The sequence below is a fragment of the Otolemur garnettii genome, unplaced genomic scaffold (genome assembly GCF_000181295.1).
Source record: "Otolemur garnettii isolate 467f Iridium unplaced genomic scaffold, OtoGar3 scaffold00002, whole genome shotgun sequence".
NCBI classification, from domain to species: domain Eukaryota; kingdom Metazoa; phylum Chordata; class Mammalia; order Primates; family Galagidae; genus Otolemur; species Otolemur garnettii.
The window spans coordinates 39,125,804-39,253,773 of record NW_003852397.1 but is presented as its reverse complement, the minus strand read 5'-3'; the positions used below and the strand labels follow the sequence as shown (position 1 = coordinate 39,253,773).

Below are 127,970 nucleotides of genomic sequence, written 5' to 3'. Positions count from 1 at the left end.
GAGAAATTTCTCTTCAAGTCCCTTGCCCACCCTGAGATGGGATCACTTGTTTTCTTCTTGCTAATACGTTTAAGTTCTCTATGGATTCTGGTTATTAAACCTTTGTCAGAGATGTAACCTGCAAAAATCTTCTCCCATTCTGAGGGCTGTCTGCTTGCCTTATTGTGTTCTGGGCTGTGCAGAAGCTCTTTAGTTTGATCAGGTCCCAATAGTGTATTTTTGATGTTGCTTCAATTACCCGGGGTGTCCTCCTCATAAATGATTTTCTCTTTAACCATCACATGAATCACAATTCTAATTCAGGGCTATAGTAGTGAGAGGGAAAATGAGTGTGTTGGTCATGTCTTAGCTTTTAATTTGCTGCTAAGGTGAATAGAACACAAAATCTAGAAAGTATCCTGTTGTGTCATTGTCCTTTGTTTTTAAAAGTCCCGTATGTTTCAGTGTCACTCTTGACTTTGCCAATTTCTAGGTGTCTTTTTCAAGATTAGTATACATATATATGAATGGGTATTCTGAAACAGAATAGCTCAAACACACATTTAAGTACAGTGAGAAATATTTTTCACTCATCTTGAAGTGAACACTCATCTTGTTAGGTCATGGTATAAGTTCTTCCCATTCTTACTCTAACTAGACTCTGTTCCCAGTACACTGACAGCTTTTTTTTTTTCCCTGAAGTTTGTTATTGGCTCAAGGCGACAGCCCATCTTTTAGATGCTGCAACTCTGTCACAGCTGTTGTGTTTTTGAAACTGATTTCAGAGCCTTTGATTTCCAGAGATTTTCTTATGTCATACGTTATTTCTTTTACTAACTACACATCATTTATTCCTTTGGATGAAGAAGTAGCTAATTTTACTGGGGTTGGCAGAAACTAAGAGGTTGGTGCATTAGAGTCATGTCATAGAAACTCAAATTGTAATTTTCTAAGCTTTAGGAGAGGGGCATTTCTCTGTCAGTGGAGGGGCTAGCTCACGGCCTCAGGACGATTTTACTACCCTATCTTTATCAATACACATGCTAATGACTTGACCTGAACTATATGCTCAGTCAACTTGATGAACTATTTTAAAATTTTTTATAAATAAAAAATAAAATATTTTAAAATGCATTTTAAATAAATATAAAATAAATAAAATGCATTTTAAATAAATATAAAATAAAATATTTTAAAATGCATTTACGCTATATTCAATATAACTTTAAATCAGCTGTATGACGTGATTTTCTTCACTTGTTAATAGGCAATGTTACAAGTGCTGGATTTTTTTCTTCTTTCACTATAAAACATTATTCAGAAATAATTTTAGATTTATGAAAGACATTAATTATAAAGTTTCTGTATGTATACCCTTCACCAAGCTTCTCTTATGTGAAAATCTGACATAACTATGATAAGTTCTTCAAAACTAAAATATTAAAATTAATATACTATCAATTTAACTATAAATTTTATTTATATTTTACTTTATTTTTGAGACAGCGTATCACTCTGTCACCTTGAGTAAAGTGTCATAGTATCATGGCACCATCACAACAACCTCAAACTCCTGGGTTTGCGCAATCCTCTTGCCTCAGTGTCCCAAGCAGCTGGAACTACAGGTGTCCACCCTAGTGCAAGGTCTGGCTAATTTTTCTATTTTTAGTATAGACGGGGTCTTGTTTTTGTTCAGGCTGGTCTTGAACTCCTGAGCTCAAGCAATCTTCCTGCCTTGGCCTCCCAGAGTGCCAAGATTGCAGACATGAGCCACCATGCTTGGCCCATTTGTCTATTCTTTATGTTCCTGGATCCACTCCATGATACCATATTGCATTTAGTTGTGATGTCTCTGGCTGTTTCTAATCTCCAGGAATCTTTCCTTGATCTTTTCTTGTTTTCATGACCTTGACATTTTTCATGAATATTGCTCAGGCATTTTGTAAATTACTCCTTGTTTTGAATTTCATTTTATTTTTATAATTAGACTGAAGTTACTGATACAGGGGAAAAGACCATAAAGGCCAAGAGGTATGAAAAGTACGAAGCCTTTTTGAGGTTTCATACGAGGATTAACATTATTTCAACATAATTTACTGCTCATGGCGTTAACCTTGATTTTGTGGCTAACATGATGTTTGCCAGGTTCTCCAGTGTGAAGTTACTCCTCTTTTTCCTTCCATATTCTATTCATTGGAAGTGAATCACTAGGTCAAGCCCATAGTCAAGGGCAGGAAAATTAATCTCTTCCTCCTCGAGAGAGACAGATCTAAGAATGTATGACACATGTTAAATCTACCATAATAATTAATACTTTAGGAATCTACTTTGAGAATAAGCAAATACACTGTTAATTCTTAGAATTTTACTACTTTTAACATTCATACATTGATTTTGCCTGCAGGAATTATTTCTATGGTGTTCCAATGATGATTTTTGATTTTCCTCACTTTTCCATTGATTATTGGATTTCCTTTTTAAGAAAGGATTTATTCCTTCTGTATCTTTTAATTAATTTAATTGTTTATTCAGATAAGCATAGCCACGTGGATATTTACTTTATTCTGAGAGTTATAGACAATATCATCATTAATTATTTTGTTGCCCAAGTGATTTTTGCTTTGTGTCTCAGTCTCCACAAGGATTTGGAAAAAAAAAAAATTATTTCAGGCTTGGCCTTAGGGAGATTTTTCAAATTGGCTCCTGTCTCCATCGTTTTTGGTTTCTTATTTGTTTAGATAACAAACCAGCCCTGAAATTAGACATTTCTCTCTGGAGTTCCAGAATATTGTTTTCTGGAGAATGGTATTTGGAAACCAAGATCTGAATGCTGAGTGTGCTTGTAGCTTCAGTGCTTTTCATCCAACTCACTGGAGTAAGCTCAATTTCTTAAGCTAAATCCCCCATGTATACTAACTTAAATACCTGTGTACAAGTACAAGTATTTACTATTTGTAAATATACTTACGTAAGCATAATTTCATCCTTTTGTGACTGATTCACTACTACAGCATTCATTCATATTTCTGTGAGTATGACTCAGTACTACAAGGTTTGTTCTGGCCTTCTTCCTTTGCTTATTTATAACTGCTTTCTCTGACAGAAATAATGATCCCATAAGCTATAGTTTATTTGATATATATTTTTGTCAAAGAGAAAAATAATCTCCAAGCTTTTAGGCCAGTTTAGTTTCTTATAATACAATGAGGATAATTTATTTAATGATCCCTCAAACTTTTACTGAATATCTGCTCCTTAGAAGCTTAGGTGTTCATAATGTATGAATTTACTCAAATGAATAGACACTCAGATAGTGCCTAAAGTGTGCATGGAGCTATAAAAGGCATTCGTCGTCTGCTGGAAATAATAGTTGTGGAAACAAATAAATCACTGTGATATTCAACAATAGAAGCATGTAGCTAATTTGGAGGTAATACAGACAAGGGAGTGATTAGATCTGAGGAGGAAAGGGTGGGCCACGGAAGGCTTCTTGGAGGAGATGGCACCTGTGTTGCCATGGACTGAATCCCTTCCTGTAGGCTCATAGTCTAGAGATACAGGTAATGCAGGATTCACTGTTGAAGTGTGGTGTAGCAGGGATCCTTAGAAACTGAAAACTCAGTAAGATGGGAAAAGAAGGATGGAAACAAGGGGGTAGGAAGGGAAGAAGAGAGGCAGAGGCAAGCAGGTAGGCAGAGAGGGAGAAAGGAAATCACAGGAGTTGTTGGAAAGATTTCTATCCTTATTTGAAAATCTTTACCAATCAGCTACTTGATAGTGCAGGAATTTATGTCCTCCTTTTTATATTTCTCTACTAATACATATTTATAGATGTATAGATATTACTTTTTGAATTGAGAACATATTAAAAGTCATTTCTCTTAAGTTCCTAGAAAAGGAGTGAGAAAAGGAAGCAAAAACCCTTTTGAATTAGCAGAGCAAGAGAGAATTCTCATTTTATAGGATGTGGAGCAGAGGTAATTTCTGGAGGCACCTAGCATGAAAGCAGATGGGTTGTAATCTATCTTTAAAAAGCACTCACATGTGTGGGTGGTGCCTGTGGCTCAAGGAAGTAGGGAGCCAGCCCCATATGCCAGAGGTGACAGGTTCAAACCTGGCCCTAGCCAAAACCTGCAAAAAAAAAAAAAAGAAAGAAAGAAAGAAAGAAAAAAAAAGCACTCACCTGCATGAACTCTATTGCTGAACATGAGCACATCAACTGTACTGCTATGCCAGTCTTCAAATTTATTTTCACGATGAAGGAGATTATAGAAACAAATTTTAATCCATTAGTATATTTGACAGTTTGTCGAGTATAATTTTAGAGGCAGAAAGAACTAGGAATGGCATATAAATGGCTATTAAAATTCTTCACTAAAGGTCTAGAGTTGACTAAAGAAATTAAAGGGCAATAAATGTTCCTACTTTCTCATTTGGAGAGCTGGAAACTTGACAAGTTAGGTGGTATTCTGAAAGCTTCTGGTACATTTACAAATTCAGCCCATTGGCCAAGTCCCTGAAGCCATATACATAATGTTGGACCAGACATTATTGTTTATGCTCAATAATTTATTCTTGAATCAGTTTTCCTTGTGCCTCTGGTTGATGTGTAGTTTTAAATACATTGTCTAAAATTTTTATGGGAATAAAATTACCTGGCAAGCAAAGCTTAAAGTATGTTAACAATGATCTATCAATTTGTAAATCCGGAAGTTTTAGAGTGAGGGACTGAAGTTTACTCTTTGGAGAATTTTCTCTGGTTTTGATACATTTCTCTTTTTGCTTCAGCGTTACATAAATTGTTAGTGGTTTGTAGCTTTTCTGGTTATATGCTTCCTATCATTAAGTGGAAAGTCAAGCTACAAACATGAAGGCATGAAGAATGGGCGTAAGATTGAACATAAGAGACTATGAGGTTTGGGGCAGAAAATATGATTACCAGAAGAGAAAATGATTCGAATAGTATAAACAAATGTATCTTTTAAAAGTCTTCACAATGATCAAAAATAACTTAATAGTGCTAAGCTATTGCCTATTGAGGGTCTAAGTGGTTTGTCAGGTGAAGTTAAATGCCCTCAGTAAAGTACAGATGTGTACAGATAATTACTGAAATACATTGAGGAGAAAATGAAATGTACTGTGATCCTGATGCTGCTGTTCACAGTAACTGCCTCGCAGCTACTCAGCATTTACCCTGCACCAGGCACTGTTTTATGTCCTCTCCATGTTGTTATCTCATGTATTCCTTTTAAATAACTTCGTGAGTATAAAGTATGATATGGTTCGGACGTTTGTCCCCTCCAAGTCTCCGGTTGACATTTGACACTGGGAGGTGGGGACTGGTAGAAGGCGTTTTGGGGACAGACCCTTCATGGTGACTTGGTGCCCTCCTGGTGATCACATGGTGAGTTCTTACTTTTAGCTCATGAGAGAGCTCATGGTTTAAGAGCCTGGCAGCACCTCCTCCAGCTCTCGCTCCTTCTATCACACTATTTGTGACACCGCTGCTTCCCTTCTGCCCTCTGCCTTGAGTGGAAGCTCCCTGGGGCCCTGGTGTGATGCTTGTCTGTATAGCCTGCAGAACCGCGATCCCAGTAAACCTCTTTCTGTAATAAATTACTCAGTCTCAGCTATTTCCTTTGTAGTAAAATGTTAACACAAAGTTAACATTATAAATCTCAATTGTAAGTTAGGAAACAAACATAAATAACAAGCAAATTACCCAAGATGGCACATCTAAAGTGGCAAAAGGAATTCAAACCCATAAGAATTGAAATCTGTAGTCTCTTTATTTAACCAGCACTCTGCATCTCACGCCAGCCCTACCCTCCTCACATTTCTGTATACTCCCTTCTCAGTTTCTGTATGCATACATACATACTTTTGGATAAATTATGTTACTGTATATGTGTAACAGTTTTCTATTTTTAACGTAATGTTTATCTTGATATCCTTTAACTTCTTTAATCCATATTATTAAATATTCTTTGAAAACATAATTTTTAGAGTTTATATTCGGTCATAGGGCTAACTTAAAAAATCATTCTCATATAGGTAAGAGTTAAGGCAACTTTACATTTTTGTTAATAGATTCCTGAATTTACAACTCAGGTTGTATATTCATATAGCTAACTTACAGAATCATTCTCATGTAGGTAAGAGTTGAGGCAACTTTATATTTTTGTTAATAGATTCCTGAATTTATAACTCAGGTGGTATATTCATATGGCTAACTTACAGAATCATTCTCATGTAGGCAAGAGTGTAGGCAACTTTTTATTTTTGTTAACAGATTCCTGATTTTACAACTCCTACAGATAAATCTTTTTTCATTTCTCTTCTTGTATATTAAGTAATTACTTGGTCAAGGATGCATACATGTTTCCAATTCTTTAATGCTTGTCAGATATTGTCAAATTTTCCTGTGGAATTGATATGTCTTCTTAAGGCAGTATGTAATACTTTCTTTCCCTTTCCAACAAATTTTTATCACCACATTTAACTGTTTTCAATTAGATGTATGGAAACATTTTACTATAATGATTTAAATATCTTTGATGCTAATGGGATTTTTAAATAGATGTATTAGCCAGCACAGCTTTTATTTTGTGAATAGCCTTTTAATGTACTTCCTCTCATTTTTCCATTTCCCTATTCATTCCTATATTAATATGAAAATTTCATATATTAATCATATTACAAATGATTTTTCCAGTTTTTATCCGAATGCCTAAATTGAGGCATTCTCTAAGGTTCTTGGAAAATTCACATATGTTTTAATATTAAATGCACAGTATTGGGCTAGCCTGATTTTAAATGATATCTTTAGGATTCCTCATACCTTTTTGATCATTTATTTATTCTTATCCTGAAGACCCTTAATCCTAAAACTTCTTTCAGGATAAGCTGTTATGATAATGTATAGATAGAAGTGGTAGAATCTTTCTTTCTAATGATGTTTGAATTGTACCACTGTGTGTATGTCTGCCAGGTCACTAAATATTCAGTCCGAGTGTTAAGGAGGCATTTTTCATTACTGAAACTGTAGATGGTTGTATCATTGTAATGGTAGTTGTTTTTCATTATGCCTGTAAAGCTGATCTTGTGGAGGTCTGTAAGCGACAACTTTATGAAAGCATGAGAATGGTGCCTTAGGAGACCGGATTGTGTGGAGAAATTAAAAACAGGAAGGATGTTTCTCAGAGGCAGTTAAACAGATCTAATAGAAAGACACAAATGATGAAAACCTTGACTTTGAAGGTTCTGTTCTGTGGATGTCTGCTATGCCATCATTTTCATGATGAGAAGTTGGCTGTGGAGGAAGTAACATGGTGAAGAATGGATCTGATAGTTGTCTTGGGTCATTTGTGTTTCTTAAAATGCAATTTCTTTCCTTCTACTTTTGAAGCAAGTTCCAGTTTGAATGCAAGCATAGCATCTCAAGCCTGTCAGGGCCTATGTAGATGTGACCCTCACTGACCTTGCAGTTACCTTGAACTGAACTACCACCTGTCACGGGTGCAGTGGAATTCTCTGCTCCTTGCTCTGAGTAGAGTAGCAAGGAACAGCAGATGTGTTTATTGCAGCTGTCTCTGCTCATATATATGTTCCATTTTTCCATGAAATTTGCTCACAAGTACAAGTTCAAAGATAAATGAAAAGATAGTGATAGAACAGCACAGGTAGAGCCCATACAGTCAAGGTACCCTCTGTAGCTGCACAGGTCAAAAGCTCACAAAGTTGGTTCTGATCTGAAGAATTGACCCCCCAAGGCCACACAGTGTGGCTCACTCACACAGCTGGCCATTGATGCTGGCTGATCGTTGGGGGGTCAGCCAGGAGTATTAAACCAGAGACTTTACATGGTTCCTTTCAAGTATGCCACTCTCAAGATAATTAAACTTCTTTCATGGTGCTCAGCCTTCCCCAGAGCAAACATCCCCAATGAAGCAAGCAGAAGTTGCACCATCTTTTACGGCCCAGCTTCAAAAGTCATGGAGTATAACTCCCATCATATGCCATTGCTCGGAGCAGTCCCAACATTCCTCCAGCTTCAGGTGAAGAAACAAAGACTCAACAGGGAAAATGTCAGAGTATTTGCAGCCATTATAGGTGATCTGGAAAACTCTTGAATGTGATAACAAACATAATAATATCAGTAGTGCATCCTCACATGTCATGACTGTAGGTACATACTGTTTTGCCGTGTTATTTGTCCAGCATCCTTTTCTTAACAAGGATGTGAGGAGGACCAGAAAGGCTGAAGTGAGAGCTCAGTCACTGCATCTTTGAAGCCTGGAGTTGGCCTTTGCATCTTTCTCACCCAGGAAGGTCACATATTTGGTCTATGAATTGGAATTCAAGGCAGCACGTGGGGAGGCACGAGTCTGGAAAGAGTTAGATAGTTGAAACCTAACTGGAAAGAGGCTGAGTTAAGGCAGGTGATCCAGGAAGGCCAGAGGTGGGTCAGGAGAGCCAACGAGAGGATGATTAGCAAAAGAGCAGGGAAAAGAAGGCAAGGGATACTTTAAAAAAAAAATCATGAGGGGGAAGGCACATTCAGCTTTCTAACTTGTAAAAGTTGATGTGTTCTGTTTTCTGTGTCTCTAATAAAGTGCTTGAAGCTTTAAGGTAAAAGCAGAACAGACAACTTGCTCCTCAAGTCAAAACAATTTTGATGATATTGCCCCTTTGGTAGAGTGAGAATAGGAATCTGAAATATTTTAAAGCCGAATTCTGACATTCTGCCTGCTTGAGAATTTATATTATGACATACCATTTATTCTACATCTTGTGAAAAATTTCTATTTATTTTTCTTTCTGCATCACCTGGAACACTCTGGAGAGCAGTCCCTAAGAATTTTTTTCAGGAATTAATTTATCCATTTTTACTTAATCTAAATATTGGTTAGTATACTCTTTTGTGAAGGATGTTTTAGAAATTTAAGTTAATAATTTAAATAAACAATAAACATAGGATGAGATTATTCCCTGAAGGGTTATGAAAAAATAAAGCCTAAAATGCAGAGATTTTTTGCCAGCAACTAGGCTATTTTTTTGGAGATAGTCTTTGTCATACTCTGTAGAGTGCTGTTATATCATAGCTTACAGCAACCTCAAACCCTTGGGCTCAAGTGATCCTCTTGCCTCAGACTCCTGAGTAACTGGGACTATAGGCGCCCACCACAGTGGCTGGCTATTTTTAGAGAGAAGGTCTTGCTCTGGCTGAGGCAGGTCTTTAATCTGTGAAGTCAGGCAATCTACCTGCCTTGGCCTCCCAGAGTGCTAGGATTATAGGTGTGAGCCACCAGGCCTGGCTAGCAAATAGGATTTATTTAAAGACTTAACTATGACAAGAGATATTTTGTATAAAAGCCATATATGATATCAATTACATACTGAAAGGCACAATGCTGAAGGCATTCCCCCGATCACTGGAGTAATTATAGACTGTCTACTTTCAACATTTCTATTCAACATTATACTGAAAGTCCTTACCAGCACAATCAGACAAGAAAAAGAGATAAAGGGGATCCAAATTGGAAGAGAGGAATTCAAATTACCTGCGTAGGGGTGATATGATCTTATACCTAGAAAACTCTAAAAATTCCTCCAAAAACTCTTAGATTTTATAAATGAATTCAGCAAATTCTTAGATTATAAAATCAATAGACAAAATTCAGCATTTCTGAATACCAGCAATGACCGTGTTAAGAACCAAATCTAGAGTGCAATCCCATTTATAACAGTGGTAGAAACAAAAAACGATACCAGATGAAATGAGCATGATCAAAAAGAATAAAATAACCAGTGTTGACAAAGCTGTGGAGTTATCAGAACTCCTATGCTTTAGGCTCGGCGCCTGTAGCTCAGCTGCTAGGGTGTCAGCCACATACATTGGGGCTAGTGGGTTTGAACCCAGCCTGGGGCTGCCAAATAACAATGACAACAACAACAATAACAACAAAAATAGCTGGGTGTTGCGGCAGGTACCTGTAGTCCCAGCTACTTGGGAAGCTGAGGCAAGAGAATCGCTTATGCCCAAGAGTTGGAGGTTGCTGAGAGCTGTAATGCCAGAGCACTCTACCAGGAGTGAAATAGTAAGACTGTCTCAAGAAAAACAAAAGAAACAAACAAAAACCTCCTATGCTTTGCTGATGGAAATGTAAAGTGGAGGAGTCACTTTGGAAACCAATTTAGCAGTTCTTCAAATAGGGAAACATAATGCTATTCTATGACTCAGAGATCCTACTCTTAGGTATGTACCTAGAATTGAAAGAATTGAAAACATGGCCACATAAATTCTTGCGCATAAATGTTCATAGCAGTATTATTATAATAGATAAAAGACAGAAACAACCCACGTTTCTATCAAGTGATGAATAGATAAGTAAAATGTACTACATTTATGCAGTAGAATAGTATTCACCCATGAAGAAGATTTAAATACCAATCCATGCTACAATATGGGTGGATTTTGACATCACACTAAATCTAAGAAACAAAAGGCCACATAATTGCATGATTCCATTTATGTTAAATGCCCAGAATAGACAAATCCACAGAGGCAGAAGAGAGAGCAATGGGGAGTGACTGCTAATGTAATGTGTACTTTTTTTCCCCCTAACACATGAAAATGTTCTGAAATTAGATAGTAGGAATGATTGTACACCCTTGTGAATATCCTGAGAACCACTGAGTTGGACATTTTAAAAGCGTGAATTTTATGGTGACTGTCTCTCAATTTTAAAAAAATTCCAGACCATACCATATAGATAAAAAATTTTCTTTTTCTCCTAGTTAACTTTCTTGCGATAATTATTATCAAAAATTTGAAATACTTTTTATAAAGAAAGCATATGCATATGCAGTTATAAATATTCCTATATAAAATATACACATATTTATATACATAAGCATATTCTAAAATTTACTTCCCACATAACATCATTACTCATGTGATTTTTTTTTTTACAACTTGCTTTGTTTACATTTAATAATTTGTATTATTCTTTGGGCTACTTATATATTCTAGATGTACCATCTCCATTTTGGAGTTTTTTCTAAATTCCTCGTTGCAATTGATGTTTCGAGGATTCTTGCTGCCCTATCTTCTACATTTTATGAACACTTCTCTGTAGAAAATTTATGAAAACGGAGCTGATGAGTCAAAGAGCATGTGTTGAATTTTAATTCAACAATAAATATTTATTTTCCACATCTCATTTGCCAGCCATTAATCTGGACACTTACCCTAATGGATATTTTCACAGTACCATTCACAGGGATTGTACCAATTTGCACTCCCACCAGATTATGTGCGAATTTCTGTTTCTTCCTGTCCTCGCTAGCCCAGTGTTATTAAGCATATTAATCTTCAATAAGTAGATAACTGAAAAATGATTTGATTTTCAATTTCTGACTCTGAGTATGCTTGAGCATATTTTGTTATTTCTCCTTTTTTACAAAAAGGAAATTGCTTGCATATATCATTTGACCGTTATTCTTGTGGCTTAATACTCATATTCTGTAAGTGCTCTTTAACATTAAGAAAACTGCGTGGCATATGGGTTGCATATTTTGTCTCTAGTTGTCATTTTGGCATTGTTTGGGGCATTTTCGGCCATGCAGAAGATTCTAATATTTTGGCTCTGTTGATCTTTTGTATCATGTTTTCCGAATGTTTTGCAATATTAAGTGTGTGGTCGTCTTCCCCCTTTTTCTTCCTGGTAATTTGCCTCACTTTACCTCCCTTCATGCTAGATTACTACCAAGTTCACAGTTTGTTTCTTTCAGGTCTATTTTTCACATTTGAATATTTATTCCAGTTTTAAATAAGTAAAAATTTTTGAAGTCTAAGTATTCCCTCTTTTTGAGACAATAGTTCATAAATATGGAAAGCATGTGAGATGCAGAGATTTGGGGGCCTAGGTGAAGATTCTGGATTTTTATAGAAAAATACTTAATTCTTTTTTAATACACACATACATACGCATGTACCTACAGGTTACATAAAGACATTTTCTATACGCTTATGTGCTTTCCCTCATGAACTTACTGGAAATTCTTTTATCAAAATTTGACTGCTTTGATTTTGAACTCATGCTTTGGTCCTTCCTTGTTTTCTTTTAAGTAGCTGAGATTTTAAATACATAAGGAGATAAAGAAAACTTCCATTTACTTATTTGAGGTTACAGAAATGTTTACCAAAAATATTTTGCCTGACTCAATATCAGAAGTATCTCTGAATACATTGCTTGAGAATTTATAGGATTATAGTGCAAGACAGTGAATGAAATAATATTCAGTTTTGTTATTGTTTATTGAGCATTCACAGGGCACAGGTCCAGCCTGACAACTTACTGAAGAGATATATTTCATAGTATTTCGATTCACAGATAATGTGATCTGAAAAAAAGAAACACATTCAAATCACTACAATAAAAGAAGTATATACTTGGGAAATATTGGATATAAATTCAATAAGGGATGTATGCATTAAATAGTCATGAATAAATTTACTCAGAAGGAGTTGACCCCTGCTCTGTCATCAAGGCATAGTCATCACAAAACCTCTATAGGCTAAGATTATGGCAGGATGCTTTTCAGCCAAAGAGAAAAATAATAATAATAAAAAAAAATAGAAGTTCAGAGTGATATCCAGGACATGTTTGGGGAATAGTGACTCTTTTCAGATTTGATGAACATATAATTTGCATTTGAGGATAGACTTCAATGAGACAAAAGATTGCCACGGGCTCAAGTTTTGAGTCTGTTTTCCAGTCATCAGGCTGATCTTTGTGGCTTATTGAACTGCTAAATGGAACAATCACCACAATGCTTTTAAGGCAATAAATCTGATGGCAGTAAATAAATGCAGGGAGGAGATGAAGCAAAGGAGGATTTCTGGAGGGAAATAGAGCAGTTGTTTTGATGAGGTAGCAAGGACTTGAGTCCATATTGGATATAACGAGAATGCAAGGTAAAATAAGAATTTGAATTCGATCCAAATAATACATTTACATACCTGGTGAATATGTAGTGCAAACGGGGATAAAATTGTTCTGAAAGTTTCAATGTGAGTGACTGTAACCTTGCCAGAGAAGTTAGCTTTTAGCTGGCTTCCAATTGGAGAACAGATTTGTTTTCAAGTACGTGAATTCTGAGGTGGAACCCAGGAGTGCAGATGAGGAGATGGGAGAGTGGAAGGTTTACTCATCACAGAGATGAGAATAATTAAATCTTTAAGAAATCATAGTACTTTGTGAGCAGGGCAATGAATTTGTAATACTGCCAATTAATTGCTTCTACTACCTAAATATCAGAATGAGAGTAGAGGACTAAGACTTTGGGAAGGAGATATAGGAAAAATATTCAAATAGGTGGAAGGGTAATTATGCCATTATTTCCTAGAAGTCAAAAGATGTGAAAATTTCAAGGTAGAGATGTGTATGACTTTCATTGGAATCGTATCAGTGAAGCAGTGTGAGTGGAAGCCAGGTGTCCAGGGGATTAATGATCAAGTTACAAGGTCATATAGACAATAAGTGGGGAATATTCTTAGATCAAATTTATTGTGGCATAAATGGTATGCAATAATATGCACCGATTTTAAGCATGCATTTCAATGAGTTTTAATGTGTGTATACATCTGTGGAACCACCAATGAGCATGACATTTTCATTATTCCATTAAGTCCTCTTATGACCCTTCTCAAATCAATACCCTCACGTGTTGCTTCAGACAACCTCTGATCTGCTTTCTTTCACTACAAATTAAATTCAGTTTTTTAAAGAATTTTTTGTAAAAACATCTGTAGAGTTTGTACCCTTTTTTGTATGCCTTTTTGTACTCAGCATGATTTTGAGATTTATTCATATAGTTGTATGTATCCTTTACAGCTGAGTATGCAGAATATCCCTCTGAGCAGTTTTATTAGTGAGGTAAGGTAGAGGGTATAAGAGACAAATACAAATTTCTTTCTTTCTTTTTTTTTTTTTTGAGACAGAAAAAAAATCTGTGTTTTTTTATGAACAGATAAAAAGACCCAATAAAGAAACTGTGCTAACACAGAAATAATTTATAGCAAAATATTCTCAGGGGATCATGGGTCATAAAAGAGAAAGGAGCGTGAAATGAGTATAGGTAGCTAATTTAACCTGAGAATTTAAAAATAAACAAAAAACAACATAAACAAAGTTAAAAATATCAGTTTATTTAACCTGAGTGAAGGAGTTAAGGTGAACTGAAGGAGAGTCTACGAAAGAGGACATCTTCAGGATATAAAGAACTCATCAAGGATTGTGATGGAGACAAGATTACACAGAAAACATACATCAAAGAGTCTTTTCCTTGTAAGCAAGTGAAGCCATCATTGGAGAGAGGGAAATAAATAGTTGAGGTTGGACATTAGAGGAAAAGAGTTCAACAGTATTATTTTGTTAACATAGCACATAGAACCAGCTGTTGATTTCGTATTCTTGGCACATTTCTTAGCTACTCTAACAACATTTGAAAAGTAGAATGATCCCAAATGACCTTGTATTTGGGGATTGCACAATGGGTGGAGTAGGAGGCCAACAAAGTGAGGCATTTCAGCATGCTAGAGGAAGCATCACTGAAAGCACTGACTTTGGGGTCCAGACTAAGAGGGAAGGTAAGTCCAGGAAGTTGATGGATGAGGAGAACAGGAAGGGAAATGGAGTGAAAGAAAGGAAAAAGTAGAACATCAGAAAACATCCAATCCTATGAATATAGTTGAATCTCATAACCATAATTTAGGCACCAATGTGCCCTGTCAGTAAGATAAAGTTTTTGGCAAGTGATGCTTTCCTGCGTTGAACAGGAATCTTCCAAAGACCTTTTGGATGAAGCAACTGGGACTGCATTTATTTCCTCAGTGAAAACCAGTGCTACCTTGCACCTGGTCCTCTTCCTTTACCTGGAACTCTCATTTCTTCTCTGTGACATCTTTGCAGTTCCTACTCTACCACTTGACCCTGGCCCACTAATGAATAATGCTCTTAGGATGAAAAATTTCAATTGCTATAAATTCTTTGTGTTATCATCTGTATTACCTACGCTGAAGCTTCTCAGGCCTTAAGGTACCTGTTAATGTTGGGAAGTCTTGTTCAATGCTGGTTCTGATTCAGTAGATCTGAGCTGGACCCTGAGAACGTGCATATCAAGCAAGCTAACGAATATGCAGAATGATGGTGAATGTGCTAAAATCATTCTGTAAGTTAAAAGGATCTCACCTATACTCCTTCATCTTGGCTTTTGCAGGCAGAAATATGTCAAGGAAGAATGAGCTCAGAGATATGATTAAAACTTGAATGGAGAGAATACTAAGGTCACAGGAGTTGTCAGCATTGCACCATTAGATAGGAAAATCACCACAGATGCTAACTAATGTCATACAATGAAATGACAGATGATAGAGTAGAGAGAAAAGCAAGCCAAGTGAAGAGGGAGAAAGAATATACTGAAAATAAAACCATGACTGATAAGTACGTGGAGAGGATGCTATAAATGGATGACCTAGACTTCAAAAGAGGCAAGTGTTGAAAGCTTGCCTGGGGAAGGAGAATCAGAGCAAAACACATCATAAACAAATGAAGTGCCTGGTAACTTTAATCACAGTCTTAAACAATCACAAAATAATTATTACATGAGCTGCCAAGTTTACCGTTTTCACAATTTAGAAGTGTTTTCTCACTTATAGATGGAAGAACAAAACAGCTGAGCTTTGGAAGATAACTTTTGAAGGCTGTATAAAACAATCATCTTCCAGGGATCAGGGAGTCTTCGGCAGTTTTCTGCTGAGCTCGGTTGGCTTGCACTGTGTAACTTTCTCAAATGCCATTCCTTTCCATTGTCTGTTGAGGACTCTGAGATTTCACTGGCCTGTCCTGCTGAGGCCCCATGCTCCCAAGCTCCTTTATCGTGCTGAGAGCTTGCTTAGAATTTTTGTGTCCAGCTGTGGTAAAAGTGAATACTCTTAAAAAAGGAATTGGGTTTTTTTTTTCTTTCTATTGGCTCAAACTTGGAAAAGGGAACATTGATATAAAATAAGCAGTACTTAGCCAATTTTTTTTATTTAAGTTCCATTTGCTTTGGAAGAGATAAGTTAAGATTCTATTCCACTTATAGTTTCTTTTCATGTTGAATCCTACAGTGAAGGTACAATATTGTACATACAAAAGTAGCCAGTGGGGTCTTAATATCAGAGGAAATCAGAGGTGGGTTAGGCTTGAGGGAATGGCTTAGAGAACCCTTCCTATGCTCTTTGAGATATGACATAAACTACTGAAAAGTGTTGTATGTGCACCAGTCCTTTCAGCTGAAGTACACACTTTGAACTTGTTAGTATTACTGGCAAAGATCATGAGATGAATATTAAGATTACATTTGTGTCAGTCTAGCATATAAAAATGTTCACTACATCTGAGATGAGCATGAAAATTTGACATTAATCTGTCTTGGCTTGGGTTTGCACAGAGTTAGCCTCTGTGACAAACATTTGAGGTTAAGTATTTTGTTTGGATGCTGAATACAGAAAATACTGGTTAAAAAAAAGTTGGAAAGGCAGCCTTGTGGGAGGAGTATTATGCAGCCACCACAGTGGGCAGTTGTTGCTTGATGCCACCAAAGAGACCCTGGGAGTCAGTGTAGGACACGTACTTTAGTGTTAAATCCCTACATGCCTAACCCCACACACATCCACAATAAGAGGAAAGTGGGCTAAAGGATTTATACATCAACCTCCATCAGTCATTGGTTGAAAGGTCCTTCCAGTAGAGAAGGCAGATTTAATTCTCGGGCATGTCTGACCTTCCATATGGGAGCAAGGTGTGCTGGGATTGCAGGACAGCCTCAGGTAAAGCAGTGCATGCTCTGGCGGTGGACTTCAGGCTAGTGCACAGCCAGGTAGCGAGGGTGAAGGGATAAGCATGGGGCGTCCACAGTGCCTGCTACATACTCCAGTACTGAATGCAGTTTACACGTGGTATCTCTTCCTAAAGGCATGTGTTACAAATCAGGATTATTTCTGCATATAAAATGGAAAGTAAATTAAACAAATTATGACTATATGAAGTCAGGAATTTAGACACCTAAAAATAGGATACAAAGCTTTCTGAACGTAATTTTTAGCTGTGATTTTTAAATATACATCCATTGTTAATATGATTAGAGGTTTATCAGACTTTTTTGAGAGTAAGAACTTAGTAGAAACAGCATATTTTTGGAAGTCAGATTTCCTGATTATATTTTCCTTTTGAATGCAAGAAGACATAGAAATAGGTATTTCTGTTGAGTGATGAACAAAACTTACAGTCAAACTCTTGTGAACAGGTGGCTCCCAGAGTGGGTCTGCAGTGCCCCCCAGAGGGAGCAGCTCTCAGGCAGCTGGGCTCAGCTGATGGTTTGGTAGAACTTCATCCTTTTGGAGTCAGGGTGCCAAGCTTCACCTGTCTGAGAGTAGAAATGGGATCACTGGAACAAAAACAGCTCAACTTTGATTGGATCTTGCCACAACTCCTGATAGAGGTCTTCCTCACTGTTCTGCCTTCCCCATGGTGTCATCTTGGGTCCCCAGCTTGTGTGTCATTGTGTCCTAAGTGTGTTCTTGCTGAGCCTCAATCACTTTATTAGCCTTTGCCAGTCCCCGCGGAGCTTTGCTTAATAGACACTGCGGTTGTCTGTCATGTCTTCAGGTTCCGAACAGTAGTGAAACCACTGAAGTGTCATACAGGTATGGCTGTAACACAGAAATCAGAAGGCATACTTCAACTAAAGACACTTCAATTTAGATATTTTAAACAACCCCAATAAAATATGTACGTGGGGTATGCTAATTTGGTAAGTAGCCTCTTTGTGACTACACGGCTATGTATTTTTAGTAAAGAAGATTAAAAAGATGAACAATTAGGAACTTGAGGAAAAGTATCTCTTTACATGGTTTAAATAAAAATTTTCTCCTCTGAAGTATACTTGTATTGAATTTATTTACATCTCTGTCTTATTGTCTCATCATGAATGTCCTTTCTCCTTATTCTTTTTTTTTAGGATCAAATTCATGGTCAGTTTCTCTTTGATTACCTCAATATATTTAGACATGTGACTTGCATATATTTGTGATAAGCTAGACTTTCTTTTTAATCCGTTAACTCATGGTACAATAATTTTTGGAGTTGTACTACAAACTAGGTATCAGGTGCTGGGGACAGGCAGTATACAATGGTGAATAAAATAGGCAAGTTTCCTGACTTTACACAGTTTCATTCTAGTGAGATAGTGAGACTGGCATGTAGTAAAACTAAATAGACCTCTCAGAATAAAGATACTTTAGGAATTATGTAAAAATGATTAACGTCTCTTATTTTTACAAATAAGAATTCAAAGTCATTACGTTATATGTGAGTGACATTCACATTTTTAATTCACTTTGTTTTTTATTGCCACATTTTTAGACATCTTTATTTCTTTGTCTTATGCATCCAAATTGTTTACAATTATTAAAATATATTGTTAAGAATAATGGTTGGTGTATAGTATGGTTTCAAAAAACGCTATTTATTATTGTTAAGTATGTCATATTCTGCTGGTGGTTAGGAACCCTGCATATACTTTTTAAGCAATACTATTTACTTCTTACAAAATCTTATGATATAATCAGTGTTCAATCCCCAATTTATAAATAAGGAGATTTGAGGCCCAGAAATAAAATGTGCTCAAAAATTTGAGCACAGGAAAGTAAATTTGAGGCTCAGAACTAAAATGGCACAGTCTTCAGCAAGTAAGTGATACAGTGCAAAGATAAAGATTTGTCTCATTCCAGAGCCTATATTATTAAATATTATACACTCAGAAGCACAGTGTAGCTCAGTTGGTCCAAAGCCTTGACTATACTTGTAGAAATTACCAACAAGTCAGTCAGATAATAGAAAACAAGAAGGAAAAAAAAATAAGCATGATGTGTTAAGTTTCTGGTTGTGTGTCTGTTTTTCATTAGATCATTTTGATTTAAGATGTACTGAAAATTAAAGGAGGGATAATGAGAAACAAGAGAACTCTCATAGTTCTTATATTCATAACTTTAACCGTTAGTATACAAGTAAACCTACACCCTTAATATCTTAAAAACTGGAAATAATGATTATCCCACTAGACTAAGTTTCGAAAAGGATTGCTTCATGACAGAATCCTTCAGGAATAATTATCAAGAAATGATTCAACAGAGACACAAAAAGTAAAAAAATGTATATCTAGTGTTAGCCAAGTCACATAGCAACACTGAATATTTAGATGAACACTATCAGCACAAAAGGCTTTAGGAGGTCTCAAAATTTTTATTGTCATTTCAGAAACTCTTCTGTGGTTCTTATTTTGGTCAAGCAGTACAGAGACATTTTCCTATCCTTTAATCTTTCTCAGTTGCTGAATACTCTAAATTGCCTAATAATAAATAAAAACTCATTTTAGTTAGAGCTTTATAATTAGCGAGAGCCCTTTTATATCCGTTCTTTCATTTGGTTTTTACAAGAGGGAAGACAAGCTGTTGTTATTTCCATATTATAAATGAATATGCTGAGGTCTAGAGCAGTAAGAGGCTTGCCCAAGATCACGCAGCTTGCCCAGTTGTCCTGCTAGTTGCTGTTACGTAAACCTAGTTCAGGTCCAGAAATCAGCAAGTTCAAAATTGTCACTGTCCTGATGGAGATATAAGAAATGATCTTTATCTTTGAGGGCTCTTAATTTGATACCTTTACCACAGAATTCCTTTAAAAAAAAATGAAGACTTTTAAAATAAATAGCTACAAATTGTTTTCATTCACTAGGTTTTCATCCTATATATATATTTTTGCAGTTTTTTGACCAAGGCTGGGTTTAAACCCACCACCCTTCGCATATGGGGCCGGCACCCTACTCCTTGAGCCACAGGTGCCACCCTATCCTATCATTTTTTTTAAAACAAAGACTGTTTTGGCTTTTATGGTGAGTAGAATTGAGGGTCAATGAATCTTCCATGTATAAAGTTTGGAAAATTATTCTAGAAAACTTATGGTTTCTCTACACATTCGTTGAGGGCATGTACATCTGCTACTCATAGAGATCTTTTTATGACTATCTTAGAGGTTTTGATGAACAAAGAAAGCAAAACTTAAATTGAGTAAATTGCACAAAGATGAATTAAATTTAAATGAAATGTTTTCCAATCCTTGTACCAGCTTTTTGTACACATATTCTGTAATTTACTTTCTGTCAGCCATGCAGACTATATACCATTCAGTTGTCTATATTAACAAGTTAAGAAGAACAAATGAGTTGTCTCTTTTATTAAAAAGATCAAAAACATATAGCTACAAAGAAATCCGTTTTCTCATAAAACTCTGAAATGATTAAAAATCCCGATAACAAAAAGCAAAATGAAACTTAACTATCCTTTTATCAGAACTGCCTTTGTGCATTGGAAAACTAGTGAAGATTTTCAGTCATAGAAATGCTCTAGGGTGGCACCTGTGGCTCAAAGGTGTAGGGCTCCAGCCCCATATGCTGGAGGTGGTGGGTTCAAACCCAGCCCCGGCCAAAAAAAAAAAAGAATACTCTATACCAACGCTTATAAAACTTTAATGCACATACAAATTATCATATTGATTAATGAAATGTTATTATGTCTGGGATTTGCTTCAAAATAAGTGAGGTCAAGGGTGAGGTATTGCATAAGGGTACAGACGCACTGTGATTGTTTATAAATTGGTAATTGTTGAAGCTGGCATTGAATATATGTGGTTCCATAACAGTTTTTCTACTTCTATAAGGAAAGTAGAAAACAAGAAAAAAAGTTTATCATTCTAATATTCTATATATATTAAGTGGATGTACATCTATATTTATATATGTGTGCATGCATGTATCTTTGAGTATGTATATTTTTGTATATATAAAAATATATGTGTATAAGCACAAATGTATATTTTTATGTGTACATACACCTATAACTTTCAACTTTACAGCATGGTAAATAAATGCATTCAATTTGATAACATGTTACTGCTATTCAACTATTATAGGTTCTATTGGTGTTTTTAAACTGAAAGGTGATATTGTCAACTGAGTTACAGATGGTTAGCTTTGAAATTATTTCTGTGAAATTCTTATTGAAATTTGGAAGATTAACTGTTAGAAAGTAATCATGATTTCTAGGTGAGAATGAAACAAAGGTCTGATTAAGACAGTGACATTAGAGAAGTTGAAAGTTAATTAGAAAATTAAAGTAACCCATCATGTTGAATACAGTGAGAAAAGAGGAAGAACATAGCAAAAAAAAAAAAAAAAAATGACTACCTTGGATTTATAATTTGAGAAAAGGATAAAGATCCAAAAATCTGAGAGTGTCTGAAACCAGAAAATTTTTACCAGTTTGTTAGCAAAACTTACTTATTTGCAAACCATTACTTGAAACGAACGAAGACTATTCAAAAATCTTTATTTATTCCACTTACTATAAATAATCATGCATTTAATGTGGAAATAATAAAGTAATTATGAGCCTTTGCTCTAGGAAGAGCTGAGAGGATTATATAACATAACATAACATACGCTGTTGGTACCTCATTCCCTTGATGAAATCTGAAATATTCTGAATAGCCGAGCGTATTTAGTCCCAAGGGTTTCAGATGAGGATTATGGATCTTTAGTACTACATAATAGGATGTCATTTATTAATAAGATGCCATATAGTCTCTTAAAAGATAACTATAAAATTTAACATGAATTTTCATTCAGCTCCCTGGAGAATAGGTTGTAAAATGTACGGTGCCAGGGAAAAATGATCAGTGAATGATTCATATGAGGCCTGGGAAGAACACACGTTGAATTTTCCTGTTCCAGTACTTAGCTCATTCCTATTCTCCTGACCAAGATACGTATGAATACACAAAACAGGGTCGGGGAGAGAAGAAGGAGCTATGAGGTAGAAAAGACTAAAAACATCAGTGATGCCCCTGTGGTGGCACTGAAAGAGAAGATTCTGCAGAAATTGTTGCAAGTTATCAAAGAATGTCACTTCCTGTATACTTGATATAGGAGAAAAGTCTGTGTCAGACAAAAAGGAGTAAGTTCCAGATCATCACTGTGGAGTTTGACACTGAGTTATGTCAAGGGATTGGCTGTGCTTACAGTTTAAGCTCTGGGAAGGGTCAAATGAAACGCCCATCAAAATAAGTGCTAGATTATGATCTATTTATGCCATGTGTAAATTCACACTACAGTGTGGATAAATACAAGGAGGTAGAACTTTATGGTGTCACATAATATAATCCATGAAAATGTATTTTTTAATGAAAAAGGTGCAGACTCTAGAAATGGCTCCCTAAATAACGCAGATTCTTACATTAAGAACAAATAGTACATCTGGAGAAAAATCCCTTAAAAATATTAAAAAATTCTTTCCCTTGGCCAGTAAGATTAAGAGTTTTCCCACACTATCTTCTAGGGTTTTTGTAGTTTTGTGTCTTAGATTTAAGTCTTTTCTCCACTGTGAGTTAATTTTTTTTTTTTTTTTTTTTTTGCAGCCTTTTGGCCAGGGCCAGGTTTGAACCCGCTCCCTCCAGTATATGGGACTGGCGCCCTACTCCTTGAGCCACAGGCGCCACCCTGTGAGTTAATTTCTGTCAGTTGTGAGAGGTGTGGATCCATTTTTAGTCTCTCACATGTGACTAACCTGGTTTCCCAGCACCGTTTATTCAATATAGATGTTTTCCTCCAGTGTATGCTTTTTATGCTTTGTCAAAGATCAGATGGCTATAAGAGGCTGACTTCATCTCTAGATTCTCTATTCTGTTCCATAGATCTATGTCTTTATTTTTATGCCAATACCATGCAGTTTTGATCACTATGAACTTGTAGTATAACCTAAAGTCTGGTAAAGTGATGCTCCATGTTTATTCTTATTTCATAGAATTGCACTGGCTATTCAGGTTTTTGTTTTTCTTTTCTGGTTCCATATACAATGTAGAATTATTTTTTTCACTGGCAATCACAGCAACAAGAAGAATAAATAAATGGGACCTGATGACATTAGAAAGTGTTTGTACAGCTAAGGACACAATCAACAAAGCAAAGAGATGGTATAGGAGAAGATATTTGCATGCTAGGAACTTGACAAAGGGCTCATTACCAGACTCTTCAAAGAAACCAAATAAATCAACAATTAAAGAGCAAACAGTCCTGTTACCAACTGGGTAAGAGACATGAACAGAAACTTTACTCTTGGGGACAGAAGAATGGCTAACAAACACGTGAAAAAAATGCTCATCAACTCTACTTATCAGAGAAATGCAAATCAAAACCACTTTGGGATATCACCTAATTCTTGTGAGAATGACCCACATCCCATGGTCTAAAGCAATAGATGCTGAGTGTGGGGAGAAGGGGACATTCATATGCTGTTGGTGAGACAGCCTGTATGGCCAGAAGTATGGAGGTGTGTCCAAGAACTAAAAGTAGACCTACCATTTGAGCTTGCAATCCAATTACTAGATATCTACCCCAAAGCAAAAAAAGACATTTTACCACAGGGACATTTGCACTCAAATGTTTATAGCAGCTCAGTTGACAATCACAAAGATGTAGAAATAACTCAAGTGCCCTTTCCTACATGAATGGATTAAGAAACTGTGGTATATGTATTCCATGGGATATTATTCAGCCATAAAAAGATGGAGACTTTACATCTTTTGTATTTACCGGGATGGAGTTGAAAAACCTTCTTCTTAGTAAGATAACACACGAATGAAGAAGCAAGTATCTAATGTACACAATACTAATATGAAACCAGTAGAGATTTCAACATAGGACTTTTGGTGAAGGATGCAATTCAACCTGTAAAAGGTCAATTATACTTATTTGTAGACTTTTTAATGATTAAACAATGTCATGCAGATTATGACATTCTGTAGTAAATGGATCACTCTACTGTGGCACACACATAGAGTGTATTAGAGAGAATGATATGCTGGAAAGAGTAGGGGGTAATGACAGCATGGTGGAGAGCTGGAGAGATGATTTAAAGGTAGCTCTCTAATTTCACAATCTCCAATTTGAGGGTAGGTTTGTGTGTTACCTTGGAGAATATTATAATAGTACTCTAATTGGTCTCTCCCTGTCCCTAACATGTACTATTCTTTAGTGTTTCTCCTTTACTGTTAGGTTAATGCCACGAGGTTTAGTCCTTCTGTATGTCCTAGAAGTAGATGAAATGTGCTTATAAGCGGCAAGCAGTCTTCTCTGCATGATATTCAATCTTTTCCATGACACGGCCCCATTTACTTTCTGAACTCTTACTTCACTCTTACCCCTTTTATGAACTTTCTCAACCAAAATGAAATATTGCTTCTTTCCCACATATTTCCTTTGTGTTTTCACATCCGGGTCAAGATTTTCTTGTACCCCCAAACCCTTGCCTAGCTCTTCATGAAGAATGCTCCTTATCTTTAAAAACCTAGCTCTAGCACCACCGCCGGAGGTGTTGCCTGTCCCTTCCAGAACATAAAATGAAAGGGGCGTTCCCGATTTTGAGTTCCATAGCAATTTATCAGCAAGGGTACTGTGGTTGCCAAGGCAGCCGCGGAAGTCTGACAACAAAAGCTGTAAAATGAATAGCTATTTTTCCACAGCATATATTAAAATTTAAATAAATGTTTATCAAGCTATGAAATTTGATTAATATAAAATGTTCCTTTAACATAAGAAAGACGGATACTGGCAGTGGAAAGAGAAAAAATGATCAACGTCAGATGCTCCTGAAACATCTATTTCACAGGAAGTGGTCTAAACTTTGAGGATTAACAGGGGTCAATGAGTCAGAGGAGATAAAGGGAGAAGAAGTCAGCAGGTGGATATTTTTATCTGGGATCATAGAGGCAAAGCCATAGAGGCCAAACTGTCGGCTAGTCCTCAAGCACTGTCCACGAGGCGCTCTGAGCCAGGTCAGAGCTGTCCAGTCCTGATGTGTATATACTGCAAGTGTGATGACTGGGTCTTTAATAATAGAAAAATCTGACTCAACAAACTAACCTCTCTGGCTCTACTTCCATAGCAGTCAAGCAACTTTGACTTTATAACTTACTTCTGCCTAACAAGGGGAGATACACGGGTCCCAAAGATACAATAAGCATTTAGAACTTGGGACTGTAGTCAGTCTATTATGATTTTAGTTAATGTTTATCTCCCTGAAACGTCTCACCTCTGATAAGCTAATGAGATCATTTTTCTTGCTGATGACCAGAATAATTCCATGGAAAATTTGTCCTCAGAGACCTCTGGCTTTATAGTAACCTAGTAAACAGCATGTTCCCAACGTCAGTGACCTCAGGCTTTTTGATGGCATTCATCAGTTTGTACCTTGGGTTATAGTTTAATGGGTATTTTAAAGTTTTTAACTTTGCATGCTGGATCTAAGACAGTTTCACCCCCATACCAATTGTCATATACCCTGTCTTCTGTGAGTGATAGGCCATACATTAATATGTGTTCAGTCAGGAACCTGCGAGAATGTACGAGAACCACAGGCAAATATTCTGCTCCTGGAAGGAAATCCCGTCTGTTTACTTGACAACCCAGTGAGTGACCCTTTTCTTCAGATCAGCAAACTATAGCACTCTGGACAAATGTAGTCCATGGCTTATTTTTGTACTGCCAGTGAGATAATAATTGTTTTTACTTTTTTAAAAAGGTTTATAAATAAATATAAAGCAAAGACAGAAGAATGTACAACAGAGATTGCCTGTGGCCCACAGTGACCCGTCTGGCCTTTCAGATAAGGTAGTCTGGCGACCTTCCTTTAGGTTCTAAGCCAAACTGTGACATTATTATAATTTGCTAATTATATCATCATGTGGCCAGTTTCCCAATATTATGTCTTTGCCTTAAAAATTTTCCTTTCCACGTGAAAGGCATGTGACTTATAAACTTGCACACATTAATCTGTATTTTCTTCAGCAGAGGCCAAAAAGCATCTTATTCACTACCTCCAAATAAATGCACTGTCACCATTATGTTCAAAGAGTTCTTCACTGGTTTCAAATTAACGCATTTTGTATTCTTTTTACCTCAGTTAATGGGATTAATTTGGATGTGAGTTTTTGCCAAGCACCTTGCAATTAAGTGTTGCTCAATGATGTATTCTTAGGCCATAAAGAAATGGACAAATGCATGATTTTAGTTTAAATAGTTCCATACTCACTCTAGCTATACTATTTTCTGTCCTAATATTATATTTTATAATTATGAAAATAACCTTTATGAATTCTTAACCTAACATGAACTTTTATTTCCCCCCCTAAATCATCATTACATTGACATTACAAATGGCATTTTTGATTTATTTAAAATGGTCACTTGAAAGGAGAAACATATTAAGTCGGATTTGTTTAATGAGGAGAGAATAAAGCCTGACATATTAGAGACTTACTGATACCAAGAAAGGAGAATCTCTTAAGTGAAACATCACTACTGTGCTTCCAAAAGGTTGGCAATTTCTTATAACAGGTGAATCAGAGCCACTTGATCTAGGCTAATCTATTTCTTTTTCCTTCTATCTTCTTGATTTAAAAACTATGGCAGGAAGACATGCACATGGAAATACAGCAAGATGGCCTGAAGAGATGCAAGGCTAAATGCTTTGTGGTTGTGTTTGTTTTATTGTGGAGTAAGGATGGATAGATGGGCAGAGGAGAGGCTGAGCTCGGGTGTGTGGGGGGTGCAGCTGTCGATGATCCACCTTCCTCTTCCACCTGCTTTGTCTTCCCCGTCCTCAGTCCTCTGCAATCCACTGAAAATAAATGAGCAAGAAACTGCCAAATGTTTTTTTTTTTTTTTTTTATTATTTGCAGAAGAGGATAGAGGATAGAAGAAACATGGATACATTGATGCAAAAAAAGTGCTGCTCCTCTCTTACCATAACATCTCAGAAAATTACCATTTGTACAGTTATAATCACTTATATCCATGGATTATTGGCAGGACAGAAAAAATTGAAAGAAAATTCTGGATGGAACATGTGCATAGGCATCTGCTTGCTGCCAAATCTGGGGACTGTGGTTGAATTAAAAGCAGAGTCAAAGTAGATTTAGAGAAGGAAAGGGAGATGAAGGAATTTACTGGAATATAGGGTGATCTGCAGACTTCAGTATAAGAAATTCAGTAAAGCTCCAGTCAGCATATACCGAACAAGTATAAGATACTCAGGAAATGCCAGGGCCTTTTTAACTTGTCCTCGTTCTTTGCCCCACTATCTTTCCTTACCTTCCCATTTCACTACCTGATTAATTTCCTGGTTTCTCCCTCGGTTTTCTTTCTTCCCAAGGCAACATTCTACTTACTTGCTATATAGACCTGATTTATTTTACATGTATGGGAAGATTACGTATAGTTTCTCCTTCTCTCTATCATCTTCTAGTTCAACCACCCAAACGAAACTCTGAGGCTATTCAACTCTGAAGTCCAAATTCTAATGTCAGAAGATTTGATTGTCTCTGGATTGCCTCTGATTGGGCCAGCTAACCCTATATAACACAAATGAGATGTGCGATCTCTAGGGTGAGGTTATGTGACCCATTGCCTCTTTAAGAGATGTCAGAGACCCCAATTTTCTGATAAATTGGGAGACCAAGGTGAAGAAAAGTGGTTACTGACAATTACAGATTCAGGACTTTATCTGACTTTCTAGTCTGTCATTGAAATGCTGAAGAATATTCATTCAGTCATCAAATGCTCTATTGAGTCTCTAGAATGCCTAACAAGCATAATGATGAGGACAATACTGACCCTACTTTTAAACAATTCACAGTCTACTGAGCTTGACAAACAACGCTGCCAATACTTTCATTCTACGAAAATCTGTTCTTCAGCTGGGTGAGCATAAGTCCCCATGGAAGGAGTTTTAGGGGACTCAGAAAAGACATCTTGGAAAAGCAAGTGAGAAATAAACTTATAAATAAATTTATCTGTCCTTAGAAGATAAATAGGAGTTGGTCAGATGAAGAAAGTTGGAGGAAACCATGCAGGGGTCCTCAGACTTTTTAAACAGGGGGCCAGTTCACTGTTCCTCAACCCACTGGAGGGCCAGACTGTGGGCCTCCGGAACGAGTCATTTGCTAAGCAGGACAGGCAGTGGCGGCAAAAACACCCAGCAGGCTGGATAACTATCCTAGGTGGGCTGCATGTGGCCCGTGGGCCATAGTTTGAGGATGCCTGATGTAGGGAGTGATGCATTTAGAGTCTGAATCCATTTGGTGATGATCAGTTGTCAAAAAAATCAACTATTCAAAAAGCAGTTCACTGAAAGATCAACTTTCGGTGATTCTAAAATTTGTTTGGGGGATATGAATAGGTTAGGTCTTTAATGAATGATGCTGAATCAGTCATTTGATTAAATTGATGTTTAGTAAATTTCTAATCCAGTGGATTCACTTGGTGGATTTCAAGTGCCTAGATCAGAGTGGTGAGGGAGCTGTTCTTGTGGCATCTGGCTAGAGCATCAAGTGTGGTGGAGTAGAGAGAGAAAGTTTGCAAGTAAAGGGGACATGAACTGGCTCAAAGGAGACTTTTGTGTATTGAGAAGAATTAACTTCTGAAAACACACATAATAAAAATATAATTATAGAAACATTCTGCTTACGATGATTTTATATTTATTCATACCCGTTTTCACCCCACTGGATTGCAAACTCTTTGAGATCAAGAATCTTATCCTTTGGAGAGACGCCCATTTTCTTCTCTTTCAGCTTGACGGGTTCTTTGAATAATCAGAAACTGTTTTAACTGACTGACCCCTTATGCTCATTGATGTTAGGCAGAGCTGTGCTTTGCTAACTCTCATTTCACTGCTGTATACCTCTGTTGTTTCAGAGATGAAAGGTACAAATGCTACTACACAAATCCCATTTTTTTCATGCTTTCTAAAACAGAAAAAAACCCACTGTTGAAACATTAGTTACTTAAGATATTAATCAGTATAAAAGTCTGATGTGTGTTTAGCATTTGAAGCTGTATCTCACTGATTATTAACACAGGTCTCTAGATAGGCATTGAGCACAGTGGTGCAAATACCTCTCAGTGACTCTTTCTCTTGCCTTCCACAAAATCTTTTCCTGGGGGATGGTTGATATAAAAGATTTGAAATTGGTTCTCAAAGTAGTTTTGATTTGCATTTCTCTGATGATTAAGGATGGTGAGCACTTTTTCATGTATCTGTAGGCCGTGCGCTGATCTTCTTCAGAGAAATTTCTCTCCAAGTCCCTTGCCCACCCTGAGATGGGATCACTCGTTTTCTTCTTGCTAATATGTTTAAGTTCTGTATGGATTCTGGTTATTAAACCTTTGTCGGAGATATAACCTGCAAAAATCTTCTCCCATTCTGAGGGCTGTCTGCTTGCCTTACTTACTGTGTCCTTGGCTGTGCAGAAATCACCTAACTCCAGTAAGATTAGCCCATATCACTAAATCCCAAAATCAGAGATGCTGGCATGGATATGGAGAAAAGGGAACACTCCTGCACTGCTGGTGGGAATGTAAACTAGTACGTTCCTTTTGGAAAGACATCTGGAGAACACTTAGAGAACTAAAAATAGACCTGCCATTTGACCCTGCAATTCCTTTATTAGGTATATTCCCAGACAACCAAAAATCGCATTACAACAAAGATATTTGTATCAGAATGTTTATTGCAGCCCAATTCATAATTGCCAGGTCATGGAAGAAGCCCAAGTGCCCATCGATCCACGAATGGATCAACAAACTGTGGTATATGTACACCTTGGAATACTATGCAGCCATAAAGAAAGATGGAGACTTTACGTCCTTCATGTTCACATGGATGGAGCTGGAGAATGTTCTTCTTAGCAAAGTATCACAGGAATGGAAGAAAAAGTATCCAATGTACACACACCTATTATGAAATTAATTTAAACCTTTTTATATGAAAGCTATAACCTAATAATAACCTAAGGATATGGGGGAAAGGGAGGGGGGAGAGGGTGGAGGGAGAGGGATTCGAGGGTTCACTTCTGTGGTTCATCTTGCAAGGGTACAAGTGAATCTTTCTATGAGTAGAATATGAATGTTTTGACATAATAACTAAGAAAGTTACATGAAGGCTATGTTAACCAGTTTGATGGAAGTGTCTTGGGTTGTGTGTGAAAACACCACACTGTACCCCCAAAGTGCATCAATGTACACAGTTACCATTCAATAAAAAAAAAAAAAGAAATTGGTTCTGAAGTTTCTGATGGATTTCCTTCGTTCAAAACATCTTAGTACGTAGCTGAATATGATCCAGAATACAATAGTATTAACTGAGCATAAATGAATATAATTGTGGATAAAGGAGACCTCGGGATATCTAGAAATTAAGATTAGAAACTATCTATTTCTCATTACTAACATAAATAATTGATCTTCAAAAATGAATGTTTAAACCCTCTCAATGGTGAGGCTGAATCTGTATTTGGCTTGGACTCTCCACATAAATTTCTGAGTTGACTTTTTTATGTGTATATTTTTATATTATTGCTTCATTAAGTGAAAAAAGTGACATTGATTGTTCTATTAAAGTTTAAATCATAAATGAAAGCCAAGTAAATGAGGGTTCCTAGGAGGATGGCGATAGGGTCAGCAGTAATGATTTATTGCAAGATTCTTGAAAGTCAGTGTAAAAGAATAAAGCTATTTCATAGGAAAGGAATACATATGATGAATAGTCACAGAAATGCAATTAAAGTTACTAGGGCACAGAAGAAAAATAAATGTTTTCTTTATGTTTGTGTTTATGTTTTTCTTTCTCAAACCAACTTCAGGATATCAATGTACTAATACAAATAATACCAAATCTGGAATAGGGAAATGTAAAGTCCATATTAATAGAGTGTATGGAATGTTTTACTAAATACAATTGCTTTCAAATAGTCAGTAAGCCCTGCAGTTGAATCAACTCCGATTGTGTTCTTCAGTCTCTTTAATTAGCTTCCATTATTAAGTTTATTTTAACAGCTTATTTAACTGAATTTATGAGACTGAACATGAACGGGAGCATTTGTGACATGTTTATAAGAAGATTTCTTCTTGTAGCTTCAAGCTTTTCAGGGGACTGTGTCATATCTGCTCTCTGTTTGTAACTCGGGCCATGTTGTTTCACAGTGCGCCTTGAGTAAAGATTACGGGGGGCTGAATGACTCTGAGAAGCAGGATTCCTTTACGGCCGCAGTTCTCCACCATAATGCCATTGTCGATGACTCCAGGTGGCCATATCAAAGACTGAGACACTTAACATTTATAGTGTCATAAAGTGGGGATCACCTTGGAATCTGCAAGTGGAACTGTAAACTGGCAATGAAGATTCCCTGGCATCCCATTACGAGGCTTTCCCTGGTTCTCTAGGAGCCTCTGCTGCTTGGTTTTGCCAGCATTGTAAATTTTGGAAGCTGCTGACAACTCCCCTTCACGCAGCTGATAAAACTAATCAGAAAACTGTTCATTAGAAAACTTGTGCGTAAAGGGGAATTTCAAGGGCCCCAAACTCCGTCATTGCTCACATCACCCCGGCACACTACCCTGTGTGGCACCAGGAAAGTGAGTATTTTCTGTTATCCTTTTAAAAATTCTTTCCATTCACTTCTGAGGTGACAGAACACCTATGGGCCCCCAGACAGGAAGGGGTCCCAGACCTCTCTCCTCTGCCCACCTGCGCTGGGAGCGGTGAGATTCATAAAATGCCAGGGCACCACCTCAGCCATGAGGCCAAGACCTGCCCTGTAAGAAAGACTGAATCTGAACTCTCCACGGAAGAGATTCGACCAAAATATTCCAAAGACCTTTTACAACATCAATATCAGAAACCGGAAACAAAAGGATTCAGTAAAGCTTTTGGGTGGGCTATGCCGGTGAGCTTTCTTGTATGCTGTATTTTAGTTCAGTTAATCCTTACCTCACTCCAGTAAACTGATGATAGTCACTAGCAATTACTCCATAGATTAGAAAAACAAGGGAGACTTAGAAGAGAAGGTAAATACTCAAATGGAAGCCCTCCACGTTCCCAGTTTGCTGAAGTCAAATAGGAAGGAAAGACATTTGGTGAAAGGCTACCCATAGACATTTAAATAAATTCTGTAAGGCCTTATATAACTTTGCAACCTAACTTACCTACTTTTTTATTGTTCCTGTTTGAGTTTTTTTTTTTTTTTTGGTATGTATATTTTTCAGTAAGCAACAACTTCTCTTTATATTTAAGTTCAGCGAGGAACTGAGAAAATATTTCAACTTTGCAAAATCATAAAATTAAAATAATTTTTATCAGGATAGCCACCTTCATTTCTTTTTACGCGTAAGTAGACATTTATGGCTAGAAGAATGGGAAGTAGTGTTTGGGATTATTTAGGTTTTAAGAATTAAAAGAAGAAAGAAGCAAATATATCATTTTCACATCTTCTCTCAGTTGACCCTATCATCTTGCCATGGTTAAAGTTGGGGAAACACGAACTTTCTCCTTTCTATTCCTTTCCTAATCAAACTTATTTTTTGTAAATCTCTTAGGGCAGGGTAGTCTGATGGTTTGGGCGTGCGTTCTAGAGGTTCCTCCTTCTTCTTTGACAACTTCTAGTTACAACTTCTGATCTTTACCGTTCTGTGACATCCTGAAATGGTCTACACCCATAAAATAGAAAAATATATCAGCGCCTATTTCGTAAGCTTTCTTTGATGATTAAATGAAACAGGGAAATGAAAGTTTCTAGCATGTAACAAATATTCTAAATATGAAATAGTGATAGCTAGTGTTATGATTTTGAGTCTCTTTGTATAAAATTCCACATTTTATTCTCTTTACCATTGGAAGTAGAGTTGATAAATTCTACTGAGATGTCACCCATAGGCACATGTTTAGTTAGCTGTCAAGTCTTTTCAGTTTGGGGCCTTACAGTTCATTAAACCTCATAGAAGTCAGAACTCTGATTTTAAACAGTTGCGTTACTGTAGAAAAATTACTTCAAATTTTTTACTGCAGTGCTCCCATCTGAACAATTTGGATGAGAATGAGATGCCTTTTCCAGCATCAGCATAGTTTCCTTGCGAAGGCGAGAATCTGAATGTGCCCCTTGTTCTTCTCCTCCTATAGCATACGTCACAGGCTTTATAGTGAGATAAAACTCAGAGTCAGCGAGACGGGCTTTTGACTCAATGGAACTGTGGCCCGGCATCTCTGATTTGCAGTCACAAACACTCCCTCTTTGGACGGCTCTCGCTTTCCGTCGCATTGTCTATCTGTGGTGTTAATGATGCTGCCTATTTAAGTAAGCGTTGAATAAAACATTCAAGACATGTTATTTATAACTTCTGAATTTTCTTTCATACATTTCCTGATCCTCATCTTCATTGGGGAGACAATTATAGCTTAGTGGAAAAAAGGAGAGAAAAGTAGGCGGGGGGAGGGGGGAGATGAAAAGATAAACAAAAATCCAGACCTCAAAATGGCAAAAGGATGTGCAGACGTGATTGCGAGATTTGGGGTTTTGTTTGTTGCATTTTTGTTTTCTTTTTAAATCTCAGAGCTAAGGGAGAATTTTAGAAACAGCAGAAGAGAAATAAGGCCTCTAAGATCTCATCAGTGGGGAACGATACCTATAAAGATCAACAAGCTACGATGTGTTGAAGAGCAGTCAGTGGTGTAGGATTTGTATTTTTGCAGATGTTAAAGAAGACATATTTTCAAAATATACAGCAATTCTATTCAACAAAGAAGTTGCCACTCTGCTTTCTTTTGGTTAGGAAGTAGCGTAAGGCAATGTGGTGAATTTATAAACAAGTAGTTTCATTTAAAAACAAGTTGTAAAATCTAACTGAATAAGTTAATGATGGAGCAAATACTCATATATGGAGACTGAGGGAAGGTTATCTGTTCAGCTGTTTTATTTTTATATTGAGTGTGTGTTTTATTGACATACTTTTATGCCATGTACACATTTTTTTTTGAGACAGGGTCTTGCTATCTTGTCCAGGCTGATCTCAGACTCCTGGGCTCAAGCAGTCTTCCTGACTCAGCCTCTCAAGTAGCTGGAATTACAGGTGTGAGCCACTGCCCCCGACTTCGTGTATACTTCGTGTATAAAATACACTTCATGCATTTAATAATGGTAATACAGATATGTGCGCATTTGTTTAAATTTCTGTGTTAGCATAAAATACAAAAGAAAATAGTATGAAAGGTCAGAAAAGGTCTAAGAAAGGATTTTAAACATGATGAAGCAATTACTTTGTTGAGATAAACTTTTAAAAATTCCATTGCTTTATAAACTTCTACAGTTCAATAATGTAAGAAAACCTAACATCTCTCCTCTTCCATGTCTATTCTCTAAAAGTTTATTGGTAGAAATAAGTGCGCATCAATTATTCCCTTATGTATAAAAGACCTGTAGCCCTCTTCCACCACATGCTTAGGACTAGCTCATTAATTATTTGAAGCTATTTCTCATCGAAAGTTCTTTCACAAAGAAAAGTAAGTATGTCTTCGCTGCAAATATCCATGGTTGCCTCAACACCACAGACAGTTTTGGGTTTTGCCATCTTTTTTCTAATGTAAAATCTCTGTCTTTAAACTTAACTTTAAATGTACTCAGCGAACCTACCAAATCCAGCTATTAGAAATTCTTTGTTTAGTTCTATTCTCTTTTCTGTATCATTGCTTATGTCCTCATAGCTACGTGTCTCATTCTCTGATTGAATCAAGGGGATCTGCCCCAATTCTAGGTGAAGGCCTGAAGAAGAATAATCTCTGGAGGAGACAGACGTCTTCTAGAGCCCCTGTAAATTTCATATACATGTTCTACCATTTCAACCAAATAAGTAAAAAGTGAATTTTAGAACTGAAATTCACCGGCCTAAATTAATAGCTTAATAGATAGGTTGAACAGATCGTTAGAAAAAGCTGAGAAGTTTTGTGAACTGCAACATAGCTCAGTAGAAATATCTAGACTGAAGTATTGGCAGGAAACAAAAGTGTTAAAATACAGCGGGAAAAATGAGGTAGATGTATGGTGCATCATGATTAGCTCTAATGTGTTTGTAATTGCCCTAGAAGAGGGGGAGCAGACGCCTAGAGTAGAAGTAATAGTCAGAGAAATACGACCCAAGAACTGTCTTCTGACAGAAGATGCCAAATCAAAAATCAAAAGCACCAAGCAAAATAAATTCAACAAAAATCATGTCCAAGCATCTTTTACAAAGCAAAGACAAAAATAACATTTTTAAAACATCAAACTAAAAAAATTATATAAAAAGTTATGTGAAATTTGACCTTTCAACAGAAAGCAATAGAAACCAAAGGCACGGAATAAAAATAGCTAACAAGACAGATTCTATACTTATCGAAATGTCCTTTAAGAAAAGGAGGTAACAGGGCAATGCCTGTGGCTCAGTGGGTAAGGTGCAGGCCCCATATACTGAGGGTGGCGGGTTGGAATCCGGCCCCAGCCAAACTGCAGCAAAAAAAAAAAAAAAAAAAAAAAAAAAAAGCTGGGCGTTGTGGTGGGCACCTGTGGTCCCAGCTACTTGGGAGGCTGAGGTAAGAGAATCACCTAAGCCCAGGAGTTGGAGGTTGCTGTAAGCAGTGTGATGCCATAGCACTCTACAGAGGGCAAAAAATTGAGACTCTGTCTCTAAAAAAAAAAAAAAAAAAAAAAAGAAAGAAAAGAAAAAAAGTAACATAAAGGTATTTTAAGGCAAAAAAATTATGAAGAAATTTGCTACCAGCAGCCCCATACTAAATGAAATATTGGGGAAAATCTCTAGTCTGAGGAAGAATGATCTCAGATGGAATTGATTTTAAGGAACAAATTGAAATGGTGAATGTGTGGTAAAACTAAAGAAATAGTAGCTGTCTAAAATATATTTGGGGTTTAAACAAATGTGACATTATAATAGATGATGAAACATGAAAACGAGTGAGATATGAGTAAAAATTAGTGTGTTTCTTAAAAGGTATATGAATTTTTCAATCTGTAGGTAAACTGGCAATTTGTGACTTGTAACTCATAAGCAATTTTTAATTCTGATTAAGCCCAGGATAGATGCTATAATCACTGTAATAAGGAATAAAATAATAATAACATATTATAAAGAAAATAATGCAGAGGATAAAGCAATAAAAATAGATTAATAAAAAGAAGTCAAGGGAAGGAACAAAAGACCAGAAGAATGGGAAGCAAATGGTCAGAAGATAGGTTTAAATTCAAATGTATAAATTCTCTTATTGAATGTAAATGGACTAAATATTTCAAGTGACAAACACATCTGTTTATTTTTTATTGAGTACATACTATGGATATTACCATAAGATATAAAAGGATGTCAAAGGACATTCTTTGAAAATGCTGAACAAAACAAAGCTGGTATAGCAATCAGAGGAAAGGAATATTTAAAGGCCATATTCATGGCTTTGAGTTAACATTTTTTGACTATTGAATTAGCAATATTTAAACAATATGTTTAATGCCTATGAGAGTTCAATAAAACTAGCATTCTTATGCCTTGGGAATATGAAAATTTAGGAACATAGATGAAAAACTACCAGTTGTAGGGTGGTGTCTGTGGCTCAAAGGAGTAGGGCACCAGCCCCATATGCCAGAGGTAGCGGGTTCAAACCTAGCCCCCGGCAAAAAACTGCAAAAAAATAAAAAACCTACCAGTTGTACATAATGTTTGGATCATAGGTCTCAAAATGTAAAACCATCAAACTTTTACTAGAACAAAATAGAAAGAAATTTCTTTGACCTGAGTTGGGACAAGTGTTATTATGCATGTCAACAAAAGCATGATCTATTAAAAAAATTGATGAATGGCCTTCATAAAAATTAAAAACCTTTGCTCTGTAAAAAAGAGAGAAAGAAAGAAAAAAGAAAAAAACCCTTCAAAGAGAATAGAAAGACATGCTATAGAGTTGGAGAAAATATTTACAGAGCACATACTCAACAAACACTTATAGTTACATGATATAAGAGGTCCAGAAAAAAACGAAAATGTCGAATCCCTTATTTGAAAATCGGGAAAAAAAGCATCCCTAAGTGTACTAAATCATAACATTTTGTCTATTTCATCCATAGTTTCTCCTTTAGTCTGTCATAGTGTTTTTATTTATTATAATGTCCCAGGCTAACTTAAGGTCTGATGTGTATAACTTGACTGCGGGTAGGGAAACCAGTTTCTCATTTCAACAGACCCACTACTCAAGCCCTGGCGGTTGAGCAATATTCAACAGATTGTCACCATTCCTTAGGTGCTGGGTCAGGGGTGAGAGTAACAGCTGTATAGACTCACCAAATGTGCTATGGCCCAGATGCCCAAAGAGGATGGTCACCAACATATCTACCCCATGACACAACAGAACATCTGTGCCTAGGTCCTCACCACAAATGGAGAAAAGAATATAACCCTTCTCAGCCAATACAGCCTTATCACTGCTCTTGGAAAATGGTGACAGCAGCTGGAGTCAAGGTTGGAGTCACGGAATGTGAAGTTGGGCAGAGCCAGGACACAAGAGTTCGGCAGCTGAGACCCTGCTAGGAAGGGACAGAGGTGACATCTAAGCTGACGCCTCAATCCCCCAACACATACTTCATTGTCCCAATGAACTTTACTTACAAAATATAGATTCAACAATTGAACTATTAAGAATTTCAAGATGATTAGCTCAGGACAATAAACCTCAAATATAAGGTCCCAGGTAAGTGTACTGGTTGAATGCCCTTGAATCTGGCCTTCTGAATAAAAAACTGTACCCCAAATAAATACACACAAACACGCTCTCTCTCTCTCCAATCAATAACCTGTTCTGCAAATACAAGCACATATTATACATGTTAGTAATGTCTCTTAATTAAAAAAAAATCAATCAGCTTAAAGGTTTAAAGACAATAAATCTATATTAAGAACAAAATGAACTAAAATCTAAGACCTGAAACTGTGAATTTATTAGGAAAAAACACTGGGTGAATGCTTTAGGACACTAGTCTGGGCAGAGTCTTTTTGTGTAAGACCTGAAAAGTACAATCAAGCAAATCAAAAATATATGGAAGGTATTGCATTAAGCTAAAAGTCTTCTGAGTGGGAAAGGAAATCAACAACAAAGTTATGAGATGCCCCATAGAGTGAGAGAAAGTATTTTCAAACTGTCTATCTGACAATTAATAACCTCAGTATATGAGGAGCTCAAACAACTCAATAGCAAAAGTCCAAATAACCCAAAAAATGGGCAAACGATCTGAACAGGTATTTCACAAAAGAAGACACACAAATAGCCAAAAAGGCCAAAAGGAATATGAAGAAATGCCTAACAGCACTGACCATCAGAGAAATGCAAATCAAAACTACACTGAGAGGTCCTCTCACGCCAGCTTGTATCAAAAAGGCAGGCGCTACTATGTAGCAGGTGTTGACAGGCATGTGAAGAAAGGGGAGCCTCATACACTGTTAAGAGTGCAAATTAGCACAGGCACTGTGGAGAACCATGTGGAGGTGCCTCCAAAAACCAAACATGGCGTTACCATGTGATCCAGCAATTGCAATACTGAGTACATATCCAAAAGAAATCAGTATTATATCTGCACTCCATGTTTATTGCAGCACTTTTCACAATAGCCAAAATACAGAGTCACGCTAATTATTCATCAGTGGATGAACAGATAAACAAAATGTGGCATATATGCCCTGGTGAATATCATTCAGCCATAAAAAGAAAAATCTTGTCATTTGCAGCAACATGTATGAAACTAAAGGCCATTATATTAAATGAAATAAGTCAGACACAGGAACGTAGTGGGAAAAAGCCCATATCTTTTTTATACTGGGAGTTATTTCCTATCATGGATTTTTTTTTTTTTTTTTTTGCCGTTTTTGGCCAGGGCTGGATTTGAACCAACCACCTCCAGTATATGGGGCTGGTGCCCTACTCCTTTGAGCCATATACACCGCCCTATTCTGGATATTTTTAAAAGATTGCAGCTTCTCTAAGTGACATTAGAGAAGCATGAGGTAGAGGTCAGTTTTATAAATAGCATATATCTGTATCAACATTTCATTTTCTTTCAGCTTTCCACCTTAATTCTTTCAGGGAGCCCGAGTGTGCTTGCTGCATATCGCTCGGTTTGTATCTGTAGAACCTCGCCCCTCCGAGCTTGTGATATCAGCAATTGCTTTATGAACTTGTGACTGCTAGCCATTAGACTTGGTGACCATAGCAAATCTCTTAGTGCATATATTTGGGGAAAATTCCTCTAGACACTTCAAAAAGAACTTCATTGGAAATGAAATTAAGATTACTAGCATGAATTTAAAAAGACATGAATAACAGAAAATAATTATCCTCAACAAATCCATTTGCTATACTTACTAAATGCACTGTCATCACAGAGGACTTAAGTTCGAATAAAGTTAATGTACATCACAGCACCTTAGCCCAGAGAATGTGCCATATCATGGATGGAATGTCAGCCTGAGCTTCAAGTTTCTCATTTTGTATATTTGATTTTCAACTTTAACTATATGTGACTCGTATTAATATTTTTGCCCACAAGTAATTGTTTTAGAAATGACTCTTCAGCAGCAATATAAAATCTCAAACTGGGTTGGCAACACCAAGAATACTGTTTTATACTGCTTCATTACTCCCCCGGGGTTGTTTTTATTGTTCGATTTAATTGGTAAATGTTCATTTTCCAAATAATGCAAACACATCAGGGCAAAAGTGTGTTAGAATTAGTAAAGAATAACAGATGGTGGATGAGGGTTAGCATACATAGAGCGCTGTAAGTAGAGCTCACTTTCTGCGGTATTCTAATATCACTTGGAAGGCACTGTTTTGTGCTTAATGAACAATGGGGCACTTTGAACAGCGCACGAAGCAATGTAGACGCATCTGCTCAGGGTCCATGTCTATGTCTGTTAGCGTTTGGTTTGTGGTATGCCAAGCAAAAACAACGTGAGCTATTCAGATTTCCTTATTATTGTCATTTGAAGAGAGACATACATGACAAGCTGAAAAATATATTTCTGACGGCGATCAGGAGAGTAAAAGTATGTATTTCTATAATCCCTCTCCCCATAACATGAATCACTTTATTTATTAATGCTCTTGATCTGCAATTTATAAATCAGTCCATGTTTGTCCAGTGTTTTTGCTATTCCTTCCCCCCCTTCCTCTGTTGGGGCCCCTTCTGATGGAAATATTCCCTCTGTTACTGCTTTCACCTCTAAACAGAGGTTTGAATACGATGAATTGGCATAGACCTGTGAAATTAATGTCATTTATAAAATCTCAAAGATATGGGAAGATGTGTGCTTGCTTTAGACTTTCTCAGGTGAGTGTTCTCAACCAAGCACAGATGAGATCGTTCAGGTGCCATGATCTCACTTATCCTATGTATGTATGGTTCTGGATGGATACGAGAAAAGTTAATTCATCATCTGATGGATCCTTTCTAAGAATTTCAGTTAAAACAGCTTGCTAGTAAGATGTTTGTTTGTTTATCATTATAACCAGTGTTAGCTATGCAGAGTCTAAACTACCAGTCGTCATGAGAGAAGGACAAAAAGAAACGGAACAGAAATGCTTAAAAGCAAAATGTTCTTACTAATGAGATCCTTCTCCAGACTTCTGAAAATATTAAATATAAACACATGTACAGATGTTAATATTTGTATACAAATATACACACAATAACTTGCTTATAACACATAGCAGAGTCAAGTCTTCTGATTTATCATACATATATGAAGCAAGACTTACATATAGGACTTAGCAGATATGTTGTTTCAATTGCAGTTGGTCTCCTCTCCACATCACGTTCCTCTCCGTAGCATTGCTAGAAGTATCTTCTGAAATCACAAATCTGTCCTTTTAATTTCTGGCAGAAGCCTGATGCTTCTTTTTTGTTCACAGAATAAACTTCAAAAAGTTGGCTTCCATCTTTTAGTTCTTCCCTTTTTATCCTTCCTCTGTGATCCCTGTCTATGCTCCCTTTTTGGTACTGAAGTGTAGAGTTTCGGATGTGGGTAGTAACTTTATCAGTTTCTGTTGGCGTTTCAATCATGAGACCTTAAAAAAAATAACCATTAATTAATGTAAACATGAGTATAATAGCCTAGCTTAAGGTATGCGTATTAGTGCAGTTGTGCCGATTTCTGTAATAACTAAACCAAACTGTTAAGGTAGTAAGACAATAAAAAGTATTTCTCGCTCATGTGTAATTTTCTTCTGTACAGAAATTGATGAAATCAGGCTGCTTCAATCTTATGGCTCCCACATTCTGAGTCATGAAGTTTTCTGTACACAACTGGACAGGGGAAGGAAGCAAACCAGGGCAGAAGACAGGCCTTCTTCTTCCAAGCTTTAATCCAGAGCTGATCCCTTTCATTCTCTCTCCATCATACCATTGCAGGGAACTGGTCACATGGTCATTGTATTAGTTTCCTGTAACTATTGTAACTAATTGCCACAGATTTATTGGCTTGAGTTAACACAAATTTATTATCTGTGGTCTTAAGGTATTAGCAGGGCTGCGTTCCTTTTGCAGCTCCTAGGGTAGAATCTGTCATCTTGACTATTTTTAGCTTCTAAAGGCCACCTATGTTCTGTAGTTTGTGGCCCCCTCATCTATCTTGAAAGCCAGCAGAAGTATGTCAATTCCTTCTCACACTTTACCTCTCTAACCTTTCCCTTGACCGCCATTATATTGCTCTCTGATGGAGCCTCCAAACGTTGTCTAATTTTAAGAACTCCCCTGGATAATCGAGGATGAACTCACAATTTCAAGATCACTTCCTCAATCACATCTGCAAAGTTCTATTCACTATACAGAAGAACATATCCATAGATTCTGGGGAGTGGCGTATGGACATCCTTCGGGAAGGGTGTGCTATTCTGCCTACTAAAGCCACCTTGATAGGAAGGAAGGCTGGGTAATGTTGTCTCTGAGTGTCAACTGCATCCCATTGACAACTCCACACTTTTGTGGGAAGATAACATTGCCGTCGTGGGAAATATTTACGATTCTACACAGTTGAGATTCCTTCACTATTGCACTTCACAGTTACAGGGTAATGTCAAAATAGTTTCATAATTTACTTAGTACCTATTATATGTATTTTTAAACTTAATTTTTATTTTGACTAGCATGTCTATATATTCCTCATGGAAAGAACTTTGTTCCAGTCTGATCTCATTACTACAGTCTCCCTACAAAACGAATGAAATTAAATAACTGCGTCGTGTTTTAAAAGTCCATGTATGTCTTTGGATGTGTGGATGTGGGGGAAGGAGAGAAATTAGTCACCACAGGAGAGTTTTCTTATTTTATAAATTGATTTCTGTAAATTAATTTTGGCCTTGAATAGTTTAAAGCACCCAAAGTGTTCTGTTAGTTAGCATGAGCTTGAGAAATAGATATGTATTACCAGTCAATTGAAAAACGTACGGTGTTGATTAGGGCCTAGCGCTCTTATTTTAATAGCCCTCAATTAAATAAATGGCTGCAGTGTATTTCCAGACTACACGATGCCAGTCAAATGTTGTTACCAGAAAAAAAATACCGAACAAAGAAAGAAATTTCAGCAAAGAGAGGCCGTACAATTTCTGAAGGATTTATTCATTTCTTTTTACAAGTGGGAAGACATTAGATGATAGGGTTTTTTCATTTGCTGCGGTCTGGATAGAAGATGTCACTAGGCCCTGACTCTAGAGCCAGAGCCTGAATACAAAACCCACCTCCACCACTCCCTGGCTGTGTCCTAGTTCTCTCATCTGTGAATTGTGGATAATTACAGTACTTACCTCATTGGCAGTAGGGATAAGTGAATTAATATTTGAAGTATGTTTCAACAGTGTAGAGTACCTCGTGATATCATTTAAAAGTTTCTAAATTTTTAGTTCTTATTAAGAAAAGGAAAACACTAAAAGAGCTGATCTTGCTCACATGAGAGAAAAGCTAAATTAAATTCAGATAGGAGGACAGGGGAAAGGGGATGAGTAAGTTTTCAGAGCATAGGTGGTACCCATGTACCAATGGGTACATTGCATGGGGGTATGGCGGACTTCCTAGGTGAAGGATATACCTATACCATGGACTTGAACCTGACAAAAGCAATTTATCTAACCTAATTGATTATATATACCCCCACAGTAACTTGGATAAAACTGCCATTTTTTTAGTTATAAAATATTAATGGTAACACATCTCAAAGATGGTATTGGTACCAATAAATCTAAACATTTGTTTTAACAAGATTTTTTTTTTTTTTTTGAGACGGAGCCTCAAGCTATCCCCCTGGGTAGAGTGCCATGGCATCACGCTCACAGCAACCTCCAACTCCTGGGCTCAAGCGAGTCTCCTGCCTCAGCCTCCCAAGTAGCTGGGACTATAGGTGCCCGCCACAACGCCTGGCCATTTTTTGGTTGCAGCCATCATTGTTGTTTGGTGGGCCCGGGCTGGGGATTCGAACCCGCCACTTTAGGTGTATGTGGCTGGCGCCTTAGCTGCTTGAGCCACAGATGCCGAGCCTTGAACAAGATATTTTTATGAACACTTAAAATTGCCCATCTAGTAAGAATGTGAAATGCAGTAAGATACCAGAATTCAGAAGACAATTATTGACAGGTGACCAAAAATATATCATGTTCTTATGATCAGCTCACTTGCCCCTATATGTAAGTAACATCAGATCCAAATCAGAAGATTGTGTGATGGTCATGGAATCAAGCAGAGGGATAGTTAAATCAACCAAAATTTATTTAGCTCACAGCAGCCTGCAATGTCTCTGACAACACAGATGCCAATGTCTGATTCTTGCCTACAATACTGGGGTCCCCCAGAGAAGTCTTTAATAGACCTAGGTGACACTTGCCACTCTGACTCTTCCCTGTGCTTCCATGGTTGACTGGTCTTTGAAGTCGGTATTTCTTCATGTATCTGGATGTCTTTATTCAGTTTACTTCAGATTGCCTCTGAAATTATGCTGGTCTCTTTCTCTCTAAGGTGACTTAAAAGATCTCTTCTCTGACCCCTTTTGAGTTGATTTCAGAGATTAATCCTTTAGAGATCTTCCTTATTTTAAAGTTTCTAAAGAAGAAACATCACTTTCTAACTTCAAAATCTGTTAAGTAAACTTTGTTAATTAAATAATCAGAATGTAAAACTAAGTTGAATTTTGACACATTATTTATGAGAATGTGATCATTTGTCCAAGGAAATTCCAATTTATACCTATTTCCCACTTTAACACATGGTTCCAATTAAAAGTTGAGTTCAAATAAGCCAGCCTGAGTTTGGTATAAAACTTCTCTTTTGTGCCAGCTCCTGCCATTGCCCTGTCTTTGAGCATTCTTAGGTTAACATTTTTAAATTTAGAAGATAATCGGCAGTAAGGGAAATTGTTTCCCTTTTCTCTGAACAGATTTTAGACAATATAACTAATATCTTCCATACCAGGATGCTTTTTCAAATGAGACATGAATCCTTTCATTAAAGAAAATGGAAATGATTGTTGAATGGTTTGCATCATATATATTTATGATGCATGTTATTTAAGAAAAAAGAGTGCACTATCCTTGTTCTTGTGCATGTAGTTTAGCTTAGGCTAAGGCTGCAAAAACTTGTTTTATTGATAAGCATCATTTAATTAGAAATGAGTATGATACGGAGAATACTGTATCTAAACATTTGTCTACAGTTCTATTTATTTGGCTCAAATGTTTTCTTAGTATTCCATTTCTGTCCCAGGTAATTGTTGATCTCTAACTTTATTACTTAGCATTCACAACTTTAACATTCCCACAGCCCCTTTTCCGTTTTCATCACTGACATATTGGATTAGATAACATAGAGCACTCTCTCATTTTGGTGGATTGTAAATACAATGAACTGAGGTTGATAGTGAATAATACTATCCTATGTACAGCACATATCTGCTGATTTCATCATTTCTGGAAGAAAAACAATGTTTACTTAGAATATATATTAATTCAAACATACCTCAAAACTCAGGCAAGATTTAAAAGAGAATTTTTAATTTTTTAAAATGCTATATGATGCTACCAGGACATTTCAAAATGTAGACATGTGGCACCACAAATCTATAAAATATTAGAGTACGAAAGAACTTCCTGGCAATCTAATCCACTTGCTCATACAAGCAGCAAACAAATCCAACTGATACTATGTTTTAAAAAGTATTCTTAGGACAAAAAAACATCATGTTGCACTGTGGTCAGTAATGGGAGCATGAAAGTGAAATATCACTTTCCCAAACTGAGGGAACATATGTAACATTATAAAGGAACAGAGATCGTTTGCCCACCTCCCTCACCCTGCAAGTGAGGAAACAGAGCCAGGAGGGTAATGGGTGTGCTGGAGGCCAAGAAACTGGAAAATGTTAGGATCAGCCAACACTGATGAGGCTTTTTAAACAACTACTGCAAATTCATAAACAGAACTCCTTTAAGTGATATTTTATATATAGGTTAAAATCCACTTATTGCCAAAGTAAAACTTAGGTTTTATAATCTACATCTCTTAAATAAAACCTTAACCCAAATAAAATAATGGAACTTTTCCTTTTAATTAACATTTTTTACATTATAAAAGTGAAACATAAAAGCCACAAAAAATGTATATGTTGAAAATTGAATTTTAAGAAAAACTACAGAGTGAAAAGATTTACTAATAGCCTTAAGATCTACCATGTTGTTAGACTTCATTAAAAAAAAAACAAAAATTCAAAGAAACTATTACAGCATCTTCATCTGCTAAACCTAATTTTAAAATAAAATATATTTATTAATATAAGAATATCAATATACTTTTATAAGTAACTTTTTATAAAGAAGTTTCGTTTAGAAACTTCTCTTTTTCTGAAGATCAAAACAGTGGAGAAGGGTCGAATCCATCCTCTTACCTTTAAAAGGATTTAACTACTTCAATTGGATGAATGTCTATTAAAAAACAAAAGGGAAAAAAAAGCCCAAGCAAGGAAATGCCTTTCTTAATGATAATACTACATACAACTTAAATTATTCATACTGTAATTTAAACTCAGCAATTAAAAAACAAAGGGAAAAAAGTCCAAGGAATTTTCTTTCTTAATGATTAAAGAAAGTATAACCTAAATTATTCATGCTGTCGTTTAAACTCAGTAATTATTTTTTCTCTTATTAATAGAAGTGAGCAGAACCAAAAAACCACTTTCAATTAATGATATCTTCTTATATACTAAAGTTCTTGACCTGGTACTTTGCATTTAAATTTATTTGTAAATCTACTGTCTTAGCACTTAATGGTTTTCCACATTTTGTGTAAGGCCTAGATTCATATTCATCTCATCACTATTTGGAAGTTAAATCCAAATATAACACATTTAAGTAATGTGGATATAATAAAATCTTTACTGAAATTTCCTGCAAATGATAAAAAAACTCTAATGTATGTGTATCATTATTCCTATCTTAAATGTACCACCCTGCAATACTTTCTTATTTACACTAACTGCTATATTTTAACAACTGAGTACTGAAAACAAAAAATTTCAATTTGGAATCTTTTCACAAACTTAGAATTATTGAGTTCTACACGCTTAATAAACAGTCAAGCTTATCATTCAGATAAGCAAAATATATGTTAAATGGTATGGTAGTGACAAATGCTGCCTAGTTTTATCTTTTTTTAATGGTGTCTACTTCTAAGTTAAATTTGACAGTCATCCATTTGTCAGTGTATCTAGTGTAGCAAGTAAGTTTCTTCTTCTATGTAAAACTGGAATGATGTGTGGATCTCTACAAGTGTGGCCTGTGTGAAACCAAATCCTGGGTCTGAAGGAACAGTTGTCATAATTGATTGGTGATGTCTGCCACGGATGGGCACTGGGTGAGCTAATATTTGTAGGGAAAAGAATTGATTTATTTTTCTATCTGCTTTAGTCAGAGATGTTTAGGATGCAGTTGGATGTCTAAATTATGTAAGAAAAATCAGGGTTGTGGTTAGGTGGCAAACTATTTTAGAACTCTTTTTGACAAATGCATTTCTTTAGAAATTTGGGTTATTTCCATGTTCAATATTAATGAATACAGAAGAGTTGGTTGGTATAATAGTTATCTATTGCTACATTGGTAATATTAAGGCAAATTTAACGGCTTAAAACAATGCCGATTTATTAGCTTATAGTACTTAAAATCAGGAGTCTAGACATTGCTTAGCAGGGTGCTGTGCCAGACTTAGAAGGCAGGATTGTGGTCTCATCTTGGGTTCAACTGGGGAAGGGACCACTTTGTTACTCATGTGGTTGTTTTCATTACTCAGATGCTTATTATGGCCTCATTTTCATGCTGGTTATTGGTCAAAGACTACTTTAAGCTTTTTGCCACACTGCCTTCTTCATAGGGAAGTTTTTAATAAACTTACATCCCCCTCAGGCTGTAACAGTGAAATATATATATAAAGCTTTTGCAGTGTACTTTTTAGAAGCCAGCAAGTGAGAGAGTCTCTTCTTACAAGATGAGCATTACAATCATGTTTACTATAATCACACCTATGGAGCCACATATTTCTCATCACCTCTACCACATTCTATTGATAAAAGTGAATTATAGCATCTGTCTTCCCTTCAGGAGAGTGAACTGTGGAATGATCTGATTACCTCCGGGTGGAAATCAGAATGGCCGTCTTCGAGTGTATCTGACAGAGTCAGGATATATACACATTTCCTGTACATTTTATCTTGGATATGAGAAAATAGGCTCAAGGAGCCTGAAGATTTTCTGAATCATCAATAGTATCTGCTTTTCTCCTGGTGATAGTGAAAGGGAGGAAAATGGGAAAGGAGACATTCAGCTAAGTTAGGTTGTTCATCACAATGGTTATGGAAAAGCTGTATGCAGCCCATTTTATGAGAAATTATGTATCACAAAAGACTAGATACGGGCAACGATTGAAACCTCCAAACTATAAAAATATATTTTAAGAAGAAAGACACAGTGAGATAAAAGAGAAAATCCTATCGTTTTAAGGACTATGAATGAGAGAGGAAAAAAATAAAGCTATCTCTTAAAATAAATTAAAACTTAACCATTCAAGTGCTGAATTTACAAGCTCAAATCTTAATCACAATTCTACTCTTCCTTTGCATGTAAGCGATTATCAAAAGTCACCCTAAATTCAGCGTAGGCTACATTTCGTCCCTTTCTCAAACTCTACGAAAAGCTTGATTGGTATGCCAGTATCCCAAGTGGCTAAAAGAGGGGCGGTGCCCAGGGCAGGTGCTTAAAACACATTTATTTATCATATCACTTTTGAATAATCTTCTGGGTACCTACCTTGGTACCAGTACTTTTTGCCAACTGCAAGCCAAAACAATCTCTCTCTGATTTAGGTCTTCAGAAATTTTTCTGGGTCAAAGCATTCTTAAGTTTTATATAAAGTGTTTTAGATCCAAAGTAAGGTAGAGCTAGCTGAAAGCACTAAAGTTGTTTGGTACATTTTCAAGAAAAAAGGGATGATACTTAAAGCAGCCTTTAAAAAATGTGTTATGATTAGTCAGGGGCAGGACTCAGAGTGCAGGTCAGTATCCCTGGTGGAATGGCGGGAGCACTGAGTGAGTGGCATAACTCCAGGGGGTCAGGTTTTATAAAGAGGACCTGAGGCCAGGACTGAATCAAGAAGAGATTCCTGAAATAAGAACAGTGGGTCAGAGGACAGGAAACGATTTACACATTGTTGGTTAAAAAATCATGATAATGATAATACAGTTTTTTTCATAGGCCTTCAAAAACTCTGAGAGGTATCTTAATAACACTGAAATGTAACCCATTAATGGGTATAGATTCTAGTTGAAAAATTTATCTTTTTTTTTAAAAAAAATTAAGAATTGTTTTTGTGTTATATTTTAGATGAAACTCTGAGCTTCTATTTGGCCTCAAAGATAATTTAGTCTTCATCGTGAGTCCCCTGAAGAATAAGGTGGAATTTTTTTCATCTGAGGTTTCAAACAGAAGTTTGATTTGTAGTTGACAATTATAAAAGCCTACTACTTAAAAAGAGGAAAGGAATGCATTTAAAAACTGTATTCTGTACCTCATTTTGCCACTCAGGGTAAATTGTTTTAGTAGGTGAATCCGTAAGTATTCTTTAAGAGTTCCTTCACCTTGTGAAAACCGTAACTATATTGAGACTAACAAATTTAGTTTGATGCCATGATGTGATAAAAACTGTAATTGAAATACAATCCATTAACCTTGATTTGACTTATGTAATCTTCTATAATACAATTTCCTGTCATAAAACTAAGATATTACTAATTAAAGTGGTTTCATTTTTTTTTAAAGTTCCAGAGAGATATTTAAATTGGGAGACGATATAAAACAATTGCTACATTTTAATAAAGAACTTGTGACAAAATGTGAGAAACGGTTCAGTATGTCTGCTGATCTGTGACATTCCTCCAATTCATCGGGAGTGTCTGATTTTTCCAACTATATTTTGGTGAATTTATGTGAGTTCATTAGCTATACTAGATATCTATGTTCCACTGAAGCCGAATATTGTGCTAGAATACATGTATATTAGATATTTACAAACTTATAGTAATGCTATTTTTATGCCTAATGTTATGGGAATTTCCACATGCTTTGGTTTTAATTTTAAATTCACACTGCACTCTAGTGGGGAATGAGATCAATGCAAAATTATTTTTGTATTGGCACTTTATAGCACCAACTATGAACTATTAACAATTTTAATAGTGAAATATTACCTATAATTTTCTCAAAGCTGTAACACTATAAGTGTAATTTACTTATTATCTATAATATGCATTTAATATTGTACCATGATAATATGATATGATTGTTTTTAAAGTTTATCCTAAAAATAGAGGAAAATTCACTACTGACGTAGTTCATTTGATTTCATGTAGCACATATGGAGTGCTACATTTCATGTAGCACATTTGGAGTACATATACGTGTATTTTATAGAGCAATATAACTGATAACTCTAAATCTAATATGAGGAAATGCTGAATGAAAGTTAATCACTTATTTCACTGAGAAGAAAAAAGAATGGCTATTTTCATAATTTTAAGAACAAGAAAAAGATTTTATTTGCTTTTAATGTTTCATTTCTAGTCTCAATTTTATTAAACAATTTTACTTAAGTCCTGTGTAAACACCTTTGACAGGGATGTCTTTATCATCGCTAGAGCTATCTTTTGAATGATCGAAGAGTTATTTCATTTTTTTTCAAGTTATTTTAAATTCAGTTGAGTACATTCAAATTCTGTTTATGTTATCTGGAAGTTTTTATTGTAAACAAGCAGTATCCAATCCCAAAACATTAATATAGCATGTTTCCCGTTTTATTCTATAAATGCTTGTTCATGATTTCTACCACATTTCACTAATTTTTAAGGTGATCTTGAAAAGGTTTCTTCAGAACAACATCTTATAATTTTCAGCATATCATCAAATCCTCAAAAATAATTACTAAATCTTTATAATATTTATTATCTTCTCTTTCATTAAGCCAGTCAATAAAATTTGCATGAGAATGACAAACTTCATTAGAATTTGTACAGATCATAGAAATTACAACTCTCTGTTTGGAATGGCTGGATGCTGTCTTCCCCCCAAAATGTATTTCTTTCATAATAAAGCATTTGAGAAAGCTATCTGTATACCCTTAAACATTCTATAAGGAATTAAATATTGGTAGGTTCCTCTTTCCAGCAGGGGAATTATATATATATATTGAACAAGACTTTTGTTACATTTTGGTGGTATTTAGATATTTAATTTTATTTCTTCAATGAAATTTATTTAAAAGAAATGGTTAAAATTTACTACCTGTTTGCTCTGAGTATTATTCATACTTATTAAAGCTGCTGATCAAATGAACTAATAATTTTTATTTTTATTTTTTTTGCAAAATAACACTAACTAGTTATATTTCAATTTTATCACTGTGAAATATCTATAGGTCAACTGTTTATTTTCAGTTGGACTAAAAATGCTTTCCAGATAGGCTGCCAGTCCAAGATTTCTAAAGGAATTTTTAGCATTTAGTACTGATTCTACCACTATTTATAGGAGTGTATCTTTACTAAATGTGATCTAGATTTATAAGTTCCTATCTACCTACTTTAAAATAATCTTACGGTGGGTGGAGCCACTGGAAAAACAAGGATATTTTGGTTTACTTACACTACTGATAGTTATTCGAAAGTGATCTGTAGAATTTCTTACAATATAGTTGTGCTTTGAAGTTCTTATTAGCAGATGTCGTTAACTGTCATTTCATCATCAATTCAAATGGTATTAGAACCTTGAGATTGTTAGAGATTTGACAGTTGCCATTTTGCCAAGGTAACAGATGTAAGACCAAGGGATAAAACCAAGCGTGCTCAAAAGAATGGAACTTGTGTTATTAACATTAAAATAAAACACCGAAGTTATTTGTAGAGAAAGTTTTTTTATTCCCTAAAATTGGATTTGGTTATCAACTGATATATATTCTTTCACATACCTTAATTTTATAGTAATGAATGTGGGAACTGTGATAAGGTAGAAACACTAAAGAGAAGATGAAGTTTATAAATTGTTTATTACATAGTGATGGGTTGACTAATGCAGTGTGTGTATGTGTATCAATAGTTCATCTTTTGTCTTCATTGGAGCCAATAAGAGACACAAGGGCTCAGATGAGGTGTATTGGATTTTTTGCTAGTGGGTTGGTAGATCAGTTATTTAGTAGCAAAGATGACATTAGAAAAAATGACCTAAAACCATGCCCCATATTAGACTTTTTATTCTTTCTTTGAATTAATTTGAAATTCCTTCCATTTAACTAAATAGTCACAGGCAGGGCAGCTGGAGACTTCTGGGCCTTCCTCTAAGGAATGGGCAGCCCTTACATTATGAGTTCACATATGGCAACCAGGAAGATCAGAATGTAATTTTAGGTGAAATTGAGATACAGAACCCACACAGTAGGCCACACATGAAGCAGTGACCCTTTCTCGCATCTTCTCAATCACACAATTTACTTCTGTTGTGGGATGTGTGAGCAGAGGAGGAAGAGGACAGAAGCCTTTCTCATTTCTTTCACAGAAAAGAGTTCTAAGGAGGTTCCTGTTTTATTGTCAAAAAGGGAGAATGGTCTCTGCTCTATTCCGAAACTTATAAAGAACTTAAATATTTTACAATAGTTCTATAGCTGTGGAAAAGTTTCCAAGTTAGTAGAGTTCCCATAGCTCCCCACCACTTTCCTCGACTGCTGATATCTTATGTTCACATGGTACATTTACCACAACAAATGGACCAGTAACAGTGCATTATTATTAATGAAACTCCTTGATTTATTTAGATTTTATTAATTTTCTCCAATGTTCATATTCTGTTCCAACATCTCATCCAGATTCCTACATTTCATTTCGACTCGATATTTCCTTAGGCTCCTTCAGGCTCTGACAATTTGTCATACGTTCCTGATGTGGATGTATTTGGCAGTTTTGAGTGGCATTGGTCAGGCATTTCCTTGAATGTCCTTCAACTGTGTTTGTCTGATGTTGTTTTCCTGGTTGACTTGGGTTATGTTTTTGCAGGGAAAATTACAGAGCTGACGTAATTCCTAACACATCATGTCAAGGACTCGTGCTCTCAATGTGACTTACTACTGTTGATGTTGAACTAGATTATGTGGCCAAGGTGGTATTTGTCAGCTTTCTGGACTATTGAGCTATTTTCTCCTCTTCCCATACTGTGCTATTTCGAAGCAAGTCACTAGGCACAGCCTCTTCTTAGGAGAGATTTCTATCTCTCCTTTCTCTCTAAGTGAAGACTATCGAATTAAATTATTTGGAGTATTTCTATGTAGGTGGTTTGTATCTTTTTTCTCATTTTTTTATATCAGCATATATGCAACTAAACTTATACTTTGGGTTATAATCCAATACTATGTTTTTTAGGTTATTGTTAAATTATTTCAGCATCCATCCTTGGCAGTTTTTTTCAGTTGGCTTCTCTGTCTAACTTTTGATTCTCAATTGTTTGGGTTCACCAAGTTTAGAGTCTACCAGGAATATGTCTAATATAGTTTACTATACACGACAAAGGGGGTGGTGTGGGTTAGAGCAAATTATCACTTCACCAGCCAGTCTTGATGCCAATAGCTGGTACTGTGGTACATGTGGTAACATTTCAACTCTTGTCCTCACCTAGGAAACAGGGAAAACTATAGTACTCATTTCACTGTTACAATGATTACATGAGGTGAAAGGAACAATTAGCACAGTATTGGGCCCAGAACAAAACAAAGTAAAATGTTTGCCATTCACATCAAAAAGGCAATCTACTTTTGGAAGGTATAGAAGTAACACATTAAAATGAGAAGAATGTGGAAATTCTGAATTTTGAATTCTTAAAGGTGTGGAACAATCTTTATTTGCTACCCAATTAAAACAATGTGAAGGAATATAGAAATCTTGATCTGCTCATTCATAACTTTCTTTGCCCCCGTAGATTTTGCATGTGCACAACAAGATGGGGAGAGTGAGGCTGAATTTGTACCTGATGACTTCGATGAAAAACCAGAAAGAGAAAAGAAACGCATTAACTTCACTTTGTGCAGCGTCTGTAACATTCAGCTGAACTCGGCCGCTCAAGCCCAGATCCACTACAATGGCAAATCACATCAAAAGAGATTAAAACAACTGAGCAATGGGATGCTGAAAAATGACAATGGTAAGCTTTTCTATAAATACAGTCTTGATTTTACATCGTCAACTTAAGTTATTTGTGTACCTGCAGATGTGAAAGAGAAAAGAATGGACCGATCTCAGTTTTTTTAAACCAGGAAAAGAAAAACATCAGATAAAAGCTTTATCAGCACATTACATTAAAATAAATCATGTCTCTTTGAGTGAGAAGGAGAAATTTTCTTTGTTATGTATACTAAACGGGGTTAGAATTGCGACCGCCAGGAAATTTGCTATAACTGGAAAGGTTGATTTTAGAGGTTGTTGATAGTTACCTTTAATATAGTTATATATGAAAAGGGTGTCCATTCACAACGTAGATAAAACAGTAGGTTTTTGCTTTTTCTTTCTTTCTTTCTTTTTTTTTGCAAGTGTGGAGGATTCAGTTGGTTAGTAACATTGCAGTTGATTTGAAATAATGCATTATTGTTTCAAATAGGTGTTTTAATCAATAAGCTATAATGTGTTAGTATAGACAGTGTTTAAGTTTGCTAGTGAAATGTAGCTAATCAGTGTACTTTTTAAAAGTATGTGTTATATTTATGAGTGAACAGATTAAAAAATTATTTTGGACAAATAGAAGGTTATTAGGGGCAGAGGTGGGTGAACTTATGCAGAGGGAACTTTGGAGAACTAATGCAGAAAAACTAGGTTTATATATTGTGTTCTAAGTGAATGTCTTACACCACGGATTTGGTAAATAAGATATGTTTTGTCTGAATTCTACCAAATTTAAACATGAGACTGAATTTTAATCTGTTCCAATATTTAGCAGTTATAAAGATTTTTAAAGTAATTTAGTCAGTTGCTTCAATGTGACCAAATAATGACAAAGAAAGAATAGTGTGTTTTTAAAATGGAAATTGCTTTTCCCTTGCTTCATGTAGTCTTTGTTTTTGGCCTGCATGAGATATAGCATTCTAATGAAAAGGATTTTACGTGTCTCTTTCAAATGTGTGGCATTGAGTTAATTGTGAATGTTATTGATTGAAAAGATATAAGAAACAAAAACTGTCATCAGAAAGTAACTTAAATTCTATAGGCATAAAACAAAGCTGGCAAAGCAAAACCACTTATTTTCAGGTATGATTAAAAATGTAAATCTCTTACTTTTGAGCTACCCAGGACAGGTCTGTTCTCTATCATGAACTTTGAGATGAAATCACTTTAAGTGTATAACATGATGCAAAGCCAAGTTGTTCTTTTTCTCTAAGTTTGTTTTGCTGGTGGTGATGGCGTGAGCTTTGGTGTTTTATGTCATGTACCTGGACAGTCACAAACTTCTCGAGGACAAATGAGAAATGATAATGTACAACCAAAAATATACCTGGTTTAGCAACCTAAATAAAAGATATTCCCAGATAAATTTTATAGTAACCAGGAGTAAGTTTCCTCAAATTGAATACTTCAAAATAATCAACTAGTGCAGGCGTCCTCAAACTACAGCCCGCCTAGGACATTTATCTGGCCTGCTGGGTATTTTTGCCACCACTGCCTGTCCTGCTTAGCAGCCAACTCATCCCAGGGCCAGCAGTCTAGCCCTCCAACAGTCTGAGGGACAGTGAACTGGCCCCCTGTTTAAAAAGTTTGAGGACTCCTGAACTAGTATATTTCTTATGGGCTAGCATTGTAATTTTTTTTTTTTCTGGGGCTAGCATTGTATTAAAACTTTGTGTATATTTTGTTATTCGGTTATTCCTCACAACCAACCAGAGTGATATTGTCATCATATTCAATTTATCAGTGAAAATAGAGTATGCCATCACTGGATATTGTGTTGAAGGTCATACAACTTGCATGGTTAAATGGTTAAACTTGCAATCAAGCCCTGGTGCAATTTTTTTTTTTTTCTTGCAGTTTTCAGCCAGGGCTGGGTTTGAACCCACCACCTCCAGTATATGGGGCCGGCACTCTACTCCTTTGAGCCACAGGTGCCACCCCCCTGGTCTTACTTTCTTAAATACCTGCACAGAACTAAAGTCTACTGTCTCCCAAAGTGAATGTTCAATCAAAACTGCCTTTTTTCCTTCAAACAGAATAATCATTTTAGAAGAACATAAAAAATGAAAATTCTAATATATTTCCCCAAATGCTTTGATTACTGTTGTACTCAACAAAATATTTATTGCTAGATTTTCTATTCAGATTATTATTATTTTTTATTTTTGGTGAGGCTTTTTATGATTCACTATATTAGTAAAAAGCACAATGATAGGTCGATAAAGCAACCATGATTAATGGGAACATTGGGATTAGGTCATATCATTTTGGCCTGAAATTATACTTCAGAGGAAGGTGGACATGGGGATGAGAAAATCCAGGAATGGCTGGATCAGGGCCAAGTCTTGAGTACAAACTGAGAGTTAGGGGAGAGTCTGGTTCCAGCAGTGTTCTCATTATCTGAGAAGGTGTGGGAAATTTGCCTTAATCTGGGCTGGGTGTGTGTTTAAGGATGTTGATCTGGCATATAGAGTGTAATTGTAAACATCAGTAGAGTGTAATTGCAAACATCAGTGACCCTCAAATTAGTAGAGAATGCTCTAAAGCAATTCTTATAGTTGATTTTAATTGTCTAGAGACTCAGGCTTATGGGATTGGGTTGGTGTTGAGAGAGGAGTTGCCCAGAATTCAGTGTGATTCAAATTTCAGTAAAGTTCAGGGCCAGGATTTCCTCTTCATAAAAGAACTGGAAATGAGATAAAAATCATGATGTAAAGATTTAATCAACTCCTTAAAGGTTAGGAGAAGGGCTGTGTTCTCATAAAAATTGTATAGTTAGTAAAGCAAACCTAATTCATTTCAAATCCTAACATTTAGTAGGATAAGAATTTCTTAAATACTGCCAGGTGCCATCAGGGGATATATGTAAGTGGGAATACAAGTTAAAATTTCTCCCTGGACTATTCTGCTAATTGCCTTACCTGATTCCCAGTCAGTTCCCATAATGTTTCTTCCACATGAGAACTGTCACTTGAGCCCCAATCAACAATTCCGTAATAAGGGATGTTATTAAAGTTATGAAAGTGCTGAGGTCTACATTCTCAGAAGTACATTCTTTTGTCTGATAAATTTATATTCCACTGTCAACAAAATCAGGTCATACATTTCTTATGCTTAGTTTATATACTTTTTGAAATCACTTTACTCATATTATTACAACAAAACTGATATTTCCCTTAAATTTTCATCAACAAATAGAACTGCTGAAAATATTTTGCACAGCATAATTTTAATGGAGTCATGTAAAAAGGCCATTTTGTAATTCATCACTTTATATTTTCCATGATTCCAGGAATATACCTTTTTATGTGAGCATACTTTGAAAAGATGAGGTGAGATAAAGAAGTGCCAGAAAAGAGTTCTGCAATTACAAGTTGATTAAATGTGTAGACTTTACCATATTCCAGAGATTACATAATTCACCCTCTCATGAAAAGTATAGATCTAAGAAATTATAAAGCAGATGACCTGGTTTACTAAACTTCTCTTTAGAAAATGACTTTGTTTTATATTTATGATGCTGTGGAGTTATTCAAGTAATAATTATTTTGCTGATGATAAAAATAATATCCCATCTAGGCTGCATGCAAATATATAAAAAGTACTTTATAAATAACCAAGAATTCCACAAAGATAATTACTTTGAAACCTTTTGTCACAATTCACTAGGTATGCTAATAAGTATAAATAAGCAATTTCATCTATACAATTTTACATGTGTTATAACAGTGTTTTTGTATCACTCCCTTTAATGATGTGTATTTTAAAATTATCACAGATTCTACTCACATTTGTCATTTTGTTTTCTATGTGATTAGTATATAATAAAAATTAACATGATAATGAAGTATAAAGTGAAGTATTGAAATAAAGTATTGTAAAGGACTTTAAAACAGAAATTTGGTGATTAGAATAAAAATGGTTGTTTACAAGAGCATTTCAAAATATATATTACAGATGGCACTATTTTCGGGATGTTTTAAACTTCTTTGGGTAACTCATTTAATTCTTGTTTTAAAAAAATTCAGATTAAGATAAGGGTACAAATGATTCAGTTACATTCTTTGCATTTGTTAGATAAAGTTCAAGTTGTAGTTGAGCCCTTCCCCCAGTGGGTGTGCTATATATCCTTATATTGTGCCCATTAGGTGAGAACTTACCAATCATCCTTTCTTCTCCCCACTACCCTTTCCCTCTTCCCACTTCCCCCATACTTGAGTTTAATTGTGTTGTTCTCTTCTGTGGGCATGCAGTTGTTATCGATTACTTTCTTATTAGTTTTGCATACATTGGTTACTTTTTCATTTCTGTGATAAACTTTACCATAAAGAATGTTCTTCCACTCTATCCAGGTTAATACAAAAGGCTTAAGTCTTCATCTTTTTTATGGCTGAATAGTATTCCATGATACAAATATACCACAGTCTCTTAATCCATTCATGAGATGATGGGCACTTGGGCTGATTCTGGGTCTTAGTAATATCAGGCTGTGAAGATTTTATGAAGAAGACCACCTTGGCAATTGCCACAATACCAAACATTAGTAAATGGGACATGATTAAGCTGAAATGCTTCTGCACTGCTAAGGGTATAACTAAGGCTAATAAACAACCTTCAGAATGGGAGAAGATATTTGCATGCTATGAATCTGACAAAGGCTGATAAGTAGAATCCACAGAGAACTCAAACTAAAAAACAAAAAGAAGAGCAAACAATACTGTGCATCCCTGGGCAAGAGACAAACAGAATCTTCTCTGAAGAAGACAGATGAATGGCCAACAAATACATGAAAAAATGCGCATCACCTAACCCTAGTGAGAATAGCCCACATGGCAGAATCCCAAAGCTGCAGATGCTGGCATGGGTGTGGAGAGACAAGTGGAGGGAACACTTTTACAGTGCTGATGAGATTGCCAACTAATACAGCCTCTATGCAAAGAAGTATGGGGAATCCTCAAAGAGCTAAAAGTCGACCTTCCATTTCTGGCATTTACCCAGAAGACAAAAAATATATTTCATCATGGGGACATTTGCACTAGGATGTTCTTTGTAGTTCATTCATGATCACCAACTAATTTGATTCATTTTCAGGTGCTCACCATAGTAAAGCTATTGTTAATGCTTGTCAAAAGATTGAATAACAAGTTGACCTATCATGGCATCTTTGTTTTATTCACACTATCATGTCATATTTGAGTTATTTTACTAAGCCTGGCTTTCCATTTTTATTGAGCTGAATTTGCTATCTAATAATTCAGTTTTATCTAACAGTATTTCAGACTCTTTTGACACTCACTGTTTTGTGGTATCTAAGTCTAGGGTATTGCTACCCTTGTCTATCCTGTTAGCATTAAATTTTCTTTCATTTAACAGTAAAACTGAATAAAATTTTATTTTCTAGCTCTCACTAATCTATCTTATTTCTTATTTCCCTTGTTACCCAGATTATTTTAAAAGTGTCAGTAAAATTTCAGGTTACAAGATTTCCTTCTTCTGCAACAATGATAGTTAATGAAAAAATAATAACTTTGTAGGACTTTCCTGCATGTTAGGGCTTGGTTTATGTATAGATTCATCATTTATGTGTAGATTTGTCTCACCTTTTCATCTCTAAGGACTATTTGTGCTTCTGGGGAAGTCAGTCAACAAATTGGAACTTGCCAGTACATCTCTGAATTCACAGTGATCTCTTTTGGGATAACTTTATTTAATAATGACAAATTCTTTTCTAATGATATCTTCTTTACTACATATTAGTATATGACATATAGCAATGTAGCAATAAGGTTTATCGCTTTGTTTCCACTTCTCTCCCTCTGATCATGTCTGTTAGAAGGTTCAGCCAAGATGAGGCCATGAAAAAATGTTAATAATAAATGCCTCCCAAATATGTAAAGACATTTTGTTCTTGTTTGAGGGAACTAAATTATTTTTATATCACGGAAGAACAAAAATGTAGGAGAAAGTGATAAATACTCATCTAACTATGTTCAAATTTTGAGTAGATTTCTTGCGTTGGTTACCAATTATTTTCTCCCTAAAGAGGAAACAGGTCATTTCAAAAAGGACAAATTTCTGGCTGCTGCTGGTTAATTGCTCACCTGGACTTACGATCCCATGGAAGGGAAGCATCTTTTACAGCACAGAGATCTCTTTATCCAGTCTATGTCCCTGAGAAAGGGCTTTTCCTAGGACAATGATGAGGTTTTGCAGTGTGAGGCTGGTAATCAGATTGACTTCGGCTGAAGAGCATTGGGTAGGCTACTGGGTGCAGTGTACTCAGTCTTCATGGTTGCTGTTATCCATGTACAGTGAGAGAGAGAGAAAAAAAAAAGAATGGATTAAATGCAAACATTTAGCTTGAGAATAGAATTTATTCAGATAAGGAGATTTCCATTTGTGATTCTCTGTGTGGGAGTCTGTGTTTGGGGAAGTTTGAAGAACTCCAGGAATTGGCAGCTTGAAGCAGTGGGAATATAAACAGAGCAGAACACATTTGGGGGGAGTCTTAACTTTAAATCTGTTTAGCTCATGGAGAATTATTTCTTTACATTTTGCTTTTCCCGTCACTAACTCTGTCTAAGAGCAACATCTTCCAGTTCTAGTGTTTCTCTACCCCCAATCTTGACAAAATAATCCCTTTTCTACTTTTCTAGGCTGGAAGATATAAGCCTCTCCACATTTGTTCTCTTTTCTCTTATTTCCTCCAAATGTACTTTGCAGGGTCACAGACTTAGTAGTAATAAAGGTGGAATACTTGTTTGTATGAAATTCCTCTTTCCTGCCTTATGCCCTGAACAAGTTATTTTGCATTTTGAGGCCAACTCTGCTAAACAGGTCTCTGGTTTCAATGGGTCCATTCCAGGCCTGGTACACTTTCTCTCAGGCATTGCGTTTTTTTGTTTCTCCGAAACACTAAGCAATGGTGTGAGCAAGTATGTGTGTGTTTAAGGTGGAAGCACAGATTCCATTCACTAAGTAGAGGTTTTTAATATTAATATTTAAGTCTTTTTTTTTTTTTTTTTTGAGACAGAGCCTCAAGCTGTCCCCCTGGGCAGAGTGCCGTGGCATTACAGCTCACAGCAACCTCCAACTCCTGGGCTCAAGCGAGTTTCCTGCCTCAGCCTCCCAAGTAAGCTGGGACCACAGGCGCCCGCCACAACGCCCGGCTATTTTTTGGTTGCAGCCGTCATTGTTGTTTGGCGGGTCCGGGCTGGGGATTCGAACCCGCCACCTTAGGTGTACGTGGCTGGCGCCTTAGCCGGTTGAGCTATAGGCGCTGAGCCATATTTAAGTCTTTAAAGGAGAGTTCCGAAGGCAACTTTTAAAAATAGCAGCCCATATGTATGTTTCCAAAATTGAAATAGTATTATATAATAAATTTGGAAATATAAACAAATAAATCCATAGCAGCACTCACAGAGTAAAATAGTGAGAAATTTCTGGAAGATATAGAGGAAATGGGATGAAAATGAGGTGAAAGACTGGATCTACATACGAATAATCAAACTTATAGAAGTGGAGAAAAAGGGCCCTGAAACTTAGACCTCTAAGGTCTAAGGATTTAGGATTATTCTTCAGTACCCTTAAAAATATTGCTCATTGTTGGATGAAAATTGAAAGGAATCTACTTATCCTGGTTTGCGATTAAAAATTAAGATGTATCTTAGCTGCACAGCCTAATAGTGAAAAGTAAAAAGAGCCAATGAATGTTGGGGCTGTAAGCCAGAAAGCTCATAAAATAAATATCCCCCTGGGATCCAAGCTAAGAGAGGGTAGAGGGAAGAGACAGGTCCACTAGGAATTTTTAATTTTTTGGCTTTGAAATGTGTGCTGTAATCCCCTCTTCCATCTCACCTAAGGCATCTTTCATAAAGATGACTTTGCTTCATTACTTTTTAAAAAAATATGAGATTAGTGGCCTTCCCAGGGAACTAAAAAGGCTCCAAGACTCTATCCAGGTTGAGGTTGACGTTGTACATGCAGGTAAAAGGTAAAGGATGGTTTCCATACCTATGTGGAGCTACTTGTATCAGGTACAGTGTTGAAATAAAAAATATGAACTGTCATATTTACTACTCAAAATTTGCCAATTCTTAAGAAGAGAAAAGGTATGTCCACAAATTTCAGTTCAATAATCGAGAGAAATCATGATTTTATTTCAAGATTTTCAGTGACTCAGTAGAAGCACAGAAATGTAGTGGCTGTGTGAACTGATCAGTGAGTGAGAGGTAAAAAGTTTATGGTTTCAAATGCAAAAGAATAGGCAAACTCAGCAGCTCTAGGGGATCCATGCATGGTTGCTAAGGTCCATCTGATGAAACTGTGACTTGGTGGGCACGCATTATTACCACACGTAATAAGAGACCCTTGTCTGCAGTATCATGGGAGGACACGAAGAAGCAGAACTTTGAGGGAAGAAGCCAAAACCTACCAAAGTGTAAACAAGCTGGAACCAATAGGCTACCCCTTAAAAATGATATACCCCAAGAAAAAACATAAAAAGAACAAAAAGAAAAAAGAATACTTAAAATAAGATGTGAATGGATTGATGGAATACCTAAGACAGAACTCATAGATGGTTCATAATGGGGAGATTATAGCATCAGATATACAGGAGGTAAGGGATGAAATTGCAGTCGCTTTATTATTATTTTTTTATTAAATCATAGCTGTGTACATTAATACTATCATGGGGCACAGAATGCTGTTTCTATATACACTTTGAAATACTTTCATCCAACTGGTTAACATAGCCTTCATGTCATTTTCTTAGTTATTGTGTTAAGACATTTATATTCTACATTTAGAGAGGTTCACATATACCCTTATAGGATGAGCCATAGGCGTGCAAGACATTTAGTTTGTTATTGTTAAGTTATTGTGTTAAGACATTTATATTCTACATTTAGAAATATTCACTAAATAGGTTCATAGGATGAACTATAGGCATGATCCCACTAATCACAGTCTCTCTTCCTACAGTCCTCACCCATCCTACCCCTCCCCTCCTCTCCCTCTCCCCTTTCCCCATATTCTTGGGCTAAAATTGGGTTATAGTTTTCCTATGAAAGTGATAAATTAGTTTCATAGTAGGGCTGTGTACATAGGATATTTTTTCTTCCATTCTTGAGATACTTATTGCAGTTGCTTTAAAGAAAGACAGTTGGTGGGAAGGAAGATGATTGAAAAGATAAGCAGCAGAGAAAAGTGCAATGGTATGTTTCTACTATAGAAAACCTGGTGACAGAATTGCAGACTGCCTAGCTGCACTTGAAAATCAAGATATGGGCACTGGAATATGTTACCAGTGTGGGTCCACAGAGCATGAAATAACCAAGTGTAAGGCTAAAGTAGACCCAGCTGTTGGTGAATTTCCTTTTGCAAAGTGTTTTGTTTGTGGGGAAATGGGACACCTATTTAGATCTTGTCCTGATGATCCCAAAGGACTCTATGCTGATGGTAGTGGTTGCAAACTTTGTGGCTCTGTGAAACACTTAAAGAAAGATTGCCCTGAAAGTTAGAATTCAGATCGAATGGTCACCATTGGTCACTGGGCAAAGGAAGTGAGTGCAGACTATGAAGACATTTCGGATGCACCTAAACCACAGAAACCCAAAACAAAGATCCCTAAAATTGTTAATTTTTGATAATGGCCAGTACAATTGTTAGTTACTGCCTCATTGCCACTTTCTAAACTTGGCCACTTCACTAAGTAGAGCTAGGCTCCTTGGAGTCAAACCTTTATTATAGATATATGGTTTGGGGATACTCAGAAACAGTTTTCTGCATTCTCTCTGTAAAACTTCTATCACTGTTTGGAGAAAATTACTGAAAAAAAGAATGAGACGATTAAATTGGATTTTCTAAAAGAACGTATTTTTAACAGATAGAACTTAGAAGTATCTAAGTGATTACATACCTGATTGTAACAGTCATCTTTTTTAAAAGCAAAATTATGCATTAATGTAAACCACCCCTAATAAAGGGCACTGCTTGTTTTTGGAAATGAAAAAAAAATGCAAAAGAATAAAAGCTGAATTAATGTAAGAGTATTTAATTTAACATGTGTAGTTGGTAAACACTTCCTGTATGCAATAGGAATCTGACTAGGGCTTTATCCTCACTGGTAGAATAGCTACAGTGAAGGGAGTTGTAAAAGGACACAAGAAAGAAGGAAAAAGATAGTAAGCATAAAATTTCATACCTGTCTTGTAGGAAGATGATGAAGGGTCTCCTAAGGAAATGGTGAAGACGTCAGTAATAAGCATGAAGAATAACATTTGCTGTACATTTACCTTGTTCCAGGTATTATTCTCATAACTCTATGTGTAGTTAATTCTCATATTTTATGAATTAGATATAGTTATTAGTATCCATTCTGTAGGACATAAACTGATAACAAAGAAAAGTAATTTGCTTCAGGTCGGCTGGCTGGAGAAGGGTGGATGGAGCCGAACCCTGAGCCCTCCCTGCAAGCTGGCTCCAGAGTCCATGCTCATGGTCATGGTGCTGCATCAGCCCTCAGGTCTAGTGAGCACCATGGATTGCTCCAGGGTTCAGAAGCCAAAGGGGGAGAGAGTTTCAGAAAAAGAGAAAGTGGTTGTCTAGTGGGTGCTGAAGGATTTTTCCAGAGAGGTCAAGATAGGCAACCTCTACGGGAGATCTGGAAATTGATAGAGTATCTTTCAAAGATTACTTTTTAAAAAAAGTATCCAATGTACTCAATACTAATATGAAACCAGTATATAAACATACACTCATAAGAATGATAAAACACAAAGATAGTCTGGCAAAGGGAAGGGGTGAGGAGGGAGGGAGTGGGCAGTTGGTGGGAGGTGGGAGGAGGGAGGATATTTGGTGGGATCTCACTGAACTGCGCAATGCCAGGGTATTTAGCACGCCTCCCGCCCCCTGGGTGAGGGGCTCTCCTACAACTTGAACTTTACCTTGGAATTGAGAACAATGTAACCTAAAAATTTGTTTCCTCATATGAATTTGAAATAAAAAAAGAAAGATGAAGAAATGAAAGTATAATGAAGGCATACAAAATCCACACACGAAAAAGGAAAGTTTAATGAAGTCAAAAAAAGCAAAAACAGATTTTGAGAGGTTAAGAAAGTGTGTCTCTGGTGTTCTTTAGATCACCTAATTCAGAATCACTTTGGGTGCCTTTTAAAAATTCATATTCCCTGGGATACATGTACATTCTAAGTTCTCTGGGATTCCTCGGGAAGATGTAGTTAAAGGAATAGAAAATCAATAAAAGCGGGGGGGGGGGACAAAAAATACAGTAAATCAGTGAAGAGAATGTTTAAGTTAAAAGGGGTGGGGGAGAAGGATGAGAAAGAGGAATGAGATGGCCACAGCCCCATTTGCGTACCTCAGTCTGCGAGGGAAACTGCTAGAAAAGTATTTTTGTGACCATCTGTTTGTATTCTAATGACTAATTTGTAGCCCAGGGGACTAATCAAAGTGCTTTTCTCTTGCTATATTTTCAGTTATGTTTTAGGGATTCTTATCGATCTACCAGTCATGAAAGCAAGTAACTGTCTCCCTTTAAATCTAGCTCTGGAGGTTATGAAATAATCCCAAGCATTATAGGTAATTTGAAGACCAGATAATCCATCTGTGCAGGGACAAGAGGATATGAACATTCAGTTTGCATCTGGTCTTGTTCTGTTTGCTTGGCATTCTATCAAATTTTAGAGCTTTGTTATAAAGGAGTGTCCAAGAGTATATACTATTTCCTTCAGCCATATTTTACGTATTTTTCCTGTTTCTTATCGTATCTTCACTTGTTGAGTATATTTTCTTCATATGGTGGTAAGATATTTTTTCCCAGAAGTACATTTACATTTTTAACCTGAGAAATGCTCACTGTACAATTATGGAGTAACACATCAGTGCTGAATGTTCTATCATGTCTCCTCTGTTCTTCCCCACACCCGTCACGTAAGTGCTAGAGTCCCTGTCTCTCTAGGATATCATGCCTCGGAGAGTTACCAGGACAAGGAGTCTTTAGTATTTTTCCTTTCATTTCATCCCCCATCTAAAATTCAAAGTCCTTGGTACATTGATTTAAACCTTGAGGTATCTGAATACTATTTTGAATAGTTACCTTTCCTTATGTTCCATTTACCCGTTATGAAGTCTAAAAGCGACCCAAATTGAAACGTTTAAACAACAAACCGCACTATCCTTATTTTATTTCAACAAAAATTGAGAAAATATTACCCATTACATTTGTCAAGGCTGAAACAGATTTTAGAATTATACTTACTTATTCTAATTTCAAAATCTAATTTTTAAGGCAGAAAAGAACAAGTTTATAAAAGTAGGGACATTTTTCTTTTTGTTATTTAAATCTTTCAGTTGAAAGTTCCAATTAATTAGGATAGTGTCAAGTAACCTAACACAGAGGTTCTTAACCTTTCTAAGTGCTGCATTGTTGCAAATGGAACAAAGGGGTCATGACCCACAGTTTGAGAACTGCTGACCTAACACAACTTATAGGTGTTCAATTAATTGTAATTTATAATTGTAATCCTGTCAGGCACAGTTTATTTGCTCTGCTAATCAAAAATCTCCTTTGCCATTACTCATGGAAATATCCCAACATTTGTAATTACTGCTATCAAGTTTTTATTTTTGCTTCCACAAAATGATTTTTACAATTTGCATAAGAAATATTTTTTAGTTAAAGGAAACACTTCAATAATGTATAATATTCTCACTTATACGACCTTCAGAGCCTATTATAATTCCATTGCATTTCTTATGTGGAATAACAAATCAAAGCAGAGGTCTCTAAATTCCATGACCCTAATCCTGAAGTAACTTCTTTACCAAAGTTATCAATAATTTTTGTACTTCTCTCACATAAATGATTTATTTTCTATTGATATATAATGTACATATTTATGGAGCCATGTGATATTTTGACACATGCATACGATGTACATCAGGGCATTTAGGAGATCCTAAATCTATCAACATTATTGTCATTGTTCACCACATGAGATAGACTCATTCCATGATGCTTGAATTATCTGCCTGATTTTCACTTTACACTGATAAGTGACTGCCTTTATTAACTTAATACAAAAAGCCAACCATCAAATCTTGTATACTATAATAATAATTTCTTTGAAGATAATTGCAATCAAATTATATCAACCAAATGTCATATTGCTTTTAATATAATGAAGAGGGATGCATTTATTTTCTGTGATGGAATGGTACTGTTAGGAATCCAGTAGATAGAGGGTTATATTCAATTTAAAACAGAATAAGGTTATGTGATTGTGAAGTAGTCCTAACTGTGCAGAGATTGCTTATCATATGTGTTAAAAATTAAATAAAAGTGGCAGATATAGGAGAAAATGAAAAGTGAGACATGAAGTTCCAGAGAGGCAAGAGGTTCATGACTTGAAGGAGCTTTGGGGCTAGACTTAAAGGAACTTTGGGGCTCATACCTCATGTAGGACTCCAGACTCCAAGATAATTCTACTTTGGTGAGTTTGTGTAAAGTAAAGAGATAAAACAAAGAAGGCTTATTGTGCTAGTCCAGCACAAGCCTCACTTGCCTTCTGGTGGAGGGGAGGGACACATATTCTCCTGTTTCCCCATATGGTGAAGCCCTTTGTGGCTGAGTTGAAAAATTTTGGTTCTGTTCTGGAGCCTGGGATGGTGAGGGGCAAGGAAACCTCACCTTCTAGATCTGGGCTTGTTTAGTGATACAGCAGAGATTCAGAGTGGTTTGCAGCATCAGCATAAATTAATACAGGGTCAGGTAAGCCAGACAATTATCCTGGTACTCAGTCAAGCTGGAAATGATGTGAGCTTTAGTTAGCAGACAGATTTCAGCAAGAACACAGCAGAATGCCCTTGGCTAGGTACACATACAAACAGTCCCTAGGAGACATAAACCAGCATATTCTTGGGACCCTTATTCCCAGAGATCACTCTTATTCCCAACTTTTAAGACTTTGCTCTATATACCAAAAACCTTTCTGGACAGGAGCAGAAGAAATGGGAAGTAAGCTAAAAGATTGGATGCTAAAACTAAAATTGAGTCACCCAAATGGGGACATGTGAATTAACAGAGAGAGGGAGAGCAGCCATGATTAGCACATTTACATATTAATTTGTAACTCTGCTGTACCGCTTACATGGTATAAGTGTAAAAGATATCCAGAAGTTTCCTATTAAAATGTAGCTGAGGATGCTGGTTGTGAGCAAGACTAGCCCCCAAATGTGCAGAATCCACTGCAGAATGCAAATATAGGATCACTTGTTAAAAATCTACTAAGAATTTCAGGGGACTCACAGTATAACATTAAACCACGAACAGGTCCCTTATGAGTGTAGGACCCTTGGTGACTGCACAAGCCACAGGCCATGAAACTTGCCCTTGCTGTGAGCTTGCCTAGGAGGTTACAGCCTCAGGGAGGACCTGGCCCTATAAGCAATGGCTATTGGTAACATCGCTCAGCCCAGCAAGTGATGGGGGTTCCAGTTGGACATCAGGGGAAATGTACTATTAAAAGGAGCAGAAGTGGAGCCCAATCAGTAAATGGGATATGGCTCATTCTCTGTGGGAACGTACCAAAAGCAAGAGAATTGAATGTGAGTTCATCAGACACAGATTTGTACATAGAGACCAGAAGGGAGCCCAAAAACCAGGGAGAAGAAAATGGTTGTATACAGTGGTATGTTGGTAATTATTTAACTGCCAACACATCAGAGAATAAAAACTGTAGTTTATAACATTTACCAATTTTAAACAATTAACCATGAAACTATCAACATGATATTAGAGAAGACTGAGTAGGTAATAGTTACACACCATCAGTTCTTACAAGCCAGTGCAAGGTTTCACCACATCTCTGGTTGTATGTGTGGCCAGTAGGTTCAGAGGATGCTGCAAGGACTTTCATTGGTAGAAATACATGACGATAGGCCAAATAATATCCCTCTAAATATGTGTATATCCCATTCCCTGACATCTATGGATATGTTGCCCAACATAGCAAGATGGATTTTTCAGATGTAAGTCAACTCAGGATCTTGAGATGACATTATCATGCATTATCTGGGTAGGAAAATGTAATCAGGAATGTCCTCTTATGAGAGAGACAGGCGGGTCAGTGAAAAGGGGATGTGATAATGGAAATAGAGGCTGGAGTGATGTGCTTTGGAAGATAGAGGAAGGGACCAAAGAATGCATATGACTTCTAAAAGTTAAAAGAGGGAAGGAGATGGGTTCTCCCTTTTGAAGCTATAGAAATGAACACAGACCTTCTGGCATCATAGGATTTTAGCCCAAAGGATCTCTTTCAGACTTCAGATAATCCATTTGTTTTATTCTAAGCCATCAAACTTGTGATTATTTGTTGCAGTAACAATAGGAAATAGATGCCATTTTCTTCCCAGGTGCTATGAGGTCAAACAAATACTCACTATCCAACCCAGATAGCTGCTGGTGTTCTTTTAGAAGAGAGACGGGGATTAGAAATATTAAGCATTTGTCTGAAAGTATTACCGAAAGAGATTGTTTAAATTACTAAATGAGTAAATTGAGATTTATTCCCTAGCTCTTAGGCTTAAGATAGTTAATTTTATGTATCAATTTGGGTATGCCATCATACCCAGATACTTGTTGAAATGTTATTCTGGATGTTTCTCTGAAGGTGTTTTTTTCATTTAGATTAACATTCAAACTGGTAGACTTTGAGTAAAGCAGATGGTCCTCCTTAATGTGGTGGGTCTCATCCAGTCAATGAAGTCCTAGATAACAGCAAAGAATGATCGTTTGAACAAGAAACAATTCTGCCAGCAGATTCCCTTTGGACTTGAATTGCAACTCTTCCTGGAGTCTCCAACCTAGTGATTTATCCCATCAGATTTTGGACCTGCCAAGCTTCTGTGTTTGTGAAAGCTAATACAGATCTCTCTCTCCCCACCCCCATACATAGACACACACATACACCGCTTTTTGGTTTTGTTTCTCTGGAGAACCCTAAATAATCACACAAGTTTAGATTGAGTACATTTGTAACCTCAATGTGCACATAACCTATCACCTGTAGGAGTAGTCACCTTATTCAAACCTTAATTACCCCCCTCTTCAACCCACAGTGTCTAAAATGGCAAAAAGCTGTATCTCCTTTGTGTTCATAAGAAATCATACTTTTGGTTTCTAATGGATATTCAAGATTTTCCTTTTCTCTTCCTTTGATTCATTAAAGAAAAGTCTCATTTAGCTGCTAGCACAGTGCTACCACTGTCAGCTCCCTCAAACGGGCCTGTGATGTTCCTTCCGCAGGCCCAGTACATACCAAAGGTGCCTGCGATCTGCCATGTCCTGTCCCACCTTCTCCGTGGCATAGAGGAAGACACATCCAGAGTTGAGACAACATCTTCAGGTTGAACATGTTGTACTAGGAAATCCAAATTAGAAGGTTTTATTTTAGTTTTTAATTCACAACTCTTCTCCCTAGATAGAAGTCTGTGCTGGATAGGGCTTGGGCCAATCTGGAATCTTTATTTCCTCTTCAACATTCCCAGAATGGTTTACTCTCTAGTTCCTTTTGAGATAAGTTTTCCCAGGAGGCTCAAGGTCCTCTTATAGTCTCCTGAGGGGCCCATCCCCATATGCTCTCTATACGTGATCAGATAGTTATAGATTTTTCACATCGGTATAACTACTTCCATCAGTTATATTTATTTTAATTTTATTCTGAATGCTCCTCCTGGACTATTAAATATAATTTAAAAACTCACACATGGATTCAGGGCAAGCTAGATAAGTTATATCTTAACTGCTGTGCCTATCCTTCTATACTTTAATGTGTAGCAGACTAATTAGGTTAGTGGCCTAAAGGAGGAGATTAAAAATATTTATCTTCATTTTAATACCCAATGCTATGAGTTTATCTTCTCTATAAAAAATTCACTGTTTAGAACCTAAGGAAAGTAGGTACCCATTCTCACTATTAATTATTGACCTAAAAATATTTTTGTCAATTTTCATGTTTATGGGGGTGTTTTTCTAAGCATTTACCATTGATTTCTTTGGGTAAAATCTAGTATGGACACAACTCTTTCCTACTGAGGGATGTTTGTGTAAATAAAAGCAATGCAACTATGTGCATTCTATAAGTATACATGCTATACAAACACACCACAACTCAGGAGCCATCTGGCAGTTACTGCCTAGCTTGTGATATGCATAAAGCCCCGTTTGAATGTGGAGGAGAAGATGGAAATATGACCAATATGAAAGCATGATCTTCCTAAAATAAGACTGGTGCTCCTGTTGATGCTTTATTTCTAGTTTTTTTTCTAAATATTTCTGGCATTTTTTAAAATAAATACTTTATTTATTTATTTTTTCAGTTTTTGGCCAGGGCTAGGTTTGAACCCACCACCTCCGGTATATGGGGCCAGCGCCCTACTCCTTTGGGCCATAGGCACCACCTTCTGACCTTCTTTTATTTGCCTTGATTACCTTATTAGACTCTGAAAAGAAACAGACAGATATAGGAATGTAGGTGGAAGTTGTCAAGGCTGGTGCAAAAGTCATTGTGGTTTTGGACCATGAATTTTAAAGCATTATATCTAGGCTCAAGAACATCTTCTTTAATCAAGAGAGGAACCACAAAAATCAACACCTTGTATCTGAGATATGTATCCAGGTAGATGAATTAACAGACACTTGTATTAGGAGGTCTCTGTGTTGGTGGTTCTAATCAGCATCATCTGAGAAGTTGGGAACATCTGTACAATTCTTGGTGCCTATCCCAAATATATGAATCACAAACTCCAGGGATAGGGCAAGCTGTCTGTGTGTTAAAGAGGGCTGTGGGTGATTTTTTTGTAGACTCAAATTTAAAAAGCACTGCTCTTTGTAATAAATAACACGTCAGCAGCGATAATTTAAAGATTAAATAGATAATTTATGTAATATATTTAGTGCAAGAAAAGTTAACCTACAGTAAAATAAGTATCATCTATAATTATGGTTAGTCTCGTTAAATGCTATAAGCAGCTAGAAAACAAATCAAGGTTGGGAAACAAGCACGTACATAGACGTAGACTTTTTGGATTTATAGCAGCCTTAGAGAAATAGTGGAGGGTCCTCCTTATATTTTGATGTGCATACAACTTACCTGAGGGTCTGAAGTGCAGGTTCAGATTCAGGGGTAGGCTGGGGCCTGAGATTCTGCATGTCTAACCAGCTCTACGTTGATGCTGTGGCTGCTGGTCCTGGGACCACTCATTGAGTAGCAAGGATCCAGCCCATGGCACCCTTTATTTCCACTTAACCAGTTCTTCACAGCCCTGATCAGTCTTAAACGTAAGTTTGAGTATTTGCACCAAAGGCAGAGGATAGAAGGTGAGTGGCAAGTTGGGACTCTGAAGAGTTCATGTCATTTCCCTTGAGTGGTAGCTCTGTTTATCTTTTTTTGGGAAGCAGTTTATGACTTCTTACTCAAGAAGAATTTGGAAAGTAGTCAAATTCCTAAAGTTTCACAGTCATTGTCCATTAATTACATAACTTTGGAGGGAGACAAATAGTACTACTAGACCCTGAAAAAGACAAGAGCATTCCATTAGACAAGCCATACATCATGACCCCTGGGGAGGTCTTACTTTGTAAAACCATCTGGAGGAGTTCGGACTCCTGTTTTGCTTTGTAAAACAGTCGTGTTTAATTTTTGAAAGCAACTCCCCTTATGAAGCTAAACTTAGTTTTACTTGTTTACTCCTCTACGCATATTCTTGGTGTGTGGCCAAATGACTGCCAACAAATAGAATCTTTAATGAATTAAGTTGTGTTTAACTTGTGATCTGCTCATCCTTTGGCAGTTCCACAAATTCATTCCAAGAAATGACTAAAAGTATGGTCTGTGCTTTAATAGAGGAAGCTAGATAGTATTGACTAAGTGGTCTTTCTTTTAAACAACACAGTTAAGGGTTTAAAGTTAAGTGGTGGTATGACAGAGTAGGAAAAAACACAACTTATTTAAGCAGAACACAGCTTATTAAGCAGAACTTATTTAAACACAACTTATTTAAGTATACTTAAGTATACTTATACTTAAGTATAAGATTGCTTCTGGACCCTGACTCTTATAGTATAACCAATTATACTTAATTTGTTCTGACCACTCCGTAATGCATGGCTAATGATACATTAACAGAGCACCAATTCTAATTCACTGGGGTTTCCTAGAATTATATGGTTTCTACTCTAAGATGATTGCACAAATTTTACACAATTGGAATTCTACTTATGAAGCTTTTAGTCTAATGTGATATCAGATACTAACAGTAAGCTATAATCAAATTATATTTTTAAAATGCACAGTCACAAAATGATTATTCCAGAAATAAATGTTTACTCAATGCTAGTGTCAGAGAAATTATGTCCAAGTGCTCAATCCTGAAGTCTACTTTCTTTTGTGTTAAAGCCACCATTGCCTGAGGCTATAGGCCTCTACTTTCCCAACTCTAAGCTCAACAAAAGGCACTGTTTCTTTCCTACTTATTACAGCAAAAAGCCTCATTTATCACTGAAATTTGTAGCCACTGCAGAACTAGGGAAAATTAGTAGTAGGTCAGAGTCAATCCTGACCCTCTCGCTGTAGAAGAAATATTTCCTGAACAGTGGTATCTGGAAAATTACACCTATTCCCTTACAAATTATAATATCTTCTAAATTACAGAAATTTAGAGAATAATAAATATTAGCCAATGTCTTGCGTGAGCCCAAAAAAATATCTCCTTTGCCAAAAACTTCTATGGGAAAATTCACATAATCTCCACAACTCCAAAAAAGCACTTGAGCCTGTAAAAGATTTTAATAGTTTCTCCTAAAATATCAGGTTGCAACCTCAGTTTTATTTTCCTCATGTGTAGAGTTTGGCTTGTTATTTGAATTTAAAATAAATTGAACTTTGTTAAGAAAATTAATTTTTATGAAAACGGAAAGATTTTATTGTCTGCTGTCGGTTTATATGTTTAGATTTTTAAATCCAACCCTTAGAAGGATATTATTTTTTCTTCCTGGTTACCTTTTATATCCTAGATCAGTACTGTACTAGTAGGTAGCCTTAGTTTTAAATTTCATATTTTACCACAAAATGAGAAAAAAAGCTCATCTAACCCCTTCAAAAAATTTTATTTAAGACTTTATTAATGGCTTGGCACCTGTGGCTTACATGGCTAAGGCGCCAGCCACATACACCTGAGCTGGCGTGTTCGAATCCAGCCTGGGCCCACCAAACAACAGTGACGGCTGCAACCAAAAAATAGCTAGACGTTGTGGCGGGCGCCTGTAGTCCCAGCTACTGGGGAGGCAGAGGCAGGAGAATCACTGGAGCCCACGAGTTGGAGGTTGCTGTGAGCTATGATGTCACAGCACTCTACCTAGGGTGACAGCTTGAGGCTCTGTCTCAAAAAAAAAAAAAAAAGACTTTATTAAGAGTATATGAGTGCACTGAATTGTTTGCTATTATTTTATTATAAATATTAGTTTTCTCTTATAATAGCATTTTTTACAAAGTTTCAATTTCATCAGGAAAAGCTCATCTTAGGGAACATCTAAAAACATATCATTTGAAAATAAGATTAATGTATTTCTTAATGGTAACTTTAACAGTATATCATTTTAAAGAATAATTCTTTATATGTTTTATAGATGTCATAGAAAATACGGATTCCAAATAAAATTATATTGGCTAGGGAAGCAATGTAAAGTTATATAAAGATATTATCTTTTTATCAACACACATACATAAAGTCTATTTTCTTTGTTAATTTTTTTGGAGAACAAATAATATCATAGACAATGTTATCTCAGTATAGTTAATATTGTTCTCAGTACAACTATATATTATGAAGAAGTTTAATTGCAAATGCCAAAAAACGCAAGCTGACTTAAAAGAGAGAGATTGGCTCATGTAATGAAATGTTCAAGAGGAGGATAAGGATCTGGGCTGTGCTTGCTTCTTAGCACAGCCATATTTGATGTCATTACTCCTGTTGCCAGATTGTCCTGGTCCTATGATTTACTGGCTCTGCAATACTGTTCACATTACTTAAATCTCTTGAGCCTCAGGTTCTTTGAATGTATTATGTGTATAATAATGTTGTCTTCTTCCGAGTGTTGTGGTAATGTACATGAGACCCCATACCTCGTAAGTATACAGTAATACTATCAGTACCATCAGTATCACATCCAAACTCCCTTTCTGTAGGTAGGCTTTCTTCCCCATTGACACCATCCTCCTCAGCAACCGGTGAGGATTTTCCAGCACCAACATCAGCAAAAGAGACTCTCTTTCCTAGTTATTTTGGCAGATGTCCCAGAATAGTATTCACTGAACTGAACTGTGTCCGGAAAGTCTAAGTAGTGCTCTGAAAAGCCAAGTCTGGCTCCCATGCTTACCTTGGAACTGACATTAATCCACACACTCTTATAGAAGGGGAGGGTGGTTACCCAAGGAATATTGAAATCATCTTACTGGGAGGGAATGCAGTAGATTTAGGCAAATAAGAACAGCAGCTATTAATTTTTAAAATTCTTTCAACTTTGAAAAATTGGCTATATCCTTAATGTTTGTTCTAATCTTTTTTTTTTTTTTTGGCTTTTTCTAATCACAAGCATTTGTAAATGTCAATAGTAATATTTAGTACCATAACTTTAGTTCAGTAACCCCATGTACCTTTTTGTTAGTAAAAATTTTCTTATTTGAAGAGCTTACTCTATTATTTTTTGATTTTATCTCTTATCATTAATAAGAGAAAAACAAAGTGGCCTCCTACAAAAATCAAACAGTAAATATCACCAAGAAGTGTCACAATTAGAAGGAATTCAAGACATATTGGCTTGCAGAGTCCCTTACTCTGTTTTTATAAGATTACTATTGAAATGTAGTATTTCAGTCTGCTCTGAAATCTAATGTAATCCTCATTCGATTTGTTTTGTGAAGATTTTTTTCATTGGTAAATAGTGTTTTAGGTTTAAAGCCTCAGGAAAACCAGAATGTTAGAAGTAACATGATCTAAGTATAATTTTAAAACTAATTTATGTATTGTGATTATTGATTTATTCATTTATTTATTCAATAAATATTATAGAGAACCTCTTATTTTGCAGGCAAAGATCTTTGCTTTCATGGAATTTATACTTAACAAGTACAGACAGATGATAAATTAGAAACCATAAAAATGTAATTTGTATTATAATAAGATATAGTATGGTATAATAGAGTACAGAGACTATGTAGATTTTACTTTAGGTAGTTAAGTTGATTTATTTTAGTCTCAGCCCTAAAACAAAGAGAAATCAAAGAAAAACACAAAATAGTGCTCTGAACAAACCATTGTTATAGTCTCTTACTTTATAGTAATTAAGAATGGTAATAGGGAAACCCATGAAATGATGTGATTTTTTATGTGGTTAATTGAGTAATAGGAAATATTCTAACAGGAGTTAGGTATTGAATGAATATTACTCTATATTTGTTTGATGAAACAATGTAGAAATGTTAGGTCAAATTGTATAAATAAAAATGAATCTTTAAAACATTTTTAGTACACCAACTGACTAAATAATCTTTATACTTAAACCTCAGATTAATCCTTCCCTTGACTGTTCCTATGCCTCCTTGTAATCTTTATTGTGCTACTTGGAGCTCACAGTTTGCCTTGTTTCAGAGCCCTGTGTATGGGTTATGGTCATCAGTTCAGCAGGTCACTATTCCTCCAACCTCCCTTCACTGATCTGGGCACGGGCCTGTCACATTGCAATGCCTTTTACGCTAAGAGCCATAGTAAATGGGTCTATTGTTTCTCCCAGTCGACACAGGGGAAACCAGGATCTTGGTGCATTATCTCATCCCCAGATATCTGGAGTTTTATCTCCCTTCAACTTCCAGACTGACATGGACCTAGTGACCAGAATGGTCAGTGGCTAAGACACAGGGCTCTTTGATAAGGAACCACTGGTCTCTAGCTTCTGCTCTTAGATTCTTAACTCTTTGCGGCATCATTACCTGGTCTAAAGGTAGAACGAATCTTTATTTTTTCCTATGAAAGTCTTCTTTATCTCTGTGTTCTTCCTTTCTGACTCTTCATCACCGTCCCAACACGTCTAGTTTTTGAAACTCAAAACTCTTAAAGTATAAGTATTTATTGATGCTTTCTGTTTTAACAGAATTATCTCTTACTTTGGACATAAATTAGGAGATGCCATATCAGTTGGGGTGAGGGGTAAGGGTAGGAGGAGGACAACCAAAAGACCAGCCTAGAATAATATTTCAAAACTAGTTTTCTGCCATTGGTTGTTTACGACCAAATCCTTACTAGAGACTGAATTCCATTCATAAGTAAAGAGTCTGTCGTGTGAGGAAAGAGGATGTAGTAGTTCAGAGAGCAGGGTCTTGGAAGACAGAGGATTTGCATTTGGATAAAGGTCTGCTTGCAAGATGCATAATCTTGGGCATTTTAATTCCTTTGCCTCTGTGTCTTCAACTTTGGATTCAAATGTCATGGTGTTGTGAAGAATCGAGAAAATAAATTCTTAAAGAACATAAAATATACATTCAAAGTGAAGAATCAAGAAAATAAATACTTAAAGAACATAAAATATGCATTCAATAAAAAGTATATTATAGTTGATAATCTCAAAGAAAATTCTCTAGTAATAGCTCATGTGTCATGTATACAAATATTTCCGGTCAGTATGTAGTATCAATGATATAAAATAATTGACCATACATGTACACATCTATCTTTTTATCTGAATACTGTATTTTTAGAACTAGCTACTCTTGATTGTGATTATTATTTAAGTAAGTGTTTATATGTTAAAATATTTTCTCTTTATTATTTATTATATCAAGCAGACTTATTCAACCATAATTCCATGAACCAAAGTAGTTATAAAGCCATAAATGATCTTTAAAACTTTGATTTAAAAACTGAAATGGTTTTATTAATTTTTGTGGCCTTCTTATGAATATTAATTTGCCCTCCTGCTTATTTCCTTGAATTTTTGAGTACTGCTGATTAGTATGCAATATTGGTGATAGCAACTAATTAAGACTACATTCACTATAGTATTCACTAAAAAGGTTCTTTAAAAGTATGAAAGACATTCTGTAAAAGTATGAAATGTCTAAATATTGAAATGATTTAAACATACATTTGTCACATTGCCTTTATTTTGGATCTCCTATTCTGTTGATACTGGATTTTTTTTCCCTCCTGATCAGGTTCTTTGTCTCACGAATAGAAGAATGAACTCACAGACCCCAGGCAAGCAGAAGGGCTAGAGCAATAGTTTATTAGAAGATAGGAAAGCTTCCCACACAATAGAAGGGGTACTGCGGGGGTTGCCATAGAAGCTTGTCTGGGTTGGGTTTTTATGCCTTGTCAGCCCAACTCTGCCGGCTAACATTGGTGGAGTCCTTCAAATCTAGCTGGCTTACACTGATTGGTTTCTTTCCAACTTAACTGACTACCCTCTGTTGATTGGCCCTGTATTTATGCTGGCTGGCTTTTTCAGCCTAATCTCCAGGGGAAGACCCTCCCCTGGCATTGCTCGGCCTGGCAACAGCCAGTGTCCAGTGGTTGCACAGGTTACTCTAAATGTGTCCTTCCCCCGTCTTGGTGCCTATTTCCCAGTCCCTGCTTAAAGTCTTTTAACTCCTATCACTGTGATAATATATATTTTGAGTCTTTATTATACATATTTTTAAAAGTCTGTATAAGAATTTCTGGGAAACTGTTAGTATTAAAAATGAAAAAATAAATATGAGTACATATGATGTTAATCACAAAAACGTAAAGAGTTTTGTAGTTAAAATGACTACATGAACTGAAGATTATAGAGTTTCACTGGCATGGAAGAAAAACGAGAAATGAAATTCTATAGCTAGATCATCAATTTAATAAAATGGTTTAAATCAGGAAGAGCAATATTTTGAGTAAGATTTTTTGAGAAATGTATCAGTCACACATTGTAATGTGTATTACATTACTTTTGGCAATAGCATAAACTTTTAATAAGTTGAAATGGCCATCAACAGAGGAATATTTAAAGGCAAATCACAGAAAAATTTTATCATGTGATCTCACTATGCCAAACAGAACAGGTGATCTGCAAGTATGTTATGTCTGAATGGCTGAAAATAAATCTGCTGCATACATGGGAAATAGTTAATAGTGGCTACTTCTGAACAGCACTGAAGTCTGGGATGTGAAAAACCTCTTTATATTTTACTTTGTATTTGCCTTTATTGTTTTAACCTGATTTAAAAGAGGATATCAAAGGAGTCTCTCTCTTTCCATATAGTATATTTTATCATTGTCAACATTCATGGCCTCAGAGGAAGCAAATTACACATTCAGATGTGTGGACAGTGGAAAGGGAACGTGCAGGGGATAAGACGGCACCCCGGGGCTGTTAATAGTGAGTGGTTACTCTTACTCTTCTACAGAGGATAAAAGGACAGAGAGTTTTGGAACCCAGGGAGGAAAATATCCTGTAGAGATGGCTGTTTTGGAAGAAGTTGTATTCCTAGGCTTGGGAAAACTAGCAGACCCTTGTGACCTACAGGGATGAAACTTGGATATAAAGCCCACAAGGTCATTGTCATTGACCTCAAGGATCTCATTCATCTTCCCCATCTATCACCTGCTGGGGCTCACCAGAAAGCAATGGCTCTGATCTGGTGTGTACCATTAATATAATCTATACAGATAACTTTCCTAGGTTGGGGACCACAGTGGAAGAAGATGGAAAGAGCAGCTACAGGGCCAAACAGTCTGTAAAAAAAATGCCAATAATAAACATGTTTATACACACAGACAACAGATTCAAATGTGTATGTGGTTTTCTTCGTAAGTTCAGAGAAGCTACACCATTTTTGCTTTCATATTGTTTTCCACTTTAGACTTTATTATATATCACCAATTTAAATTTTGTCTTTATCATTTTAAGGAAAATAGCTATGAAGAAAATAACTGTTGAATTTTAAATCAAACCCAAAGAATAAAATTCATTGCACATATGAACTCCTAGTGCAAAACTGAAGAAAAATTTTAGCTAAAAAGACATAGTAAAAAAACTATAGTAAAGAATGCACTCAAAAAATGGTATAACAAAATAAATAACAATAACAAACCCACCATAATACTGTGGACGAACCATTTTACCAAAAGTAGAGATGTCTGAGATGTCTACAGGGATAGGCTTGGGTGTGTTCCAAGCTTTCTCAAAGTTCTGAGTCTCTTTGTGCCTAAACATTGGAACCTTCACAAGTACTGGCTACTCTGGTTAAACTGTCAACTGACGATATTTTTAAGATCTGTAAAACTTTTAACTTTCTGTAAAATGGACTTGTTTGACCATGAGTTATGTGGATAAATGTTCAGATGCAATGACAGTCAATGTCTTAAGATATGAATATGGTTAAGATGCAATAAAATATGACAAGGCAAAGAGTGCCAGCCTTGGGGATAAGGAGAACTGGATTTGACTTTGCAAATTGTGTGTCCTTGGTTAAGGTATGTGCTATCTATCTCTGAGCCTTAGTTTGCTCAACTATAAAACGGAAAAATGAATAACAACTTCATTGAGCCACTGTAAATTCACTGAGATGACAGATAATAAATGTTGGCACATGGTACTTGTTCCACACAGGTGACTTCTGTTCCCTTGATATGCTACCAGCTCCTGCTCTCCTGGGGCAGTGCTTTCAATACTTAACCTGACTCTTACCTTCAGTTGGTAAACAGCAGGCTTGCAAACTACTCTTTGTGCTACCGCTGAGGTCCTCGAGGTCTAAGATTCTATGATAGGGTTCTCCTCTCTTGATGCAAATAATTGAGAAACAAATAATTGAGAAAGGGCCTCCTTAATCTTCCCATGTTCAATAAAGTGTAGTTAGTAGTCCTTCTTTGTCTGAGCCCAAGTTATAGAACAGGATCATTGGGGAAAAAATTTATATACTTTCAAAGTATATATTTTTAACAAAGTTATTCATTTTGGGTGCTTTTTGTGCTATTAATAAGACAATTTCTAGAGAAAGAAAAATATGTTCTTTGAGAACTAGTCTTGCTGGTTTTTTGTGTTTGTGTGTGTCTTAAAATATTGAATTGAGAACCATACTTTGCCACCCCAGGAAGAACTGGTGAATCTTTATATTTGTACATAAATCATTCAAGGAAATATTTTTTAATTTTCTGTGTTCTTTAATTCCTTTAGAAGCTATATAAACCTCACTTGTATTATTAAGTAATGAAATATGTTGCCCTTTATATAGTTGGCTTCCAAATGGGTTACAGTAAATCTCTTAATCTTTGAGAATTTATTGTACTCTAAATTGCTCAAGCATGAATCCTGATGGTATTGATGCACAATTTGTATTTTAAGTTCAGCAATTATTTGAGCTTCTGTGTACATGATTCCATGTAAACCTATGAGTTAGCAACCCCAAAACCTGCATGATTAAAAAAATAGGCTATTGTCCCATTTGTCTTCTGATAATAATGTAACCAAATCTAGAACAATCTTCTTCTGCCCTTGGCCTTCAAGAAAATAATTTTAGAAATGGCAACATTCTGAGAGTTTATGTTGATTCAGATTTCCCACAAAATTATCGAATTTATATTTTATGTGCATCTTACCTTTTTCACTGAAATAAGACTTAAAAGATGTTGCAAAGATAATACAAGGTGTTTTCGTGTACACTGCATCCAGCTCTTCCCACAGATGACATTGTATAAAACCATAGTACTTTGTCACACCAGGAAACTGGCATGCTATTAAACTAGGGACAGTTTTAGATTATGTCAGTTTTCATATGTATGCTTTGTATAGTTCTGTGATATTTTATCACGTGGATGTGGTTGTATCATGACTCCCACAACCTGGAGATAGAATTATCCCATTACTGTAAAGACAACTCCCAAATTCCCCACAACACTGAGCTGCATCTCCCTTTCCACAACTTCTGACCCCTTCGCTACTACTGTAATTTTGCAATTTTGAGGAAGTTATACAGATAGAACAATATAGCATCTGACTTTATTTTTTCCAGAATGACTTTTTTTCAGGCAGCATTATGAATTTTACATCTACATTGCTGTATTATCAATAATCTATTCCTTTCTATGCTGAGTATTAGTTCACCACATAGATATGCCAAAGTTTATTTACTTACAAGCTGTCAGACATTTAAATATTACAAATAAAGCTTCTGTGAACATTTATGTACAGGTTGCTGTGTGGACATAAATTTTCGTGCCTCTAGAATAAATACCCAGGAGTGTAATTGCTGGATGGTGTAATAATATATGTTGAACTTGATAAGGAACTGCTACATTGATTTCCAGAGTGGGTGTATGATTGTATATTCCTCCTAGCAATATGCAAGAGATGTGGTTTCTCCACATCCTCATCAACACTTGATTTAACTTGTCAGGACTTTTTCATCTTAGTCGTTCTAGTAGGATTATAGAGGTATTTTATTGTGGCTTTCATGTGAATTTCCCAAATAACAAATGACATCCATCTCTTCTCATGTGCCTCTTTGTCATCCACATATTCTTTTTGGCTAAAAATCTGTTTAACTCTTTTGCCCATTTGTCAATTGGACTTTTTTCCCTACTTGTATATAGAGTTTGTAGAATTCTTTATATATTCTGAAAGCAGATCCTTTGTTGGAAAGGTGGATTTAGGAATATTTTCTCCCAATATGTGACTTGTCTTTTTATTCTTTTAGCAATGAATAAGTGAAAAAAATAAAGTTTCTAATTTTGATGATATCTGGGTTCTCGATACTTCTGTACACTGTGCCTTTGATTCATGCCTATCAACTATTCACCAGTTCTAGGTCGCAAAGATTTTTTTTCTATTTTTTTCCCTCTTATTAGTTTTATAGCATTATATTGTATGTTAAGAGTTTTGATCCATTTTCAGTTAGTTTTTGTATGCAATATGAGTTTTGGGTTGAGGTATTATTATTTTTGCCTGTGGGTGCCCAATTGTCTCAACACTATTTATTTAAAGATTAACCCTTCTTCATTTAATTGGTTTTGCAAATGTGTCAAATATCAGTTGGTTGTACTGGTATGGATAAATTTCTTTTCTCTCTACTCTATCCTTTTGATCTATGTATATACTCTTCTAACAGAACCACAGTGCCCGATGACTGGAGATCCATAGAAAGTCTTAGTAGTGGATCGTGTGGTCATTCAAATTTTATTCCTTTTACAAAATAATTTAACTTTTGTAGCTCTTTTGTTCCCTTTAATTCCCTTTGACTTGTAGAGTCAGCTTCTATCTACAAAAATTCTACTGAGATTTTGATAGAAATTCATGAAACTCACAGGTCAATGTAGGAAGATTTGCCATATTTACTGTGTTGTGCCTTTTGTTCTATGAATATGGTATGTCTCTCCATTTATTTAAATCTTTGTAACGTCAGCATACACAGTTTTTATGTTTTGTTAGATTTATATGTAAGTATTATAACTTTTGGAACTTGTTTGCATTTTAAATTTCTGTTTTCAATTGTTATTTTTTGTATATGCAAATAAGATTGTGTGTGTGTGTTGGCCTTATATCTTCAGACCTTGCTAAATTCTCCTATTAGTTGCAGGAGCATTCTTGTTTATTCTTTGTGAATTTCTTTTCCTTTTTACAAGTGTTAAAAATCACTTTATTCAAACTATTTTTATTTCAAATTAATATGAGGGTACTAATTGTTAGGTTGTGTTGTTTTCACTTCAAAGGTAAAGTTCAAGTTGTAGTTGAGCCCTTCACCAGAGGAGTGTGCTGAATACGTTTCTACGTAGCCATTGTGTGTGGGTATAAAGATGGTTTTCTTTCTTCCTTTTGAATCTGTACTCCTTTCTTTTGCTTTTCTTGGTTCATTGCCCTGACTGGGATTGCTGTATGATGTTGAATCAGAGTGGGAAAGTGACTATTCCAGGATTGAGAGATTTTTCTATTTCTGAGTTTCTATTTAAAAGTTCTGATATGATTCCCTTATGATCAAATAATATGCTTTGCATTATTTTTTAATTTTTAGAGTGCTATGGTCTCTAAAACTTATGTATTGGAAACATTCCCTAATATATCAATGTTTGGAGGTGGAGTCCAGTGAGAGGTGACTACGTCACAAGGGCACTACCCTCATAAATATATTAATGTTACTGTGGCCAAGAGAAGGTTCTTTATAAAAGGATGAGTTAGGCCCCTTTTGCATTCCCTTTATTTTATTTTGTTTTTTAAATTAAATCATAGCTGTGTACATTAATGTAATCGCAGGGTACAATGTGCTGGTTTTGTATACAATTTGTCTGTATTCTGCTGTGGATGCTGTCACAAAAGGCCCTCACCACATGTGGCCCCTCAGTCTTGGACTCCTCAGCCTTTAGCACTGTGAGCCAAATAAATTTCTGTTTGTTATAAATTACTCAGTTTTAAGACTTCTGCTACAATAGAACAAAATGAACTGAGAGAAGTTTATTTCCCCCCTCCCCGGGCCAGATCCGACCTCTCTTGATGAATGTTTCGGCGAGCTGGAAAAGAATGTGTATTCTGCTGCTGTTCGGCGGCGTGTTCCGTAATTGCCAATTAGATTCTGTTATTGATGGTGTTGTTTAGATCTTATATACCCTTGCTGATTTTTTGTCTAGTAGTTTTAATGATTACTGAGAAAGAGGTTTTGAAGTGCCTGCCCACATTTTTCCCTTTCTGTTCTGCCATTTTTGCGCCATGTATTTTGAAGCTTTATTGGTAGGTCAGACCCATTTATCACTGTTTTATCTTCTTGGTAAATTCTTCCTTGGTGATTTTCTGTGCTCTAAATACTACTTTGATATTAATGTTGCACTCCAGCATCCTTTGATTAGTGTTTATACGCAATTTCTTTTCTTGCACTTGTCCATAACTATATCATTACATTTATATAGTACATTTCTTTTTAATCATTTATAATCAGTCAATTTTTAACCAATTTCAACAATCTGTTTTTATTGATATTTTTAGACAATTTACGTTGAATGAAATTATTGATATGTTAATAGTGAAGTCTAAAAATTATGTGTTTTCTGTTTGTTCTCGCTGATGTTTCTTTCTTTACTTTCCACCTTTCTGCCTTCTTGTAGATGACAGAACCCTCTACGCAGTCTCTCACATGGACCACGTGGGTCGTCTTCGTGTTTCACACAAGAGATTTAAGAGTTCCTTTTCCAGCAAGGTTGTCTCATAATTCTCCCTTCACCCTGTAGTCGGGAGGAGGAAGTAGATGACTTTTTGTTGTTTTTTGTTTAGTGCAGGGTGAGGATTATCAACCAGGCTCATTATACAGTTGGTACAGATGCTGTGTCTGTGGAAAAGAGAAGTATAGTATCTCTGCTTGAGTTAGTGCAAGGTTGGGATGGCTGAAAAGATCATGAAGTCTCCATACAGTCTGTCTTCTTTTCTCCATTTGTCAGAGTCTTCTGAAAGTTGCTTTATGTATGTTGTCTAGGGTTTTTAGCTATACTTCCATAGGAAGAATAGGGTAGAATATGTTTATTTATCTTGCCTCTACCCAGAAATACCATCTGTATCAAATTTCTTAATTATTCTTCCTATATTACCATGAACATAGTGCTGTGTTCTAGGGTAGCATAATAAGAGCAGCGTTTTGGCCTTTCTCTCCCTCCCTCTCTCTCTTTCTCACATACACCCCTCACACACACATATAGAAAGTTCATGATCAATATTCTACCCCATAGTCTGATGAGATTGCTTTTTTAAACCTTAGATCTTCATGTTATTGAGTAGGATATTAAGAAAATTTTCTTGTGGAATGAAAAGGGATGTTGGAGATAAGAAGCATTTCCCAAAGCCAAAAGATATTTTAGAATCCAAATCCTGTGTTTATCTCTGCCAGGAAGGGAATATTTGAAGGTATTTTTTAAAGATCATTTATATAAAACTAATTGCTATTTTATTAAAAGAGGTAAATTAACTGCACTTTCAGCTCATACACCATTTAGGTTTCATAAACATCTAGAATTTTAGTCCTTGGAGGACCTACAGAAATTTTCTAGTTCAACTTCTAGAACCATTAAGGTTCAATTAAAAATAGAACGATTTAAGGCAACTTCATATTATTTACACAGTCTGAGTCTATTGAGTTATATTTTCATAAGTTAGCACATTTTAGTGAGTAACGTGGACTGTTAGTATCTTCCTTAACTACAGATTCATTTTTTTAGAATTTTAGAATAAGAAGAAATCACTGCCAATGAGTCATAAATATGATTTCAGTGCCTTTTAGAAAAGTTAATTTCAAAGATATATTGGCAAATTATTAAATATTTAGAGTATTAATATTTCCTAGGTACCTAAATCATTAGGCAATTATAAATTAATGCAATGCTAATAAAGATCATTGTTAATACTATTCAGTAATATTTCTACAATTCACCAGTAGGAATATTTTCAGGAAATGTATTCAATACAATGCTCATTTTGTAGTACATTGAGATGTATTTTGAAGTAAATTTGGGTTAAACAATCTATTGCATTGAATCTATCAATTACCTACTGAAACTTAACTGTCATCTTGTTCCTAGTTTCCTCCTTATTCAGCTTAAATTATACAGTTTACCATTTGTTTTTGTGCACTTGGCTGCTGTCACAAAATACCATAAACTGGGTGGATTATAACAGAAATTTATTTCTCACACTTCTAAGGTGTGGAAGCACAAGAGCACAGCACTGGCAGAGTCGGTGTCTGGTGAGGGCCTGTTTCTTGGTTCGTTGATAGCACCTTCTTCTTGTGTTCTCACACACTGGAATGGGCAGACTGCCTCCCTTGGGCCTGTTTACAAAGGCACTGCTCCCAATCATGAGGGCTCTACCCTCGTCACCCAAGATCCTGCCTCCAAATACCATCACTGTGGGGATTCGAATTTCAGCAAATAAATTTTGAGCAAGACACAAATATTCACACCATAACACCTTTATAATTATCACTTTCTTGCATATATTCTAAATTTTTCTCCTTTTCCACTTGATGGGAAAAAAATTTCAACTCTCATTTAATAACACAATTCTCTATTTAGGACCTGCACCTTTACAGGCGAACATAGATTTTGATACACACTGACATTCATGCTTCCTTGTTCCATTTTAATTCAAGAGTATAATTGACCTCTAGTGGGCTCATAGTGTTGCCAGGTAATCATACTGTGTTAACCTGCTTTATACCTGCCGCTAATCCATTGGATGACTGATTCTTTACTCCTCAGGTCCTAAAAGCCTTCTCCCATCTTTATTCTCAGCTGATAACTTTGCTTCCTATTCGATTATGAAAATAGAACTGATTGACCAAGAAATTCCACGAGCTTTCCCTGCACATCTCCCTACCTGCCTGCATGGGTGCTCACAGGCTGTGTCTTCATTCCTCTTGCTGTGGATAAGCACCTGCTCTCTGCAGTCACCCTTCCTTCCACTTATACCTGCCTTTTATCTAGTCCTAGTTGGTCCTGTAGCGGTTTCTACTATTCTCTCCTGATATATGACTTTTCATTTTCTAGTGGGCATTCCTCATCAATATTCAGACCTCCTATTAGTAGTTTGATCTTAACGATATTCTCTTCATTTTCTTCTCTATTCCAAACCACCTCCTTCTCTTTACAGAAAAACTCCTTGGAAGAGCTGTTTGTGCTAGCTCTCTCCAGTATCTGTCTGCCACTACCTAGGCATTACTTCCTCCATCTGTTCACTGAAACCATTCTTTTTAAGGTCACCAGTAGCTTTATACTGATAAATCTAAAGGTCAACTCAATCTTCATTTTGCTTGTCTGCTTATAAACAGATCATTCCTTTTTCATTAAAAGATCTTCACTAGCCTCTACCCCCCTAGGTTTTCTCCGACCCTCCTGACCTTGCCTCTGTCTTGCTGTTTTCTCACCACCCACCCTGACCCTTAAATGTTGGAGCGCCACAGAGCTTAGCCCCTGGGACTCCTCTTTTGTTCTACCTTGTGCATTTCCTTGGTGATTTCATCTCAAGTCATGAGTTTAAGTACTTTCTAAGCATAGATGATTCCCAAGCTTTATTCATAGCCTAGATCTATCTTCTGTACTCCAGACTTATATAGCCTATTGCTACTTAGTGTCCACACTAGTGTGCAATAAACAAAAATAAATATATAAACAAGTAAATGGATTAATGTAACCTTTGCAGAACTGAACTGATTTTCCTGCTTTAAGGTCTACTCGTCTCACCCTCTTGACAAATCGGTGTTCTGTTCTGTTCTGTTCTATTCTATCCCATCCTATCTCATTCCATCCTATTTTATACTATCCTAATAACTCTCAAACATCTATCCTCACCTAATCAGCCAGAGGGTTTGTATCAAAGCAGAAATCAGATGATGTGCCTCTGTTCAAAGTCCACTAAATGACTTTCCGTTGCAGTGGGGAAAAAAAGCAGTCTTTAAAGTGGCTTCCAAAGCCCTATCAGGGGTCCTCAAACTTTTTAAACAGGGGGCCAGTTCACTGTCCCTCAGACCATTGGAGGGCCGGATTATAATTTAAAGGACAGGCAGCATCCGCAAAACCCGGCAGCGGGCTGGGTAAATGTCCTCGGCGGGCCGCATGTGGCCCGCAGGCCGTAGTTTGAGGACACTTGCATAGCCGATCCGATTTTGTCAGCACCTTCTTTCTGGGCTCCTTTCCCTTCACTCACAGCACAGCAGCCACTCTGCCCTGTTTGTTTTTTCTCCAACCCACATGAAATTTGATTTTATCCCAGGACCTTTGCACTTGTTGTTGCCTGCGTTTCAAGTCGTCTTTCCCCCCAGAAAATTGCTTATTTCCTTACCAACTTCAGCTTTTTTACTAAAATGTCACCATCTCAGTAGGTCTTTCTTGACACTTTTATATCCAAATTGTGACTCCCCAGATACGCACCTTTTCTCCTTCTTTGAGTGAGATTTATCACCATTCACCAAACCCTGTATTGTTCTTGTTATCTGACTTATTTTCTCTTTCCCCCCTTAAAATTAAGCTCCATGAAGGCAGAGAGTTTTGCCACCCTTATTTACTGCCGTGTTTTTAATCCCTAGAAAAGACCTGGCACATATTATGTGCAGAATACTTGTAAAGTGAACTAGAGCAAATGGATGAATTCATCTGGTGTACTTGTTATAACTTGCGAGAATGCTGTCATTGGTAAGTGAGATGTGCAGTTAGTTTTTCTATAAAATTCATGATCAATTATAACAGAAAAAAATCAAATAATTTTCTATGGTAAAGACTTAAACATTTTTCAGTCTTGAAGGATTATGTTTCACCAGTGATCTATCTCATTTTTCATTATAAAGAAGAACCTCAGCATTCGACCCCTTTCTCTAAGTCTTAAGTCCATGAATACAATGACCAGTAGGTATTCTTACTGTTTGTTTTACATTTGTGATGATCCTTTGTACATTGTTCACACTATTCATCTGCCCTGCAGGCTCACCAGCTCCAAGGATTTTCCTTTCTCATCTTAACAGGTTACCATTTCAAGATTCTTTAATCAATACCCTTTTACATTTACATCAGATTAACAGGTAATTTAAAAGTTTAATCAAAGACTTCAGCGATAGTTGCTGATTATGCTCCCGGAGTTAAATCTGGGGGCTGCAGACGGTGAATTGATTCAGGTAGAAGGTTCTCTGTGGTAGGAAATAAAGAGAAGTGGGGTTTCTCTCCCTGATGTAAGCTCTTGCAGGGCTATTGATCTATTTGCTTTTGTGCTTCAGTGCTTGGCTGGTCAATTATTTACAGATCACAGAGACAGCGAGTGTTTAGGAGCAGGTGAAAGAGGGAGGTTGAAATTGCTGTTCTTAGAATTTGGCTTTAATAACGAAGTGGATAAAATGAAAATGTTTTATTTTAAAGAAACAGATAAATCACAGTGGTCAATAGCCAGGTCACGTCACCTACCTCTCTTTAAATAAAATTAATTTTTATATGAAGCAATGTTGCATTTCTAGTTATTTTCAGTGGTTCCACAGATATTGAGTATGGTGTAGTCAAAAGAAAAACAGAACTTTGTTATTCATTTTGGTTTATGGATGTAAAAATAGATAAGTCTCAAAGTTTCTACCTTTAAGAGTCATAGTTTTAATATCATGCTCATTTTACAAAATAATTTGCAAGTGCCTGGTCTGTGAAATGCCCTAGGAATATAAAAAATGAACAAGAATGCATTTTTAAGCTTTGTTTAAAGGAACTGTCTCATAGAGCTTTTTCTTTTGAATATTAAAAAAGAGAAGGAATAGTTTAATGGCCTAGATTATATTATTACACACAAAATTTGGATGAAATTAAGACAGCTTAGCTTTCCTTCAGATGACTTATGTACCATCATGTAGGTAGCAAGGGGTAATTCAAACTATGGCAATCTGAGTTTAACGCTGAACATTTGAATGCTTTGCTATGTGTTGTGGATGAAATTATGTCTCCCCTAAAGTCCTATCTTGAAGCTCTAACCCCCACCCCCATGTGACTGTATTTGGAGATAGAGCTTTCAAAGAGGTAATTAAGGTTAAATGAGCTCGTAATGGTAGAGCCCTAATGTGATGTGACTGGTGTCTTCCTAAGAAAAGAGGCAGCACAGGGAGAAAAGGTCATGTGAAAATCCAGAACGTCATCGCAAGCTCAGGAGAGAGGCCCAAGAAAAACCAAAGCTTCAGGACCTTGTCTTAGACGTCCAGTCTCTAGAAAGTGAGGAATAAAGTCTGTTGTTCAGCCCATATTCTCTGTGGTATTTTGTTGTGGTAGCTTGATTAAGCTAAAACAAATAAATAAAATGTGATAAGAAATATTAATAATAAACTATTTTAGCATGAAAAAATGCAAGCGCACTTTCTACCACAAATTATGTGTTCATAAAACTTATTTTCACATTAAAATAGGGTAAATTACTCTAGAATGAGTTTCAGTTCATATGCCAAAAACAAATGAATTAGTGGAGATTTGTTAAAATTGGGTATAGGTCAGCAGCGTCTTCTATTTTTATTTAATATTCCTTCTGACTTAGTTTTACAGTAATGAACATGCTTATTTATACTCTTAATCCATGTTGAGTAGCTGACTAGGTAAGTATTTTTCTTGTATTAATTTCCATGCAAATTCTTTCTGAAGGCAGAGCTAATGGCAAAGCTGCTCTCACAGGCCTTATTATTGTCAGCATCACATGGGCCTCTCCTTGGTGGGCTCTGTAGCTCACCTAGAACGATTACTCTGACCTCGATTCTTTGCTATATAAGATAATTAATATCCAGTTCATTTAGAATTGGGTAATCCCAGAAGAATAATACAACTAGTGGGTGTTAATTTCCCATGTCTTTCATCTCATTACACATTAGATACTACAAATGTTTCAATCTGGTTGACCATTTTAAAAGACATGCACCTATTTCTAAAAACTTTAATTCCAAAAAAGAATAATAGAAATAGTAATAGAAAGTATATGTGGAATGCTCATGTTTGTATTTTTTTTTTTGAGGCAGTCTTACTGTATCACCCTCAGTAGAGTGCTGTGATGTCATAGCTCACAGCAACCTAAAACTCCTGGGCTTCAGTGATTTTCTTGCCTCAGCCTCCCAAGTAGCTGGGACTACAGGCTCATGTTTGTGTACTGAGAACGAATCACGAAGCAGTGTTAAAATAGTGCTTACATCATGTTTCTAAGGCCTGTGAAATTCTAAACCAGAAATTCTAAACAGAACCAGAACCTTTACCTGAAGAGGTGATAATTCAGATTGAGGATATCTGGGTCATTATGAAAGTTTTGAAATACACAAAAATCAAGAAACATACAACCTATCAGGTGTCCTCAAACTATGGCCCATGGGCCACATGCAGCCTGCCTAGGACATTTATCTGGCCTGCTGGGTGTTTTTGCTGCCACTGCCTATCCTGCTTAGCAGTGGAGTCGTCCCGGGGCCCGCAGTCCAGCCCTTCAACGGTCTGAGGGACAGTGAACTGGCCCCCTGTTTAAAGAGTTTGAGGACCCCTGAATGGACAGAAACAATTGAAGCCCACCCAGCAAAACCAATAAGCTGAGCAAGTTGAAACTTGCATGGCTGTTTCTTGAAAGTGAAATAACACAGTCTGTCTCAAAACTCTTGTCGTGATCCATAGAGGCAGAGGACCTACCAGCTCTTTGCTTATTTTAACCATAAGTTGCACTTCTACATCAGCACCAATGAACTTACTTAATCTCTTGTGATATCATTGGGGGGAAATGTCTAGTTGCTTAATTCAAAATATGAGAAATCTCAATGGTGTAATTTACATATGTGCAGTCGTATGTGTCTGTCTAATATCCTTTGGAGATGTGCAGTCTACAACCTGCACAACTATATACAGCAGCCTCCTTTCCATTCCCTCCCTCCGCCCACCACACGCAGCCTCTCAGGCTGAGCGTCACACTTGATTTCTAGTTGTATTTACAATTTCCTAAGATTTCTTACCTCTTACTCCACGAAGGAATTTATCAGTTATGGCAAAACAATTTATAATTTAAATGGACTATTTGCTTTCTGCCAGTCACCTGAGACTTCTCAAGCCAGGGAAATAGTGACATACTTTCAAATCTTAGGATTTCAGAAGTGAGAGGGACATTAGGAGTTTCATTGTTCATAATAAGTAAAGTGCACTCCGTTTATTAATGTCTTAACATTTCATAGCAAGTAATGTAATCTTATAAAGAAGATGGACTGTTATTTAATGGTGGGACTTTTACTTGTAACAGGCTTTATTTAGACAGAATTCCTTTTGTTGACCCTTTAAAGTGGATGCACTTATTCTTCTTGCTATTTATATAATATCCATGCGAGGGCAGTAGAGTACCTGGTTCAGATGTTAAGAAATTGTGTCACAAGAAATACTCAAAATAAAAACATCCACAATGTTGAGTAACTATTATGATCATGTTAGATAAAGAGATTGCTACCTTTTATACCTAAATACTATACTATATAAAAGTAATATTTTTTCTTGATTTCTTCTTTTTTTGGCAATAATGGACATGCTTTTATATTTTCTAGTCATTAATATAATCAATAGTAATATTACTAATGATATAATCAAGTGGTTTATGACCGTTAATTTTGAAAGTAAATATGTAAAATATTTAATTTAGGTCTATTTTAAAAATTATTATATCAAATTTTTATTTAAAAATTTGGTGGAATAGATCACTGTGAATTCAGACTCCTTTCCTATTTAATCTGTTGCTTAGTCATTTAATACTAACTTTGGTTGGGCAAAATGCCTGCTTCTCACCCCTTCCTCCTAAAACCTGAGAGTTAGGCATTTTCTTAATTTCAAACTCTTATTTATATAAATACACCCCATAATTTAGTTGTCTCATAGCTAACATTCTCACATAGCAAGCTGACTTACTGAGCTACAAGGAACCTGTTCTGCAACCCACTTATTTTAGAGGGAGCATTAAGAAATTATGTTGCTCAAAGCATGACTTATGAGTAGCTTACTGAATTTCTATTTAATCTCCTAGAAAGCAGAAATATTAGGATATCAAAAGCACATTTCCACTTGTAATAATTATAACATTTTCATAAGTTCCACATTGCTGGAATTTTTGTTTATAAATATAAATATGTTTTAGATACCGTTCATGACATAGGTCCTCTTCCCAGCATCTTAGAGTCTGCACGTGGAGTCGGTTTGAATCCTGTCCAGGCCTCTGGCAGCTAAGTGATTACGACAATTTATTTGACTTTCCTAAGCCATTTTCCTGATCTGTTGAAAGTGGATAATAAATTTTACCAATTGCATAGGGTGATTATGATGATTATGTGATCTAAACACTACTTAGTAAAGTGTCTAGCACATGCTAACAATTCAATAAAAGTTATTAGTTTTAGTGTTATAAATAATTTCTCTAAAGAGGCTCTTAGCAATAGCCTTATAAAAACCTATTATCTATCATATTTATAACGATATGATTTTGAGGGCACTGCTACTATATTAATATGTCTCTCAATTTTGCATTATTATCCTTCAGATTATATGAACATTTTATTTTGCATTATCTGATAATCTCTTTGAATCAACTATGTGTCATGGTTATGACTTTGCATTCGTTGTTAGGTTTATATTCAAATTATGCCTCGTTTCTAAGAAATTTCATATAATTAACCTTGCACATTTCTTTGTATCTATTCTCTTTTACTCAAATATACATTTCCCTTTTTTTCTGCTTTCTTCACCCACTTTTATAAAATTTTATTGTGGATATTTTTGCAAGATGCCTTAAATTTCTCCTTAGTGTGTTATGAAATGCATTTATTCATGAAGGCTGAGGAACAAAATGAATCTGAGTGATTCCCAAAGAGCATGCTTTCTAATTTATTGGTGAAAATAAAAGATGGTGTATTTTAACAATTGAAGATGTCATTCCAATGGTTCTAGTAATTATAACCTCAATAAGAAGTATTATGTTGTATTAACTGCCAAATATAGATGTATAAGAATTATATATAAAGAGACTTAGAAGAGAATGCGCAGGGAACTATAATTCAAAGCTCCCTCACTTTGAATATCTGTTTAGTATAAAATTTACTGATTCATGAGGCTTATTCTACATATATAGTTAATGATGTAGAACGGTTAAAGTCATATTTATGTGTAAATGCTTGTTTCCAATGCTTGAATATTTTATATAAACATAGGAAAATACAGGAATTAATCCTGCTTCTGGTGAACAGAAGTTTATTCCACACAGGCCATTCATTATTGAGCCTCCAGTTTTAATCTGAAGTGGTCGTGGCTACAAACTCTGATAGCTTTTGGCACAGGCATCAGCTCTCTTTGTAGTATTGATAAGATCATAAATGGCAAAGATAATTTTATTTTGGAAAAGCAAAACTTTTTTTTTAATAGGTTGAACTTTATTACCACTGGAGGTTTTTCCAAACAACTGTCAAGTCATCCAAGTGTTTCAAAGGTTATATGACTAAAGCTGCATATGTATTTTTTTTACATTAGGAAATCTACCAGATTGCATTATAAATATTGCAAAAAAGCTAATTAAGCACTCGAACTTCTCCATATGGTTCACTGGGAGCTTGTGGGATTCAGCTCCAGCAAAGTCCCTTTAACATTCTCTGATGTTACTGGCAACATGTAATCAATTCTCTCTGCCATTTTTAATTGTGGCTGCCATATAACATTATTGTCTCATCGTACAAAGTATCTTGGGAATGACTATTTTTCTTCCATTCTCTCTAAAATTAAAAATGAGAGGCAGCAACCATATTCATATGATGCACAACAATCCGGGCTACAATTTCAGGCTAATTATTTTGAGAAATTCAGAGGACCCCTACATCATTTCTCTCCTTGTGCATAAACTTCATTTTGTTCATTTTCTTACTATATTATAATCATTGATTTTTAAGGTGTAACCATTCTACTGGAAACTCCAGGGAGGCAGAGTCAATGCTTCCTTTTTTTTCTCTTTACTGTGTAGCATTCTCCCAAGCTGTTGCAAATATTGCCTGTGTTCTGACCAAATATGGCAGGTGTTCACCTTCTCCCAATACTTCTTGCTGTTAGCCCCTGTCATGGTTTGAGTGATGCGTTCCTCTGGCCGTGGGACAATACCTAATGCGTAGTCTAAAAGTGCAAGAGAGTTGATACCTCTGGATGAACTGTATCTTAGCTTGTTTGTGCCACTGTGATAAAATACTTGAGACTCGATAATGTATAATGAACAGAACTTTATTGGATATGTTTTACAGTTATGGAGACTAGAAAGTCCAAGATCAAGAAGTTGTCATCTGGTGTCTGGGGAGGGCCTTCTCACTGTGTTTTCACATGATGGAAAGCAAAGGCAAAAGGGGGCCGAATGCTAAAGGAAGCTCCTTTTATAAAGTTCTTCATCTCCTTTATGAGAGGGGAGTCCTCATGACTCATCAACTTGCAAGAGGCCCCACCTCTTCATACTATTGAATTGGAGAATTTGGAGGGACACAAACATTCCAACTTTAGTTAGCCATTAATCAATAACTAATAGGAGTTGGTAGGAAAAGACTCCAGCTTCCCCTGTCCCCCTTAGCTGGGAGAACTCTGAGTATATTCTATGCACGCATTGTTTTCCGGGGGGCCACCAGTGGGGCTGAGACTCTCCTGCTTACAGCAGCCACCTGCTCATTCAGGCACCTCCCACTGGCTCCTTCTCACTCACTCCCTGTTCCTCTTCCCCCTTATCCTAGTGTTTATTCCCGAATAAACTATTTTTATTCAAGATTACTTGTTATTTAGGGGAAAATACAAAGTAAAATATGGTACATACCAGGACCACAGTACGTATTTGTACAATGACAGAGGGGTGGATGGATGGGTAGGTGGATATGAATAAACTGTACCTTTATTTAGGTTAGCAAATGTTTTCTTCTTTTTTTTTTTACACATAACATGGCAAATTATTTATTTATTTGTATTTTTTTTTATTAAATGATAGCTGTATACATTAATGCAAACATGGGGTACAGTGTAGTGTTTTCACATCCAACCCAAAATATTTTCATCAAACTGGTTAACATAGACTTCATGTCATTTACTCAGTTAATTGTGTTAAAACATTCATACTCTAGTTCTAGAAAAATTCACTTGTACCCTTGTTAGACCATATAGGTGATCTTTCCAGTCACCATCCCACCACCCATCCGCCCATCTCCCCTCCCCTCCCCGACCCCCTCCCCATATTCTTAGGCTAGAATTAAGTTGTAGCTTTCATTTGAGAACTATAAATTAGTTTCATAATAGGGAAATGTTTTCTTCTTTAAAGAAAATTTTAGATAGTAGCCATGGGCTACATATATAGACTGTTTTATCACACTACTGCATATCACATTTTAAATACCCAAAAAAGACATGAATTCATAAACATCTATGTTTTGCCCATATAAATACTTAATGTTATACAAAGCCTTATCCATAATGTTTAAGAGAGAGAAATAAGTATATAAACAATAATCGTTTTCACTTAGCCTCTAACAGATATTTGAAATTTAGATTGAGTTCTATATTTTCATCCAAGTAGTATAAACATTTTATTTTAAATGGTCACAAAATGTATGATTCATGTTTTCTCATTTACCATGTTAAATATTAATGCATTTTAATGTTAATATTTCTAAACATTTACATAATCAGATATATTATTCTCAAACTGGTAGTAAAGATCTATAGAAGGACTGAACCATGCCACGCCTAGGATTGGTGATTCTAGTTTTGATGAATGGATTCTACTATTTACAGTTAGTTCTTTTAATCTAAATTAGCAAGGCAGAACCAGGAAATTTATACTTCCTAGTGAGAATATCTCTACTGACATATTCCATCTTGACAAATGTCTAATTTTTTTATGTTAGCAGAGCAGACCCTAAGTGGCACTGTAAAATCAGGCAAGTTTTCTTTTGAATCTGTGTCTCACTTGGCCAATCTCCCACCTGGCTTCCAGACACACACCTGGTGTTTGGCAGCAAGATAAGTCCTGTGGTTTCCTGGTTCCTAGGCTTTGCACTGTCTTCCCTGACAGCAATGTTCCATACATAAATCACTTATCTACTTTGTCATTCTACAAATGTATTGATCATAGATCCAACTTCTGCAAAGGTTTTCTGTCATCAGCAGTTAGCAAAGACAATTCAATTAACCATGATATTAATGTTTAGAATAGTCCAAACTGATAACAGCTGCCTTCATTGTCTTAACTAAAAGAAGAAAAAAAACAAGACAGATTGAGGCACTGTATAAAACAGTGGAATTTGAGGTAATATTTTTAAGTACTGAGATCTTTCCTAAAGCCAATTTTCCTTACATGTTTCAGGATTACCTGTTATCTTGATGTTAAAGTATAGAGTGTGAGAGATTTACCATGAGAAATAACCCAGGGATAAACCAATTTAGGAATAACAAATGAGAATCATTTGAACTGCTAACATCTCTATGCATCCCTATTCTTTCTTTGTTCCCGTAGAGACAGGGTCTTGCTCTGTTGCCCAGGCTGGAGCGCAGTAGCATCAGCACAGCTCACCGCAGCTTCCAACTCCTGGGCTTGAACAGCCCTTTCAGCTCTGCCTCTCAAAGTGCTAAGACCACAAGCATGAACCACTACACCTCTACCCACATCTTAGTTTTGGGGCCATGACACAAGCTCACATTTCTGTTTCAACATAGCACCAAGTACCTTCTTCCAACCTACATTTTGACAGATAATATGAAAATAATTTGTTACTTTCAATCTAATGTATTCCTTTATTTTCACACACAAGACCCAGAGAGATTAGTGGAATTGACCAAGGCCACACAGTTAGTTAAAGAGGAGGATAAAGTCCTATGCTTATGAGACATGCTCATTTTTCTTTATCCGTATGTGGCATCTAACTCTATCATGTGTTCATCTCTGGATTCATGGAAGAGAACATGAATTTAGTAGAAATTTACTTCTCTATTTTTCCCCATTGTAAGAGTAACAATTCAGCCCCGAGTAAAAAGAGACATAACCAAGAATGGAGTCTATATTTTTAGACGTTCTACTGTAGCTTTTAGCTTCTCTTGAAAAATGGAACTCATGAGTCTTCATCCTCACAAAGTATGAAATTCAGAAATCATTTTGTTTATAACTTATACAAAAAGGAGAGACTTAATTTTGCCACTAAAGCTGATCAGGCATGTTGATAATAAATAATACCCTGTTACACAGTAACTTTGTTTCTAAGTTCAGGAAACGACTACTCTTATTGTATTTACATGTTAATTGATTTGCTTTCACTGCAACATTTTGATTTCTTTTTTCCTATTCACATGAAGTAAATTTGGTAATAAGCCTTTGAGATTAGAGTAGGGTAAAGTTTCTGAGTAATTTATCTGTGTTATGCAGCCAACTTTCATATTCTTCCCTGATTGGGGTACATTTGGTGGAAGTAGACAAGCCTGTATTAAACCTGAAAGTGGCATCTCCTATGCCCTTCACTTACCAGTTCTTGAGTTCTCTTTCCTGCACACCCACCTTGTTTCTCTACGCCTTATAAATCCTGCAGAAGAGTGAGTGAGCTTCGTGTCTCACTGTTCAGATTTTCATGAAAGTCCTCCGCAAAGACATTTGTAAAATGGTCAGAAGAAATTAAAAGGAAAATAAGTAAGAGTTTAGTCTGATGTCTTCCACTTTTTAGGTCTGCCATCTACCACCACTAACAATAAAACCACGTGTTCACCTCACTGAGTCTGCCAGAGGAAATATTAGGGAATCAGCACTAGCTGCACAAAACGCTAAGTGGGAAGTTAGGAAAAGTCCTGGAAGTGCCTAATCCAACAGTTTTCTATCACTTCAACGCAGCTTGTTCTGAGTGTGAACAGAAAGGTATTTGATGATCACATCACCATGTGTGCTCCCGGGAGCTGGTCAGTCTCTGTGGTGGGGCCGCATTCTGCTGTGGCCAATCTGTGTGTCCTCAGCTTCACTGCTGCTCTGCAGCATCTGTTTGGGCTTCCTAAATCGAAACTCTCAAACATATTTAGTAAACTTACATTTACCAAATTCATAGGGCAGATTTCTGCCTCCAAGATGTTCCTCAGCATATCTTAAATTATCCCTAAGGAAATAAAGTCGTTTATAGACTGTTCCAGATCCGGAAAGCATAAATGTCTCCTGAAGAGTACAAAAAAAAAGCTAACATGGAGCCTCAGTATGTCGCTGTTTGCTTAGATACTCATTCATTTCAGGCTGAATACTTAGGATAATCTGAGTCTCGATGTCTGAATTTACACCACTTTAATTTGCCTTTAACCATGATGCCAGAGTGACTGTTCTCAAAAAACATGGTTAAACTACACACCATGGCTTAAAAGTATTCAGTGCATTACTTTTCAAAATCATCTGTAGACTCCATTTCCTATTTCTTATCTTTACATACAAGACACTCAGCTAATTTCTGCTTCTCTTGAAAGCTTATCTCCCTTGAAGTAAGGGAGTTCTCCCTTACAAGCTTGTCTGCCGTCTTTCTCTCATTAGCACCTCGTACCCAGTGCTGTATTGAGAGTTCCCTGTGTGTCTCTTCAAATCCTCTTCACCTTGGCTTCTTCATCTGGTAAGAAACCCTATTATTCTGCCTCAGCCCCATCTGCCTGGCAAATACTTGATTTCCAAAATTTGTTTTAAGTATCACTTGCTCTAAAACCGTTTCTCTCCACTACCCAGCAAGAAGCTGTCCTACCTTCCTCAAAGAGCTCACGCGTTATGTGTACGTGCATCTGACGTGGTGGCTGGGATATCAAATGTCTGTGCATCCAGTAGCATCTTATCTTTATCCCTCTCTGTCCATATTCTTGTAATGCCTGGCAAATAACCAGAGGTTAATAAGTCATTATTGAGTGAATGAATGAATGAATGAATGTACAGGATTGGGCCTCTGGCGGAGCCATTCACCTTCCAAAATGACCTGCCATCACTAAGAGTTGATCCTACTCACCTGTAGCCTCAGGGAGCAGGAATCAAATGGAGTTCCCTTCCTTACCCTCTCCATTGAGGATGGTGTTAAGGATAGAGAAAAAAAGAATTACTCTGTTGAGACTTCAGTCTGTGCAGGCGTCATAACTAAATGTTATTCACATTCCTTTTCGAGTTATAACAACTCTGTGAAGTAATTATAAACTGTTCATTTCACTGATGACAGAACTGAGCTTGGAGTGGGTAGATAAGTTTTCTAAGGCTACTGTGATACTGATTGGCAAAGTTTGAATTTGAACCCATTCATCCAACTGTAAAGCTCTTAGTCACACTCAGTGCACTCATTTGCCAAGTGTTTCATGGTGATTGAGATTAATAAGATATCCAGTCAGTCAGTCTTCCCCTTTCTGTCCTCATGAAGCTATAGTTTCAGCTCATACCCTTATGTCTTCTCTCCTAGGGAAGTTTATGTCCTGACCATGCAAAAGAATCTCCATTATATGTTTAGCTTCTGTATGTAAAAGAAAAAAAAAAAAAACCTCTTGCAAGAAAATTATGTACTTGACAGCTGTTCTGACCAAAACCGTAGATGAAAATAAAAGAGAAATTGCTACAAAAATAAAGCAAAGTAATAAAAATTGTGTCTTCTCTATACCAAGAGTGGGTGTATATGCAAAATTAGAAACATTTTAGTTTATTTTGTAGCTTGGTTTTGTGCTGCTCTCCTGGAATGTCTGACATTGGGTAATTTATAAAGGGTGGACATTTATTTCTTATAGTTCCGGAGGCTGGAAAATCTAAGATCAAGACACTGACATCTGTTGAGGGCCTTTTTACTGTGTCCTCACATAGTAGAAAGGGGGAAAAGGACAGGACAGGAAATAGCCCAAAGCAATGGGAAACCTCTTTGTAAGGGCCTTGATCTCATTTTGTGAGGGACGAGCCTTCATGGCTTCCTTAACCTACTGTAGGCCATCGTTTTGCTATCACAATAGCAACACCTGGATTTTGGACAGAATACATTTAAATGAGAGTATTCTGTATACAAATATCTACATAACCTGGCATTACTAATATTGTACCACATATGGATATGAAATGTAAGTGTAGACAAATATACGAAGTTTTGACAGCTAAGTTCACAAAGTCATCTTAGAAAAGGTGTGACATACCTCATTGCTCAATATCAGTGTAGTCACTGTCACAGTTCTCTCCTGGAGGAGCTGTGCACCAGTGCCAGTGCCTAGCGCACCCTTCAAAGCAGTTTGGAACTCTTTTTCTGGAAGACCATCAAAGCAGTTGACGTATTATCCTTCATGTCCTTAATTTCATCAAAATGTCTTCCATTCAATATTTCCTTTGTCTTTGGGTAAGGAAAAAAATGATTAGGCCCATATCAGGTGAGTAGGGAGGATGTTCCAACCCAGTTATTAGTTACTGACTGAAGACTCCCTCGCACACAGTGCCGTGTGACATGATCCAGTGCCATGAGGCAAGAGCTGTGAGGTGCTGGCCAAGATTTTCAGTTCAGATTTTCCGAAATGCTTTTCTATTGAGGTTTACTTGGTTTACTATGCTTCTCACAATCAGCTGATGATTTTGACACACAATTTGATGAATTTTTGCAATGTTTTCATTAGTTCTACTTGTTTCTGGCCACCCTGACCCCGTTCATCAGTGACACTTTCTCTCCCCTCACAAAAACATTTAATTCATTTGCACACTGCCATATTTTTAGGGCCTTTCCCCCATAAGCTTGGACTGACATGTCCCTAATTTCACTTCCACTCTCACCAAGTTTAACAAGAAATGACAAATATATGTTCATTGATCTAATTCAAGCTCTGACATTCTCACAATGGCACAGAAAACATGCAACAAAAATAATGAATGCTACTCAGCAAGACACCGACATATTTTGACACAACTGTGAGACACTGATACGTACCAAGGTTATGAAACTTTACTATGTAGTTAGTACAGTGCTGCCAATGTCAGCGCATGGTGGCACGTTCGTAAACTTAAGGGTCAGAACTCATACACATATAGTTAACATCATATAGCACATTCTTAGAAATAAAGATCCAAAGGAATTATACTAACTATTAGTGATTATCCATTGATGGGATTACTTAATATTTTAATGCATATTTTTGTATATTTTTCTCTAATAAGCATATGTTGTTTTTATAATGTAAATAAAATTATATAATTTACAGTCACTGAAGAAGTCATCCCATGTTAGGTTCTTATTTGCAAATATGCGATTATTAATCGATCCTATTTTATGTCAGGAAAATCTAGATTTTCTTTTTAATTTTAGAAGTTTAAAAAATATATTTGCATGTGTAAATTCTGTTTTCTTCTCATACTATTTTCTATTTATTAGCTTATTCTACAATCTCTACTCTCAGAAAAATATCTAGAATATTTAATATAATTTTCTGATAGGAGGGAAGCTGCCTTTAAAAACTGTAGTTGCAAATGTTTTGCATAAATAGATAAGTTGGCTTTGTATAAATGAGGCCTCTAGCAGCTCAAGTCAGAAGCTGTTTGAGAGAGAGCAGCAAGTAGCCAGAGCTGGCAGGAGTGGAAGAAGAGTCAGCTGACCTCCTCTGTAAAGAACAAGCGTCCAACTCACAAGTTAAGGGGTCATTGGGAACTCATGGTCTAATCTATATTGATATTGATCTAAAGTAGTCAGACTTCTCGGCATTAGGTAAAAGAGCAAGTTATATAGATCCAAATGGGTCATGTGAGGTAATTTCAGGGGATTCTGGAAGGCAGGTCCATCTGTAAGGGTCAGACCAACAACTATTGGCAGGAGGTCAGGCCTTTTGCTGACGGGTCTCAAATTGACTACTGGACTTGCAAGAACTGTCATTGAACCAAGCAGGCAAGGACTGGTGAGAGACGCTCAAGCTGAAAACTAGGAGCATCGAATCAGATACCCAGGAACTAAAGTCACACCAGGCGGGAGGACAGGGAACGTTTTCTAGACACTCCCTGTAACATATGGCAGAAAGTCCTAATATGCTGCCCATTCAAGTCCTCTGTATTAGATAAGACTGAGCATGCGCAATGCAGGTTTTAGTCCTTCAGCTGGTCCTGCAAGAATGGTTCTTAGTAGACTGACAATATCTCAGTTTCCTCATCTGTTATATAGAAACTAGACTCGCCCCTAACGCATGTAAAGGTTGGGCAGAATAAACAATGTGTGTTAAGTGTTCAGGTTTATTATTGGAAAAAACTCGATTATTTTTGTTAAGTTTCCTATAACCTCATATTTATGTCAGAGGTTTTCAACTCAAGCAGCAAGTGAGAAGAGCCCATGAAGATTTTTGGAGCTACGAACATCTGGACTCCTCTGAAGTCCTAGAGGATCAGAATTTCTTAGACTGAAGTCTGGTATCTCTGGCCTTTAGGGAATACCAGGAGTGATTCATCCCAGCAGCACTGTTCAGCCTTTCTTCTTTTCGGCCACACGTTGGAAGAATAAGAGTTGTCTTGGGCCACACGTGAAATACACAAATGCTAAGGAAGGCTGGTGAGGAAAAACAAGTGTGTGCATACTTTTTGTGATATCTGATACCACCGATAAGGAAAACAATCCTCAAATAATCTGCATGTGACCCACAGGCCACAGTTTGGACACCCCTCAGAGAGAATAATTAAGCATACGATAGTGACACTGCTCTATTTACAAAATGTTACTTATGACTATTTAAAGTGATAGAAAAATTATTTATGCTTATTTAACACAACAGTAACAGATGTGTGCTGTTAAATGGCATACTTTAACAAGTTTAGAATTGAAATAACTACTGAACATGGTTAATTTTATGGGTCAGCTGGGTCATAGGATGCCCAAATAGCTAGTAAAACATTATCTTGTCTACAGGGTGTTTCTGGAAGAGACAACATTTGAACAGTAGCTGGGGTCAAGCAGGTGGACCTCCCCAATGTCGGTAGGCATCATCCCATCATTGAGGACCTGAGTAGGACAGAAAGATAGAGGAAGGTTGAATTCATTCTCCTCCTGGCTGGGTGGGCCAGACATTTACCATCCTCTGCCTGAGGTGCTCCTGGTTCTCAGCCCTTCAGACCAAAATTGAGTCTACACCATCAGCTCTCTTGCTCTCAGGCCTTCAAACTATACCACTAACTTTTCCCAAATCTTCTGCTTGCAGATGAAGGCAGCGGATCATGGGACTCAGCCTGTGTAACTGTATGAGTCAATACCTTATAATAGATCTCTCTCTCTCTATATATATACATACAGATAGAAATAGAGATACATTTCTTCTGCTTAGATTGAGAACCCTAACTGATACAAGTCAATTCTGAAGAAAAAAAATTGGCCCTGTGTAATAATCACTGAACTTAATTGTCCTAAACCTGCTAAATGTACACAATTTGGTACCTGTATTCTCAATAGAGAAAAGTGTCATTTTGATGATATTGTTTTATGATTCTGATGCATATGTCATATTTCTTCTGCCTACCTACCATAGTCCTATGATATACACATAAATAAATAAATAATTATCTAAGAATAAGAGTGAATACTTAACCATATTCAATATCTTTATAAGAGACATCCACTTTTATTTTTGTCATTGAATCAAGGTTTAGTTTTGAGCATATCAGAGTTTTAACTTTCTGAAGTCCTTTGATTCTCTCATAATACCAGGTCAGTGTAAAGGTGTCTTCCTGACTAACAGCAGGCTTTAGTAAAACATTGACCATTTAGGGGGCTCTTTTCAGTTATAGCCGCAGTGATTGGATTCCCTGGAGAAAATATGCTTTTGGCTAATTCACTCAAGTTCAGAGACTCTCCTTTTTGACTTCAGACAGTATACTTTCAGGCAGCGTACCTTGTGGCACAGAATATGATTCATGCTTGCTAGATGGTGCCATTTATCTCCCATAACAATTCTTTATTTCCTAGTGCTTTTGATTGGAACCATTTTTCTTTCTAATACGGGTAGGAAAAGTGTAACAACCTTTGGCTCATTTTCCTGCCACTGTTTCGTGCTGTAGGCTTTATGTAGAATGCGATGGAAATTTCATGATTCTAAAAAATGAAGAAATGGAACCGTCACTAAGAAGTACACGTCCCAACAGGGAACGTCTGCCAGACTCATGGGGCTCTAAAATATTGAATGAGACATTTATAGCTAGTGAAATAGAAGAAATAACTATACTTTTAAAAAAAAAGAGTTCAAGCATAAAAATACTACTTGCAGAAAAACATCATTGGTCTTCGTCTAAAGCAGGGCAATGACAAGAATCAACAAAATAGATTACAGTGAACAAATAATAAAACATCTTTCCTTCCAAGCAGTCTTTGAAAGCAGAAGGCACATGAGGTGGATTTTAATGCATATGAAAGGAGAGAGCGATGGCACGCTACCGAGGATGCCATCTGTAGGAAGAGAGAAGGTTTTCACAGATGCATCTGCTAGAATCCATCATGGGAGTGACGGCAACTCCACTGGCACAAATGCATTTTCTGTAAGAGCTGGGTCATTTGTCTCCACCTTGAATAATACCTGCACACCATCTAAAGGAAATCAGGAATTGTTCTCACAGATCTCCCTCCTTTCCCACGGCTGGCAAATTATTTTTATAATGTCATTTTTATATACTATATATAATATATCATATGCTGTATGTGAAATTATATATAACTATAAATGGGTACACTCTTGATGCTTTTATGCACTAAAATCAAAATTGATTTATCTATTAAATTCAAATAAAACTTTAAAGCCATAGCATTTAGTTAATTCTCTTAATAGGGTGGATATTCGTGTTTTCTGAGATAAGATCGCCCCTTTCAAATTTCAATTTGAAATTACCTCCCTTGACAATGGTAAGGCATAGTTTGCTATTCTTACAGGAGTCATATGAGGACTCAATTTACCTGCTGATTGTCTCTGGTTATTCTGTCTGTCATAAGATTTTTATTTCACCAGCTTTATTATTTGACTTTCACACGGTGCTACTATAACCACAGCACCAACCCAATGGTGGCATTGAGTTGCAAAACAGGATTCAGTGTTAATTTTGTGGATCATTCAGATAACCACATTGGCTTTCCAGATCATCAAAGTCAAACAAGTCATTTAAAAATTATTGAAGATAATTTTCTCATAACCAACTTGAGGAAAACATAGGAAGACAGAGAACACAAGTTTATTAAAATTGTCAAATAGTTAATATCATCTCGAGGGTACCCAAGGGCAGCAAGGAGGTGGAAGTGAATGTTACTTTGTAACCCTATGGTTTCATTCTTGTTTTGTTTTGTTGTCCTCCAAAAATTTACTGAATGCTTACTGTGTTCCAGGCAAAATGGTGGGCGCTGGCAAGTCAATGATTAGTTAGGTTGGGTGAATGCAGAAAGGGATATGACTTTGATATTTTTAAAAATATCACTATTCTAACTGCTGCAATTTATTTTAATTTTTAATTTTAATTTTAATTTTTGTTTCAGGTTAATTTTGGGGGGGGGTACACAGAATTAAGTTACAATATTTGCATTTTTTAGGTAGAGTCCCTCTTATAATTGTGTCTACTCCCAAAAGGTGTGCCATGATACCTAACATTGTGTCCATTAAGTGGGAACACACCCTTCCCTCTCCCACCTTGCCTCTCCAGATCCCTAGATCCCCCACCCTCCACCGTGAATTGAATTGAGTTTTTCTTCTTTGTGGGCATGTATTAGATCATCTACTGGCTTCATATTAGTATCAAGTACATTGGATTCTTGCTTCTTTATTCTTGTGATACTTTACTAAGAAGAATGTGTTCCAACTTCATCCAGGTTAATACAAAAGATGTAAAGTCTCTATCATTTTTAATGGCTGAATAGTATTCCATGGCATACATATACCACAGCTTATTAATCCATTCCTGGGTCAGTGGGCATTTACGCTGTTTCCACATTTTGGCAATTTTAAATTGAGGTGTGATAAACATTCCAGTACAAATATTCTCATGATAAGATGTTTGTTTGTTTTTTTTCCTTCTGGGTAAGATGCCTAGAAATGGGATTGCAGAATCAAATGGGAGATTTAATTTGATTTCTTTGAGGATTCTCCATACTTCCTTCCAAATAGGTTGTATTAGTTTGTAGGCCCACAGCAGTGTAAAAGTGTTTCTGTGTCTCCACGTCCATGCCAGCATCTGCAACATTGGGACTTCATGATATAGGCTATTCTCACTGGGGTTAGGTGACATCTCTGGTTGGTTTTGATTTGTATGTCTCTGATGATCAGGGATGATGAATATTTTTTTCATATGTCTGTCAGTTATTTGTCTGTTTTCCTCCAGGAAGGCTCTATTCATATCCCCTGCCCAGTGGTAGATGAGATTAATTTGAGTTCTCTGTAGATTCCAGTTTTCAACCCTTTGTCAGATTTACACCCTACAAATACCTTTTCCCATTGTGAAGTTGTCTTTTTGATTTACTTATTGTCTCTGTAGCTGTGCAGAAGATTTTCAGCTTAATTAAGTCCCATTTGTTAATTTTTGTTGTTGTAATTGTCACTGAAGTCTTTGTCATAAAATCTTTCCCCAGTCCAACATCCTCAAGGGTTTTTCCCGCACACTTTCTTCTGAGACTTTTATAGTTTCATGTCTTAGATTTAAATCTTTCATCCCTCTTGAGTCAATTTTTGTGAGGGGTGAAAGGTATGGGTCCAGTTTCAGTCTTTTGCATGTGGTTATGCAGGTCTCCCAGCACCATTTATTGAATAGAGATTCTTTTCCCTACTGTATGGCCTTCTTGGGTTTATCAAAGATCAGATGTTAAGTAGATACTGATTTCATCTCTTGGTTTCCTATTCTGTTCCATATTCTACACCTCTATTTTTGTGCCAATACCATGCTGTTTTGATTACTGTGGACTTATAACATAGGCTAAAGTCTGGTAGGATGATGCCTCTGACTTTGTTTTTATTACTAAGAATAGCCTTGGCTGTATGTTTTTTTTTTTTTTCTGGTTCCATACAAAATGAAGTACTATTTTTTTCCAGTTGGCATTCTAATGTTGGTATTCTAATGGGAATTGCACTGAATCTGTAGATTGCTTTGGGTAGAATAGACATTTTAACAATGTTGATTCTTCCTAGCCAAGAGCATAGTATGTTCTTCCATTTGTTAATGTCTTCTCCTATTTGTTTTCTTAGGGTTTCATAATTCTCTTTGTAAACATTTTTCACTTCTCTTGGCAGGTATATTCCAAAGTATTTCATTTTCTTTGAAGCTACAGTGAAGGGAATTGTGTCCTTAATTAGCTTCTTAACTTGGCTATTATTGGCATATACAAAGGCTACTGATTTAGGGACACTGATTATATACCCTTGAACATTACTGTATTTCCTGATCACTTCCAGGAGTTTTGATGGTTGGTCGGGTCTCTCTCTGGATTTCTAAGTATATAATCACATCATCAGCAAAGAACAAGAGTTTGACCTCCTCTGCCCCTACTTGGATGCCCTTATATGTTTCTCTTGCCTAATTGCATTGACTAGAATGTCCAGCATTACATTGAATAATCATGGTGAGAGTGGACAACCTTGCCCAGTTGCAGTGGGAAAGTTTTCAATTTTACTCCATTAAGTATGGTTGGGCAGTGACGGCAAAGAAGCTGCTAGCTTTCCTGGGGTGATCTCAGAATTCAGGCCCTACCCTCTACTGGTTTTAGATTAAATCTTGAGTGAAAATATTGGACATTTATGTACAGTACTGTGGGAGATAGCAAAGGGGTTTAGCATAGCCATGAAGTACAAGGACTCTTGGTTAAACTGCAGGGATTTCAACTCTGAGTATCTAAGCAACCTTAGATATTAACCTATCTAATTCCTTCCCTCTCTTTTGGTTTCTTCACCTTTTAAATGGTAATAAGAACAACTACTGAATTCACACAATAGCTAGAAGAAAGAAATGAAATTCTGAATGTAAAACACTTAGCAGTGTCTGGCAAATAGCAACTGCTTAAAAACATGTTGAATGATGTTGGATGTACTCCCAGCCCTCAGCCACACAGGTTTAAAGGAGATTGTCCTGAGAAAAGAACACAGACGCTTCCATCTCTGTTCAGTTGTCAATCCCAGTGCATTTTTTTTTTTTTTTTTTGAGACAGAGCCTCAAGCTATCCTCCCTGGGTAGAGTGCTGTGGCATCACAGTTCACAGCAACCTCCAACTCCTGGGCTCAAGGGAGTCTCCTGCCTCAGCCTCCCAAGTAGCTGGGACCATAGGTGCCCGACACAATGCCCTGCTATTTTTTGGCTGCAGCTGTCATTGTTTTGACAGGCCTGGGCTGGATTCGAACCCACCACCTGGGATGTATGTGGCTGGCACCTTAGCCATTTGAGCCACAGGCACTGAGCCAATTCCAGTGCATTTTGATGCTTTTCTTTCCTGTTGAGGCTACAGTTTCCTATAGAAACCATTTATTATTCTTTCTTCTCTAATAAAAAAAATCCTGATGTATAGTGGAAAGGTAGAGTAAGTCCCATAAAACTTAACCTCTCTGGGAGCCCAGTTTGTCCACTAACTCATCCTGTTATTTGGAGTAAAACATTTTACTTCTCTAGGCTTTAGGTTACTCATTTATAAAAGGAACTGTAGAGTCACCAGATGATTTAAAATATGACCTTGCATTCACTCTAACGTTTCTAACAAGTGTACAAATTTGATAATTGGTTTCATCTACTTTTGGGTCCACGATTTATGGGTGTAAGAACACTGCTGACTCGCTATTATTTTTTGCCAGCAAATTCTTTCTGCAGTTTGTAGCTGAGCTGATAGTCTGCAAAACTGACACGCTCTTCTTCTTCTTTTAGTAGCTATAGTTGGTAAAAGTAAATGTGTCAGTGTCTATTTTGGTGCGCCCAGTCTTAGCACAATATAAATAGAACTTAGAGGGAAATGGTTCAGCGAGGGAGTAATAATCTGCTATTTTTCAGTCATTTAGATTAGTGCCTGAACTTTATATCTGCTGATTGCTAGCAGTATGACACTAGACAGGTTATTTCACCTCTCTGAGGACACTCAGCACATAAACGGGCACAACAGTGAACTAGCATTCCTTTGCTTTGCACTGTTCTAGTATCTTATACACTCCATCAAGGTGATATAGCTGTACTATAAACATCTATTTTATTCTCTCCATACAACCAGCTATATTTACCTGTACGTCTTTATATGTATGATTCTGTTGCAGTCTCCTACAAAGTAAGCATTTTCATTCAGTACTTCATGGGACATTTTTGTGCTTTTAAGCTCCCAAATGCATAGTAAATACTACTTGAAAAGACTGTAGGTTATTGATTTTTATAAAAAAAAATTTAGTCCAAATAGAAACTTATGATTTATGAGCATTAAGAGTCAACAAAATCTCATTTTCCCTAAGTTTCCATCAACTTCAAGCTCAGAAACCATATCATTAAAAGCAGTTCGGTTGGTCCATTTATAATAGGCCCCATGTATTTCTCTTGTGAGTTTAAGTATTTGTATTTAATAAAATGCTGTCTCACTTCACATTTACCATTTTATTTCTAAAATGTCAGGTACAATCATGAAAGTCTCAGTCTAAAAATATGATAAGAATTGACATGTAATACTAGAACGGTTTAATAAGGGGGACTTACCAGAGTCACTGTTCTGTGGCTTCAATGTCCAAGCATCTGTGAGCAGGCCCCAATCTATTTATTCCTATAGAAGTAGCCCCATTCTTTGCCAGTGTGAACACTTGGCTTCTGGGCTTTTCACAGACCCTATTCAGACATGCCCACCATTGCTGGAATCAGGTTTCCTTACTCACCGTTCATCTATTCCTATGCATTCTGTGCTTCAAGGTCCACTGCACGTTCAGGATGACTGTTTACAGATAAACTAACATTTATTCTCTCTGGATACGTGATAGAGTGTTTCCATTTCTGCTCAATCATTTATCCCTTTTACTTGTCAGTTTGTTCAAACGTGTGTCACTCATCTACACTTTTCCTACAAATCCCTGTGTCTTTGGATAGATACACTTATCCCCACTTCTCAGTTCTTACAACAAGACTTTGAAACAAGATGGAGGGCAATCATTGGTTAATGCAGGTAAGTACCATCACTACATCATCCTGATTATTAATGTTAATTCATTCTTTCACTATATCAAGAAACTATTCACATTATTTATTCCTGGTCTGCTTTCTTTCCCCTGGAACACCTAACTATTCCAAACATTTAGTGCTTTCTTCAAGTTATCTATTCAACTTTAACAAAGTCTGTACATGTAAAAATGTGTGGATATACACATACGTACATATGCTCCCATAACACTAGCTTAACACTATGTGTACTATTCTGTAGCTCATTTTTCACTTCAAGATTTATCACGAACCTTTTCCCATGTCAGCTGACTCAGTCACATGGGTATTTTTACGGGGGGGTTAATATTCTATTGTTTAAGAATGCCATACCTTTTGTAAGCAGTCCCTCAACTTTGAACAAGCAGATTGGATTTTTGCCTTTGATTTCTAGTTTTCCTTATTACAAATATCATTGTGATAAACATCCATGTAGAAATTGTGCATAATTCTAATTGTGTCTATAGTATAACAGAATAACATTTTCTGGTTTAAATAGTATGCAAGTGCTAAACCTTTTGTTCAGTAGTACTAAATTATTTTTCCGAGGAGCTTTTGCCTAACTATATTCTCAGTATTCTCTGATTTTCTTTTTGTTCCTACACCAATACTATATATAATGCTTTTTGTTTCTTTATTTGGGTGTATTTATTTGATTACAAGAGAGGTTGAACAATCTTTTATACACTTACTCAACATATGACACTTCCTCTCTTGTGAATAGTCATTCATGTCATTTTCACCCACGGTGGCATGCAAGTCTCTGCTCTCCAGATGAGAACATCAAATGTAGACTATACAAATAAAAATAGAAGCATTGAAATGATCTACTTGCTGTTGTTTAAATGATCTTTCTCAGAGGAACAGCTGAGGGTGGTTAAACACCCACCATGTAAATCAACTCTGAGTTACCCTTATACATTCAGCATATTTTCTTCCAACGAATTGAAGGAAAGTCTTCTCTTATCCCAAATGCTTCACTCTCTCAAACGCTAAAGTGATAAAGCATTTAGAAAACTATTCTCTGTACCTTAAATGACAATCCATGGGCTTAAAGTTCTTGCATTTTCTTAAAGTGTTTGACTTTTTGGACTAATTCCTCCCTGAACAATTGAACCAACTCGACTGGTACCTTATTCTAATAGAATTGTTTTCTGGGAGTTATGAAAAATGTTTTTGTCCATGCATGATGCAAGATTGCAAGTCTTGTCATAGTTTATTGCTCATGACAGATTCTATCTACCTTGAAATCAACTCCCTACTAGCTAGGAGGAAGTTCATTTTAGTTGTGTTTTATGGATATTCTTTCTCCAACATGCCACTGTCTCTCACCATCATTACCACCACCCCTACACAGATAAAACCTAGGTGTTGCCTTAAATCTATGTGTTTCTACTGGTTTAAAATTTTGTGGGAAAAATGTTCTTGTTTTCAATGGCCACCCATTGAGTTCCACCATTCAGTTCCAAACCCAGCATTAGTATTCTCCTTGTCCAAGCCCGCATGAGCTTGTCAATGAGGACACCGATTTCATGTTATTGTGGGATGGGGTATTATTACTCCTCCTTTTAAAATCCTAATGATTCTCTCAAAGTCCTGATATTCTAGGGGCTTCTAGATGAAATTGTGGTTCCTGATGTCATAGCTCATTCTTCCCCTGTCACAGGGAGACTGCACAGACAGCCTGCTGCTGCTGCCGCCTCTCCCAGCATTCATTTTCTTCCTATCAGGAATTATCCTGTATGTAAAGCTGTAAAAATCACGTACGGGCTTTCTTTCCTGGGGAGTAGGAGTGGAGACATAAGAAAATCTTAGTTTTTTATTTCCCATGTTTAACCCACTCAGTGAGAAGAAGCCAGTTGGCTTGCAGAATTCCTTAGCAAGATCTTGAGTTCATTTGGAATATTTCCTACTTGTACGTTACTGCCAATGGTAGCGTTAACAACTTTTCTCTCAATTTCTGTCAGCTTTGAGTAATATTTTTTTTGCCTTTATTTAAGCCTAACAGCAATCTCCTCTTCCATCTAAGGATCTTAGTTTCCCACTAACATTCTGCTCAAAGCTCTTTGAGCTTCAGTCCACCATTCAGTTCCAAGCCCAATATCAGTATCAGGTATGTATTTTGAAGCACCATACTTCCAGGTATCAAAATGTGGTCCATTTATTCATTTCTGTGCAACAAGCCACCTCAAAGTATAGTGATATAAAACAGCAATCCTCATTTAGTTTGTCAATAAACCTGTAATTTAGATAAGGCTCAGCAAGGACAGCATGGCTCTGCTTTATGCAGCATCAGCTGGCGTCATTTGACTGAGATAGCAGCTTCATTCTTGTGACTCACTGATGTGGTGGCAAATTGATGCTGACTTTCACTTTCTCTCAAAGAGGTCCTCTCCTTGGGGAAGCTTGCACTGCTTTACAGCATGTAGCTTAGCTCCAAGGGGAAACATCGCAATAAATGGTAAATGGAAATTTCTAGCCTCTTAAAGTGTGAGCCTAGGTCACTTAAGTTGCATCTTATTTGTCAATCAGACCACATATGGAAGGGAAGAAGGGCATAATTCTTACCTGTCAATGAGAAGAGCAGCATATAATTGTGGGACCAATGTTTAAAACTCCCCAGATATCAGTGGCAGTCACTTTACTTTTCTAGTTCACGCATCCTGTTCTAGGTATCATGAGAAGTAGAGCCAGGAGGAAAGGCTAGAAATGTCCCGACATTCTGACCACCTCCCAGAGAGGAGCTTATGTGGTCCAAGATGTCTTCTCTGGTTTACCACAGATGAAGCACCAATGGTTTTAATCCCAAGAGGCAGGAATTGGAGGAAGAAAATACTTCTAAGAAATGTTCAAAGGATCCAAATGCTCACAACTAGTTCCTGCCTTCTGCAGGAACAGGAACTGGGATAGTGGTCAGATATTCCCATTTCAAACAGCTCGTACAGGACAGAACGCTGGGATTCAGCAGGGAAGAAGAGGGTTCACAGCGACTCGCCCAGCGTGGAAACAGGGACTGTAAGAGAAGCTCCCAGAGGTCCACACTCTGAGACAAGATTTTATAGTCTTGTCTACAAGAGAACCTCCTGATCCAGGAAGGTCTCAGGTCTAACATAGGGAGGGGCTTGGAGATTGTACAGAGACATTGCTATAGAAAGGGCAACACTAAAATCTGCTCAACTCATTTTTAAAAGTCTAGCAGTGGTTCTCAACCTTCCTAATGCCATGGCCCTTTAATACAGTTCCTGTGGATCGTGACCCACAGTTGGAGAACTGCTGGTCTAAAGCATTACATTGCTATTAGTTTAGAAATCAAGGATTTTTGCTGCAATAAGAATGAAATAAAATAGTTGGAGAGTGCTAGTAATATTCTGGTTCTTAATCTGGGTGTGGTTGTATGGGTGTCTTAGTTTATAAAAGGTTATTTAAATTAACATTTAGTATATGTACCTTTCTGTATATACATTATACCTATACAAAATTTGCTTAGATTCCATACTAATATAGAACTAACCTGAGCAACTATGGGAACTATAGTTGTAGAACATAATCTAAGTGCTAGAAAGCCTTGAAAAAATGAAAATTATATAATGAGTAATTTGACTTGAGAATTAGGACAGGGTGGAGAGGAAGACATAGGTGAATACTTGGTGCTTTTCTCGTATTTCATAGTAGGTTGTCCACTTTTATAATGGGTTAGATGAAAATTTATTTTTAAAACTCACAAAACTTTCCAGCCTCTTAGTAGTTTTTAAGATGTGTTTACTCATCAATAGAACTTTTAATATCATTTGCAGAAAAGAAATAATTGTTCATCAATTATCTTCCTTTCACCTTGAATTCTTTTATGTTTGTTAAAATTAGGTAAAATAAATTTAACATATCTTATTCAAATTCAACTTTTATGAAATTATTTATAGCTTTCTCTTTATGTATCTAATCTTAATAATATATTTTATGTTTGTATCTATATGTAGTTCAATGTCTAGTTTGATTTTCTAGACTCTATTTTCTAAGAGTTTTAGATGGTAGCTTTTTCTCTTTTAAATGTGTTGGATTTTTACAAAGAATAGTAAAGTCATTAGTCTTAAAGTAAGTGATTTAGACACAATCTAACAACATTTTTTTTGTAGAGAGTTTTTCTACTTCCTTGTTACACATGATGCAGATCATTCAGCCCCATGCTTCACCCCTCCCACCTTCCACACACCTTGCCGTCTGACCATTTTGTCCTTCCACTTTAAGGGTTGAGGAGCTGTGACCTTCCTGCCCGTAGATGTTGGGCTCAGCTAAGTGACATGCGTTGGGCATTAGACATTGACAGGTGTGACCCGGGAAGACACATGATATGAGCTTGTGTGTTATCATTGCTGCAGGCAGAGCTGCCAAGTTCCCAGCTGACTTTCGGGAACAATATACATGCTTATGGTTTATACCACCTAAGCCTTTGGATTTTTGTTACACATCATTGTCTTGGCAATAAAGAGCAGATACGTCCTGCTAATATGTGTTGCGGATTTGTCAGCCATATATGAACATTTGACTTTTCTTTAAGATGAGTAAATAACAGAAATGTTTTTAAATATACTATATAAAGAAATGCTGGCCTGTTGGCTGATGTTCAGAATTCTTGGCAAACTATCCCAGTCCTTTGATAGCTATGTCCATTGTTCAAGTTTTATTTCCTATATAACTCCACTCATGCTTTCATTTGTATATTCCAAATACACCAAATTCTGAAACATTCTTTTCACTCTTACTTTTTTGTTATCTACCAGAGCTGCACTTATTCTCTAAGAAGCTCCTAACAGAGTCAGACCATTTTTTTAAAGCACACTGGGAATTTAGTTTAGTACATTTTGTAATTGTATTTTAGTATTTTGGTTTTCTGAGACAGAGTCTCACTATGTCACCTTCAGTAGAGTGCTGTAGCATCACAGCTCACAGCAACCTCAAACTCTTAGGCTTAAGCGATTCTCTTGCTTCAGCCTCCCAAGTAGTTGGGACTACAGGCGCCCACCACAACTCCCCACCTATTTTTTGTTGCAGTTGTCATTGTTGTTTAACTGGCCCAGGTTAGGTTCAAACCCCTACCCTTTGTGTATGTGGCTGGCGTCATAACCACTATGCTACAGGCACTGAGCCAATTGGTTTTTTTTTAATTTTTTTGGGAGGGGTGTTTTAATGTGAAGGACTTTATCATGAAAATGTAGTAAGTACTTTTAATAACAGGATTTGAAGGTTGTCTTGTTATCTCCAGACCTTAGAATAGATTGAACTCTTGAAAATTCATAGGTGAATGGATAAAAGAGTGAATGGATGAACTAATTAAACCATATTAAACACTTTTTCAGTTGCATTAATGTTTTTAATTACAGAAACAAGATGTGAATTATGATTAAATATATAAAAATAACATCTCTAAAATTAAAATATTGTGTCTTGATTTATCTTTACATTTAAATCTTTGAAATATGTAATACCTTGTACTTAAAGTGAAAAGATATAATAATATTTGGAGAAACAGGAAAATTATGAAGAGCTTTTATTTCATACTTCTCCAACCAGGATTTAATCGGAGAGCAAAGAGGTCTATTGTACACTTTAATATTTTTATGTGCCTTTGGATTTTTTTTTATAACTTTCTAATGTCTGGCTTCTACAAAACAATACTGATGTCAAATTTCTTAAAGCTCTATAATTAGGATTTTTCTTTATTTTCTAGGATAAGAATATGTATACTCATAAGTAACAGAATTTTGCAATGTTCTTTATTTTCTTATGATTTATATAGTAACTGTTAATAAATAAGAACTTAAATAATAATAAGAATAAATAATAGTTTGTGTACTTATAATCTGTTTTTCCTCCATGAAGAATAAAATTTATTTCATGAGTAAAGAACTTCACTGTAATAGAAAATAAAACAATAGGGTGGTGCCTGTAGCTTAAGGAGTAGGGCACTGGCCCCATATACCAGGGGTGGCAGGTTCAAGCCTGGCCCCAGCAAAACTGAAAAAAAAAATAAAATAAAATAATAAACATGGCATATTTAAATCTCCTTATTTAATAGATGTATATATTTTATTTATGCATTAGATAAAAATGATTTATTTTAAAGTGATCATAATAAGCATTGTAGTTGCTCACATGAAATTGAAATACCTTGGTCAAATATTTTAAATAATTTATGCGGGACAATAGAAAAAAAGCAAGTAGAAAAATAAAAATTATTTTGAATTTAGAAGTACAAATGATACAAGGGAGTTACAAAGAAATAATTTGATAGAACATTATCCAATTTCCTATGTTAAAATTTACTCCTAGCATGATTACTTATGCAGTCATTGAGAGCACTCCAAGTTGGCTAATTGATAAAATGACCAATGAGGTAATGATTAAAGTAATTTTTCAGGAGGAAAAATAAATAAGAAGCAATTAAAAATGTCCTCACTAACTTTCTTTCCCATTACATAAACATTCCTTGATCTGAAAATATCGATAATTAGAAATTTCTTCAAATAAATTAATAGTATCAATAAAATAAATTTTGTAGGATAAAATAGTAAATGCAAATGTAATAAATAAATATGTATGTGTATATATAGGTATATAATATTCAATTGGGCATTTCAACTAAGGTACCAAGATGTAACAGAAGATACATACAGAAAGATTAGATGTCAGATCAAAATATAAAGTTCTCAAATAATATATAATTTTACTTTTCTTGGTCTCCTTATCTGATAATACTGAACTAGACAAAATAATCCTAAACTAGACAAAGTAAAACTAAACAAGGTTTATAGGGATGATCAAAAAACAGAAATAAGAAGATTTTTATAAGAAATACTTTTGTAGGTAATGAGAATCCCATCGTCTTCCTAAAATTGAGCTGGGAGTGGAGAAGGTCTGATCTGTGTTTCTTTTAACTGCAGCCAATAAGGTTTTGATTCTTGGAGAATTCTCAGTCGATCCCATATGTATGATTCAAAGTGATGAGTGAACTTTTTATTTTCAAAATTTTCAGCAAGTAGGCAAAGGAAGCAACGTCTAGAGACCAAGATTTCATCCTGAATTAAAAGAAAAGTGGGATTTCCCCTGAAGTTTAAAAAATATTGGTAGATAAAACAAAAGTTATATTTTAATTATATTACATTTGTCATGTTTGTTTAAATTTTCTATTAAAATTACTCATACAAAGCTCTTAATTTTAACAGAATTTTCTAATATTTTGATCTCAGTAAACTTTTAATATGTACATTCATTATTTTAAGCAGAAAATAGGACAACATTGAATCTTTCATGTTCATTTTGTGTTCCTAAATTTTGATACATTTACTTATTTTAAGTAATATTCAAAATAATTTTTTCATTACATCTAATTCACATTAATAATTTCAGGAAGAGATGTATAGGAAATGATAATGAACTAATAAGTAAATGGTTCCTGGGACACTAAGAATAAATTAATTTTTTGTACTTTCCTTGTTGTTTTCCTTGTTGTTTTTCCCCAACTCAAAGTATCTAAACTTTTTAAAGAGATGTATCAATCAGGATCCAGAAGATGAACTGAGGCAGAAATCTTAACATGAAAAATGAGCCGTAATGAGGAATAAGAGCTGTAAAGAATATAACAATTTCTTGGACTCTTTTTTAAAATCAATGTAGTTTGCAGGTTCAAGTGTGCTGTGAGATAAAACGTGTTGAAAAACACTGTCCTACGCTATCCTAAGATCCAGAATTCACTGTTACTGTCTGCACTGCATAATTTGCTGAGGTGGTAAAGCGTTGGAGGGAATGCCAGCCGAAGCCATCCATACGTAGGTGTCATGCCAGCAGCACTCTGTCATGAAGACATTTTAGGGGACTCCAGAGTAAGCACTCCCTGGCTTCCTAGGGTCGACCATGAATAAGATGTACATGTGGCCAGAGCCATACTTTATACCGAAATCAGCTGTGCTGCAGGAGCCTGCCTCAAAGAGTACACCAGAATCTAGAAGAGAAACCCTGTTTCTCCTTCAGTTTCCCCTTAGCACCCTCTACTGACACAGCTTAACATTGTTCCAACTGGCAAAGAAGAAATGTTTACAGGATCCAGCTCCACTGTAGAAAAAGCAATAAATTGTGGATTTGTAACTGAGTGGTGATAAAAAGCACAGGATATGCTAGTTTCTATATGAACACTTCTAATTTAATCTTGGACTTTTATCCCATAATGAAACAACTCTCTTTTTGTACCTAGCAAAATATAAATGCTCTTTCTACAAGTAAAGATGTGTTTACCTTTTCCCAAAATGAAGCGACACAGCCCCAACAGTCAGTATATTCCTCAAATTCCATCACAGTTCCACTAACAATTCTGTTAGCTAAAAATCTGTTGTACAATTAATTACCTACCACATAAATATACATAAAAGAAACAAGGAGAACAAGAAAATGGTTAGTTAGTATATAAAAATAAAAACATACCTGTAACAAGCCAAAAGAAGGTATACAAAGTTCTTACAGTCTTGGAAGAAGATTTACCGTATGTACTAGTAGTCATGGTATAGGTCTTTCACTAGTGAACCCACTTTCTTCTTTAGTTCAGGGGTTCTGTGTCTGTGAATTGACTTAAGAAATAGGTGAGAAGCTGTGAATCTTTGCTGTGTCAATTCATGTGAGTTTTAGCTACAAATCTATAATTTTTTTCTACTATACAGATCAGACAATAGACTGTAGTAAGCTACTTATCTCTTTCATTCCTGGGAACACGGTGCTCAATAGCTACTACTGAAAGTCACTCCAGGTTAGTGTGCTCTGATTTCTCGTACATCCCTGGCAGTTAGTTGTGCTCATTTTGTCTTTGATGGTTACATGTTAACTCTTAGATTCTGTTACTCCAGATCCTATTGTCCCTGTGGAAGTCAGGGAGCCCATGTCAATGGCAAAATTCCCTATAGTACCTGGTCTACAATGCAGTTCAAAGATGCTCGTACTCTCTTCACTGATGAATTTCTCAATGCCTTAGTGAAGAAAGGGAGTCTCACTGGGACCCTCTCATTAGGGCGTGCATTTTCAAGTCATACACACACAACCAGCCCAATATGCAAGCCAGGTGGTTTCTGGTATCTCAACCTAAATAAATGTCAGACACCTTGACCAACCAACCAACCAACTGAGCTTTTGGTTAGAGCCACTACCAGCTATATGAGCTAACTCATCCAATCTGCTATCTCTAATGAGTTGCTTAGATCAATGAGGTCAGCCCCATCTAGCATATTTTATGATTCTTAATCTAACACCTGTTGAGTCTACTCCCACCCACACACCGCCTCATCATGTTTCTACTGCTACGTAGAAGTATATCTTACAATTCTCTTGCCATGTATTAATTTGTCCTTCATGACAGTGCAAATGGCCGGTTCCTGTTCCATTGAACATGCTCAAATTTCACACTGATTAGGACCCCAGAAAAGCATCTGGTTTGGTAGGCAAAGGAAGGCCTAATCTCCTCAGACATGGCAAGGGGGCCTCCGGGTGACTTGGAAATCAGTGTCCTCAATTTCATCTGGCCAAATCAGATGTCCCCCATTCCAAGTGTCAAGATCTCATTTTTCCAGAATTGATGCCTTAAATTTAACATGAAAAGTCTACCAAGACTGGATGAATTTAACTTCTGCTGGAGTTAATCTACCCACAAATTAAAGTTTGTGTTACTATTTCAGCAATATTGGCCTCATGGCTACAGTAAATAGATTATTGCTTTATGGTTCTTATGGTGTTTCTCTGGCCCTCAGGCTGTGAACTGAGCTGCGAGTTTGTCATTCTTTTTCAGTGCTCTAGTATGCTTTGAAAAACCCATCCCGTGCACAGTCCTTGTAGTCTTCATTATACGGTAAAAGGTTTTGGCCATTTGGGCTCTCAAGGCACTTGCTTCAGTGGGCACTTCACCGCAGGGGATGGTTTGGTTAATTATGATGTCACTGTGTGCCCTGGATTCTTAACTTCCCATTTCTAGTTAGTGAGAAACTCAGGACTTCCTTCAAACCTAGGGGAACAAGCAAAACACTCCCAAATCCAATTGTTGCAGGCCTACTTCCTGGGACCATTCCCAGGGCAGAGACTTCATAGTAATTTGAACAAGAAAAGCTTAATATAAATAATCATTCCTTACAATAGGGGATTGGATTGAAGGAGTGGAGAATTGGCTAGCAATGACTAAGACCACTCTAAAAATAAAGTAAGAGCAAATACAATGAGAAACAACTGGGCTGAAATAGTGCACTTAGGGAATAACCATAAACTGGAAAACTGAGATCCCAACCTCATTGGAGAGGGTGTATCTACGGCTTACTGGATGGCAAAAAGTTCAGTGAGGTCATACACTCCCCGCTCCCCAGGGAATATAGCTGGGCACCTGGTATTGTTAGAAGCACACGTGCAGAAGCCACGCACACTGCTGGAGCCAGATGTGTTATAAGCTCAACAGTGCCAGGGAAGGAAGGAAAAAAAATGGGCAGTATCTGTGGCTCAAGGAGTAGGGAGTAGGCTGCTGGCCGGTCCCATATACCGAAGGTGGCGGGTTCAAACTGGGCCCTGCAAAAAAACAAAAACAAAAAAACAGAAAAAACCCAACCCAAACCAACTTTCTTCCTCCAGTGTCTCTTCCACGCCCTCTAGTGACGAAGCTTAGCATCATTCCAGCTGAGAAAGAATTGCCGTCTATCAACATTATTATAGAACAGGCAGTGAAGGGTAGATTGGGACTAGTGAGACCATAAACCGGGGGCTAGCACAGAATGCTATCACATTGGTATTATATTTCTAGACAATTGTACATGAAAGATATGAACATAAGTGATAACATAAGTGTTTTTTCCCAAATGCTAAATGAGTGATAACAAATGACTCATACTGCACCGTGCAGCATCAATATAATGAAACTAGCAATTATGATAATAAGAACAACAAAACAGAAGAGAGACTCTTTGAGGAAAACAGCCTGTGCAATGCATTGGTGGCCCAAATGAACATGACATTTTTATAAAAAAGGAAGACATGGATCATCTGAATGTGGAGTAAGTTGATGGATTTTTCTCTGAAGTTACCTGAGAGATATTATGAATAGTTCAGTCAGCCTCATTCTAATGTTTCATATTTATATAGCTGTTTTAATATCTTCCACATGAAAGAAATATTGAGATCTCCACTTAAATTATTTTAATCTCTAAAGAAAATATTTTGTTAGATAGCTCTTTGGTACAATTAAAACACGGTGACTACCATGCTTTCTCTTCAAATGTTGTAAAGAGAGTGATCGAACAATTAAATCGCAGAATACTGAGAGTAAGAAAAACATACATTTTTATTGGTTACTTTATGTGATCTAATCTTATGATCTCTACCCACTGGGTGAAGGAAAAAAATAATACGATAAAAATTTTACAGTTTAAAATCTTTAAAGAAATCTTTGTTAACTGTCCTTTTGATAAACTCTGTCCTTGTAATATAACACTCGGTTTCTTTGAGCTCTTCCTCTTTATGGTCTGCCCTTGAGGGTGGGCAGGTATGTGGGAAAGGTAACTTAGTTGCAGTAGAGAGGGATGAATATCAGCTGTCACTAGTCACTGTTTTCTGAATTCTAACTGGGTCTTACTGCAGTCTTGTCATTTTTTTTTTTCTTTCACTGCTAAGATCCCATCTTGGTTTGGTTTGGTTTGTTTTTCGAATCCTTTTGGTGAAGCAATGGCTGCTGCCATTGGAGTCCACGGTCTCAGACAGACATCTCCATCCAATCTGCCCTTGTAGGTGGTTGCTGTGTCTCTGCCCTGTGCCACTCCACCAGGTCACTCATGAATGACGTCCATTCTCAGGGTACAGGAGCATTCTTATGTTTCCTGCATAGAGTTCCAGACTATAGGAAACCAGGGGTCTAGCTTCAGATCCATCCATATGCAGCTTTGCTCCTGCGCCATTTTGGATTGTGCCAAACTGAAGCCAGATCTGAAAGGTGCCCTGGGCTGTAACAAATCAGGAGGCTCATTAGCCTCGGTGTTACCGCACCTGCCCCTCACATGTATGGGAATGTTTCTAAAGGTGACATCTATAAAGAGTAAGATGGGAAGGAGATTATTCTCATGTGGCATCTCATATTCCGTCTTCTTTCTGCCTCTCACAATCCTTTGGGGGTGAGGAGAGGCAAATTTTAGGGTTTAGATTTCTCATCAGCATCTATACATTGTACCCTAACATGCTACTCAGCCTAACACAGTGGGCAGAAGGGTATCTTGCTGCTGCTTAGGAGAAAATCTCCAGCTTCTGCCCTCCCTTCCCCAGTTTGTTCTCATTTATTAAGCAAATTAGATTTATAAAATCCTCTTGTTTTAGACAAATACACTTCTTCATTACTAGCCACAGAATCCAATTTTGGGTGTCAGCAGCTGGTTACTAACACGTTTTTCTCTTTGTACTTCTGTTGTAACAACCCTAAACCTTTCCCAGTCAAATAGATGACTGTTATCAGAGTGTCAGAATATTAACAAGAGGAAATATGAGGGAGAAAATACATTTATATAGCTCAAAAATATCATCACTTTTATGTAGGATTTTTGATAATTACACCTATACGCTGATCTTTTTCTTTCAAAATGTCATATTTTCCTTTTCTTATTATTAATAAATTTTTAATTTCTAACTCATGTATCTATTCTATTAGATTGGATTAATTTTGGCCTCAAATCACAAAACCCCAAATAAAAATAGTTTAACCAAGCTGGAGTTTATGCTTGTCTTATATAAAAGTAGGAAGTGTTGGGCTGGTGTACTGGTTCAAAAATCACCAGGGACTCAGGCTCCCATCTTGTTGAAGCATCATCTGTGATAACTAATTTCCACCTCTAGGTCCACGAAAAAAACTCCCTCCCTTGAGCCGTCATGTCCCATTTCAGCCAGTGTGACAGAAGCAGAAGCTGGAGAAAGCATCATCCTTTCAGTCAGGGATACTCCTTAGAATTTAGATACCCCAGTTTTTCTGACTTCTTTTCACCAGAACATAGACATACAACATGTCTAGGCATGTTTGCAACAGAGACTGGGTAATGTAATTTCCCCCCCATCCCTGCCTGGCTGTCCACATGTTTAGTAAAACATCTAAATAAATAAAGTGCTTGGAGGAGATGAGTACTGGCAGGCAACTGGCAATCTCTGTCGCATGTGTATTTTACAGTGAAAAAGAAGTTTACTGTTTAAGTTTACTACCTTACCTGAAGTATAAGAATTAAAATTTTCAGAAATAACTTGTGATATCAAATATTCAGTGCTGTTTCAAACAAAGAAGACCTCCTAATTATACAATCGGATAATTAACATTTTCCAATCAGAAAATTTCTAACATTGCATTTTCACACCATTTGTTTTGATTGTTGGTTTGATTTTTTTTTAATTCAATTTTTTTTAAATATCAAAGAAAAATAACTGTCTTCGGGATTATTGCTGGCTAGGGAAGCAGTCATTTTAGGAGACAGTAAGGTCATGGTGCTAGCTCAAATAATGCTGTATGCTATAACCAGCAAAGCAAATGATTTCAGTGAATTTATACAATATGTTTATATTTTTTGCTGAAGTACGGGGTCAACAACCTTATTTAAAAAGGCCAGATAGTAAATATTTTAGGGCTTGGGGGTCTATATAGCCTTTGTCACAACTGCTCAAGTTTTCCATTTCAACTCAAAGGCAGTTGTAGATAATGCATGCGTGAATGGGTGAGTCTATGTTCCAGTAATTATTTACTTACCTAAACTAATAGCTGGCAGGATTTGACTCTGGTTTACTGTGGCAGCAGTTGGCTCCCAATGCTCAATCTTCTAGAATATTCTAGAATTTAGAATATTAATCTTTTAGGCCACCAACCTTCTAGCAAAGGCTAGGCTCACTGTGTGCTCAGGAGGAAGAGGAAATTGCTGTGGTGGGTGGTTAGCTCATCTTTGCCTTGGCCATTATTAGAACTATACCTGAACTTTCCTATTATATACCAGTTTTGAACACATGCGTATAATAATTAATGTGTTTCACTACAACTTATGAATTAGATTATGTGGGTATTAGTACCATATTTTATAGGAGATGCAGGCTAAGTAACTTGGAGAAAGAAATAGAGCTCTTAAATGGGAGAAAAACAATTTAACCTCATGCCTCCAAACCAGTTCTGTACCACACTGCTCCTAGTATTTGTAATTAGAACCTACAGGAAAAGAAGGGGAAAAATTTTGTGGGGAAAAAAAAAAAACATATAAAAATTTAAGGTACCTTAAGTTAACAAAAAATTTGTAAGAAAAATCATTGATTGAGACTCTATTACATTTTATAGAGTGTGGTGGTAAATATGAGAGATGGAAAGAGGCATACAATGTGATTTATGGCCTTTATGGATTTACAATTTAGTTAAAGGCACAGGAAAAATACATATGTGTATATGTGTATTTGTATATATACACACGTTATATATATCGTACACTACAAACATTTATTATAAAAAACAAATATTCTTAGTTCTGTCGAATGAGACATCTAAGATTAAGGTGCTAAGAGATGTAGTGTCTGGAGAAGGTCTGTTTCCTGATTTCTTAGGTGGTACCTTCTCACTGTGTCCTCTCATGGTGGAACAACCTAACTAGCTTTCTGTGATCTCTTATAAAGCCACTAATCCCAATCATAAGGATTCCACCCTCGTAATCTAATCACCTCAAGAAGCACCTCTTCCTAATAGTGCCACCCTGGGAGTTGGGCATTTAACATATGGATTTGGAGAGACACGAACATTCATATTATAGCAATACTTATCGGCGTATTTTATATATAAAATAAATCTAACATATAAATGCATAAATATGTAAATATATGTTTTATATATATGAAAGATGCCATAGGTAATATCAGTAGCTTTTATAGCTATCTAGGTATATGCGTAGGAATGTAGGATGATAAGAACTATGATAATGTATGTTTAGTATGTATGCATGTATTGTTATAGCTTTGAATTACATCATAATTTTAGTTTCCTTCAGACCTTATGAGTTTCTGTCAAGGTAAGGAGTAAAAGAAGATTCTTTATTGCTTCATTTATTCGTCATGGACATTGGATTCCCTAAAGAGAAAACCAGAATTTATGTTCTCAGCTAGTGAGTTTAAAGCACATGTGCCAGCTGCATGGATGACTCTCATTTGCCTAAGCCATGATTCCAGAGATTACTGCACGAGATCATCACAGCTTTGGTGTAATTGGGCCCTCCATGTCAATAACACCCCGTGTTATATGATAAAACATAATGGTTTTCCAGGACCCATTATCCTTTAATACACATATTATTAAAGAGGTAGACAAGGAACATTTTATAAGAAATCACATGACTAACTATATTGGCAAAAATGTCTTGTGAAATAACTTCTGAACATTTCTGCCTTCACTAGCACAGGTATGCGTAGACAGTCTGCCAGGAAAGTATATCAGCTTTGATATTATTCCCCTGAGCTTATGTTAAAAGTGATTGTCATTATGATCATTTTAGAATATAAGATTAAATATTCTAGAAGACAGTGTTGGTAGCTACCTGTTTCCATAGTAAGCTGGAGTCACACATGCCATCTACTTGTCTTTGTAAGCCTTGTATGGACCTATATTTAAATGTTTACAAAGAATCTGTACTATGTACTTCACACGTGTCTTTTGATACCTGTAATTCTTAGATCTCTCTTTCCTCTGTTACTACTTTCTATAATTTTTAAAAGCAAAGGCAAAACCCTCCTCCAAAGACAGAATGATCCAAATAAAGGCATATAGTAATCTGATTTTCAGTTCCTTACGATATCAGTAAAAGCTGAAATGATCTTCCTTAGGACAATATCTCCCTATTATGATAAGATGGTGGCATTTCTAAGTAATAAAAAAAATTCTTACCTGCCTTGCAGAACTGTGAAAGAACACTTCTTATGCTGTGCTCTGTCTGGTCTACTAATTGGTAATTACCATTAATTCACTTCAGAAATCTCTCCTTCTTTCTGTTCCAAAGTACAACTTTTATTGAACTCTCAAACTCAGAAATAATAGAAAAGATTTTTATTATTTTTGAGACAGTGTCTCACTCTGTCTCCCTGGGTAGAGTGCTGTAGCATCAGCCTAGCGCACAGCAACCTCTACTCTTGGGCTCAAAGCGATCTTCTTTCCTCAGCTTCCTGAGTACCTGGGACTATAGGCACCCACCACAACACCTGCCTAATCTTTCTATTTTTTGTAGAGACAAGGTCGTGTTATTACTCAGGCTGGTCTCAAATTCCTGAGCTCAAGCAATCTTTCTTAGTCCTCGCAGAGTGCTAGAATTACAGGCATGAGCCACTGCACCTGGTCTCTAGAAAAGACTTACAAAAGAATATTTCCTCACTAAAGGTCATGGTTATT

At 36.4% G+C, this 127,970-nt stretch overlaps 1 pseudogene; it reads left to right on the top strand.

The window, feature by feature from the left end:
• The first annotated feature begins 14,538 nt into the window (after window positions 1-14,538).
• On the top strand, window positions 14,539-63,467 carry LOC100941607 (annotated as a pseudogene).
• Window positions 63,468-127,970: the final 64,503 nt, after the last annotated feature.